We start from the raw sequence: 136,823 nt of genomic DNA on the forward strand, positions 1-136,823 counted from the left end.
ATGATACAAAGATGGAGCTTGCATTTCAGCAAAGAAAAGAACAGGTAAGTTGGGTGCAGTGGCTGAAGTCTATAGTCCCAGCTCCTTGGGAGGACGAAGCGGAGGATCACTTGAGCTCAGGAGTTCTGGGCCAGCCTTGGCAATAGAGTGAGACCCTGTCTCACAAAATGGGGTGGGGGCCAGGCGCGGTGGCACATACCTGTAATCCCAGCACCTTGGGGGGCTGAAACAGGAGAATTTCGAGTTCAAAGCCAGACTCAGCAAAAGCCAGGCACTAAGCAACTCAGTGAGACCCTGTCTCTAAATAAAACACAAAATAGGGCTGGGGTGTGGCTCAGTGGTTGAGTGCCCCTGAGTTCAATCACTGGCACCCCCCCCCCAAAAAAAAAAAAAACCACCAAAAAACCAAAAGGGGGTTGGGAAATGAATGAGGAAGAAAGAGAGAGACGGAAAGCTAATGCCCACTATGTATCACTAAATTGCTGAGTTTGGCCTTGAAATTGTGATTTTCCTTCCTCAGGCTCCCAAGTTGCTGGGATTACAGGCGAGTGCTACTGAGCCTGACTTTAATGGCTATAAAACCCACCTCCCACTCCCCCATAAACACAGTCACAAAGTTGCTTCAACCTTTCCCACCAAAGAGAGCTCATAAGAGTGACATCACAGGTTGTTAGGAAATTATATAAGTTGGCCGAGATATAGGGTGACCAGCTCTCCTGGTTTACCTGGCACAGAGTGGGTTCCCAAGTCAGTTTTGAAGCCAGCTGGTCATCCTAACTAGATGAGTGCTTGGTGCTAAGACTCCTTCCCCTTTTCTGTTTCATTATTTGACAACAAAAAGGTAGCAGCACCTACTCCTGTCCTAGTTGCTTGGAACCTTGTAGGCAGTAGATGGGAAACAGGGGTACTGTACTAGCGCCAAGGACTCACCAAACCAGGGTCTAAGGAAACAGCAGACCCCCCTCTAGGGTGATTCCGGTCCCCTGAGTGTTGCCTTCCTGGGCTGATACACTTGTTTGGACTTGCTTTCCCAAATGGGAAGGGTCTCTGGGTCCTAAGGCCCCCAGGTCGACTGGGGGACTCCACAGCAAAGCTAGGCCAGGATGGCAAGGCCTAAGAGATAGTTCTTATTGTCACTCATATTTTGCTGGATGAAGAAACTGAGGCTCAGCGACCCAAGTGAAGCGATTTGGCCAAGATCATGCAGGAAGATGGTGCAGGAAGAGATGAGTAATTGGAATTCGATGGCTGTGCTTGAGCAGGCCTGCTCCTGTACTTCCCTCCCTCTTGCGGGGCTTGAGTCCCCCACTTGTCTCGACAGCAACCGAACTTGTCACGGGGCTCGGTTCAACCCTCTCCACCCTCCCGGCTGCCAGCGTCCCGCCCCGTCCCCTCCCAGCCCCCAGGGAGGAGGGGAGTGCTGCAGCGAGGAGGGGGGTCGCGGAGGCCAGGCTTTATAAAGGCGCTGGAAGAGCGCTGCCCGCCAGACCCTGCCGCACCGATCCCGAGCGCAGCCCGCCGCCCCACGTGACCGCGCCGTGTCCCAGCTCCACCGCTTAGTGAGTTGGGGCATGTCCCCATCCCACCCCGGCCCTGGCCGCGAGGTCCTTTGAACCCGGGTTGGGGAGGAAAGCCGACGAAGGAGGGCGCTGAGATGGGGGCACCAGGCAGAATCTCCAATGGAAGAGATTTAGGGCCAGAGGGAACCGGGAGACCTCGGAGCCCGCGGCCCGGCTGGCCATTGCGGCACGGGACCTAGGAGACCCAAACCTCGCTCCAGGAATGCGCGTGCGGTTGTTGCCACGGCAACGGACTAGCCAGAGCCCGCCGGTCTCCAGGGGAAAGGGGAGGTTGTTGGGGGGATGGGGGCTGGTTCCCCGGAGGTCCAAACTCGTCACGCGGCGGTTGCACGAGGGAACTGAGAATGTCCCTTTCCCGGTGCCCCAAATCCTTCGGTAGACAAAGCGTTAGTCTCATGGCCTCTCTGAGCCTCAGTTTCTGCATCTGCCAAATGGAGGCAAGACTATTGGTTCCCAGCTCCCTGGCGAGTTATAAGCGGGTAACGGTCCGGCCCAGTTCCCTCTTATTGGACATCCCAGGAGCGGGTCTTAGCGGCCCAGACGATCCCTGCGACCCCTCCCACCCTCAGGCCCGCTGGCCATGGCCCTCTTCGGGGCCCTCTTCCTAGCGCTGCTGGCAGGCGCCCGCGCGGAGCTCCCGGGCTGCAAGATCCGCGTCACCTCCAAGGCGCTGGAACTGGGTAAGGCGTGGGTGCAGGCGCGGGGGCGGCAGCGGTCGCCGTGGGGGGCGCGGAGCTAAGGGTCTCACTGCTGCCTCAGTGAAGCAGGAAGGGCTGCGCTTTCTGGAGCAAGAGCTGGAGACCATCACTATTCCAGACCTGCGGGGCCAAGAGGGACACTTCTACTACAACATCTCCGAGTAAGTCGGCCGGGGGCGGGGCCTCGGGGCCGGGGCGGGGCCTCGACGGCCAGGGTGCCCTAGGCCTCCGGAGGGGGCGCTGACGGATCAAGGCCGAGGGGACGGGGGGCGTGGCCAAATTGAAAGGGCGGGACTTAAACAGGATGGCCCTAAAGGTAACCGCCAAGACTGCTACCGTCGGCGGGACTAGGAGGTGGGCGTGGTCTAGAGGATGTGGGCGGGACCAAGACGAACCCCGCCGGTGGTTTTGAAGCCTAGCCCCAGTGCCCTGGAAAGGCGGAGAGGAGGCATTTAGCAGTGGAGGAGAGTGAACTCCAGGGCATGGGTTGGAGCTAATGGGAAGGTGACTTAGGAGAGGAGGGATAGGAGAATTGGTGTATGGGCAGAGCTTAGCTGGGGAGGGTGTAGGAGGGGAGGGGGTGCAAGCAACAAGACTTCTAAGAGATGGGGTTAGCCGGCATGGTGGTCCAGCTACTCAGGAGCTAGGAAGGTTGAGGCAGGATTGTTTTAGCTCAAGAGTTACACACCAGCCTGGGCAACAGAGAGGGCGAAAGATGGGTGAAGTTTGCTTTTAACACTTAGGTTAGCAGGAGCTAATCTCTGAGCCACCCAAGTCCAGGCCACCCACCAGCTTGCCCCGCTGGACTGGAAGAGGAGAGAATGACTTTTCTGTGGTTGGGTGGAATCTTCTCTTGGCCCTGGATCTGGATCTGACCCTGAGGCCTCCTACAGGGTGAGGGTCACGGAACTGCAGCTGACGTCCTCTGAGCTCCACTTCCAGCCCGAGCAGGAGCTTACGCTACAAATCACCAACGCCTCCTTGGGGCTGCGCTTTCGGAGACAGCTTCTCTACTGGTTCTTGTGAGGACACTGACCCTCAGCGGGGTGGAGGGAGTGCCAGCTGCACGGGGGTACTGTGGGCCTGAGGGCAACCCCTTACATTTTCCAAGTTTCTCCATCCATACACGAGGAACAATCGTGTCTACTTTGTAAATATCGATAGGAGGGTTTACTAGGATGTCTGGTAAAGTATGAAGAAATGAGGCCTTATCAAGAGGTTCAAGCAGGGCACAGTGCTGCACACCTGTAGTTCTAGCAACTTGGGAGGCTAAGGCAGGAGGATTGAGATTTCTAGGCCTCCTCATCAACTTAGTGAGACCCTGTCTCAAAATTAAAAACAAAACAAAAAAGTTAATGTGGTTATCATGATGGAGGTATGGGGGGTTGGGGGGCCGTGCAGACTCGGTCAAGCTCACAGCCACTTCCTATGGCAGCTATGATGGGGGCTACATCAATGCCTCTGCGGAGGGTGTGTCCATCCACACGGGTCTGCAGCTCTCCCAGGATTCCTCTGGTCGGATGAAAGTGTCCAATGTCTCCTGCCAGGCTTCTGTGTCCAGAATGCATATGGTCTTCGGCGGAACCTTCAAGTGAGCCCCCGCCCCCCTGCATCCCCTTTCAGCCCCCCAGCCCATTTGCATCATGCAGGGCTCAGAAGTCAGACCCACCGCCTCCAGATCTTAGCTCCACTAAATGGCTGTGTGAACTTGGGCAAGTCATCGAAGTTCAGTGCCTCAGTTTCCTCACTGGTAAATTAGAGATGATAATATGACTTATTTTATAAGTTCATTGTAAGGGTTATTTTGTTAATATTTACAATATTATTATAATATTGTTGTAAACATTACAATATTTACAATAATAATGCAGTATTTACAATATTACGACATTTATATTATTTACAATATTATTAAATTAAATATCACAATATTTACAAAATATTTATAAAAACACTTAGAATAGTACCTTGCATATGATAAATGACCATATAAGTGCTAGTCACTGAGATAGGAGTAATTGTGAAGATTAGTATGGATAGTTGGGCATGACTAAGTTTTTAATAATTAGCTCTTTTTAAAAAAAAAAAGTTTTAGATGTAGATGGAAACAATACCTTTATTTTATTTATTTTTATGCGGTGCTGAGGATCAAACCCAGGGCCTCACACGTTCTAGGCAAGTGCTCTACCACTGAGCCACAACCCCAGCCCCCATTAGTAGCTCTTTAAAAAAAAATTTTTTTTTTATATGTATTTTTTAGTTGTAGGGGGACAGTATCTTTGTTTTTATGTGGGGCTGAGGATGGAACCCAGTCTTCACGCATGCCAGCGCTCTACCACTGAGCCCCAGCCCCAGCCCAATTCCGAATCTGGTCTGAGAAGGGGACTTTGTGCTGCTCCTGGGGGTGGATTCCTCATCTGGGGTTGGTGTACTGTCAGTGTTCTGCCGAGTGTATGCCGAGCCTGAGGATTTGGAGAGCAGCTCAGGGCCTAGCTGGAGCCATGAAACGTTCGTCCTCAGGGTCCTGAGAGGGGCACCGAGAAAGCACTCTGGGATGCCGAGGAGGGTGATCTGGGTGGACTGTCTGAGTGGAGGACACAGGGCAGAGCACCGAGGGTGGAGGGAGGCGGAAGCCGCAGGAGCAGGATGCTCTGAGCAGCTGGGAGCCACTGGACCTGCAGGCCCGGAGCAGGCCAGGGGGTCTTGAGAATCAAGCTGGGGGTGGGTTGGGGCTGGATCTTGGAAACGTCTACGGAGGAGCTAGTAATTGAGGCTAAAGCTGAGGAGTCCCTGTCACCACCGTTTCTCTGGCTGCTGTCCTTTGTCCTGGATCTGGATGGGGTAGGGCAGGGCTGGGCTCACCGGCCTCTCCCCTCCTGCAGGAAGGTGTATGAATTTCTGTCTACGTTCATCACCTCCGGGATGCGCTTCCTCCTCAACCAGCAGGTGTGGGCAGGGGCAGGTCGGGGGCAGCAGGGTGGGCCTGCCCTCCTTTGAGAAGGCCCTGACTCTGGCCCCCGCCTTCCAGATCTGCCCTGTGCTCTACCATGCGGGAATGGTCTTGCTCAACTCCCTCCTGGACACTGTGCCTGGTGAGTTGGTGCTCGCGGGGCCAGGGGCCCAGGGGAGGCCTGGGGAAGGTGGGTGGGGAGGAGGGTGGCTGCCACCAGCACCCCAGGAGGCCCAGCCGTGGGAAGTCCCGGGGTCAGTGTGCTGCTGACTTGCTGGGTGACCTTAGGTAAGGACTCACTTCTCTCTGGGCCTTGAATTCTCCACCTGGTGGCCAGCGCCTCCCCTTGGGGTTGTCACAGACCGTCCTCAGGCTGCGCACTGGACCCCACTCGGCTTCATCATCTGGCACGTAACAGGTGTTCAAGAACAAATTCCTTTTCCCCAGCGATGACCCCTTGCTGCTGTGAGAGAGATCTTACCCCATCATGGCAGGGTCTGGAGGGAAGGAGGAAGAACCAAGGAGAGGATTCCTTTGCCATTTTCTTTAGCAATTTGATGAAGCCCTTGTAGTATTCATAGTAGGAATAATACAGCAATAGAAGCACTTACTACACACCAGGCCCTGAGTGCTTTCCACACAGAACTAATGGGCTCCTCCTAACAACTTATAAGTGGAGTTATCACCAATTTATTGATGAGAGGCTCAAAGAGGTTAAGCACAGACCTCACACAGCTTTGAACGACTTGCGCTCCTCCTTGCAGTGCGCAGTTCTGTGGATGAGCTTGTGGGCATCGACTATTCCCTGCTGAAGGATCCTGTGGTCTCCACCAGCAATCTAGACATGGAATTCCGGGTGAGCCACCCAAGTTGGTGTGTGTGTGTGTGTGTGACCTCTGATTTCCCTCCCCCTCTGTGGCTGATTTTAGCTTCCTAAAGTAGATCTCTGATGAGGCCACTCTCATTACTGAGAATGCCATGGCTCCCTATTGCTGCAGAAGTAGGTTCAACTGGCGTTTGAGCTTTGTTAATTACATCTGGCCCTGCCTTTCTAACTTCATCCCATTTCGCCACAGCTACTCTTTCCTCTCACTTCCCACCCCAGGGCCTTTGCTCATGCACAGCCTAGCCCCATCTCCCTGAAGGAGATGGACATAAAGTTCTACGTACATAATGTCATTTCGTTTTCTCACAACCTTGTGAGTGAGGTGCTAACATTTATACAGTTGTCCCCAGGATCCAAGCATGCTCAAGTCCTTTATATAAAATGGTATAGTGTGTGCACAGGTTCTATGCATTCTTTAAGCCATCTCACGCCTGTAATCCCCATGACTCAAGAGGCTGAGACAGGAAGATCCCAATTTCAAGGCCAGCCTCAGCAACTTAGCAAACCTTCTCTCAAAATAAAGAATAAAGGGGCTGGGAATGTAGCTCAGTGTTCATGGGTTCAATCCTCAGAACCTAAATAAAGATTATTTATAACCCTTAATGCAATGTCAATGCTGTATAAAGAGTTTTTATACTGTGTTGTTTAGAGAATAAAGACCAAAAATGTCTGCCTGGGCTTGGAACAGATGCAATGTATTTTCTTTCTTTTTGATACTGGGGCTTGAACCCAGGGGCACTTATGCACTGAGCCATACCCCCCAGCCTTCCCACCCTTTTTTAAAATATTATTATTCTGAGACAAGGGTCTTGCTTAATTGCTGAGGCTGGCTTTGAACTTGTGATCCTCCTGCCTCAGCCTCCCAAGCCAATAGGATCACAGGTGTGCGCCACTGCCTGGCACAATTTTTCTCACTTATCAGTTGGTTGACTCGTTGGGCTCAGAGGGCTGACTATTCTCACTTTAGGATGTCAAGACTTGCTGGGGGAGGTGATGACACTTGCCCAAGGCCACATCTGGAGTAGGTGGCTACTACCTTCGCTCCTCTCAGAGAACTTTAGAGCACAATCTCCAGAGCTAGAATGGCTGAAGTTCAAATCCTGGCTCCGCTACTGAAGAGCTGTGTGACCTTATGCAAGTGGCTTAACTTTCTGTGCCTGCTTCCTCATTTGTAAAGGCCAGTGATACGTGTAAAGCCCCTCATAAGGGCTGCCCTATGGATTAAAGGAGTCCATCTATGCCAAGAGGCTGGCAGAGGACCTGGCACGGGGGAACCACTCTGCTTGTGCAAACAGTGGCTTTTTTTCTTTTTTCTTTTTTGTACTGGGAAGTGAACCCAGGGGCGCTCAACCCCTGAGCCACATCTCTACCCTTTTTCATATTTTATTTGGAGACAGGGCCTCACTAAGTTGCTTAGGGCCTCACTAAGTTGCTGAGGCTGGCTTTGAATTTGAATCCTCCTGCCTCGGCCTCCCGAGCCACAAACAGTGGCTTATTACTGCCGTCAGCTTTCAGGGCCCACTCAAATGCCACCCATCTCATGAAACCTTTCTTGATCTTCCCTTTTCCAGTCGGATGGGGTTGCTGCCTGCAGCTGCCGAGCTGCTCTCCTAGCCATGCCTGTGGGTCCCCCCAGAACAGCAGCCGGTGCAACCCCACCATCCCCCACAGGGCCAGCACAGGGCTGGGAGACACGGGGCCGGGGCCAGTCTGCCTTGACTCTACCCTGACCCCTCACCCCAGGGAGCATTCTTCCCCTTGGCCGAGGGGAACTGGAGCCTCCTGAACCAGGCAGTGGAGCCCCAGCTGCAGGAGGAGGAGCGGATGGTGTACGTGGCCTTCTCTGAGTTCTTCTTTGACTCTGCCATGGAGAGCTACTTCCGGGCAGGGGCCTTGCAGCTGTCCCTGGTGGGAGATAAGGTGTGCCGGAGCTGTTGGCAGGGTGGGCAAGGGGGGCGAGGTGGAGCTCCCGAGGGCCCGGCCTCATCCCCGATTCCCCGTTCAGGTGCCCCACGATCTGGACATGCTGCTCAGGGCCACCTACTTTGGGAGCATCGTCCTTCTGGTGAGCATTGACTAGGGCTGGGGGTGTAGCCAAGCTTGGGGGGCATACCACCTACACACCTTTGAGGCAACTTGTGGAGGGGGGACCCCCGGGGCAGCCCTGGAGGAGACAGGCCTGGCCTCTTGCCTGTGGCCAAGTCCCCATCTTGCCAAGCCCATTCCAAGTCTGTGAAGTGGGGTCGCTACTTCCTGCCCTGTCTGTCTCCACACGGCTGATGTGAGGCTGGGAGAGAGCCCAAGCCCTGCAAGTATAGGGCAGGATGGGCAAGGAATGAGGATGAATGTATTCTTTAACTCCCCCTGTTTAGGGCCGGGGTTGTGGCTCAGTGGCAGAGCGCTTGCTTCATACAGGTGAGGCCCTGGGTTGGAGCCTCAGCACCACATAAAAATAAGTAAACGAAATAAAAATATTGTGGTCGGGATTGTGGCTCAGTGGTAGAGCACTTGCCTAGCATGCGTGGGGCACTGGGTTAGATCCCCAGCACCACATAAAAAAATAAACAAATAAAATAAAGGTATTGTGTCCATCTATAACTAAAAAGATTAAAAAATAAAAATAGTGTGTCCACCCACAACTAAAAAATTAAAAAAAAAAATTCCCCTTGTTTAATGGGGAGAGGGGAAGGAGTTCAAAACTTTGAAAGTTTTCAGTTATCATTAAAGGATATGTCCTCATTTTCAATTTTGTGAATCAAGCGCTGGAATTTGAACTTGGATTTGAACCTGGCCTCCTCTGCACTACACAACCTCACAAGGTGGTCATGAAAATTAAAATGAATTTTCAAGTAAAGCAATTGACAGCACCTGGTACACAGCAAGTGCTCAATAAACACCAGCTGCTGTTATGACGATCCTCTTCCTCCTCTTCACACTGGGGCCAAGCAGTGAAGAGCAGGGACTCCTGCAGACTGTCCGAGTCCCCTCCCTGTCCCCCAACCGAATGCCTACATGGCCTTGGACAAGCCACGCAACCTCTTTAGGCCTTGGTCTGTCCGTCTCAAAAACGACAATAACAAAACCTGGCGCGTGCTGTCACAGTGAGGTTGAGAGGAGCTCAAGGTGTGCAGTGTGCAGGGTCAAGTTCAGGGGTGAGTCAGCACTTGAACAGCTTCCTCCGAGGCCCCTGGGAGAAACCGTGCAGAACCTCCCCGGGAGAGGTAGCAGGAAGCTGGAATATTCATGCCCCTGGATATTGGGGAGAAAATACTAGGAAGAAAAGGAAGGAGCATCCCTTTGTGTAAGGCCGCAGCACGGGGCAAAGCCTAGGTGCACACAGGAGGGGTTGCGAAGCCCCAGCAGTCTTGGTGCTGGTCACTCCTGGGCTACCAGAGGGCAGGGCTGCGGGCGGTCCTCTGTGGTGTGACCTGCCCTCCTTGCTGTCCCCAGAGCCCTGCAGTGATTGACTCCCCGCTGAAGCTGGAGCTGCAGGCCATGGTCCCCCCACGCTGCACCATCAAGCCCTCGGGCACTACCATCTCCGTCACAGCCAGTGTCACCATCGCCCTGGTCCCACCCAACCAGCCTGAGGTCCAGCTCTCCAGCATGATCATGGTGCGGGCCCCAAAGCAGGGGCAGCAGGAGGTCTGGGAGAAGTGGGTCGTGAATCTTCCAGTTCTGTGATGTGCCCCCCCCTGCACTTTCCCTCAGGACGCCCGATTTAATGCCAAGATGACGCTCCGGGGCAAGGCTCTGCGCACACACCTGGACCTGCGCAAGTACGTAGACAGGGAGGTCCTGGGCAGGCCCCAGCCTCCTTGCCCTTGTCTTCAGGGTGACCACACCTGCCCAACAGAGACAGAACCCGGGCTAACACTGAGCCGCACCTCTGATCCCAGCAACTCAGAGGCTGAGGCACAAGGATCCCAAGTTTGAGGCCAGCCTCAGCAACTTAGTGAGTCCCAAAGCAACTTAGAGAGAGCCTGACTCAACATAAAAAGAGCTGGGGATGTAGCTTGGTGGTAAAGTGCCACTTTATAGGCATGTGCCACTCCGCTCAGCTAGCATCTACCCCTCATGCTGTGCTGTCCAGCGTGGTATCCATTGACCTCGTGTGACTATTCACCTTTAAGTTAACCATTTACTCAAGTGCAGAAAGCCATACTTCATTAGCCATATAAGGCTAGTAGCTTCCACAGTGGACAGTGCTGTTTTACGAGCTAAATGAGTTAATGCAGGGTCATGGTTAGGGACTTAAATTCCAGAGGCAGGTTCTGATACTTATTGCTGTACGATCTTGGGCAAATTACCTAACCTCTCTGTCCCTCAATTACTCATCTATGAAGTGCATTCCTGATAGTGCCTGCTTCTTGGGGTTGTTGTCAGGACCAAGTCAACTGGTAATTTAAAGTAGTTCAGATAATATTTACTTCTCTAACATGTTTAGTGTCTGACCGAGTAAGTAACCCCCGCAGAGCTGTCAGCAGAAGCGACATGTATAGGTGCTTGGCAAATAAAAACTAGCAGACCTGGAGGAGACCCAGAGGACACGGCTGGCTCAGGATGCACACCTGGGGCATGGTAGTGCCACCTGGAAAGGCTTGTAGACAGGTGGGCACCTCCCGCAGGGTGGCCCGCGGAAGGGGGCGCTCCCAGCCTTATGGCCACTGCTCTCCCCAGGTTCCGAATCTACTCGAACCAGTCTGCGCTGGAGTCTCTGGCAGTGAGTTGAGAATGGAGGTGGGCCAGGCGGGGGATGGGCAGTCCGGGAGAGGCCACCACCCAGGCACTGCCCTCTCTACCCCTCTTCCCTGCCAGCTGATCCCGCTCCAGACCCCTCTGAAGGCCATGCTGCAGGTCGGGGTGATGCCCATGCTCAACCGTAAGGCTGGGTACTGAGGGGGGGAGGGGGAGGGGAGAGCTGGGTGGGCCAGGACTGAGCCTGCTGCTCCCACCCACAGAGCGGACCTGGCGTGGGGTCCAGATCCCCCTACCCGAGGGCATCAACTTTGTGCGTGAGGTGGTGAAGAACCATGCGGTGCGTAGGGGCAGGAGGCGGGAGGTGGGCAGGGCTTCCCCCTCCCGGAGGAGCCCTTTCCCAGGCCAGGCCTCCTCCTGGAGCTCTCCTCCAGCCCAACCTCCACACCTACGCATCTTTCATGCCAGCCCTCCATGATGCCCAGTCAGTGCTTCTGTAGCCTCTTAGCCCCCTGGAGTCTCGGGAAGGAACTGCTCTGCCCATCTATCCCACTAGTGAGACCCCTCAAAGTCACGGGCTCTCTCTCGAAAGTTCTGGCCTCAGTGACTGGGACCCTCTCTGCCCACTGCACAGGGCTTCCTCACCATTGGCGCTGACCTCCACTTCGCTAAAGGGCTGCGAGAGGTGATCAACAAGAACCGGCCTGCCAACGCCAGGGACCCCCAGGCATCCAGTGCCCCTCCATCCTCCACAGCAGCTGTTGCAGCCCCACCCCCACCCTAGTAGCTTCCGCTTGGGACTCCACCCCTCTCAACCCTCCCCTCTCCCCCTTTAGTCCCCAGTGCCAGAGAAGATGGGTTGAAGCCGTGCCCAATTTAATTTCATAATCGATCCATCTGCTGTAGTCCTTCCCCTCCCCCTCCCCAAGGGCTGCCCTGAGAGCTCAGCTGGGGTCCTGGGATAGGACCCACACATCCAGAAGGGCATCTAAGCAGGGAGGGCCAGCCCTGCCCTCCAGGTACTGCTGTAGGAATAAAGTGCTAACTTGTCCCCAGGCTGTCTACGGAGAGGCTGGACCCGGCTGCCCTGCACAGGGCTGGGGCTGTGGGAAGTGGGGCAGTCCTGCATAGAGGAGGAGCTCCCTCCTAGTGGGAGGGTTTAGATCACACAGTGAGGGCTTCCACGTGTCCCCTGGGTCCTCAGTATGGCTCTTTGTTGAGGAAGCGGGAGAACATGGTAAAGGCAGCTTGGGGCTTGTCAGTGGGGACCATGTGTCCAGCGCCCTGGGGAACAAAGCTCTGTGAGATTCTGACCCCCATGGTTCCCTCCCTCCTCCTTCATTCTCAGCCTCCCCCGAGCCCCCCAAACTTGCCCTTACAGGGCCAGAAGTAACCCTGAATAAAAGGAGGTCAGGGGTAAGGATGGGTGGGCTCTGCCCTTCCCTCTGCCCCAGTTACCCCTTGCTGGTCCCAAGCCCACCTTGATGGTGAGAAAGGCAATGTGGGAGAACTCCTTCACGAAGCCAGCGATCTGCTCCCCGCTCTCGCGGTAGTCCACTAGCCAGGGCCGGCGCTGCACCTCCATCTGCCACCAGGAGAGACATCAGCCCGTAGCCCCACCGTCCCTGCCCACAGCTACAGCAAGACCTGGAGTCCAGGAACTACCCTCCAGGTTTGCCCAGCGTGGACCAGAGCCACCCCAAGCACCTGCCCTCCGGGATAGGAGCCCTGCCTTACCTTCTGGTTGAGGGAGTCCACAAACCACTCATCCCCCAAGAAGTTGCAGGCCATGTCCACGTCTCCGTTGTATAACAGGATCTGGTATCTCTGGAGCAGGGCCAATGGGGAATGCGCTCAGGCCTAGCTCAGTTGTTGGTACTAGAGCTTGAACCCAGGGGTGCTTAACCATATCCCTCGCTCTTGTTTTGTATGTTATTTAGAGACAGGGTCTTGCTAAGTCCCTTAGGCTGGATTTAAACTTGTAGTCCTCCTGCCTCAGCCTCCCAAGCCACTGAGATTACAGGCCACCCCACTCAGCTCAGCCCCACCTCTTCCCTGGCTTAAGCTCTAGGCCTCCAGGGAATTTAAGGGGCCCAGCTAAATAGCACAGACCAGGAAATTCTTGTTTTCTGTCAACTTAGAGCCCGTCTGGTGAGCACTAATTAAACCATAATTATCCTCATTTTGGGACATCATAGTTAAAGGTATTTAAGAAATTCCCCCAGGGTTGTGTGACTACTCAAAGGACTTGCCCCTGGTCTGGCAGGACTGTGGGCAAGCCCTCTCTTGCCCTGGACCTCCATTTGCATTGTGATGTGATCTAACCAGCTCTTCCCATTCTAAAGGCTCTTTGGTGGCTGCAGACCCCTTAGCCTCCTAAGCAGAGCAGCCTGGGGTGGAGACAAACCTGGGCTCAAATCTTTTCCCTGCCACCCATAGGACCTTGGCACAGGACCTTACCTCTTGGAGTTTTAGCTTCCCCAGTCCTGAAAGCACTCTGAAGGGGCCCCCAGCTTGCTGAGCTACTCCAGAGCCCTACAGCTGCTATTAGATCCGGCTGTGCTGCCCCTACACACCTGTGAATTGAGCAGCTTCAGGTACTGAGAGTTCATGCTTTGGTAGAGCCGGCGGTACTGTATGTTCACCAGGAAGCTGCCAGGAGCATGTGCACAGGCCACAGGGGGAGAAACCATCAACAGATCAGACCTCTCTCCCGTCCCCGAGTTCCTGCCTGGGAGGCAGACAGCACTAACCTGGGGACAGGGGCTGGGATTCAAAGATCCTCGACCCACCTTCATTTAGAAAGGTCTAGGGATACTTTTGGTTGTCACAATGACTGGGATGCAACTGGCATCTGGTATCTAGGGACCAACAGGTTTGAAAGTCACCCCATAGGACATCCCTGGATGGCCCCTGCTGTGCCAGCTGGAGGTGGCACTGGAGTAGGTCAGGCAGTGCCTATTATTAAGTTCAGAAGAGCAGGCGATGTGAACAGCCAGTGTGGCCATTTACAAAACATCTGGGATAACAGGTCATTTCCATGCCCTGGGTGGCCTTGCTGCATGTGCCTTTGAGAATTCTCAACCAGAGGACCCCTGGAAAACTTGCTGATGCCCTACGAGCCCCACAGCTCACCACCCCAGAGCCACCTGTGGCTGCAGAGCCTTACTTGCACATGTCCCAGCGGGGCAGCTGCTCGGGGATGTGGAGGGCCTTGCGCACATACGGGTTGTTGAGGTAGGTGGAGGCGGCCGTGGTGTTGGTGCAGGGGGGGTCCATGCGCACCTTGTCCCCGGAACGCAGCAGTGCCTAGTGGGGCACAGATACAGGGTCAGATCTTAATGTGCCTGCCCTGCCATACCCCACACCCCATGGGAAAGGTGCCCCAAGCTCTCGCACACCTGGTGCCACGTCCGCTTGAATGGCAGACGAGTGAAGATATTGCCAAAATCCTGGACCACAGCACTGTCCTTCTCATACCTGCAAGTGAAGTGGAGGGATGGGTGCTGGGCTCCAGGTGGGGCTGGCTGGCCTTGGGGGTGCAGAGCGGCACCTACCTCACGTGGCCAGGTACCCCCCCAGCACATGGAGCATAGAGGTTGTAGATGTTGAGGCCAGAGTTGCCCACGATTCGAGATACTTCCTGAAGCTGGGACAACACAACACCACGTGTTACAGACCCCTGGTCCTCCATGACCTGGCCCCTCACCAAGATTCTTCCCGCTTACATCCCCGTCATCTCCCTTCACCCATCTTTTTTTCACAGGGAAACTGAGGCTCAGTGAAAGGAATCTTCCAGACCTGGGTCCACATCCTAGCACTACTCCCTAGCCTTGTGACCTCAGGCAAGTGACAAACATTCTTGGCCTCGGTTTCCTCACTGGGGTTCCAGAGAACACATCGCTCAAAAGTGCAGGATAGAAAAGCAATGGGGCCGAGGGGACAGGGAGTCACTAAGGGGGGGTGCGGCTCTGTTTTCGGGATTGCGGGGGGCAGGGCTGAGGCGAAGTAGAGGCAGAACCTCACATTGGTCACACATTCCGGGTCTTTGTTGTCATAGAAGTTACACTTGTTCTGAGAGCAGCAGTGGGTCTGGAGCAAGGACCAGAGCCTGCAGGAAATGGGGGAAGGGCTCAGCTGTAGGCAGAAGTGGGCGCCCTCCTTCCTCTAACCTCCACCAGGACCTGACCCAGGGATCTGTCAGCAGAGATTAGGAAAGAGATCACAGGGTGTGGATATGGGTCTATGCCATACAGATGGCCCTCCTTAGTTCCTTTACATTCAGATGTCTACTTTTGACCTTCTAGCACCAAATTCTTCTGGCAACCCCACTAGCTCATAGGCCAGGGCAGGGCCAGGATATGGTGCCTGGAGGATGACCTGAGATCCCATGACTGGCCCCACCCTAGATTGCCCAACTCTGTCTCCCATACCTGTTCCCCAGAAGGCCATGGTAGTAGGCAAAATAGACGAGCGAGTTGTCGTTCTGCTCATAGGAGGAGAGTCCGTTGCCCACAGCCAGCCCCTGTGAAAACACCCAGGGCTCGCTCATCTGGAGGGTGGGGAGGAGGAGGAGCTCCCTGACCCACACCTAGACCTTCTGCAACCTAGAATCCCTGGGTGGTCTGTGGGGTGGGTTGGGGGGCGTCACTCAAGGTACAGAACAGAGCTGGCAGCCTGACAGGTGGTTTCTAGTCACGGGAGGCAGCAGGCAGAGATAGGGTCGCTGGTGGCTGGGAGGGAGACCGGCTGGGCAGGGGTGCTGGCAGTCTGACCCTGGGAACTACAAGGGTCCCCAGGGGCCTCCCTGCCCTCCTGCAGCTGCCCTGCACCTGAAGGTTCATGCTGGGGTCCTGCATGACCAGCACAGCCAAGGTGGGGATGTAGATGCCGGCATAGCTCTCGCCTGTCAGGAAAAGTTTGTTGTCCTTATACTCCGGAAAGAGGCGGAAGAAATCTTTAAGGGCTTCAAAATTGCCCTGGGCAACCTGGGGGTGGCAGGATGGAGAGAATCAGGACGCACTGACATCTGAGCTAGAAAAATCCTCAAGAGGTAATGAAACCAACCCTGGGTGTGAGAGGAAGTGACTTGGTTACAATCACATCCATAGCACATGACAGCCAGAAATGGATCCAGAGGCCATGTTCCCGCTCCCCTCTTCACGCCCCAGTGGAAGGCCAGGGAAGCTGGAGTGGGTGGGCAGGCACCAGACTCACCTCGGTGTCATTGGTGGCATAAACCTTGTCATCAGAGTAGGAGAAGCCCACCCCAGCTGGGGACTCAATGTACAACACATTGGCAATCTAGAGGGGAGGAGGAAATGAAGTGAAGAGGGGTCCCCACCACATTGGAGAGGGGTCCCCACCACATTGGAGTGCCCAGACACCCCGGCAGGACCCACAGCTCAGCTATACCAGGTTCCATGAATAGGGGTTGTACTCTAGAGTGACACCATCTGGCTGGATCTGCGGAGGAAAAAGAGGGAATGAGCACCAAGGACCAACTGGGTGGAGGGGAAGGGCCCCAGTGCCAGAGGTCCTTTACACATGGACAACCCCCCAGCAGGTAAGGACAGTTAAGTAAGCCCCAGCACAGTGGGGAAAACAGCAAGGTTCAGGAAGAAGGAGACACTTGGAAGACCACGAAGTCCTTTTCTCCCCACCTTTTTCCCTTGGGTAACTGTCCCTTTCCCCTCTTTCCTGGGTCACAGGAGGAGACAGCAGCGTCCACTCACCAGGAAAGGGCCGTGCTCCGTCAGGAACCCATCTAGGGAGCTGCAGCCCGGACCCCCGTTGAGCCAAAGCACCACCGGGCTGCTCTCTGGATCTTTCTGGGACTCCACAAACCTGGGAGGGGTCAGAGAGAGTTGGTGCGGGCGGAGGGCCCCTCCTGCCCTCCCCGCTCGCTCCCGGGAGCCCTCCGTCGTCCCGGGAACTGCCTGCAGCCCCCATCCCGCCTGGTGGGCTTTGCCAGCCGCCTCCCGCCCGCCCTGGGAGGCAGGGCCGCCGACCAGTAGTGCAAGTGCTTGGAGCCGGCGGCTCTGAGGTAGCCCGAGAACTGGCGGAACGACGGCTGCTTGGCCAGTCCGGGGAGGCACTGAATCTGGTCCTGGTCGGGGGCTGCCTGGACCCGGGACGCCCAGGACAGGAGCCACAGCAGGAGCAGCGGCGGCAGCGCGGCTCGGACCATCTGCGGGAGGAAGTGGTGGCGCCTGCAGTTTACCCGCTCGCTCGCGGCCAGGCGCTCGGGAGCCGCAGTCCCCAGGGAGGAGCTGGGCGCGCCGCGAGGGGACCCCGGCCCGGACCCCGCCCGCCGAGGCCCCGCCGCCGCCACCGACCCTGGGCGGGGGGACCCGCTGCGGCCGAGGTCCCCTCACCTCTGCTTCCTCGCGTCCTTGCTCTCCGGGAGGCGCCGGGGACTGGAAGTCATGTGTACCCTGAGTCACGTGAGGGCTGGCGTCACGTGTCAGCCCTCCCTAGGCCCCCTTTTTGCTCTCTGAAGGCCTCAGGGGAGGGAGCGGTCAATTTTCGGGTCAAAGTCCGCGGGCCTCGAAGGTCGTAGTCCGGGAGCCAGCGACCAGGTGATCTGGGTGTGGACGGCCAGGTTTCCCAGCCCCCGGGGACCCCGGCTCTAGGCGGGATGCCTGAGCAAGCGGCGCTAGGACCCCCGAGTAGAGCCTCGGGAAGGGAGTCGGGGGAAATGCCTTACATGGTTCCCCGACTGTCACCATCTAAGTCGGTGGCCCAAAATAGCTCCGGGCGCCGTCTGACCTGCCACATGGCCCCGAGATGGCTGCTGCCTCCAATCCTGTGGAGCTGGGTGCCTCCTGGGGACCCGCGCGCCCAGAGCCCCCTCCCACCCGCTTCCACCGGGTGCACGGAGCCAACATCCGCGTGGACCCCTCGGGGACGCGGGCCACGCGCGTGGAGAGCTTCGCCCATGGTGTGTGCTTCAGTCGCGAGCCGCTGGTCCCCGGCCAGGTATTCCTAGTCGAGATCGAGGAGAAAGAGCTGGGCTGGTGCGGCCATCTGCGCCTCGGCCTGACCGCGCTGGACCCCGCCAGTCTGGCCGCGGTGCCCGAATTTTCGCTGCCGGACCTGGTCAACCTTGGCCACACCTGGGTCTTCGCCATCACGCGCCACCACAACCGCGTGCCCCGGAACGGCCAACCGGGGGCAGAGGCAGAGGCCACGGCCCCGCGCCGCCCCCCGGCCCTGCTGGCGGAACCATATCTGTGCATTGAGCAGTTCCGAATACCCCGGGACCGCCTCGTGGGCCGCAGCCGGCCGGGGCTCTACAGCCACCTCTTGGACCAGCTCTACGAGCTGAACGTGTTGCCTCCCACCGCGCGCCGCAGCCGCCTGGGCGTTCTCTTCTGCCCGCACCCGGATGGCACCGCAGACATGCACATCGTCATCAACGGGGAGGACATGGGCCCCAGTGCCCGGGGGCTGCCCGCTGCCCAGCCCCTCTATGCAGTGGTGGACGTATTTGCCTCCACCAAGAGCGTGCGTCTGGTTCAACTCGAGTATGGCTGTAGGTATCCCACTCCTGGGCAGCGACCTCTCCTGGCCCAGTGTAGACACAGACACCTGCTAGAACCCGTGGGCCAGTTTCCTAGACCTTGGTCTCTCCAGCGTTAGTTTAGAAGAGGGAAACCTGGAGGGCTGAAATCTGTAATCTCGCTTCTGGAGGCTGAGGCAGTAGTACCACAAGTTCAAGTCCAGACTATCTCTAAATAAATAATTTTTAAAAAAGGGCTGGAGATGTAGTTCAGTGGTGAAGAGTCCCTTTAATTCCCAGTGAGACGAAACAGCAGCAAGAGCATCAAAAACAGGAAGAATCCAGCTTGGAATTGCACCTCTGTTTGTAGTTTTGCACCAGTCACTCCCCATCATTGGAGGGTCTCCTTGCCCATGCCTATCCCAGGTGATTGATTAGGTGCCTTGTAGGTCCCTTTTAGTTCTTACAGTGTTTTCAATATATTTTTTTAATATGTATTTTTTAGTTGTAGTTGGACACAATACCCTCATTTTTTATTTATATGTGGTGCTGAGGATCGAACCCAGGGCTTTGCAAATGCTAGGCAAGTGCTCTACTGCTGAGCCACAACCCCAGCCCCAGTGTTTTCGGTATTAACCTATAAAAAATGCTGATAGATTTAGGGGGGTCTATCCGTTTAGAAGCATAGAGGCATCATAGACCTCAAATTGAGAGCTTTTTAATTCTGAGATCCAGTTCCACTTCCTTACAGCCCTATCAAACATTTTATTTATACCTCAGATCCCATCTCATGGATTCAGGGAACTAGAACCTGCACTGGGAACTGTGGTTGTATGAGCAAATCAGACACTACCCTGCCCACAGAAGCTGCTAACTGAAGGGGGAAGAGCTTTGTGCTGTGCTGTTATAAAAGCAGGGTTACATCATTGAAGGTCTTCAGGAAGTGGTTTTTTTATTATAATTTTTTGATACTGGGGATTGAACCCAGGGGTGCTTAAGCACTGAGACACATCCCCAGCCCATTTTATTTTTCATTTTGAGACAGGACCTTGCTAAATTGCTTAAGGCTTGCTAAATTGCTGAGGCTGGCTTCAAACTTGCAATCCTCCTGTCTCAGCCTCCCAAATCACTGGGATTACAGGCGTTGGCCACCATGCCAGGCAGGAAGTAGTGTTTATTTCAGCTATATGATCAGCTCTGTGAAGCAAGCTGAGCCTGACAGCAGAAGGGAGTTACCCAAGCTGATGGCAGAATGAGAACCAACGAAAACCTAGGTTTTTTTGGGCCTGGCCTCAGACCCACCCTTCAGTTTCCTGTGCCTTTGACCGCCTTCTTTCCACAGTGCCATCGCTGCAGACTCTGTGCCGCCTAGTGATCCAGAGGAGTGTGGTGCACCGGCTGGCCATTGATGGACTCCATCTGCCCAAAGGGCTTAAGGATTTCTGCAAGTATGAGTGAAGGTCTGCAGCCACCCAGAGGGCCCACAGGAGCACTCCTGGCCTTCAGACCCTGTCTGAAGCTGGTAACACTGCTGCCAACCAGGACTAGAAATAAACAGCTGATGCTGACATTCTGATCATTGGAGGGTCTCCTTGCCCCTGCAGTGTGTAGAGGCACTTCTAGAATCACTACAAATCAGCAGGTCAGAGCAAGAGAGAACATTTTCGATGCCATCTAGACAAGGGCTTGTTTAATTGGGATACTTAAGGAGTACTGATGCCCCACACTCCCCGGAAACTTTCCTTTGATGGTGCAGGCCTGGCCACTGTATATTGAAAAAGCCCTCCAGGAGATAGAAGGGACAGCCAGGTGGAGAAACACTTCCTTAGAACAGGTTTCAGGTTTGGTGCATATTATAATTGCTTGAGGAACTTAAAGATACCAATATTGGTCTGGCTCTGGGATTATGACTTAATTGGTTTGGGATGAGTTGGGCATCACAGTTTCTCTTTTTTTTTTTTTTTAAAAGAGAGAGTGAGAGAGAATTTTTTAATATTTATTTTTTAGTTTTCAGCAGACACAACATCTTTGTTTGTATGTGGTGCTGAGGATCGAACCCGGGCCGCACGCATGCCAGGCGAGCGCGCTACCACTTGAGCCACATCCCCAGCCCAACATCACAGTTTCTCAAAGTGTCCCAAGAGATTCTAATGTGCAGCCTGGTCTGAGATCCAGTGCCCTACACCAACTATTTCATTTTGCAGAAGGATAACTGAGACCCCGAGATGAGAATGCATTTGTTCAAGGTCAAATAGAAAATGATTGAAGAGCATCCTTGTCTGGCACTACAGGACACAAAACCCTGGACTCTACTTGTATCTCGGATTATTTGGCTCCATACAGATAGATGGTCCCACCTCATCCTCATAACATCTGGTGGGGGTAGTCATCACTCCCATTTTACAGATGAGGACATTAAGGAACAAAACTGTCCAGGTGACTTGCCCAAGGTGAAGGCAAGAACCTAGAACACCCTGGAATTGGTACAGAGCTCTTTTAATCCCATCCCATTGTTATACATGGGTTCTAGAATGAACAGGTCAATGCTGTGAGATGGGTTCCAGGTGTAAAGGGGAGGGACTATGAGGTGACATTCTAGAAGGATAGGGTAGGACAGGAGGCATATGACTATTCCCTCACAAACAGGGCCTTTGGGGCAGCCATGTCCTACTTCATGTCTCCCCAGACTCATCCAGGTCTTCTACCTTCTAACCAAGGTGAGAGGGGTCTAATGGAACTGGAGGAGGCAAAGCAGCTTCACATGGGAGTTTCCTCCTGGTTCCAGGGAGGGGGAGGTTCTGCTGGGCATTTGGGGGCTGACCTTGGAGTCAACTCTTGGAAGAAAAGCCATTCCAAAAGTCCTTGCCAATTACTAACTACCACTTGCTCACTTAGTCATTCAGCAAACACTGCTCCATCATTTGCTCAGTGTTGGGAAGTGGGGATATGGATGTGAGTAACACTTAAGGCCTAACCTCTAAACAGTCCTCTTGAGCTGGTTTTAATTGCTCCTGCTCCTAAGCCCTGCCCCTCAGGGCCTCTTCTTCAGAGACAGACCAAGAATAACATTCCATCTCATTCCTGTCTCTGCAGGTGGGGCTGCTTCTCCGGGTTCGTCCCTTGGCCTCTATAGTCCTACAGAGCCAGTGGTGGTGGCCTCTGGTGGATTAGGCCCACTGAACCAGAAAGCTGAGCAGGTGGTACCTGCTGCCCAGACCTGGGGCCCCACCCTGGCAGTGCCTGAAGCCAGGGTCTGCTCTGGGGGTGCTAGCTGGGAGATACCACGGAGAAAGGAGTGCAGCCGATACTGCCACAAATTCCCCAACGTGAGGCAACCAGAGAGCTTGGGCTGGGAGAATGGCTGCTCCAGAAGCAGAGCTCCCCACCTGAGTGGCCCCAGCAGGCCTGGGCCCCTGCTGCTGTGTGGGCTGTCACCAGGGGTTCTGCCAGTGCCCTCTGAGGCAGTGGGGAAGGAGGCCGGCTCCCAGCCTGACATCTGCATCCTTACCCTGGCTATGATGATCGCCGGCATCCCCACCGTGCCTGTCCCAGGCCTGCGGGAAGAGGACCTGATCCGGGCAGCTCAAGCTTTCATGATGGCCCATCCAGAGCCTGAGGGAGCTGTGGAGGGAACGCGGTGGGAGCAAGTGCATGCCCACACAGCCTCTGGGCAGATGTCCCTAAGGAGATCCAGGAGGGGCCAGCCTCCTGGCTCCTGCTTGTAGCTGGATGAAATAGCACCAGACACATAGGGTGGCTCCTCTGTATGGTTTTTGGGTAGACAGGGTTGGGGGGGTGTATGGCAGGGGTAGGCTGGGCCACTGACAAACTCTAGTTCTTCATTAGGGTCCAGACCCCAAGAAGTTTCTCTTGCTGCCACTAACACAAGAGGTAGATCTTATCAGATAGATAAAACTGAAATCACCTACATAGGTGATCCTGTTTTGACAGTGGAGGCTCCTATATTGAATACTTGATCAAAATTTCTTTTTTTTCTTCTTCTCAGTAGTAGGGAATATCTCCCTATATTGCCCAGGCTGGCACTGAACCTGCTATCCTCCTGTCTCAGCTTCCTGAGTAGCTGGGATTACAGGTGTGTAACACCACACCCAGCTTGATCAAAGTTTCTTGTGCAGTCCTAGCAAGGTGAAATTTCCTCTTGCCTTAAATTTTCTAGCCTCCTGAAGGCAGAAAGGAAGGAAACTGAACACCTGGTTGAGCACCATGAAGCATCTGGATGAGCAGAATTCCCTCTTTTTTAATCTGACCAACCCTGTGAAGATGCCCATTTTTACAAATTGAGTTTAAAGAGTTGACCTATCCTGAGTCTCACAGCTAGTAAAAGAAGAAATATGCCTTAAAAATAAGTCAGGGATGAACCGAAGCTGTGGTATATGCCTGTAACCCCAGCTACTCGGAGGCTGAGGCAACTTAGTGAGACCCTGTCTCAAAAAACAAAAACAAAACAAAACAAAAAAAACAAATTTAAAAGGACTGAGAATGTAGCTTAGTGGTAGAGCAACCTTGGGTTCAATCCACAGTATTGCCAAGGAAAAAACATCTGGATTCACGTGTAGTATCATCTTCCAACTCTAAATTCTATTTCTTCCACAATATATCCCAAACTGCCAGGTATAAAACAAAAAACTAGAAAAATATTGGAATTTGCAACATTTAACTTTATTTATTGATCCCAAGATGGAGCCAGGAGAAAAAATATTGGGAACCTGGCTCAGTCACTTCCCTGAGCAGCTTCCTCTGTGGGAAGCTCCCGGGCCAGCTCAATCATGGGGTGTGCGTCAGGTGAGTGATCTCATGACTGGGGCAGCTGTTAAACCAAGCCCTGGTCCTCAAACTTAGCACCCATGTCTTGTCTTGGACCAGGAGTCGCCTGTTTTTGTAAGATCTTTGAGCTAAGAATTGTTTCCACTTTATGAAAAGGCTGTCAAAACAAAACCAAGAATATACAACAGCCACTGACCATGAGCATCTAAGTCTAAAATATTTACTCTTGGGCCCTTTACAGAAAAGATGCTGACTCCTGTCTTAAGGAGCCATTCTTAAAGACACCTTCTAGGTAGCAGACTATGGCAGAGTAGAAGACTCTTGTCCTTATTGTGGAAGGAGTGATCGTGGACGGACAACAGCATGAGTGTACGTAGGGGGAGTATGTGAGTGTACACATGGGGCATCAGGAGTGATCAGAGCTGCACCTGCTCGTAGGGGCCGATCCAGCTGTCAGCTAGCTCCCGCAGGGTGCTGTACCGCCGCTCAAACTCCTCCTTGCTGCAGTGCTGCAAGAGCTGACCCACCTCCTCGGTTAGAAGAGTCACTGCCAGGTGCTTATCCAGGGTCTCACTCCACGTGCTGCTCAGGATGCTGTCTAGACTGGTGGCACAGCTTGCTGTCCACTGAGCTGGCAGCATGTCTGGCTGGAGCACCTGGCGGCGGGCACTGAGCATAGCCAGGATGTGGCGGCAGGGCAGGTGGAAGGCCTGGTTGAAGTAGCAGCTGCAGCTGGCAGGGGGCTGAGGCTGCACCTTGTGGGTATCCTCCAGGATCTGTATGTTCATCTTTTCTGAGCCACAGCCGATGAGGTGCATGGATTTCTGGACCACAGCAAGTTCACCCAGGCAGAGCTGGGCTGCTGGCCCTGTGCAGATGGCATTGAGGGAGTGCTGAATGCGAGCTTCTACCAACTGCTCTGTTTTGGGGCTGTCGGGGCTGGCATCTGAGGGGCTATGATTGTTCTGGGGACTCAGGCCCAGGTTGAAGCTTCCCTTGTCTCCTGGGTTTTGCTGCATATACCGGAACAGAGAGGCCATGCCTTGTTTCTCGGATGGGGTGGTGCCAAAGAACTGACTGAGGATGCGGGTGGTGACCTCCAGGCTCTGGAAATAGCGCCTGCTCTCAGCTCGGCTCCTCCAGCGGTGTGCCAGCCAGATGCGGTCGTTGAGCAGCCAGTGTGAGTGGAGCTCGGGCAGCCGGGCTGGGGGGACACAGTTGCTCAGGAGTGTATACAACCTTCTCAGGTTGCCTGCTGTGGCTGAGCACATGGTGCTCTGCAGGGAGGTCAGGAGCACCCTCTCCATAGGCCGTTCAAGGGACAGCTGATAGAACTTGCCCTGGAGGAATTTGCAAATGTGAAAGGCTGAGAACAAGACCTCAGCTGTGGGGAACTCCATGGCTAGGGTGGGCAGGGGGAGGAAGTGGGGATCTACCAGGATGGTACAGACTCTCTCCCATGCTGGGTTAAACTTCTTGAACACCTGCAACATCTGGGCGAGGCCTTCAGCATCCTCCTTGGCAGGGATGGCAAAGTAGACTGCCCGAGCTAGAGGACCCTCCAGCTGCACTCGAGGTCCATCCACCAGGAAGGTGTACAACACCTTGCCTCTTGGGTTATAGGTCCGATGGATAAATAAGATCTCAGGGAAATGGGAAAAAACATCTTGCATGAAACAGCTCTGGTAGTTGAAGCTATCTAGCTGTGGAGCCCTGCTAACCTGGAGCAGCAGCACAGGTGGGCTTGAGTCCTTAATCAGAAGCCCATTCAGCATCGTTAGGGCCATGGGGAAGATGGGAAATGTCTAAACGCCCAGGTCAAAATACTTTCTCTGCAGGTTCAAGCTTCCGTAACTCAAGGCTTGAGGCTTAACTGTAGTTTCCAGATCTTGTTCCAAAGATGTGCCTATGGAAAGGAGCAGAGGTATAAGGAGACAGTAGGGACTTGGCTCTTCAATTATTCATCTAGGTTATATTGACTGAAAACATACTATGTGTCATCACTATAAGTAAACAAATAGGGATATATCAGATAATGAGGGTTACAAACACCATAAAAATAAGTAACAGGTTGGAGAATGAATCCAGGAAGGTGGACACTTTAAGGTGGTTGGGAAAGGTTTCTTTGGGGGTAAGGAAGATGACACTGGAGATGAGACCTCAACAAGAAGCTAGCCACAGAAAGACACATGGTTCCAGGGGATGTAAATAGGTGTGAAAGCCAAAGCTGCCTATAGTCTTTGGTTTTTTTTTTTTTAATTTATTTTATAGCATTCTAAATACTTGTATAGCCTTTATATTTGCAAAGTACTACTTGGCATCCATTCTTTCTTTTGGTCCTGGTACATATAAAAGTAAGTGGCTCAGACTTGCTGGGGCAAGTCAGTGATCACCTTTGAAACTCAATCCCTTCCACCATCAAATGGGATTAACAATGGTGCTTAGTTTCTCCTGCTTCTACACAGGAAAGGCTTGTTATTCAAACACTTCTAAACTGGGCACGATGGAAACACCTGTAACTCCAGCTACCTGGAAGGTTGAAGCTGGAGTATCACAAGTTCAAGGCCAGCCTGGGCAATTCAATGAGACCCTGTCTCAAAACCCAAAAAGGGCTGGGGGTGTAATCAGTGGTAGAACACTTGCCTGGCATGGGCGAGACCCTAGGCTCAATCCCCAGTACTGCAACAAGAAAAGTAACCTCTGGTTGGTCCCCAAATGGGTTTTCACCCCCATTTTACAGATGAGAAACCGAGGTTCAAAGTTTTTAAGTGATCTGCCCTCCATTACTGTCAGTAGATGGAAGCCAAGTCTTTGGCCCAAGATTCTGACGATTTCCCACAAGGTTCAAAAACCCGGAACTGAGAGGGAATGCGGGCTTTGACCTCTCACCTCTGACCCAGGTGGGAGATGGGGATGTCTGACGTTGGCTTTCAGAATCCAGCAGAGCTGAAGTCAGCCTCCCACTCTTCGGGAGCTGTGCGACGGCCGCCGTGGCGACCAAGTGGTTCACACCTCCACTCCCCCAGAGAGCACTCTCCTACCACCTGGCTCGGTCGCCATTTCCCCCAGTTGACCTGCCTGATTGACCTCTAGGCGCGCCAACCACAGCGCCAGCTTCGCAATGACTCAGGCCAATGACCTGAGGAACTTGGCTTTCGGTCTTTGATACCACGGACCAATCGCAGACCCGAAATTGAGGGCGGGCCCTGTTACCAGGGTTACGAGGGGCTCGACTGGCAGAAACCAATGAAAGTCTAAGGGAGTGTGCTCACCTCCGAGCCCCGGGGCTGAACTCTGGAGCCTCCCTTCAGGCTAGACACCAGGCAGGGCACCTTATTAGGGGAACTTCCCTCAAAGGCCAAAAATAAAAATGAAAATAAAGAGCTGTGCTTTACAGAAATCCTGTGTGTGTGTGTGTGTACACCCTCCCTTACAGAGAAACTGAAGCCCTGTTCTCCAATTCTGCCTCTTCCTTAGGGGTCAGGAACTTCCCCACTGGCATTGTCCAGCCCAATTCCTTCCAGAATTTTCACAACAGATGCAGAATGGCCTTGTGACTTAAGGTCCCAGAGAACTAATGCAAGCGCTGATAGACTTCCATCTTTATCTGCAGTTCCCCTGAAGACAATCTTGGAAAGATGAATGACTACCAGGCTTTAGACAACGAAGACCACCAACTAGCAACACCAAGTCAGTGTTGATTCTTATCACCGCATCAAAAATGTTTATAGAGACCTAGAGAGGAAATCCTGGACCAGAAAAGGCCAACAGACTAATTTTTAAGACGAGTTAAGCAGGTCAATGAAATTAGGGACTTGCTCATGTCCCTAATTAAGTTGCTGGCAATCTAGGATTCAGATTTCTTTCAGTCTATTTGGCGTCCTCCTACAAGAATATAAGGCAACCTGAAATCAATGCTGAAATTGGTAGGAAAAGGGCAAAGTAAATGGTGGCTTGCTAACTGTGAATTTATAGTAGTAGTAGGTTCTATTTGGCTCCACAACCCCATTAGACAATGCTCAATTTCCTTTATAATTAACAAATCCATCTGGAGCTGGAATGTAGCTCAGTAGCAGAGAGGCTTGCATTCAATCCCAGCAATAAGAACTAAAAAATAAACCCACCCCGGAGTGCCCAATTCCTAACAGTAGGGTCAGGAGTCCTGCTGAGCAATTGATCTTTCTTTGCCTAATCAAGCGGAACACATTTCCCCTGGTAATTTTTTATTTTTTTAAAAAACAACTTTATTTAATATGAATAAAAATAGGTACAAATAACAGATTCTTCATAAAGAGCAGCAACAAACAAGATTCACTCTCCTTCTCTTTGTTCCTGAAAACAGGCCCCTTTTACCAGGCCCATTTTGTCTCATCCTGTCTTGGGGTAGGGGTTCATCTCTGTAGGAAGAAGACTTCTCTCAGGGGTTGGGGAAAAAAGAGGTAACCTTTCAGTATGGAGATAACTTTGGCTTTGAACAATGAATGCAGTGCCCATGGAATGCCAAAGGGGAGGGCTGAAAAGGGGCAGATTCACAGTGGGGTCCCTCTCCTATATATATAATTTTTTTTTTTTTTTAATAATCTTTCAATCCCTACCAAGGAAGACATTGGTCAAAACACTGACCCCTATCATGACCTGCCCACTCCGAACTCGCAAACTTCCTAGGAGAGGGGTTTGGTCCAATTGTGCCAGTGCAAGTGATTCAATCCTGAATTGTGGCTTCAGCAGGAGGGAGTCCCTCTCCTTCTTCATGTTTTCCCCAGAGGAAAGGGAGGCAGCCTACGTCCCTGAAGTCTCCTGGCTGCTGAATGGACTCAGGAGGCTGACAGGGGACAGCCCAGATGTCCACAATCTTGCGCAGGGTAGAACAGCGCTCCTCCAGCTCTGGGCCCTCGGTCTGCATTAGCAAGTTTGCCAGCTCTCTGCTTAGGTCCTGAATCATATTGTTCCGACCTTGCTTTTCAGGCTGGTCTGTGTGTGGGATCACACCACGGTCCTGGAGCTCCCCATTGGGCCCCAGGAGGTGCTGATACTTCTTCTGCCACCGTCTGCACACCATGGCTTCACCCACAGGTTGCTGGCTGGTATGCAGCAGCGCCAAAATGTGCCGGCAAGGCAGGTGGTACCATCGCTGAAAGGAACAGCTGCAGCTACAACCATCTTTGCTAACTTGGTGAGAGTCCTCTAGCAGCTGAACATCCACCGAGGGTCCGGCCATGCCCACCAGATGGGTGGAATTCTGTACCACCTCCCACTCTTTGTTGCACAACTTATAGGCCAGTTCAGAGCCACTTTGGTTTAAGGTGTCTAGCATGTCACCCAGGGAGGGCTGCTGCTGCAACTGAACTTGCTGCGAGTCTGGCTTCGTCTCTTCCACAGAGAGCCCATTAAGGCTCCCTCCACAGATTCCAAAAGGCTTCTTGGCCTTTGGTGGCATGCTTGGAGGCCGAGTTCTCTTTAACTTGGGAGGAGCTGTGGGTAAATTCTTCAAGCCCTTAGTATTGAAGAAGTCTATGTAATCCACAAAGCGGAGGATGCAGTCCAGCAGGGACTGCTGTTCCCGAAAGAGGCTTGACACCTTGCTGGTGACTATGTCTAGGCTGTCCATGTAGGTATTACACGCATGCAGGCCCTTCCTTACGTGCATGTACCACAGCAGTTCACAGGAGAACCAGTGGGCCTGTAGGAAGCTGAAGAGATCCTCGTCTAGCAGAGTTTGGGACATCTGACAAAGATTTTTAAGGCTGGCTTCAGAAGTGACAAACACAGCCTCCCGCAGGGCTTCCTTCATGAGTCTTTTAAAGGATGGATTTGCTGAACTACGATGTAACTTCTTCTCCAAGAGCCGGGTTGTGTGGTAGATGGAAAGAAGGATGCGGGCAGCGGGGAAGATCTCCTGCAGAATGGGCCGGTGAGGGAATGAAGGGTCCACAAAGACCACCTTGACCTTGGGCCAATCAGAGTTAAACTCTGTGAAGATGCTCAGCATCTTGGCGACAGAGGTGGCTGTCTCAGTCTTGAGCACAGCAAAGTGGACCACTCGACCTTCTCGTTCCTTGTTCTCCACCAAGAAAGCATAGAGGATGTGGCCCTGGGTATTCTCCACCCGGTGCAGCAAGAGATTCTCTGGGAATCGGATGAACAGGTCACTCATCTTGCTGCTCTGGAAGCTCAGCCGGTCCAAGTCTCGGCTGGTGCCCACACTGAAGGAAGCCATGGAACCCTTATCTACCTTAAGAAAGTTTTTCATCACTTTTGCTATCTTAGCCAGATCAGAAGGAGTGATGCCTTCCTGCTCTGGTTTTGAGGGCACTTGTACATCACTTAGACAAAACGATGGTTCTACTGGGGACTTCTCAGCTTTATCAAAGTCCTTCTTGAATGTGGGCAGCACAGGCTGGAGTTTCTGCAGACACAGTGTCCTTTGAGATTTGCAAACGGTGTCTCCTCCAGGAATAGCGGTTTTGGAATCAACGTGTACGTGGTGGGTGTTAAGTTCACTGATAAATAGTCTATCTAGTCTCTCGTTGTACCTCAGGAGCAAATATGCTGGGCACATGTCCGCCTCCCGTGTTCTCTTCCTGTTTGACTGGGTCCGAATACAGACAAATTTCACCTGCACGTATCTAGGGAAGGTAGAGGTGACAATGAGAAAGGTGCTGACCACCCCCTCTCTCTTATATGATTAAGGCCCAGTAGGGATTTATATAGGCTAATGCTTCCTAGAGACTACAACGTAGTGTGGAATGGAAAGAATCATCTGGGTGCAGTGGTGCAAGCCTATAATCCCAGTGGCTTGGGAGGCTGAGGCAGGAGGATCGCAAGTTCAAAGCCAGCCTCAGCAACTGAGCGAGGACCTAAGCAACTTAGTGAGACCCTCCCTCTTAATAAAATATAAAAAAGGGCTGGGGATGTGGCTCAGTAGTTAAGTGCCCCTGGGTTCAATCCCTGGTACCAAGAAAGAAGAAAAAAAAAAAAAGATTTACATGAACTCTCTAGTCCCAAAGTATTTAGCTCTTTCTTTAAGACCCTCCTCTACTATAATTCCTCCATAGCAGTTCTAAGCCCCAACTCCTTTAATTCTCTTTCTGTTGCCATTTGTGATGACTGTCAACAGTTCAATCTGAGGCAGGATACAAGGGAAAGAAGACAAGCAGCAGCAGGATGCCTGGCTGATTGCTCTCTGTTTAGAGTGTCCCCCTTGTTCCTGTTGTTGTCTTTTTTTTTTTTGGTGGGTGGGTGGGTAAGCTACTGCCTTCTTCTCTAGAAAGTAAGGATAAAAGTAAGGTTCAAAAGAAACTAGACTAGATCAGGGTTATCAACTGAGCTCCTCAGAGCCCTCAGGGGATAGGGTATATCTGGGTCCCCTCAAACAAGGAACATCCCTGCTCATCTTTCATTTCAAGAAAAATATCCACACCCTAATTTGCGTGTGTGTGTGGGAGTATGAGACAGGAACTGAATCCAGGGCCTCACGCACGGTAAGCATGCACTCCACTGCTGAACTACACCCCAGCCCTCTAAGAAAGTTTGATAACCACTGAGTTAGATGAGCTTTAGGGTCCCCTCCCCTTTTGATACTGGGGATTTAACCCAGGGGCACTTTGTCACTGAGCTACATCCACAGCCCTCTTTAGCTCCCAAATCTCTGGAATCACAGGCTTGTGCCACTGTGCCCAGCTCTTTAGGATCTCTTCTAGCTTTGGCATTTTAGGCTGAAAGTGATGATTCAAAGGAGAATGGCTATTAAACTGAATATCTGGTCCGGTGAGGGAATGAAGGGTCTCTCTCTCTTTCAGTACTAGGGATTGAACCCAGGGCCTTGCACACGCCAGGTAAGCTCTGTACCACTGAACTATATATCCCTGGACTATTTTTTCTTTTGAGACAAGATCTTGCTAAATTGTTGAGATAGGCCTTGAACTTAAGATCTTCCTGCCTCAGCCTCCTGAGTAACTGGGATTTCAGACATGTGTCACTGTGCCTGGTCCTTCCTCTTTTTCTATTCCCATTCAACCCATGCTTCAGGATCCAACCAGATCCTACCTTGTTGGTGAAGCCTTTGTGGGTGCCATCAAGCCACAGTAATTGCCCAGTTCTGAATTTATAGCATGTATTCTAAAAGCTTGGCAGATTCTGTGTGTGGAAGTATGCCTAATAGTGAGACAAGGGGGACAGTGGAGGCCAACAGCCTAGATTTGAATACCAGTTCTGCCACTCAGAAGCTGTTTAACCTGGGCAAGTCATTTCATGTCTCTGGGTAATTTGTTCATGGTATAGTGAGATAATCTCAGCCAGGCGAGGTAGTACACACCTGTAATCCCAGTTACCCAAAAGCCTGAGGCAGGAGGACTGCAAGTTCAAGGCCAGCCTGGGCATCTTAGTGAGACCCTGTATCACAATAAAAAATTTAAAATAGGTCTGGGGTTGTAGCTCAGTGGTAGAGTACTTGCCTCATACATGTGAGGCACTGGGTTCAATCCTCAACACCATGTAAAAATACAATAAATAAAATAAAGGCATTATATCCATTAACAACTAAAAAAATATTTTAAAAAAAATTAAAAAGAGGAGGGGAGAGGTCTGGGGAGATAACTAGGTGTTTTTGCTTTAGCCTAACATGTGCAAAGGCTTGGGTTCAATCCCCAATACTGCAAGTAAGTAAGTAAATAAATAAATAAATGATCATCTCATTAGGGTTATCATTAAGATTAAATGAGCCACAGGTAAAATATTTAGCCCAGAGCCTGCTTCAGACTTTATTTGTTAATAAAAGCTAGCTGCTGCTGCTGCTATAATCACAGCTCCTGTGCCTATAACATTCTGTGGGATGTTTGTATAGTACCTTTCCAACTCGATGGGGATGTCTTCAAGTATCAGGATCAAGTTATGTATTCACACCACCTACCACAATGCTATTCCTTCTGCAGATATGATGAATGATTCATGGACCACCAGTGTGTGGGATGGGTTACACCCCTGCCTCCCCAGGGAGGGACCCAGCCTAAAAGCCAGAGGAGGGGAAAAAAAATCTCAGTGGCTGACATCACGGAACCACCTAGAAGCCCCACCTACACATTTCCAAACACTCAAATCCAGCTGGTCCTGTTTGCCCACCCTCAGAGGGCAAGTTAGGAAAACAGGATATGTCAGTCCTGTGAGCACAGGGTGGAGGGGCCTGGGGCTGAGAACATCTGCATGTGGTGTGCACTGTGCAGGGATGGCGCCATCTAGATCTGGGCCAGGAGGCTGGGTCAGTCCAGTACAATGGCAAGGCCGGTGAGAGGCGGGTGCTGTGTGGCCTAGGCCCACCTCACTAGTCTTGTTTTCGACCCTCTCCAACCTTGTTTTTCTGTCTTAGACAAATTGCCCACGATTTCTTGTGTTCATGGTGAGGCATTTCACTTCCGGGGCTTTACTCATATTTGTAAATTTGTCTGAAATTACCTTCTACTTTAAAAAAAAAAAATTTTTTTTAGTTGTATTTGGACACAGTATTTTTATTTATTTTTATTTGGTACTGAGGATGGAACCCAGGGCCTCCCATGTCGAGGCAAGCGCTCTACCACTGAGCCACAACCCCAGCCTGACCTTCTGCTTCTTCATCTCAAAGCTTACTGTTTTTTAGGACTTTGAGAGACCATAATCTTTTATAAGAGGCCTTTTATCAAGCACTTAAATTGGGCTTTACCCTTCTGCTGGCTCAACATCTTGGACTACTCTAGCTCATCAAGTTATATTGACTGGCCTGGGCGCGTACCTTGGTGGTAGAGTGCTTGCATAGTATGTGTGAGGCCCTGGGTTCCACCCCAGCATTGCAAAAAACAAAAACATCATATTGACATCATGTGAGCTAACCCCCAAAAAGATACTGGTGACTACCAATCATAAAGCTCTTTCCCTCATTCTCTTGCTAATATCCAATGTTTTCTTCTCTCTCTTCTTTTTAAATGCTGATGAACAAACCAGGACCTCACACATCACACAAGCGCTCTGCCAGTCCCACCCCCACTTTTTTGAAATGATCTTGTTAAATTGCCAAAGCTGGTCTCAAACATGTGATCCTCCTGCTTCAGCCTCCCAAGTTGTTGGAATTATAGGCATGCACCACCATACCTGGCTTGTTAATAAATCTTCTCCTTCCATTGCTACATTTACTGAGGATTTGTTATACACCAGGCTATATTAAGTCCTTCATCTGTATTATTACTATTATTACTAGGAAAGGGGTTCTATTACCATCTACATTTTACAGAGGGAGAAACAGGCTTAAGGAGGTTCTCAAGATGAGAATTTAGAATTTAATCCTCCAACTAAGACCTGAACATCTGACTTGACTAAGTGTGCTTGTGTACAGTCTGACTAGTTAACCATTATACTGCCTGTTTCCTTCAAAAAATATTTCTCCTTTCTCTGAATTTCTTTTTTTACCCTTGTCTTCCTGACCGTCACCATACTGGCTAGGTTCAATAACTTCCTTGAAGATCTCTAAATAGGGCTGGGGATATAGCTCGGTTGTTAGAGTGCTTGCCTAGCATGTACAAGGCCCTGGGTTCAATCCCAAGCACCAAAAAACAAACAACCCCCCCCCCCCAAAAAAAAAAAAAAAAAAAAAAACCAACAAAGATCTCTAAACATACTGTCCTCACTGGCATCATGAATTTCAAACTTAATTCATATTAGATTAAACTTGTTTATATCTAAGTGCATACAACCAAGGTCTGGAAGGAGTTAGTTGGTTTCAACTCCTTTCTGTCCACTCTCTAGGAGTTTATATTCTCTATTGTACTGACTCCAGGGTGCAGGGAGCCATTGTGCCCCCAGTGTCTGGCACTGCGCCTGGTACATAGTAAATGCTCTATAACCATAGCGAATAAATGCTTAATAAGTGATTGTGAGGCATAGTAAGCTCCTCCTATAAGACAAATAGTATTTTGGGAAGACCACTGGGGTAGAGTTCTGTCAGAGGCGTGGCTCCTAGTCTTAGCACAAGTAGTTACTGTTAGTAACTATAGTTTTGGACAGACTCTTTAATTTCCAACATTTACTGAGTTCTACTATGCACCAAACTTGGTATGAGTTATTCTAAAGGTTACAGAGACAAATTAGAGAGTCTCTCCTCTCAAAGTCTAGTGAGAGGAAAGATTATTACACAAGTGGCCAGTCAAGTTAAAAATAACTGAATGGGTAGGTCTGGGGGAACAACTCAGTCATGGAGTGCCTGCCTAGCACGCATGAGGTTGTTTTTGATCCCTAGCATAGTGGGAAAAAAAGTGAATGGCAAGTAGACATTACATAATACAAGCAATATACATATAACTGAATAAAGAGTGATTTACTCTGATTATAGGGTTGATACATATTAGCTAAGGCTTTTCATTTATTTTACATAAGATAAATATCCCTGTATATAAATAGCACCTTGAAGAATAAATAGGTTTTATTTTTGGGCAGGGGAGAGTGCAAGGGTACTGGGCATTGATTCCAGGGGTACTCTACCAGTAAGCCATATCCCCAGCCTTTTTTAAATTTTGAGACATGGTCCTGTGAAGTCATTATCCTTCTCCCTCAACTTTTGGAGTCACTGGGATTATAGGCATGTGCCACCATGACCAACTGAACAGGATTTTTACAGGTAGAAAATAAGTAAAGCCATTTTAGATAATTTAAGGAGTTAAGAATAAGACTTTGGGATAAAAATATGTTGAAGATTCTTTTTTTTCTTTTGTGATAATGGGGGTACCCTATCATTAACCTGCATCCCCAACCCTTTTTGAAACTTTTTGAGACAGGGCATTGGCTAAATTGCCCAGGCTGGCTTTGAACTTGTGATCCTTTTGTCCCAGCCTTGAGTTGCTAGAATTTTTTTTTTTTTCCTTCCCAGACAGATTCTTACAATGTTGTCAAGGCTGGCCTCAAACTCCTGAGCTCAAGTGATCCTCCTGTCTCAGGTTCCTGAGCACCTGGGACTACAGGTGAACACTACCATGCCTGGTTTAAGATGTGAGTTTAATTCCATTGTCAGCTATGTAACCTTGGATTCCTTATCTATAAATGTGGAAGTAAAAATGATGATAGTAGAAAACTGGTCTAAGAATACAATTGGCCTTCCATATCCCTGGATTCTATATCCTCAGATTTAATTTACCATGGATTGGAAATATTGGGGAAAATTTTTTTTATTTCTTCTGGGCATGGAGGATTGCAAGTTTAAGGCCAGCCTCAGCAATTAGGTGAGGCCCTAAGCAACCAAGTGAGACCCTGTCTCAAAATTTAAAAAAATAGATAAAAAGGGCTGGGGATATATGCTTCAGTGGCAAAGCACCTTTGGGTTCAATCCCAGTACCCTCCTCCCCACCACAAAATTTCATTTATATTGAACATATATAGGTCCCTCCTTTTTCATTATTCCCTAACAATATGGTATCACAACTATTTATGTTGTGTAAGGTATAATAAGTAATCTAGAGATGACTTAAAGTATATAGAAGGATGTGTGTAGGTGATATGCAAATATTAGGCCATTTTATATAAAGGACTTAACCATCCAGTGATTTTGATATACAATGGAGGGGTCCTGGAACCAATCTCCCTCAGGAACTGAGGGACAACTGTGATAAGTACCTGATCCAAGAACAATTAGCGCTACTTAAAATGAATTCAGTTAAAAGCTGTAATAGGAACTGTTGGTTGCCAACCCAACATCCTTTTGTTCCCTTTCCTTACTAACAAAGAACCAATTTTGTTCAGAGTGCCATTCCCCCTCCCACTCAGAGCTACTTCTTTGAGGTTAGTCTAAGCCAATTAAGGTAATCCCATTAGGAATGGGCATGGATACTGGCCTGATTCTAGACAAAGGAGCATGATACAAAATCTGCAAGCAAGAAACCAAAGACTTCCCAGGCATGTGTCTTCTGCATTTGTGTCATGTGGGGAGCCATCTTGAGGGCAAGCTAAGACTTGAAGATGGTAGAACAGAAAGATGTAAGCAAGTACCCTGGGCGATGAAAAATCACTTTTAGATCTGGGCCTACTTGTATATTAATTGCAGCCCAAAACACCCAGAAATATTTCATAGTGATTAATGGAAACAAACATTTGAGGAGAACTTAACTAAAATTATAAAGTTAGTACTATATTTAATAAAAGGTTATAATGTTAGTTATATGCCAATTCTTAGAATATCAAAGAACAATTAAATCATTAACTGTCACCCCTCCCAGTACAATTTGCCCAAACACTGATGCTTCGTTTCCTGTCTCATTTTCACAACATACAAAGGTGAGTTTTATCAAGTTTCCCAATGGCTGAATTTAATTCTTTGCAATGCCAACGTGCTTTTCAAGTTCCTATCATCTTATGTCCTTGTTGATTTCCCTTTTCCATTCGTTAAATGGTATTGAGGCCGAAAATTTGCTTTCATTACTTTCAGGACTTCACCTAGTCCTGCAACTCCTGGGAGATGGCACCATTCCAGTTCACATGGTTTTATTTACGTTATTAATATCCTGATGTTTACATCTATTTATCAGCCAGATATTAAAAAACACTGATTGAGCTGGGGCTATAGCTCAGCGGCAGAGCACTTGCCTCACATGTGAGGCACTGGGTTCGATCCTCAGCACCACATAAAAATAAACAAACAAAGATAGTGTGTCCATCTACAACTAAAAACACGAAAACAAATACCCCCCCCTCCCCAAAACCCAGATGTGGTGCACATGCCTGTAATCCTAAAGACTAAAGAGGTTGAGGCAGGAGAATCACAAGTTCCAGGTCAGCTTCAGTAATTTATCAAGGCCTTAACAACTTAGTAAGACCCTGTCTTAAAATAAAAAAAACAAAAAGGGTTGGGGATGTAGCTTAGTGGTAGAGCATTCGTGGGTTTAATCCCCAGTATACCTCCCCAACAAACCATCCCTCTCCCCCCAGAAAAATCCACAATGCTGATAGGACTGGCAGGGATAAACAAGCGGAAATAATTACTAAATAGTGAATTATAAGTAATTAATTTATTGGCAAATTTCTGTGTTATGCCCTTTTCTTTCCTATACAGCTTTGTGACTATTAATGAAAACTGTAACCTCAGCACAGTGGTGCATACCTGTAATCCCAACTACTTGAGAAGCTGTGAGGCAGGAGGACATCAAGTTTGAGGCCAATCTGGGCAACTTAGTGAGACCCTGTCCAAAACAAAGAAAACTCTGGCTGGGGTTGTGGTTCAGCAGTAGAGTGCTTGCCTAGCACAAGCGAGGCCCACATAAAAATAAATAAATAAAATATAGATGATATTGTGTCCATCTAAAAATATATATATTAAAAATGAAAAAGAAACTCTGATAACCAGAATCTAGTTCAAAGTGTGTGGTAAAGATTAATAAGACAATGCCTGTAACGTTCCTAATAGAAGACCTGTGTTTTCTATATGTGCCAGAAAGTGCTAAAAACGGAAGCTATTAAACTGAATGCAGTGGACAGAAATCAGAGTACTTCCTGGACCCTGAGGACCATCATCCCCAGAAAGTCATAAAAAGGAAAACACACTGTTATGGTTTGGACGCAAGGTGTCCCACAAAGGCTCACGTGAAACAATGCAAGAAGGTTCAGAGGAGAAATGATGGGGTTGCGAGAGCCTTAACCTAATTAGTGATTAATCATCTGATGGACTCAACTGAGTGATGACTAAAGCCAGATGGGGTGTGGGGAGGGGGTGGTGCACTGGGGCGTGGCTTGGGGTATATATTTGTATTTGGCCAGTGAAGGCTCTCTCTGCTTCCCCTGCCTCACTCTTTCCACAGAATGTCCTGCCTCACCTCGAGCCCTGAGGAATGGAGCCAGCCCTCTATGGACTAAAACCTCTGAAACCGTGAGCCCTCAAATAAACTTTTCCTTTTAAAATTGTTCTGGTCAGATCATTTAGTCACAGCAGTAAAAAAGCTGACTAAAACACACACCAGCCAAAAAATATGAAAGGATAAACTACATATAAAGTCACAGACTTCCCAGTTGAAAGGGATCTTAGAGAAAAATAAAAACAGAGGCCACAGTTTAGATATAAAGGTGATATTTTGAAATATATACTTGGTCTTTGTCCTGTTTCCTGGCATTTAACTCCTAAAACACTTGGGATTCTCCAAAGTGATGTGTGTTCATGTATGTTAATGAGCTGACCACTGAAGGCTGGCAACTGGCTGGGGACTGGTCACTGAAAACCTAAAGCAGATTAGAGCCAGGCTGGTGTAGGCTTGCATCTGTGATTCCAGAGGCTGATACAGGAGGGCTGCAAATTCAAGACAAGCCTGGGCAACTGAGCAAGACCCTGTTTCAAAATAAAAAATAAAAAGGAACAGGGATTTAGCTTAGTGGTAAAGGGCCCCTGGGTTCAACCCCCAGTACTGGGGGAAAAAAAATTAAAGGAATCAGTTATAGACAAAACAACTTAAATACCTCTACTTGCTGTAAAAAGAATGTTAATGTGTAACAGTCAATTAAGAAAAAGGTCAAAATACTTCCATAAACTGCAGAGTGCTGCTAGAGGGGTATCTCACTAGGGTGGACTTTGAAGTCTCTGTTTCAAATTGTTCTTTTCCACAATAAACCTTGTAAGAATTTTCTAATTTTATCCCATTTTTATTTTTAATTTATTTTTTGGATACCAGGGATTGAATTCAGGAGCACCCAACCACTGAACCACATCCCCAGCCCTATTCTGTATTTTATTAGAGACACGGTCTCACTGAGTTGCTTAGCGCCTCACTAAACTGCTGAGGTTGGCTTCACTTGAGATCCTCCAGCCTCAGCCTCCGTTCTGCCTCCCAAGCTGCTGGGATTACAGGAGTGTGCCACCACGCCCGGCATGATTTTATTTTTTGACTGGAACTTTTTGTCATTTAGTGCTAATTCCTGTGGTACTTTCTTTTTTCAGTGTGTGTGGGGGGGTACTGGGGGGGTACAACCCAGGAGTGCTTTACCAGTGGGATACATCCCAGTTCTTTTTATTTCTTAACTCCGACAGGGTCTCACTAAATTGCTGAGGTTATAGGTGTGAGTCACAGTGCCTGGTGTCATTTCTTTAACTCTCTTTAAAGTACCTACCACTTTCTATCATGCACTTTAGATAAGGCTGCAGCAAATATTACTGAGCACTGTTTCAGCTAACATAGGCATTTTCTTTTTCTTTCTTTCTTTTTTTTTTTTTTGCGGGGGTGGGGTGGGGTACCAGGGATTGAACTCAGGGGCATTTGGCCACTGAGTCACATCCCCAGTCTTATTTTGTATTTTATTTAGAGGCAGGGTCTCACAGAGTTGCTTAGCGCTTCGCTGTTGCTGAGACTGGCTTTGAACTCACGATCCTCCTGTTTTAGCCTCCTGAGTTGCTGGGATTAGAGGCGTGCGCCACCTTGGCCAGCAAATACAGGCATTTTCTTATTTAATCCTCACCAAATTCTCTTATAAAGGATGAAACTGTCACAGAGGTTAAAAGTCTTGTCTAATGTCAAGGGCAAAAGCTATTTCTCTGACTCTGGAGTTCTCACTTTTAACCATTATGCCAGTTTTTCCAGAACTTGAATGAATACAAAAACTACCTGGACATCTTCCATAGCCATCCATGTAACATTTACACTATTATTTTCAAAACAGTTTTCTTTAAATCAGCTTACTTCCTTTACTGTTTCTCAAGGAACTTATACTGACATAAACATTTACTGTTGAAATCATCACCCTAGTCACTCAGTAATATGCATATTTAGCTATGGAAACATCTGCTAAATTACCTCCTAAAAATGTTTCCACCATCTGCCCTCCAGTCTCTGAAAGCAGCACTTATTCCCAAACATCCAGGTATTTCTCAAAAAGCCCCAAACACACACCACAAAGAGTGTACATGATTCAAGAATATCCTTTGAATCACCCAACCCAAAACAGAAAAATATAGATAATACAGCCCTACCAGCAGTTGACTTGTCCCTGCCAATGCTGCTCAGGGGTTAGGGTGAGGGCTAGTTCAATCTCTGCCTTCAAGGGCAGATCTCAAAATCTACTCATCTTTGTTCCTCAGCTCAGTGCTAGGTCATTGGTAAACACCCTCTTCCTACAAATTTGTTGAAGGAATAAATGGATAAGCAACATTGGAAAGTTACTGGAAATCGCCAGGTGTGATTGTACATGCCCTGCCTGAGGCAGAAGGGTAGCAAGTTCAAGGCCAGCCTCAGCAATTTAGTGAGGTCCTAAGTAACCAAGACCCTGACTCAAAAAATAAAAAAGGGCTGGAGATATAGCTCAGTGGTAAAGCAACCCTGGGAAGGGAGAGAGGGAGGAAGGGAAAGAAGGTAGGTAGGTATTCAGTCGAACACCTAAGGCTTTCTTACAGTTTCTTGATATCTTCCCCTTTTTCCTGGGGACTTTTCCTCATTTCTGTTCCTTCCCATTCTTTTGGCTTTGACTGTACCAAATTCAGATTCCCCTGGCTAACATTCAGATAGCTCTGGGGATAATAATGCTTTTGTCACAGATTCACTTATTATTTTCCTCTTCAGGGTCTTGACTCCTTTTTATTTATTTATTTTGGTATTGGGGATTGAACCCAGGTACATTTTACCACTGAGCTACATTCCCCAACCCTTTTTACATTTCTTTATTGAGACAGGATTTTGCTAGGTTGCCAAGATTGACCTTGAACTTGTAATCTTCCTGCCTTAGCCTCCTAAATGGCTAGGACTACAGGCATGTGCCATCATCACACCCGGGTTGTGCTCTGCTCTGCTCTTGACTGTATCAATCCATTCCTTCTCCATTTTTCTCAAGCATGTGCAACTCAGAGAAACAACCCTCAAAAAGTAGAAGAAAGAGCTAGAAACTATTTTATCTCTTAACATTTGACTTTTCTTGGCTGTGTCTCATCAGCAAAATAATAATAATGCTATTTATGGGACATTTTTAATGTGCTATGCCCTGTTGTAAGCACTTTCAAGAAATTAATTTGTTTAATGGGAATAACAAAACTTGCCCCCAACAAGATTATTCAGAGGACCACATCAGATAATGAAGTTGCACTTGCACGTGCTTTATAAACCATCTCTGCATAATGTCAGAGATAACAGTGTCTTTTTCTGACCAATAGCTTGCACTGGGCTGGACATGGTGGGGCACACTTGTAATCCCAGGGACTTGGGAGGCTAAGAAAGGAAGAACGTAAATTAGAGACCAGTCTCAGCAACTCAGTAAGACCCTGTCTCAAAAAAAAAAAAAAAAATGAATAAAGGGCTAGTGATATGGCTCAGTGGAAGAGCACTTGCCCAGCATGTGCAAGGATAAGGGTTCAATCCTCATCAATGGAAAAAAAAAAATCTACAGATAAATAGAGCTGGGGAATGTAGCTCAGTGGTAAAGTACTCCAAGTTCAATCCCAATCTACCGCCAAAAAAAAAAAAGTGTGTAATGGTACAGTGTTCCTCCTGCACCCCCACAACCTCCACCACCAGACAGATTGTTTCTCTGTCATTTTGCCACTCAGAGCCCTGGACTTTGCCTTTGGAGCTCTTACCTCTATTTTAAGGGAATACTTATTTCTGTGATTATAGTTTAATATTTGTTTCCCCAACTAGAGAGGAAGCTCCATGGCAACAGACATCCATTTTATCTTTTTCAACCATGTACTTTCAGACACTAGCATGGAGTAACTTTTCAGGAAACAACTGCTAACATCTGTGAAATCAATAAAAATCAAATCAACTCAACACTGATATAATGGAATAAACAACGTGGAATTATCTCCCAGATTCACTGACAGGTGAGAAAAATCAGGTTTAGAAGGATATATATAAATAGTATGCTGCCACTTGTGTTAAAAAGGAAAAATTAGAACTGAGGATGTAGCTGTGTGGTGGAGTGCTCACCTAGCATATGGAAGACTCTTGGTTTGATCCCAGTACCACAAATGAGGGTCTGATTTTAAACCCCAGCACTGGGGGGACTGGGGAGACATACATGCATATATAAAATGGGCTTGTATGTATTCAGGTTCAGTGTCTCTGGAGGGTAACCCTGGTAGCCTCTAAATAGTGTAGTGAAAATAACACTGAACTTTACTCTTCTTTACTGTTTAAAATTTGGTTTTGAGTTATACTCCCAGCTCCCGTTTAAGCAGGGGGTACAGCTTAGTGGCAGAACACTTACACAGCATGCATGAGGCTCTGGGTTTGATCCTTAGCAACACACCACAAAAAAAAAAAAAAAAAAAAAACCACCCCAAACAAGTAATTCAGATTTCATTGTTCATCCTCAAAAAATAAACATAAAACTAATCCCACCTCTTGGTCCCTCCAATTTTTCTTTTCTGCAGCTCCAGCATAAATCCTTCCTTCTTGCTAAGCAGGTCTCCTTGCAGCTTTCTTTTGGTGTGTGTATGTAAACATAAATCACTGCTAACAGAAGCCTATCGTGTTAACATCAGCACTAACAACTCATGCCAGGATGTTAATTCTCACACAGAATGACCCCTCAAAGATGTCCTTATCTGAAGCTGGACATGGTGACACAAGCCTGTAATCTCAGTACTCAGGAGGCTGAGGCAGGGGAATTGTAAGTTCCAGGCCAGTCTCAGCAATTAAGCAAGGTCCTAAGCAACTTAGTGAGACCCTGTCTGCAAATAAAAAATAAAAAGGCTGGGTATGTGACTCAGTGGTTAAGTGCCCCTGGGTTACTTATATTTGTACACACACACACAAATAAACCTGTGAATATGTTAGGTTACACAGGTTACATAGCAAAGGGGAGTTAAGGTCGCCATCAGGCCAGGCATGGTTGTGCACTCCTGAAATCCAAGCTACTCAGGAAGTTAAAGCCAGAGAATCTAAAGTACAAGGTCAACCTGGGAAACTCAGATCTTGTCTCAAAAAAATAAGACTAGGGATGTAGCTTGGTGGTAAAACATCCCTGGAATCAATCCCCAGTACCAGGAACGGATAAGGGGATAGAAAGGTTTCTATCAGATGGCTTTGAAATATGGAAATTAGCTGGAAGATAGCTTTGTGATAGTGTGTACTTGCCATGTGCAGCCCTAGGTTTGATTCAGAAAAGGAAAAGTAGAGAGGGAAGCCAGGTGCAGTGGCATCCCAGCTACTTGGGAGGCTGAGGCAGGAGGTCAGCCTGGGCAACTTAGTGAGACCGTTTCAAAATAAATAAAAAGATAAAGCTCAATGGTTGTGCAAACCTGTAATCCCAGCCTAACAAGCACCCAAGGCCCTGGATTCAATCCCTAGTACCAGGAAAAAAAAAATGTGGAGGAAGGTAGAAGAAGGAAGTCTAAGAAGGAGGTGTGTAAGACAAGCAAGGTCAGAACAATGTGATGTGAGGACTCAACCCTGCAATTGCCAGCTTCGAAGATGGAGGGAGCTATGAGCCAAGGAATGTAGACAGCCTCTAGAAGCTGGAAAAGACAAGAAAACAGATCCTCTTCTGTGGACTCTAAAGAAACGCAGCCCTGCGGACACCATGATTTTAGTCCAGTGAGATCCTAGTCTGATTTCTAACCTAGGGAACTCTTTTAGGTATGCTGGGTGTGGATGGCGCATGTTGAGGCAAGGAGGATTGTAAATTCAAGACCAGCCTCAGCAATTTAATAAGGCTCTAAGCAACTTAGTGAGACTCTGTCTCTAAAAAGGACTGGGGATGTGGCTCAGTGGTTAAACACCACTGGGTTCAATCCGCAGTACCAAAAAAAAAAAGTTAATTTTGAGCCACTAAACTTCTTGTAATTTGTTAGAGCAACAAATAGAAAACTATTGCATGCAGCTCATAACACCTCCCCATATTTGTGAGCCCAGCTCAAGACTCCTTTTCTCTGTCTTCTCTAGTGCATAGTAGTTTTTCTTTCTTTGGTTCTTGCAGCACCCATTTCCCTGAGTCACATGTTTAGCACTTGATAACTCATTTTTTTCCTACAATTATTAAATGGCTATTATGGGCCATAGTCCATGCTAGATGCATACCTGAAGGGTACTTAAGGGTAACTTTTTTTTTGTATTCTTCTCATTGCTTAGCAGGGTGTTGTGACATGAGATGAAGCCCAAATATCTCACAACAGTAAGTAAATACCCTTCATATAGATTCCAACTAACTTCATCTCCTGCCAAGTATGGCAGCCCACACTGTTTCTCTAACATGCCACCTTCTTTCACATGTCTGTGTCTGTTCTGACAGCTCTTTATGCACAGCTCCTTCTGGTCAAATCCTAGATGATACTCAGTAATTAACCCTTAATCTACTCTAGCCCTCTACATTCATCCACACTGGGAAGCCTTACCTACCTCCCCAGCATTTGTTATTTCTTTTTTTTTTTGTATATCTCTCTTGAAGCATTTATCACATACAGTTGTGGTTCCAAGACACCACAATCCAAGGATGTTCAAGTCTCTTATATAAAATGATGTAGTATTTACATATAAATTGCCATATACTTGGGGCTGAGGCTGTAGCTCAGTGGTAAAATGCTTGCCTCGCATGTGTGAGGCACTGGGTTCAATCCACAGCACCAAATAAAAATAAAAAAGATACAACTAAATAAATATTTTTTAAAAAATTGCCATAAATTTTAAATCTCTAAATTACTTATAATACACAACACAATGTGCTACGTAAATAGTTGTATGCTACATTGTGCAGGGAATGAGAACAAAAAAGTCTGTACATGTTCAGTAGGCAACAATTTCTTTTTTTTTTTTTTTTTTTTTTTTAAGTATTCTGATCCTGTACTGGTTAGCTCACTTGAGTCCAAGTGTACCTCCTAACTCTTTTCCTTGGCAGTACTGAAGATCAAAACCAAGTGTTGTGCATGCTAGGCAGTAATCTACCATTGAACTTCAGAAGAGTAGCGAAAGACAGTCTGGCTCCCCAGTTGGGGAGTTTTGGCCAAACATCTCCATCCAGATCTCAAACTTAAGATATACTTTGATTCTCAGAGTTTGCTTACGTGGTATGTGTTCAAGTGTGAACTGAGTTCCAATTTCTAACAAGTGGACAAATGACGTAGTCTGGATTACTGATAACAAAATGTTAGCAACATCAAATCTTCATTTTCACACAGCAACCATCCACTGAGTTGACTAGATGGGCCTGCTTTTAATTTTGCGCTGTTCACATTTCTGCTTTATCCAGCACAAAGTCCTGATACTGGTTTTTATTTCATCTTTTTCTTTTTTTCTTCTGGTACTAGGGGTGCTTTACCACCGAGTCACATCCTTAGTCCATTTTAATTTTTATTTTCAGACAGGATCTTGCTAAATTACCTAGGCAAGCCTCCAATTTGTGAACCTCCTGAGTCGGTGGGATTACGGGCCACTCAGCCATTTTTCTTTTTCGTTTTTTGGTAAAAGGAGGTTGAACCCAACCGGTTTTACTACTAAGCTACATCCTCAGTCCTTTTAATTTTATCATGAAACAGGGTCTCATTAAATTGCTTAGGACCTCATGAAATTGGGGAGGCCTCCAACTTGTGATCCTCCTGCCTCAGCCCCCAGAGTGGCTGGGATTACAGGCACTTGTTACCATGCCCAGCCATTCTGGTCTTCTTAAAGTAAAATTAAAGATTAAACTTTCTTATTGAAACGAGGTGCTTTACCACTGAGCTACATCTCCGGCCTTAAAAAAAAAAAAAAAAAAAAAAAAGTTTTATTTTGGCGGGGGGTCTTCCTAAATTGCCCAGGCTACCCTTGAACTTGTGATCCTCCTGCGTCAGCGCCCCCACTCCCCCCCCCCCGATTAAACTTCCTTAACACTAAGCTGTTTGCCTGAGCCCTAAAAGCATTTGAGTTTTCAATTTATCCTAGCCTCTAAACCTGTTTTCTCCTCCGTCGAATGAGAATAAGATTTATCTATAATTCTTAAAACCGCTCTGTAAAGCAAATCTTGAATAGAGAACGCTACCTGAGACGTGGTGTGGTAAGTGTTGGAAAAACAGCTGTCAAGAGCTCAAGAACTATTTACCAAATGAATCAATGAAGGAACGAAATTAACCAACCAATGGTCATGTTAACGCATTCTAAGGGGAGACCAAGGAAGGAAATGATCGCCAAGGCGTTTTTATCCATTTGTGAAGGCCACGCTTTGGGCGTGGGGTGCTGCAGAGGCTCAGAACCACTGGAGAAACCGCAGTTGGCACGACTGCTAGAAAAGCTTGTGCACGAGGCAGTGCGTGCAAATGAAGTGGGTGGCCGAAAAGCCATGCTGTGGCGGCTTCCCTCACTTCCTAAGGCACACAGCAAGTGCTCCTGGAGTGCCAGTGCCGGGACCCGCCGCATTCCCTCCTCCCCCGGGCCGCCCTCGGGACCGGCCTTCTCCCCACCCTCCTGCCGCGCCCCGCCCTTACAGGATGTCCTCGCGGATGGAGGTGCCGTGGTTGAGGTTGTGGAAGCGGACGGAGACGCAGTCCCTGAGAATGAAGGAGCACCTGTTCTCCTTTTTGTAGGCGCTGAAGCACTCCTTGAAGTCCTCGTAGGTCTTGAAGCAGCTGCCCAGCTCCATGGCTGTCCCTTCGGCCCACGCCAGGGACTGGTCCTCGCTGGGTCCAAGATCACACCAAGGGTCAGAGGTCACATTGAGTGTTCACAGGCTGGCATGGGCCCAGGACTCCTTAAGGGGCGACCCAACCTGGTGGCCTAATACGAAACTCAAGAGGCTCCCGAGGTAGGACCTAGCTATTTGAGGCTGGGGGCGTCTTTGCTATCTGACTGAAAGGAAATGATACTCAGCCTATATTATCCATATCCAAGGCTCCGCCCCCTCGCCGTTATACCCAATCACCCACGGAATTCCCAGACTGGCATTTGTTTACACCAATAACTAGATAAAGATGGCCACACCCACTCGACAACTGACAGGAGCTCTGGCCAATCATAACCTGCACTCAGTCTCAGAGATCTGTACGGGACTTCCGGTAGCTAAGGCAGTCTGCCGGAAGCGCCGGGATCCTATGTAGGTCTCCGTGTGTCCAGCTCAGAGCCGTGTCCCGACCCACAGCAAGGAAACAAGATGTCGTCCCCACAGGTCCCGGAGGACGGGCAGGGCAGTGGCGACAGCGGCGATCCCTCCGGGGACCTCCGTAGCGTCCTGGTCACCAGCGTGCTCAGCCTTGAGCCGCTAGACGAGGATCTCTTCAGGTAGCTAGCCGCACCTGGTTCGCATCCCTCCTTTAGTACCGAGTCGCCTGATCTTGACTGTCGCCGCCGCATGTCCCCCAGCTCTGGGAATAGAACGGGCTTTGTGCGAGGTGCGAGATATGCTGCATTTAAGAGAGAACTTGTCCCTGACAGCTGTTCCTCTCTGACACCTAGGAGGTCTGGGCACATAAAGTGGGGACCTGAGATACCCTGTTCGTCCGCCTGCCCTGAACCTCCCCTGGAGGAGCCAGCCCAGAGAGGGCAGAGATTTGCCCAAGGGCACACAGCTGATCAGGCTTAAAACCTATACACAGCTCCCTGCACACTTGCTATTCTTTTCCTCTCACATACCCCATCCCCAGCACCATTTGCTGGGGTCTGGTAGCTCATTACTCATTCTGAGGCCTGAGTCTGCTTCCTTCCCAGCATCACTGAAGTGACTGCAGCAGGGTTTTTGAACAGCTTTGACCTCCAAAGCTCCCTCTGGCTTTAATGGAAGCTCTCTTTGGTCTCCCTTCCTTCCCACTTAAGGAATTATAATTCACCAGTGGGGGCCCGGATGTTGTGGACAATGATAAACTCAGGCTGGGTAGGGGAGGCTTTAGCCTCCACAGTCCATGGGCTCCTCCTGCACTGAGCAAATCTTCTCACATCTGGGGCCCAACCAAGCCTTTTCACTTCTGGGGCCGAATCACAGTATCCTTGTCTGTATAAAATTTTACAGCCTGAGAGAGAGAAGCTTGCTGTCTGAGGGCCCTGCTAGTTCTGATACTAGTTATTGGAAGAAATAGTCTGTCCCAGTTGGGAGTGTAAGTGGCAGACCTTAATACTGCTCAGCTCTTGGGGTTCATTTTGGTCCATTCAAGGCCTTGAGAGGCTTCTGCCTTACCTTGGTTTGTGTAGAGAAAGAAACACTGGATGTGAGACCAAAACTCCCAAGTAGTGCCCAGGCTTGGCAATGTTTAAACACTTTGAATATGAACTTGCCCATGTCACTTTCAACCTCTGGTCCCTTTTCTCTATAGCTAGAGTCCACAGGAGGATTTGGATGGTCATAAAGGCTGTGAAATTTTATACAGTGAGGTGAGGATATTTACCTGGGGAAAGAGTCCACAGCTTTCAGCAAATTCTCTAAAGGATCCCAAATCCCAGTAATGATAAGAGGTCCTGTGCTAGAGGCTCATTGGAGGCACACAGAATTTGGAGCAGCCCTCAAGTCTTTCCCACTTTCCTCCTCTCCCCACAGAGGAAGGCATTACTGGGTACCCACCACCCAGCGGCTCTTTGGGGGTCAGATCGTGGGCCAGGCCCTGGTGGCTGCCGCCAAGTCTGTGAGTGAAGACATCCACGTGCACTCCCTGCACTGCTACTTTGTCCGGGCAGGTAAACCCCAGCACCCTGGTCTTGCGTCCAGCTCAGCCCTGGTGGACCAGGAGACACTTCTTTCTGGCTTTGGGGGCTGACTGAAGAGAAGGGGTAAGAGATGGGGAAAATTAGAGAAGGGAAAGGCTGAGGGGGAAGAGAAACAACCCCCTGCCTAGGGAGGAACAAGGTCTGGGGCCAGCAAAGGACCTTGGACCTCACATTCACTGAGGCTCACTGGGGACTTGTTTTTTTGGTTCCTGATGACACAAGACTTTGTTGCTTAACTGCTCCCAGTGGGCCTTTTGTTTTTCCTTCTTTACACACTTTCTGGTGCCAAGACTGCTAGAACCTCTGGAATGTTTTAACCTCTGCTAGGGCCTTGGGGGCATGTGCATAGTTGGAGAAGGGTGGAGAAGAGGGAGTCTCAGTCAGAACAAGGAGAGATCTAGGGCCATTTCAGTTTTGCAATAATTTGCTATGGGACCTTTAGTGAGATTACCTCCCTTCCCTGGGGCTTGGGTTTTTTCATCTGTGAAAGGGGGGAGGGGTGAGAACAGAGGTACTTTAGTGGCATGTCCTCTATAGGTGCTTACACTTCTGGGGTCCATGAGGGAGAATAATTCAAAATCCATGCTCTCTAAAAAACACTAAACAACAAAAATCTTGCTTGGGGGTGCTGGGGTTGTGGCTCAGCAGTGGAGTGCCCGCCTGGCACAGGCGAGGCGCTGGGTTCGATCCTCAGCACCACATAGAAATGAATAAATAAAATAAAGGTGTTGTGTCCAACTACAAATAAAAATATATTTTATTTTTATTTTTACCTACCGATCCTCCTGTATGTATGTATGTATGTATGTGTATATATGTGTGTGTGTGTGTGTGTGTGTGTGTGTGTGTGTATATATATATATATATATATAAAATCTTGCTTTTCCTCTTTTTCCTTCCCCCTTAGGGCAGATGCCCCAGTTTTAAGTGCCATTATCTTTAGCATAGACCCACCAGCTGAGAAGGTTTTGTCAATTTTACAATATGTGCTGAGTGTGGTGGCACATAGGCCTGCCTGTAATCCCAGCCACTCAGGAGGCTGAGTCAGGAGGATTGTGAGTTTGAGGTAGCCTCAGCAATTTAGTGAGACTGTCTCAAACTTAAATAAAAAAGGAGGGGCAGAGATGTAGTTTAGTGGTAGAGTGTCCCTGGGTTCAACTCCTAGTACATAATAAATAAATGTTATTATAATTAATACACTTTTATCAGGTTCCTTGTTTTCTCATCCTTTTCTTGCTTTTCCCTCCCAGAAGCATTTGAATTTTTTCCAGTGGGCCCAGCCTAGTCCTTACCCTTGTGTTAGCTGAGAGTAAAAGTGTATTTTATTACTTCAATTTGGTTGTAAGCTCCAGAAGTGCTAGCCTTTTAACATTGTAATCCTTCTGGTTTAGAGAAATACCTGACTGTTTTGTTTTGTGGAGTAGGGGCATTACTTGAACTCTCTGAATCTTCATCCTGTGTTGAATTCTGAATCTTTGCAGGTAAATACCTGCAAGGCCTGCATATGCAGGGCCTGGCATATTGCCAGTTTATAAATAATAACTATCATCTTGATAGTGAACTTATGGGAGCAATTAAAATATGCATGATAGAGAGCACAGCCATGTACACTATCTTCTTCAGTCCTCTTAAGCAGTGTCTTTATTTCTTCCCTTTGTACTGGGGATTGATCCCAGGAGTGCTTTACCACTGAGCTACATCCCCAGTTCTTTTTTTTTTTTTCCTTTTTCTCTTTCCACATTTTACCAGATCTTTATTTTTCATTTTGAGAGAGGGTCTCACTAAGTTGCTGAGATTGGCCTTGAACTTGTGATCCTCTTGCCTCAAGCCTTTTATTTTAATTCTAGAATCAGGCAATACTTCATTCCATGAAACTGAATAAGTGCTCCAATGAGCTGAGCAGAGTAGGTTGGTTTTATAGACATAGAAAGGCTGAAGAAAAGAGACACAAAGAACAAAAAGCACATTGGCCACTTCAAAGCTACTTTCCTTGGGGCTGGAGGTGTAGCTCTGTGGTAGAGCACTTGCCTAAGGCCCTGGGTTCATCCCCAGCAAAGGAAAAAGAAAAAAATTACTTTCCTTGTAAGGTAGGGACAGGGAAATATTTTAAAATAACTTATTTTAAAATGATGTGGGGTTTTTTCTTATTTTTTAATACTGGGGATTGAACTCAGGGGTGCTTTACCACTGAGCTACACCCTCAGCCCTTCTTATTTTTTATTTTGAGACAGGGTTTTCTCAGTTGCTTAAGACCTTGCGAAGTTGCTGAGGCTGGCTTTGAATCTACCGATCCTCCTGTTTCAGCCTGCCCAGCCGCTGGGGATTCCAGGCCTACATGGTATCCAGCTCCTTTTAGTTTTTATTTTGAAACAGGATCTCACTGTATTGCTAAAAGCCTCACTAAGTTGCTGAAGTTGGCCTCGAACTTTTGATCTTCCTGCCTCAGTTTCCCTAATATGTGGGATGATGGACCTGTATCACCACACCTGGCAGGAAAAACACTTATTGGTTAACCTCAGATTACCTTTTCTCTGTCACCAGATTAAGGGAACTTCATTATGCCAATTGAAGCTGACTTCTTTGGGAAATCTGGCTTTCTCTCACTCTGGTTTCTTTGAAGCTTAATTTTGGTTTTGGTGACTTGGAACTTCAGCAACAATGATTTCATTTAGAATTTTTTTTTCCTTTTTTTGTTGTTATTTTTTAAAAATATGTATGTTCTCCATTTAGAATTTTAGTCTGATCTGTTAGGGCCGAGTATGGGAGCCTAGTCCAAAACAATGCCTTCTGTAGTGTTTGTTTAAAAATAAACATGAAGCTGGGCATGGTAGTATATGCCTGTAATTCCAGCATCTGTGTAGGCTGAGGCAGGAGGATTGCAAGTTTGAGGCCAGTCCGGGCAATTTAGTTGGACCTTGTCTCAATGTAAGGACTGTAGGTATGTAGTGCAGATAGAGCACCCCTGGGTTCAATTACCAGTACTGCCAGTACCAAAACCAAAACCAAGACAAACAACAAAACCAGATTAAGGGCTAAGGTATATTGTTGCAGTTTTACATAACATTTACCCACCCTCCCTTCCTTCCTTCCTTCCTTCCTTCCTTCCTTCCTTCCTTCCTTCCTTCCTTCCTTCCTTGTATTGTGCTGGGCATTGAACCCAGGGCCTTGTGCAAGTGAGGCAAGCACTCTACTAACTAAGCTATATCCCCAGCCCCCATAACATTTACTTTTGAGTTTCCTGGCTGCAAGACAAAAAGGGAAGCTTTCTTATCAGTTTAGATTGCGATCCTCTACTGGGTACATCAAATATTATAACCAATAATGTTTCAATGATATTTTTAAATAAAGAATGGGGGCTGGGGTTTCTTGGTCATTTATTACATCAATTCTTTTTCTAAAAGCCCAAGAAAGAATGTTAATCAGTTGGGTTTTGTTTTATTTAGTTTTTCTCTACAGAGGTAAAATAATGTACAGTGGTCATTTGACTCAGTATAAAGTTAGAGCTTGGAGAATTCAGAGCAGGGGACAGCAAATATTCTAAAAAGAGCCAGGTAGTAGTAAATATTTTGAGTTCTGTGGGTGAAAGCAACTAGAGACAATAGGTAAACCAATGAATATTACTGTATTTCAAAAATTTTTGTTTTAAAGCATTTGTTTCCTTTTGTATTCAATGGGGATAAGACCCACTTTACATAGTCATTGTGAGACCAACACAAAAGCAGCCTCTTATCTAACACTGCCTCTGCCAAGCATATAGCACTTAATCCATAACCATTACCTTCCTTCCTTCACTATGCTCCAGGATCTGTCTGCCCTGGTCCAAAAGAATGTCCAAGAATAGGTCTGGAATGCACACTGAGAGGTCAGTCACAGTGCTGAAAGTTCTGTGATCCTCATAGGGGAACTGCATTTCAGCTGTACCCCAAGGTACAATGGTAGGCAGAGGGGACTTCCTCCCCAGTCCCTGAAGTCAGATCCAGTGGATCCACATCTAGCATCTGACTCTTGGAAAGCATTCCTCAAAGGTCTTTGATCTTGAGGAGCTACTATTCTGAAAAAAGTGCCCTTGGGGCAATGCCTATAGCAGTCAGCTAACAAGTCAGAGACTTAGTGATACTTGTTGCTGTTGAGTGAGCCCCAATGCCTGGTTGGTTTGGCATCAGATTGGGGTGCAGGAGCCAACACTGCTCTAGATCTGTCTCTTTCATCTGAAAGTTGAAAATCTCCCCAAGATGTCTTATGGCCCACAAATCAGCATTCCCCAGGGTGGCACCTTCTCCCTAAAATTTCTCCCTAGAGGCTGATGATCCTTAATCCAGTGCCTTCCACTCTGCATTGGAGCACAGACATCAGGAAAAGGACCAAGTGATTTCCATTTATATGAGGGACCAAATGACTGACAACAAATCTTTCCTGAGAGAGACTGAATATACAAACAATGGCCAGACCTTATGTAAAAATAGAACTCTGACCCACAATAAGCAGCAACCAGCACAAGAAGTCAGCCTACTGCTGGGCATGGTGGCTCACACCTGCAATACCAACCACTCAGGAGGCTGAGATAGGAGAATCGCAAGTTTTGGGGGCTGGCCTCAGAAACTTAACAAGGCCTAAGCAATTTAATGAGACCTTGTCTTAAAAAAAGAAAAAGGGCTAGGGATGTGGTTCAGTGGTAAAGCACCTCTGGGTTCAATCCCCAGAAAACAAAAAAGAAGAGCCAACCCAGACCTATAGGTCTGCAAGTCAGACCTATAGGAAGTCAGATCATATCTCTAGTGATCAGTCTAGAAAGCCAAAGAATAATAATAACAATCAGCAAGCACCAAGTAGCCAGGACTTGATAAATAAGTGACAGCTTCTCTAATTTTTATCCATTTCCCAACTTGGGACCACTTGGAGAAAGCCAAATATGTACCCCTAACTAATTACATGAAATGTCCCATGTCTAATTCACCCACCAGCAGCCTCCCCACGCCAGCAGCCTCCAGCAGGGCACACCTGACATCTTTCCTTTTTTTTTTTTAAACTTTAGAGCTTCCCTACTCCTCTGCCTGCCTTTGAGATTCCGCTGAAAGCAAGTAATGGTGGCTGACTTACTACTCCATCAAGCTCTGAATAAATAGCCTTTGCTTGTTCTCAAAAAGAAAAAGCTGGGTTTGGTGGCACATGCTGGTAATCACAGCCACTTGGGAGTGTGAGGAAAGATGATTACAAACTCACCTGGGCAACTTAGCGAGACACTGTCTTAAAATAAAAATGGGGGGCTGGGGTTGTGGCTCAGTGGTAGTATACTTGCCTCGCATGGGTGAGGTACTGGGTTCGATCCTCAGCACCACATAAAAGTAAATAAATAAAGATATTGTGTCCATCTACAACTAAAAATTTTTTTTTAAATGGGGAGCTGAGCTGGGCATGGTGGCGCACACCTGTAATCCCAGCAGCCTGGGAGTCTGAGGCAGGAAGATCGTGAGTTCAAAGCCAGCCTTAGCAAAATAGCAAGGCCCTAAGCAACTTGGAGAGACCTTATCTCTAAATAAAATATAAAAAAGAACTAAGGATGTGGCTCAGTGGTTAAGTGCCTCTGGGTTCAATCTCTGGTACCAATAAATAAATAAAATGGGGAACTGGGAACGGGAGGGAGGAGCTCATGGGTATAGCTTAGTGATAGAGCGCTTGCCAGCATGTGCTAGACCCTGGGTGGGTCCCCAGCAACACACACACGTACACACACACACACACACAAAGACATCAGAAATAAGCAACAGGCCAGGTTTCTTGACCTGAGATCTAGAAGAATAGGTTAAGACTCATGACAAGATTCTAGACAAAGATGTGGCAAAACAAAAGCTGGGAGTATTTAATTAACATACACATTTGTTAAAGCATTTACCATGTGCCAGATAGTGTTCTAAATGCTTTCCAACTATGAACTCAACTTAATTCTTATTAAAATCTGAGGTATGAGCACTATGATGATCCCCATTTTACAAATGATTATATTGCTCAGAGAAGTTAAATGCCTTTTCCAGGGTCACAGAGCTGGTGAGTTGTAAAGCCAAGATCTGAACACAGGAAATCCAGCAATGTCCCTGTGTTCTGAGCTATTGATAGGGAAGAGCTCCCCGTGCACCGGGAGCAGCCTGGTGACAGGGCCTGGCATTCTCAAAATCCCCAATACCTGGGTCAGTAGTTCCAAGCAGAATGGAATGGAGGACAAACAGAACAGAGGTGACAATGACAAGACTTATGGGGCTTACTCAGGGGCTTACTTGTGTCCCTTATGCCCACTGTAGGAGACCCAAAGGTGCCTGTGCTGTACCAGGTGGAGCGGACACGAACAGGGTCGAGCTTCTCTGTGCGCTCCGTGAAGGCCGTGCAGCATGGCAAGCCCATCTTCATCTTCCAGGCCTCCTTCCAGCAGACCCAGCCCAGCCCTGTGCAGCACCAGTTCTCCATGCCTGCTGTGCCGCCACCAGAAGAGCTGCTTGACCACCAGGCCCTCATTGACCAGTATTTAAGGTGAGAGACCTGGAGTCTCTACAGTGTTTTCAAACTGGTTACCACCTGGTAGTGGGTCATAAAGCCCTTTGGTGAGTCTGTTTTTGGGGGGTGGATATGGGGATTGAACTCAGGGGCACTCGACCACTAAGCCACATCCCCAGCCCTATTTTGTATTTTATTAGAGACAGGGTCTCACTAAGTTGCTTAGTACCTCGCTAAATTGCTGAGGATGGCTTTGAACTTGTGATCCTCCTGCCTCTGTCTCCCAAGCCACTAAGATTACAGGCGTGTGCCACCGCGCCCAGCCTTTCATGAGTCTTGACTATGCATTTAAACATAAAAACCAGAGAGGAATTTGTGGGTGTAGCTCAGTTGCTAGAGTGCATGCTTAGCATGCAGCAAGGCCCAGATTAAATTCCCAGTGCCAAAGCAAACTTCCTTGCCTTCCTCCCTTTCTCTCTCTCTCTCTCCCTCTCCCTGTGTGTATAGATAGATAGATAGATAGATATAGATATACATACGTATAGTATATACATACACATACATATATGTAATTATTATTATTTTAATAAACTAGAGCCAGGCATGATGACTCACACCTGCAATCCCAGCAACTCAGGTGGCTGAGACAAGAGAATCACAAGTTCAAGTCCAGCCTCAGCAACTTGAGACGCTGTCTCAAAATAAAAAATTAAAGGGACTGGGGATGTAATTCAATGGTAAAGCCTAATGGATTCAATCTCTAGCACCAAAACAAACAAACAAAAAACCTAGAAGATACTGCAGTGTCTTGTATGTCATGAGGTGAAGAATCCTTTTGTGAAACTTTCCATTGTGTGTTTCTGGTTTGTATGAGCAGATGAGCATGCGTGTGTGTGCTCGGTTATGACATAAGACACAGAGCCTGTTCTCAGAGAGTGCAGGCACTGTTGCAACTTTCCTGGTTGTTAAAACACTGAACTACTTTACCACCTGGTAAATAGCCACCTCCCCAGTCTCCTGAGTGGTCCCTCTTCCCCTTCAGGTGCTTGATTCAGCAGCTTTGGAGCTCATGCCTGGTAAGGATGAGTGTCCTCTAGGACCCTGGTGCAGAGCTATGGTTCACTCATTGGTCACTACCTTTGCCTTAGTGCATGTTAAATATTTTGACTATATTTCTTATTTGGAGTGAAGCCAGTAAAGTTTGAAAAATGCTGTTGCACGGGAAAGAGCACTGGGGTCCAGACATAGGACACACGCATTCTGGCCAGGCTGTGCCTGCTGGTGATCACCAACTGTGGGACTTTGTGGAACTATCGAGCCTCTCAAGGCCTAAAAAACGAGGATGGTTGTTTATGCACTACCTGCTTCCAGGTAGCAGGGAAAGAGCTTCTCTATTTTGTAACCTGGTGTGTGGGATGATTGAGGTCTGGGAGCCTAATGGTCAGAATTAAAATCTAGACTCTGTCCCTAGTAGCTGTGACTTTGGGCAAGTTGTTTGCTTACTCTGAGCCTGTACCCTGAGTTATAAAGTGGTGCTAATCATAATTCCTACCTCATGAGACTGTTATGAGGATGAAATGAGGTAAGAGATCTAAGGCATGTGGTGAGTTATAAATTGTGTTTATACCACTCTTATTAGGAATAAGCCAGAGGCCTGGTGTGTGGTTGGAACTCAACAAATGTTTGCTGAAATGTTGTTAAAGGACCCTGAATTTAGAGTTGTGCTTTTCAGTAAGGTAGCCACTAGCCACGTGTGGCTATATTAAACCAACTAAAATAGAAGTGACAAGTCTGTTCCTCAATTACATTAGCCACATTCAAGCACTCATAATCAATGTAGCAAGTGGCTGTCAGAGTGGACGGCACAGATAAACATTCCCTCCTCACTGAAAGTTTAGCTGGAGAGCGCCCCAGAGGATGGGGTGAACATGGCGGTGCCTACAAAGAGCACTGAAGGTCGTTGTTTCTGTGCTGAAGGGTGTCCCTAGAGATGGGCACCTCCTCCAAGGGATATGAGGCTTCCTGCTGTTCAGGGTTAGGTAACTGGGTCCAAGTCAGGCAGCTCACTTCTTAAATGTTTAGAGTAAGTCTAAGTGTACGAGCCATGGAAGCAGCCTGCTTGAGCTCATATCCTGCCTTTGCCACTCTCTGAGTGAGTTCTGTGGATTCTCTGTGCTTATGTCATTTATCAGATGAGAGTGACTATGGTTCTGTCTCAGGAGGAATGAGTTGTATGTGCCCTGCTTGGAATTCTGTCTTGAAGGGTATGGCCTTGCTACAGTGAGACCTGGTTTTATATACATCATCGGGTTTTTTTCAGTGTTCCCTATGATAGGTTACTATCAATTATTCACATTTTGCAGATAAGAAGATAGCCACAGAGATTACTAACTGGCAGAGATTACACATGGCTCTTAAGTGGCAGGGAAGGGTTCCAGACTCTAATATCTTGCCTACCACCTGGGAAAGAGAGGCGTGGGGATAAGTTAGGAGTCTCTGTTGGAAGCATGAGGGCCATCAGAAGGGGCAGCATGGAAGGAGATCCCTGTCTCCTTGGGTCTTCCTGTCCCTCTCCTTTACTTTCAGGGACCCTAACCTCAAAGAGAAGTACCGAGTGGGGCTGAACCGAATTGCTGCCCAGGAGGTACCCATTGAGATCAAGCTGGTAAATCCACCCACCCTGAGCCAGCTGCAGAGAATGGAGCCCAAACAGATGTTCTGGGTGCGAGCCCGGGGCTATATTGGTAAGAGGACCCATGGATTGGAGGAAAATACTCTCCAGGGGTCTAGGCCTGCCATTTATTTGTCCTGTGTGGCTTTGGGTATGTTACTTCCCATCTCTGGGCTGGTTTCCTTATCTGCATGATGGGGAGAATGGGTTTGTCACTGGAATTTCATTGTAGGACCTTTCTGGAGAAGTAAGACGACTTGTTGAGGTTCTTATAGATCTGTTAACCATAAGGTACCTTTGTGCACACTGGAAGATGTCCCTTCCAGGACTCAAAGCGGGAGACTTGGGAAGACTGGATTTTAGTCCTTGCTTGCTCCCACCCTCCTCCATCTCCACCTCCTTTGTCCTTACACACACACACCATGGGCCAGGTGTAGTGACCAGCCTACACATCTGTGCCTGGAAGTCCCTTTTTCTCCCACCTCCCTGCAGGTCCTGAGCTGAAAAGCCCAGGATCCCAGGGCTGATGGGGCTGGAACCTGTTGCAGGGGAGGGCGACATCAAGATGCACTGCTGCGTGGCCGCTTATATCTCAGATTATGCTTTCCTGGGCACGGCACTGCTGCCCCACCAGTGGAAACATAAAGTGCACTTCATGGTCTCTCTAGACCACTCTATGTGGTTCCATGCCCCCTTCCGAGCCGACCACTGGATGCTGTATGAGTGCGAGAGCCCCTGGGCCGGTGAGTGTGGGGCCACGTGGGACAAGGGCACCAACTTTGGGGTGGTAGGGCTCCTGCTTTCTTGGGTGATGCTCTCTCCTCCCCAATTCCAGGGGGACACTGCACAGGTCACTTCCTCTCCTGCCCCTCCAGGCTTTGGCTATTCATCTTCAAAATGGCAGAGTAAGCAAGTGTCAGCTCACACTTTCTATAACATGTTGGGACTAGGATTCACTTTGTCCCAGAGACTCAGTTCTAGTCCCCAGATCACTTCAGATTCTTTGTATGAACTGGGATAAATCGTGTCTCTCCTGTGAGCCTCAGTTTCCCCATCTAAACAGATTATTCCACATATGAGGTCAGTGGTGACCCATCAGATTGCTGCTTGAGGGGGAGCTTTTTAAAAATAGACTCTAATTCTACCAAGATTCTGACCCAGCAGGTCTTAGATAAGGTCCAGGAAACTGAATTTTTGGTACTGGGAATTGAACTCAGGGGCACTCAACCACTGAGCCACATCCCCAGCCTTACTGTATTTTATTTAGAGACAGGGTCTCACTGAGTTGGTTAGCATCTTGCTGTTGCTGAGGCTGGCTCTGAACTCACAATCCTCCTATCTTAGCCTCCCAAGCTGCTGGGATTACAGGCGTGCACCACTACACCTAGCCAGGAAAGTGAATTTTTAATAAGCCTCCTAAGTGATTCTGCTGATTGATGGTTGGGGGTCAGGGTACTTAGGGTCTCTAAGGGCCTCACTACTTGGACATTCCTTGTAGGGAAGGAGAAAACCCCTATGCAGTGTCTAGCTTTAGAACAGTGGATTCCTTCCCAATGAAATTCATTTTGAGTGAAGAAAAGCTCTGCTTTATAAACAGGGGCAAAGCTCAGGAACTCTTTACCTTCTGGGGAGGGGTTCTCTCAAGGACCAGCGGCATCTTAGTACATGATTAACCACCTCGAGGGCTGGGGATGTGGTTCGGTGGTAGAGCACTAGCCTGACATGCCTGAGACTATGGACTATGGGTTCAATCCCCAGCACTGAAAAAAAAGAAAAAGAAAAAAAAAATGACCTTAATGTTAGGACACCTGCGTTCAGGATTGGCCTGCTCCTGGAGCCAAGTTCCCTAGCCTCTTTGGACTTGAGCATCATTGTCAGGAAAGTGGAACAAGTGAAGGCGATTTCATTTCTCTATTGTGAACTCTGCTGTGATGTAGGAAACCAGCAGTTCTGTTCATGAACATGAAACTAAGGCCCAAAACCAACAAGGTGAAAGCCTCTGGGCAGGGAGGGGTGGAGACCAGAAGACTCCAGGTCACCTCCCCTAGGCATCTTCCCATTGGCGGTGGCAGTGCTGGTGGTTTCTCATGAATTACCGGTTTGGAAGACTTGGCATGGTTATTATAAAAGGAACCAGTGGGTTTCCTCGCACAGCAGCCAGGGCTGCCACATCTGCTTGGCCAAGCTATTGGAGACTTCTCAGAGCTCCTCCCCTGGTGATCTTTTTGCAGAAGAGCAGGGACATGTGAAAGGGTTTTTAGACGTCAGGTGGAGTTTCTCTTGTAGGAGAACCCCAGTGACTGCCCGTAATAGGCTCAGAAAGGGACCCTTGGAGCAGTCACAGCATTCAGTGTGCCCTCCTGTGGGGTAGCCTTGTTCTGCCCAAACCCTTTGCAAGAAGTGCGTTTGGCTGCGCTGGAGCAAAGAAGGCTGTTTTCACCCCTCTCCTCACCCACAGGTGGCTCTCGGGGGCTAGTCCACGGGCGGCTGTGGCGTCGGGATGGGGTCCTGGCTGTGTCCTGTGCCCAGGAAGGCGTCATCCGAGTAAAGCCCAGAGTCTCAGAGAGCAAGCTGTAGCCAGAGGTATCAGCTTGCCTGGGTCTTCAAGGCTCTCCCTTCTACCACCATTCCTGAGGTGGGGCTATGTGGAGGGCTGGACCTTCTGCCCCTCACACTTAATAAAGAGACTGACACCATTGGAGTGGCTGGCCTTTAATTTCCCTGGGCCAAAACTACAGCCCTTCTTCTGGCTCTCAACTGCAAGACTTCAGCCAGGCTGCCTTGCTGGCTTGGAGGCCAAGGAAAAGAGCGCGTTCAGCCTGACTTGGCTGCGAATAAGCTGGAGGGGCTGTGTCAGCCTTCCTCCATGTACCATTCCCTGGGTACCAACCCCCAGCCAAAGCTTGTCCTGAGCCCATCTCAACAACAACATTTCTTCCGTCCACTGCAAATTCTCTGTGGAACTTCTGAGGGCTCTCAGTATGCAGCCTTCTAGCTGCTTTCCATGTTCTCCTCTTCAGTCCCCTGCCCCCCCAAATCCTGGGGCAGCCCTTCTCCCCACAGTGGCCTTAAGACTAGCCAAGGGTTATCCCAGCACCTCCTTGATGAGCAATTCTTTGAGACTGGGGGGTGGCGTGGGGGTAAGGCCTGCTTCCTGCAGGGCCTGGAGCCGGGCCTCTGAGTGGCGTTTGTCCAGGCCCAGACGCCAGGAGAGCCGGACATGGGCCTCTAGGAAGGGTGCCAGGAAAGTATGGGGGCTCTTGTCTCCCAACAGCTGCAGGGCCTTCTCACAGCAGGCCCGGGCCTCCACAGGGTCCTCCAGCTCCTGGTGGCACACAGCCAGCCCAGCCAGGGTCAGCAGAGGACGATCTGGGCCAGAGGGGGCATCCAGCTGGGTCTGCAGCTGCCAGGCATTGGCCCAGAGCGCCAGGGCCTCACGATAGAGGCCAGTACAGGTGAGGCTCTGTGCCCGCTGGAGCTCTGGCAGCACGAAGAAGTCCTGCAGGTCTGGGGCATGGCGTAGCTCAGGCACCGCCTGTAGGTGGCCCAAAAACTGTTCAAAGGCTCTGCTACGGCGGGCAATCGTCTCTGCGGTAAAATTCCGGCGCAGGCGCTTACGGGGGAAGGAGATGGCAGCCATTGGGCCCCGGAATTGCCGCTGCAGATTTCGGTGCAGCCGCTCAAAGTCTGAGTAGCGGCGAGAGATCTGGGCGGGCTGGCGATCTGGTGGCCCTGGACCCATCACGGCGAGGGTGTAGAGCTGCAGGAAGGGCAGGGGTCAGGGCAGGGGCAAACTGTCCACCAGCCTCTTCCCTCCCTACTCCCATCCCAGCTCTGATCCCCCACCTCTTCCCTTCCTCTGGGACTGGACCCAGGAGGGTGGGGCAGTGGCTTAGGAGGCCCACTGGCATCTTACCTGAGGCTTGTCTGAAATGACCCAGGCCCAAGGCAGCACACGGAAAGAAAGAGAGATGAGCTTCAGTGCTTGGGGCTGCTACCCCTACTCCCACTTCAGGAAAGTCACCTCTTCCCATGGGACAGTTAGTTCTTCTGATGGCCCTCGGAAAACCAGGGATGAGCTGAAACCCAGATCAATCTCTTGGGGCTGAGCCAACTTAAGGACCAGCTTGGAGCAGTGTTCCACTATGCACAGAGCCCCCAACACACACAGGGATGGAGAGGCTATTCCAAACCAGAGGGAGGACAGGTCCTCAGACTTCTCTAAGAGCAATGGACCAGGAGTTTACTGGATTAGGATTCAAGTGCTGACCCAAGGTCAGCCTCTCTCCTTCCCTCTGTGACCGCAGGCAAGGCAGTCTACCTCTGGGTCTACTTCAGTCTTTAATGAATGAACAAGTGCAAGTGTTGGTACATGAGGGTTTTTTTTTTGGGGGGGGGAGGGGTAACTGGGAATTGAACCCAGAGGTGCTTTACCACTGAACTACATCCCCAGCCCTTTATTTATTTGTTTTTGGTGCTGGGGATTGAATCCAGGGGTGCTTTACTAATGAGCTACATCCTCAGCCCTTTTTATTTTTTGAGACAGAGTCTCACTAAGTTGCTTAGGCCTTGCAAAATTGCTTAGGCTGGCCTCAAACTTGCAATCCTCCTGCCTCAGCCTCCTGAGCCACTGGGGTTTTAGGTGTATGCCACTGCACCTGGCAAGTACATGAGTTTTTAAAGATGGTATACCAGAGTATACTGCATCAGATATGGGAGGTGATTCCTCTCTTTAATTTTCTTTTTCATCTTTTTTTATCTGAGAAAAGCATCTCCCTTTGTTGCCCAGGCTGGCCTCAAATTCCTGGGCTTAAGCAATCTTCTTGCCTCAGGCATTTGAGTAACTGGGACTACAGGTGTGTGGTACCACTCCTGACTTCCTTTTAAATCTCTGACTGTAAACTGAGAAGCTCTCAGTTTGGGTTTTATTTATTTATTTGTTTGTTTGTTTGTTTGTTTATTTATTTTCTGGTACTGGGGATTGAATCCAGGTGCTCTACCACTGAGCTACCCACCCCCCAGCCCTTTTTATTTTTTGAGACAGGGCCTTGCTAAGTTATTAAGGGTCTTGCTAAATTGCTGAGTCTGGTATTGAACTTCTGATCCTCCTGCCTCAGTCTCAGTCCCTGGGATTACTGTGCCAGGCTTCAGGTTGGTTTTTAAAAGGCAGTTCTCAGGTCAGGATCTTTTTTCAGGTGACAATATGGCCTTGAACTTGCAATATTCCTGCCTTAGCCTCCTGAGTCAACTGCATTACAGGCATGCACTATGACACCCAGCTGGCTTAAAATACTCATTATTTTATGTAATCCTTATAATGTCCCACCAACACAGGGAATAATGATATAGTTCCATTAACTGAACACTTACCCTGGGCCTTGTACTATACCAAGCACTTTTCCATCTATGATTTCATTTAATCACAACAGCATTTCAAGGAAGGTGTGTCCTTATCTCTGTCAGCAAAGAAGCAGGCTCAAAGAGGAGGTAAAGGCCTCAAAGACTTGCCCCAAGTACCACAGCTGGCGAATGGCCTAGCTGGCATTCAAACCCAGGATAGGATTTGATAGGATTCTAAAACCTCTGCTTGTCACCCTCCCCACAGGTTATATGGAAACTCAGGGTGCCCATTGAACAGAGGAGGTGACTTGCTTCTCCATAGCTGGGATAAAATAGTTGCCATTCTACTTTTTTTTTTTTTTGGTCATTTTCTTCCCATCTGGGTACCCAGAGTCACCTCCATTCCTTCCTATTCTGAGCTGCTTGCTCCTTGATGACTGATCTTTGGTATTCCTTTCCTGTGTATGACCCCTTGCCCACTCCAGAGTTCTGGGACCTTTTCCACTTAAGATTGGACCATCAGGGGCAGCAGGGTAGCTCAGTGGTAGAGCACAGACTTGGCATGCAGAAGGACCTGGGGTCAGTCTCCAGTGTGCACACACAAAGGCTGGATCATCAGAGTCAATCCCTGCTCAAATTGGAACAGCCACCCCATGGGTGTGGCCTTTGTTAGTAACAGCAACAGAGAGGAGTGGAGAGGCCCAAATGTGGGACAGGCTCTGGGCCCCCTTCCTGCTGAGTCAGAGATAGAGGAGGGTAGTGAAGATGGAGTGAGAAGCAGGGAGCTGCCACTGTCGGGAAGAGTCACCCACTGGGCTGCAGGCTCCACGGGGAGCAGAACCTGGCAGCCCTCATTCTGCATGTCGGTTTCTCCCTCCACAGCAAGGAAAACAGACCAAGGCCCTCTCTGCAGCTGTTCTTCACCCTAACCCCTACGGAACCCCCTATTCCACACAGGATTCCATGCAGAACAGTAGGATTATTCCACACAGGAATAGATTCACTTGAGTTATGAGGGGGCCACAGCAGGCCCTAGATGCCTGACATTTCCAATCCAAAGTTAAATAAGACTTGATTCAAAATGCTTGGGTCTGGAAGTGTTTCAGATTTTGGATTGTAGAATCTTTCTATACATAATGAGGTATCTTGGGGATGAAACTTAAATATAAGTTCAAAATTTATTTATACTGTGTGTGTGTGTGTGTGTGTTGCTGGGAATTGAACCTAGGGTATCCTGAGCATGCTAGGTAAGCGCTGTATCTCTGAGATACACCCTCAGTCTGTTTTTTTTTTTTTTAATATTTTTATTTTTTTGTGGTGCTGAGGATCGAACCCAGAGCCTTACATATGCTAGGCGAGCGCTCTACCAACAGAGCTATAACCCTAGCCCTCAGTCTGGTTTTATTCAGTATTTTAGTGTGTCTGTATTTTGACTGTCAGGTGTGGAATTTAAATTGTAGCATCATGTTGACACTCAAAAGTTTCAGATTCTGAAGTAATGTGGAACCTGAATAGCTACCATCTTATTGAGCACCTCATAATGCCAGGCACAATGTTAAGGGCTCTTTTTGCATTGTCTCCTTTAACTCCTGCTCTAATCCTCAGCATTATCCTCATTGCTCAGATAATAAACCTGGGGGTTGACAAAATCACACAGCCCACCCAAGGTCAGACAGCTGGTAACGAAAAGTGAGATGTGAATCAAGGCTGACCTGGGTCCAAAGCACCTTTCCTTGACCACTAACCTGTGGCTCTCAAGTCTGTGTCTCACCACAGTTTGCAAAAACCTTGGGGAAAGGTGGAAGCACACATACCAGTTCTCAAAACTGGGACAGAAAGCAGGTCCTTAATCTACCACTTCACTCAGTCTCAGAGAAACTAAGTCATTTGCCTGAGGACTTGCTCAACTCACATAAAGTCACATCCCCTTTCTGGCCTCAGTTTTCCCATCTGTAAAATAGGGCAGCCACTTAGAACTACACAGCCAGAACTTCCATCAAGTTCGAATCTTCCCTAGTTTTTTTCCCCAGACTCACAGCCCAGGTGTTCCTGGAACCTCACTCACCACGTACTTGGAGGGCGGGTCCTTGACAACATTGGCGCTGGTCACCTCAAAGAGCAGCCGCTGGGGTACTAGGGTGTTCCGGGATTTCTTCCAGAAATCTTGTAGCTGCCGGGCCAGGAGTTGACTGCCTCGCTGCCCATCGGGTGGGGGGCACCGTTCTGCACAAGCACATGACCAGTCATATCAAAGGACCTCAGGTCAACATACACGGTATGCCATGACCTCACTCATCTAAGGTGAAGTAGGCGTTATTCCCCATTTTTAAAGAACTGAGGGTCAGAGAGGCACCTGGTACCAAACACCAAGCCCGGCTGACAACATCCCCAAAACATGGCTGGCACATCATTTCCATCTCTATCCCAGGTCCCGCGCACTTAATAGGCTTAAAAACCCTGAGATGGAAGTGATGTCTCTCATTTGACATAAGGGAACTCTTGGATCTAAGGGGTGGTGACTCTCTCAAGGTCACCGGGCTAAGACATCGGAGGCGCTGCAGGCAGTGTCGGCGTGTCAGCTGGCTCAACTCAGCGCCCGGGATGCTCTCCACGGCCGGACGGAGGCCCAGCTACCCCAGCGTTCCCGACTCGCGCCTTCCACACTTGCCTGGCCCTTCTCCCGATGTTCTGTCCCCGGGAGACGGCGAGTCGGGGCCGGCCTCCTCGTCGTCCTCGTCCTCGTCGTCCTCCGCGCTGGTAAAGCTGAGGGTGCCGCTGAGACGGGAGGACAGGCCCTCGGCGTCGTCGTCCTCCAGCTCGGAGGTCTCCGGGAACTGCTCGGCCTCCGGGCCCGCCGCCGCCTCCCCGGGGCCCTCGCTGGCCAGGGCGTGCCGCAGCCGGTGCAGGAGCCGCGAGGCCATGGCACCCGGGGGGGAGCGGGCGCCACCGGGTCCAGGGCGGGGTGGGAGGAGGACCCCCGCCCCGCGGGAGAGCAAGGGCGGGGCCCAGGCCGGAGGAGGAGGAGGGGCCTGCGGAGGCCCCGCCCCCGGCCGCTGCGGGCGCCGCCAGCCCCGGGGTCCCTCGCTCCCTCCCGGGGTCCGGGGGCCCTGGTCCCGCCTCTCTCTCCCCGTCACGCGCCCCTGCCTCTCGCGTTCGGGGTGAACTCCCGGGCGCCTCTCCGAGGGGTCCCGACGCGGCCCGCGGCTTAGCGAGGCTGACCTGCCGGGCGGCTCCGGCCGCGGCCGCTTCCTGCCGCCGCCCGCCTCGGCCCCGCCCGCTCCCCGGGCTCCCGGGAATCCGGCCGCCGTCCACGGGAGACCTGGGAGTCCTGGGCCGGCGGCGGAGCCCCGTCTCCCCGGGCCAGGCGCGCGCCTCCAGGAATCCCCGGAGAGCCCCAGGGCACCCCAGTTTCCCCCCGGGCTTCTCCAGCCGCCCCGCCCTGGACTGGGGATGACCGAACCCCGGGGCTCTACCGCTGGCCTGCACCCCGGCCCTGTTTATTTACCTATTTTAAAACTTGGAGATGGGTCTCGCTAAATTGCCCAGGCTGACCTTGAACTTGTGACCCTGCTGCCTTCGCCTCAGCCTCACGAGTAACTTGGATTACAGCGCAGGGCATCTGGCACTTATTAATTTTACAATGTGATTATGCGATTTAAGGGATCCCATTTCTCTGGTGAAAAAAATCAAAGTCTTCGGTTGGGCTCTAACGTCACTAAGCCATGACCTCATAGAGCCTAAAATTTCTTACGTAGAACGGGAACAATAAGAAGCATTTTCTAGTTTTGGCTTATTGTTTGTTACTGTGTAGGCTCTGGAGATTGAGCCCAGGACCTTGTGCATAGCAGGCAAGCAGTCTACCACTGAGCCACACTCCCAGCTCCCGGATTTTACAGCTTTTTAAAGAGCTTTAGTCTAGTGCCTCACACAGGGCAATTACACAAGGATCATTGTTTCTGCAGTGTTCACAGACTTTCACAATCTCATTTGCGCCTCACACACGAGAAATAGGCACGCTGGGAAACAGCCAGAGAGGCTGAGTTGCTTGTCCAAGATCACACAGCTTCCTGCAGGTTTCTGCACATTGTTCTTTTCCCAGGCATTGATCCTGGTAACCTCAGCAGCTTCTCTGGAGCTCTGTGGTTTATCTTTTACCGCAGGGTAACTGTAGGTCAAGAAAAATTTCTTGTTGTTTCCTTTCAGAAGATCTAGATATGAGTCCCTAGCAGGGCAGATTTTGTTAGTTCCACAATAAAACAAAATCTCTTTGGCAGCACCTCCTATATTTGAGTGACACAGGAGAGAGGGTTGGGGAAATACTTTTGAATGAGAACCGCCCTCCCTGGCCTCCATAAAGCAGAAGGTTCTCATCTTTCAGTTCCACTGTGTTCTACATCCAGTTCTAGGTTCTTTGCATATTTTCATGTCTCACCCTCACAACATCCTGGGGAGGTGGGATGGGCAATCGTGGTCCATTCTGAAGATAAAGAAACTGAGGCAAATTCACTTCCCCAAGATCCACCTCTGGGAAATACGGGAGCTGAGATTTAAGTTCAAGTCCATAATTTCAGAGATTTAATTCCTCTTCCTTTGGCTTGCAGGTAGGATGTTGGGATAAAAAAGATGCACTTCATTTATTCACTCAACCCTCACTCACTCATCAACTGTGGCTAAATATCAACTTGTCCTTGGCATATGTCTCTCAAGTCTGGCTGTAAAACTGGTGCTCATAAACTCAAGGCTATCAGAGCAGGAGGGTCCTTCAGAAATCTGTCCTGTCACTTCCATTGACAGGTGGATCGACTAAGGCTTAGTGAGGGGAAGGGACTTATGCTTCATTATATAAACAGGTCAGAACAAGGAGCTCTCTTGACGTCTCCACCATTTAGATGCTGCATGGCATTTCCCCACAGCCTCCCTAAGAGATGGGTATTCGTCTCCACTTGTACATACTCAGTGACATTACCTCTTGAAGCCAACCGTTCCTGTTATGGTTCAGCCATGACGGTTAGGAAGTTCCTCCTTCTAAAGAATCAAATGACATTCAGTTCAGGTTTTTTTTTTTTTTTTTTTTCCCCTGTGGTGCTGGGATTGAACCCATGGCCTTGTGCATGTGATGTAAGCACTCTACCAGTGAGCTATATCCCCAGCCCTACTCTTTTTTTTTTTTAATGCTTTTATTAGTGCATTATAGTTATGTGTAATAGTGGGTTTGGGTTCATGGTTCAACTGTTTAGTTATTCTTATACAGAATACAGTATTAAACCCTGCTCAGTACCCGCTGCAGGTGAAGCCAGATTTAAAGATAGGTAGTTAGTGTAGTTGGGTAAATCGGGTCTAATATCCAGTAAGATAAAGAAAATGGAGGCCATTATTGAAAATGAAGTCCAGGAAACCAGAGCAGCACTTGGGGACATTGAAATGTTAATGTCCCCAAGGGCCAGAACCCATCCTAAGGAACTGCTGATGAAACAGCTGCCAGCAAACTGGGAGGTGCTGGTCAGACCGCCCCAGCCTTCCTGCCCAGAGGACTCCTCCAGCCCACCTGTCTCCACCTCTGCCTTCCCACCTGCATCCCATCACTGCAGGACGGAGGGAAACAAAGTTCAGGGGTGTGGGAGGACTAACAGGAGACCTTAGCTGTAAAAGAGGGAACACCTCCCCTTCCACGGATTCAGCCTTTTGGTCCCCTTCTTCCTCCAGGAGAAGTCTTTTCTGCTGTCCTTTAATAAAGCTTCTACTTTCCACTCTACACTTGCCTCCACGTGCTTCTTGTGCTGAATTTTTTCTTTTTCCAGTATTGGAGATTGAAGCTAGGGCCTTCTGCCTGCTAGCTAAGTGCTCTACCACTGAGCTATACCCCATCCCTTTTCTTTTCTTTTTGAACTTTATTTTGAGATAGGGTCTTGCTAAATTGTCCAGGCTGGTCTTGAAGTTACGATCCTCTTGCCTCAGCCTCTCTAATAGCTGGAATTACAGGAGTTTACCGCCATGTCTGGCGTAGGTCCTGGGAGTCTTTTTTTGTTTTTTGTACTGGGTATTGAACCCAGGGCACTTACCCACTGAGCCATATCCCCAGCCCTTTTAATTTTTTATTTTAAGACAGAGTCTCACTGAGTTGCTTACGGCCTTGCTAAATTGCTGAGGCTGACTTTGAACCTACAAGCCTCCTGCCTCAGCCTCCCGAGCTGCCAGAATTATAGGTGTGTGCCACCGTGCCTGGTGAGATTTGATGTTGAACAAGAAATTTTCTCTGGCCATGGAACTCAGAATCGGTTGCGATCCTGATGAAGTCAATGTTTTTGCTGCTGTGACCAAAAGACCTGACACGAGCCAGGTGCTGTGGTACACACCTGTGATCCCAGTGGCTCAAGAGGCTGAGGCAGGAGGATCACAAATTCAAAGCCAGCCTCAACAATTTAGTGAGGCCTTAAGAAGTTTAGTGAGGCCCTGTCTCAAAATAAAAAAAAATAAAAAGGGCTGGGGATGTGGCTCAGTGGTTAAGCACCCCTGCGCTCAATCCCTGGTACAAGAAAACAAAACAAAAACAAAAGAACCTGAGAACAATTTCAGAGGAGGAGAACTTCACTTGGTGCTCAGGGTTTCAGAGATCTCATCTATAATGGAGAAGTCCACTGCTCTGGGTCTGAGGTGAGGCAGAACGTCATGGTGAAAGAGTGTGGAGGAGGAAAGCAGCCCAAACATGGCCACCAGGAAGCTCTGCTCACAAGGACGAAATTCAAACCCAGAAAGGCACACCCCCAGTGACCGCCTCCTCTAGCCATTCCCTTCCGCCATGAGGTTCTGCCTTTTCTTGGGCCTAGAGCTATGGAGGAGTTGGCCTCTCAAACTGTGAGCCCCAAATAAACTTTTCCTCCTCCATGTTGCTCTTGTCAGATCTTTGGTCACAGCAACATAAAAGCTGACTAAAATAGCCGGGCACAGTGGCACATGTGACTCGGGAAGCTAAGGCGGGAGGATCACGAGTTCAAAGCCAGCCTCAGCAAAAGTGAGGTGCTAAGCAACTCAGTGAGACCCTGTTTCTAAATAGAATAGAAATAGAGCTGGGGATGTGGCTCAGTGGTCGAGTGCCCCCGAGTTCAATGCCTGGTACCCTCTTCCCCACAAAAATTGGACTAAACAGATTCTAAGGCATGTTCAGTGCTCTGATTGAGGGAACTACTGGAGACCACCTTGGACCTCCAGGCTGGGTGTAGGGAAGGGGAAACCTGGAGGAAGTGATTTTTTTTTTCTGGGCCTGGGGATTGAACCCAGGGGGACTTTATCACTGAGCTACATCCCAGCCCTTTTTAAAATTTTTCATTTTGAGACAAGCTCTTGCTAAAGTTGCTCAAGGTCTTGCTAAAGAGTGATACTCCTGCATCCCTGAGTTGCTGGGATTACAGACATGTGCCACCGTGCCCACTAGAAGATGTTAAAACCGAGAAAGATGACAGGTAAGCAGGCAGGTGAAGAGAAGGAAGATGGGCATTTCTGGCATCATATGCAAAGGCCCTGGGGTTCATAAAAGGTGGTGTTCACGGCCATGTTTAAGTCTGACTAGAGGAGAGCAACCTGCAACTGAGGGAGGAGAGAAAGAGGAAGATTGCAGAGACAGTGAGTGGGACCTTGCTCAGTCACACTAAGGAGTTTGATCCTTATCTATTTCTCTGACTAAACCTAAGAATAAATTAACGAATAGTGATTGAGGAGGGTTCCAGACCTTCTGTTCCAAAGGAATCGAGTGGTTCCAGTGTTTCTTGTCCAAATTGGAATCCCGAGTAGCAGTCCTTGGCCCTGCCTGGCGGGAGGCCTTATTTAGCCTGGCTGGCTCCTCGAGCTTTTCTTGGGAATGTCTATATATAGGGGCAGGGGGCAGCCCAGTTGCCACTGTCCATCTGACTTCCCCTGTGTCCAGTCTCCCTTTCCTGGCCTGTCCCTGCTCTTGGTGTCCCAGTGCTCCTCCTGTTGCCTCTGCCACTGTCTATGAGCCTTGCTTTTTACTCCACCCGGCCTAGCATGAACCTAAGGGTTCTCAGGTGGCTTCCTTGGACTAGGTCCCCCACCCCCACTTCTCCAGAGGGCTACCTGAGCTCCTCCACTTTCTTCTGAGCTCTGGGAAGGGGCCAGCTCTCCCTTTACCACTTAGAGCACTTTCTTCTACCTCCCCCAAAGTGAATCTCAAATCCCCTTTCCCTGGAGAAAGGTAACTTGAGAGAAGAATCTTTGTTTTCAATGCTTCTTTCTCCAAAAGCATACCCCTTTTCTCCTTTAGCCCTCTGTATCCTCCTCCCTCTGAAGGGTCCCCTGAGGACTGTCCCACCTTCTTCCCAGTCAGGATTAATAAGAATTGCCAAATCCAGGTGCACCGATATGACTGTAGTCCTAGCTACTGGGGGGGCTGAGGCAGGAGGATCGCTTGACCCCAGGAGCTCTAGGCCAGCTGGATAAATAGAGGCTCCATCTCAAAGAAAGACTTAAAAAGAAAGAAAAAATGTCATCATTTCTGTAGATCTTTATGATTTACTATGACTTACAAAGTCCTCCAGGCACTTGGGGCTTGTAATAGCTGCCACCTCATAGGATGAGGTCATGTGGTTAAAATGCTTAGTACAGTGTGTGTCATGTGGTAGAAGTTCAATCAACGGTAGCCTCCCCATCACTCTCCTCTTACCACTACCATGTCCCCTACCACTTAATATGGTTCAAAGATATGATCTTTCCCTTGCTGAGCACCGGCCCTATGGACCTGGCACCAGTAGGTGACTTATACCTGGACTCCCATTTGCCATACTCTTTTCTTTTTTTTTTTTTTTTGTACCAGGGATTGAACCCAGGGGCACTTAGCCACTGAGCCATATTCCCATCCATATATATATATATATATTAGAGACAGAGTATTCTGGGTTGCTAGGGCCTTGCTGAGTTGCTGAGGCTGCCTTTGAACTGGTGATCCTCCTGCCTCAGCCTCCTGAGCGGCAGGGATGACAGTGTGTGCCACCACACCCAGAGGCCATGGTCTCTTTATGAGGAACCATGAGGAAAGGAGGCTCATAGGGTCATCACCCAAGGTCAGGCAGCTCGCAGAGGCAGGCCTGGGTCTCGAATCTTGAACTTCAAGCTGTGTGCTCTTCCCATCCCACCGTGCTGCCTCCTTGTCACTGTTCCGCCATCTTACCCATCTCCAAGCCAGTGTGCTTCTGGAGGAGGGGCCCTCTAAGGTAGTGGAGCAGGGCGCGCCCTCCTCAGAAGAATCTAGGACTACGTCAAGGCCTGCCACCTGCTCAGAGGCTTAAATTTCTCTGCAAGGGACCTTGGCTAAATTAGGTAATGGGCTAGGACTCTGGAAGGGGTGGGGCTTGGTGACCCCAGGATCTGATTGGGCAAGATATCCAGTCCTGGGGAGCAGGGAGGTGGGAGGAGAGGGTGCCCCTACAAATCCTGGGGGCTGGAGTGGGCCAAAGCGTCTTTGGGTGGTGGAGTGGAGAGGAGGTGACCCACAGCAGAGGAGTCCCAGTGACCAGCAATCATGGTAAGGACAAGAAGGGACTTCCTTCCTGGCTTGCTAGAAGTCTCTGGGTCTCGTTCAGCCCGATCTGGGTGCACTGAGGGGCAGCTAGGGGTGTTGGAAGGTAGAACGTGAAGTTTCCTGGAACCCAGGTGTCTTGGAGAAATCCCAGGAAAAGGCCTTTGACTTTTCGTGGATGAGGAGGGCTGGGGTGGTCCAGGGTCGGATCCTCAGGGCCTAGATCCCCTGCCCACCTTCTGAGCTTCCAGCATTTGTAGAGCTAGGAGGGGGTCTTCGCTTGTCTCCTTCATAGTGGAGATTCGGACCCTGAGGGCCACAGTGAGTCGGCCAGCAGCCCTGTGGCAGGGGTGGGCTTTTGAAGCCCAGCCAAACCCTCCTGTCCTCTGGAGGATGGAAGGCCACAGGGTCTGGGGCTGGCTGTCTGAGAGGTGTTTACTCCAATGACCGAATGGCAGGAAGGAAGCTCAAGATCCCCATGTCTGCGAGTTCTCTGAGGGGAGGGACAATCTGTCCACCTCTTCTTGGTGGTCTCTGAGTCTCAGGGCTCCCAGGGTCCTGAGCATGATCAGAAGAAGCAAAAGGTGACAGACTAGAGTTAGAGAGCCCCCATCCTCCCAGAAGGGGTCTTGATTTGGGTTGTCATTCTCCTCTGAGGTCCCCTCCCTGCTTGGCTTCAAGGAGTAACTAGACCCCAGAGGCCAGCTGCTGTGCCCAGACCACCTAAAAATAGCCTGTCTTCCTGGCAGGGACCAGCAGAGGGGAGAAGGCGGGGGCGGGGAGAAGGAGGGGGCCAGGACCAGCTGGCCAAAGAACTCCTTGGATACCTCAGTGGTTCTTCACCACCAACCTCAGCCCAAAGCCCCTGACCCAGGAAGTCCCCACAGAAACTGTATTTTCACACCAAAGCCTCATAACATTTTGCCCAGTGTGAGAGGCATTCACTCCAATGACTGAGGTATGAGAAGGAAACCTAAAATTTCCCCATCTGCAAATTCCCTGAGGGGAGAGACTGTATGTCCATCTCTTCTTGGTGGTCTCAGTGTCTGGTCTAAGGCCTAACGCTTAGCAGGTGCTCAATAACTGTGTTGCATTATTATTCATTTGAGAACAAATGTTTATTGAGCAACTACTAAAGTACAAGCCACCATTAGGGGACAGGGGGAGATTGGAAGATCATGCTAGAGTGTACTGACAGGATGCCAAGCCCTTCATCACTCCTGATTTCATCTTACCCCTCAAAGTCACTTGAGAGGAAGGTATGCAAAGTGACTTGCCCAAGGTCGTTGGGGATTCCTGACCTGGCCTCCAATGGACAAATGAAAAGACCTTGGTGTGTTTTTTTTATTTAATTATTTTTTTTTCATTGTCCTTAGCACAGAATGTGCTGCTAGAAAACTCTGGGTCTCCTTCAGCCTGATCTGGGTGCACTGAGGGGCAGTTAGTGGGTGTCAGAAGATAAAATGTGAAGTTTCCTGGAACCCAGGTGTCTTGGAGAAATCCCAGGAAGTGTGTGCCAAGTTGGTCTTTAGGAGGACTCAGGGGCACTTCCCTACAGAAATGGGGATGGAGGCTGCGCTCAGTGGCCCATCCTCAAAACTCAGGAGGCTGAGGCAGGAGGATTGCAATTTTGAGGCCAGCTTCAGCAATTTAGGGGGGGCCCTGTCTCAAAAAATAAATAAATAAATAAAAAGGGCTGGGGTTGTGGCTCCGTGGTAGAAAGCCCCTGGGTTCAATCCCTAGTACTGCCCCCACACAAAACATAAAAATTTAAAAAGTGGAGGTCGAGGAGAACGGGGCTCAGGGGGACTCTGCTCCCTTCTGCTCTCTGACTCGCTCTGTCTTCTGCAGACGGACCAGCAGGCGGAGGCCCGGTCCTACCTCAGCGAGGAGATGATCGCTGGTGAGTGGGTTGGGCAGCTGTCGCCAGTGGGCGGCGGGTGTGTTGGGGAACGTTTTGGCCTCTGGGCAGCGTCAGCCTCGCCTCAGCCCCCCATTCTCCTTCCCCTGGCAGAGTTCAAGGCTGCCTTTGACATGTTTGATGCTGATGGTGGCGGGGACATCAGCGTCAAAGAGTTGGGCACCGTCATGAGGATGCTGGGCCAGACACCCACCAAAGAGGAGCTGGACGCCATCATCGAGGAGGTGGACGAGGACGGTAGGCGGGTGGCCCTCCGAGGCGGGGGCGGCGGGGAGAGCAGGCGGCCCGGCTGGGGCTCAGCGCGCCTGCTCCCTCAGGCAGCGGCACCATCGACTTCGAGGAGTTCTTGGTCATGATGGTGCGCCAGATGAAGGAGGACGCCAAGGGCAAGAGCGAGGAGGAGCTGGCCGAGTGTTTCCGCATCTTCGACAGGTGCGCGGGGACCTGGCGGCTCACCTGGGCGGGCCCCGGGGGGGGCTCGGGTGTCCGGTGGCCGAGGTAACCCAGGTAACCCGCGCCCTGCGCCCTGCGCCCACCCCGCAGGAACGCGGACGGCTACATCGACGCCGAGGAGCTGGCCGAGATCTTCCGGGCCTCTGGGGAGCACGTGACGGACGAGGAGATCGAATCCTTGATGAAAGACGGGGACAAGAACAACGACGGCCGCATTGACTTCGACGGTGAGGCCGCAGGGGCCACATGGAGCTCTGGGGCACGGTGCCAGTGCGGATGGCACTCACGCGGGTGCCCTTGGCCTTGTGGGTGGGCTGGGTGGGGCCGGCCAAGTCCCCTCCCAGCCCCGGGTGGCACCCTCTGCTGCCGTGAGGGACCGCAGACCCCCTTCCTCCCTTCCCGCAGAGTTCCTGAAGATGATGGAGGGTGTGCAGTAAGGAGCCGGCCGTCTGCCCCGAGACCGCGCGTCCCTCGGGCGCGGGCAGCGCCAGCCCACCGGTCGTCCCTGCCCCACCGGGAGGCGCGGCCCTTCTGACTGCGTCGGGAGGGAATAAAAGCACAAGTTGCAAAGCTCAGCTCGTGACATGAGTGACGGGGGGTGGACTGGGACCGCGGCTCTCGGGCCGCCTGGGTGGGATGCTGCACAGCAGTGCGGGCCCCGCCGCGGTGTGAGACCCAGGCGGCCGCGCGGCCAGGGTGGCTTGGGGTGCGCTCTGCGGGGTGCGCCCTGCCGGGTAGCCGCCGGCTCCGGGCCGCGGGCACTGGGCCAGCGGTTGCACCTGGCAGTGGAGGGGAGACCGCAGGGACTTGGAACGGAGTCCAGGGGAGCCGGTGGCACCAGGAGGGCGCCCAGGACGGCGGGTAGGGTGAAGGTGCGCTCCAGGGGAGAGGGGTGAAGTCTCTTCACTTCTCCACCGTCCTTCTTTTCTGGAACCTTTGGGTCTTGGGTGTCCGACTTGCCTCCTTCTGGGCCATCCGGCTGAGGAGGGTCGGGGTGTCCATCCATCCCAGCCAGCATTACTGCTGCTTGAACGACTTTGCTCTTCCAAGCTTCCTAGGTGCCTTGCTGTAGGGGAGGGTGGAGCGCCCAGAAGAGGTTGAGCCCATCATCTCGACCCAGGACCCCTATCTCGGTCTGCCTCCAGCTCCCTGCCTTCAGCCCGCTCCACAGCACTCCATAGAGGCCAATAGCATAATGGAGCAAAAATGAAATGGGCCCTGGCCACTCCCCCTCTGAAACGCTTCAAGGCTTTCCATAACTTTTAGAACCAGCTCCCAATTCCTCCCCTCCTCTCCCTCACAACCTTCCCACTACTCATTCCTGTGGACTAGGGCGCATTTCCAAGCCCCTGGCCTTTGCACATGCTGTTCTGACTCCTTAGAATGCTTTCCTCCTTCTTATAAATTCTTCATCTCACAACAAGATACCATCTCTGCGCTTGATCCCCACCCTGGCTGGCTAGGATATAGCTCCCAAAGCTCTTTGTCAACAACTCAGTTACAGCAGGTGCCCCCTTATAGCTAATTAAGTGTAGAGGAAGTTTAGCTGTAGAGCCAGGCTGAGTCTGAATCCTCACTGCCTTTGACAAATTAAGCCACTCTGCTTGTTTCCTCATCTGTAAATGAGGATAGTGATTAGTGCTAATCTCACAGGGTTTTAAGAATGAGTTCTTGTGTGCAATGTGCTTAGAATAGTGCCTGATACATAGTAAATATTTAAAAATGCTAGCCAGACTCAGTGGCGCACACCCAAAATCCCAGTGACTAGGGAGACAGAGGCAGGAGGATTGCAGGCGACCTTGGCATCTTAGCAAGAACCTGTCTGAAAATAAAGACAGGATGTGGCTCAGTGGTAAAGCTCCCCTGAGTTCAGTGCCCAGTACCAAAACACAAAAATAACAAACCCTCAAATATTATATGTAAGAAGAATATATATGATATATATGCTAGATATCATCATCATCATTCTTGAAATTGAACCCCACTGTTACTGTATTTTTTGCTACAGTCCTCCTTCTCCATTCCTGTCCTGTTTATTTCTTGTTTTTGTTCTATTCATATATTTCCCAGCTTGTATTTTCAGCCAGAAATTGGTGCTGGGGTTTGGTAACCATTAGTATTTATTGAGTGCCCACTCTGGGCTGTGCCCTTGCCTTATAGCCATTGTCTCATTCACCCACACAACACACCTAGAGGCAGATGCTGTTATTCCCACTTTACATTTGAGGAAATTAAATCCATGCCTTAAATGGATGAATCCTACTCCCCTCTGTCTGGTTCTCCTGTGTTCCCCATCTCAGGCTTGATACTGAGGATGGGGCCCAAGACAAGAATTCTGGCACTCAGTCTCCACCTCTAAAAGATCTAGCCCTATTACTTCCTTTTTTTTGGTGTTGGGGATTGAAATTGGGGGTGCTTTACCATGAGCTACATCCCAATCTCCCCCTTTTAAATTTTATTTATTTTTAGAGACAGAGTCTAAGTTGCTTAAGGCCTTGCTAATTTGTTGAGGCTGGCCTTGAACTCGGGATCCTTCACCTCAGCCTCCAGAGTCCCAGCATGTGCCACTGCAAGCTGGCCTCAAGCTTTTAGTCCGCCTGCCTCAGCTTCCTGCGGTGCTGGATTACAGGCCTGCACCACCACCTCAGCATTTAATTAGAACCAGTTTAGCACCAGGTTCTGAGCTTTGCTTTCCCAGGCATCCTCTGAGTGACTTTGACAATTGAAAGCATCAGAACCTGGAAAGCTTGTTGGGAACTAGAATTGGCTCTTCTAACAAGTTCCAGGGGGGTGCCCTTGCTCCTGGAAGAACCACACATCAAAAGGCAACCCTGCCCCTTCAAAATTTGCATTAAAAAAAAATCACACATATTTTTAGTTGTGAATGAAACTTTATTTTTATGTGGTGCTGAGAATCGAATCCAGTGCCTCACATGTGCTAGGCAAGTGATCTACCACTGAGCCCCAGCCCCCAAATTTGCATTTTAACAAGATCCTTGGTAGGTCTCTATGTATGTTAAATTGAGAAAGCTCTATGCATAAGAGAGAACTGAACACAGTTTCAGACAGAGGACACTCAAGTTCTTATCCCAGACCCGACAACTTCAATTCCTTTTACCTATGGCTGCTTGATGGGGAACCCAGGGCAAAGAAGGACCTTGGCCAACAAGAGTCAAAGAGGTGGGTGAAAATCATCGCGACAGGCACCAGGCTGGGTGCTGAGGCAGAGACCCAGGCGGGTTGGAGCAACTGGGATGCTGCCATCTACCTTGCTGCAGGGCCTGGGCTGGGCCCATCACCTCAGGCTGCTCTTCTTCCCAGTGCTTGCCCCTGCAGGGACCCAGCAGGTCTGCATGGACATTTCCTTCCAGGGGTCCCAAGGCCAGATCCTGATATAAGCCAGAGGAAAGGTAACCTAAACAGTTGGGGACCTGGGTACAGCAGATGGAGGAGCCGCTAGTGGAGATGGAGCAGGAAGTGAATGTGCCCCTCTGGAGCTTTCCATGGGGACCTGGGGATTCCCACAGTGGGAGGGCATTCCCTGGTGGTCTCCCCAGACTCTGCACTTGCTATAGGGTAACCCGAGTTTTATTCTTCAGGGCCATAACAGCTGTCACAGAGTGGGTGGCAGGCCCTCCCCTCTCTGAGGGCACAGACAGGTGTACCCTTCAGTCTAAGGCCTGGTTTGCCTCATCAACACAGCTGGGCCACCCCAATGCCGACGTTCCTGGTGCCTGCCATGGCTATTTTGGTGCTGGGGATTGAAGCCAGGGCCTTGTACCTGCTAAGCAGGCACTCTACCACCAAGCTACACCCCCAGCCAACAGGCATTATTGTGACATATTTTATAGATGAACAAACAGTGGTAAAATAACTAAGGTCACAAATTGCCCCTCAGCCTGTCAGCTGCTTCAACCCCTGTAACAGGGCAAGAGTCCCTGTCTTAAGCCAGACCTCTGCCTGCTCCGAGCACCTCCAACCCAAGGGTAATTACAAGGCAGCAACTTTACAAAAACCAACCAAAATGTATTTATTTAATATACATCGCAGGGGCTCAACCACACTTAATTTAAAAGACAGAAACAAAACAAAAATAATACCACAGCTCAAGATACATAGTCCTATACAAGAACCAAGAAGAGGACAGGCTACCTAAGGAGAAATCAACAGAGAGCTGGACAACCCCGGTCAGGGCTCCTGGCTGGAGACCTGCTTCGAGTAGGTTTCTTGCAGGTACTTCTTAAAAGCTGGAAGAGAAAGGCAGGTCTCGGGTGAGTGACTGGAGACAGGAGAGCCCGTGAGGTGGCCAGAGGGCAGCTGACCGGGAAGCACACTCGAGGTGCACCTTGGGAGGGACTGTTCTGCCCTCACAGGAGACATCGTCTCCTGATGGACTTGCTTCCAGTAAGATGGGGAGGGTGCCAGTGACCCATTCTACCAAAGGCCCCTCAAGTTCCATGAACAAGGAGGGGACTAACTTGTCACTTTAGAATGCACCAAGGCTGATCAGAAGTGGTCGCCATCCTTTCCCCTCAGCCCACCCACTGAGCTCCTTCTGAGGGATCATCCCATATTCAAGAAGGACCTACCTGTGGGGTTTTTCCAGAGCTCAGCAGCATGTGTGTTCAGAGGGCTGTCGATGTTGGGTTCTGTGGGGGAGAGAGAATGGTCAGGGGTAGAAGAGGCCGACCCACAGAAAGCCTGACAGGCCCCTGTTGACAGGAAGGGGTGGTCTCAGAAGTCACCTCCTAACAGGCTCTGGATGGACAGCAGGATGGTCCTGACGTCATACAGGGCAGACCACTTGTCCTTGAGGATGTCCAGGCAGATGTTGCCCTGAGTGTCCACGTTGGGGTGGTAGCAGGGTGTGAGGAACTTCACTGTGGGAGCGTTGTAGGGGTAGCCACTGGGGAACTCTAAGGACAGCTTGTACCTCAGGTCTTCATACACCTGGTGTTGGAAGGAGAGGAAGAAGTAAGCAGCTTGCCCTGTCCTCACGCCCAATCCAGGCCACCCAGGGGCTCGCCAGGGAGGGCCTTCTGAAGTTTTGTCTGAGACTGGACAGTAGACAAATTGTTTCATTGGCTCTGGGGTCTTCCTCTTATCTGAGGGGGACATCAGTGACCCTTCAGTATAAATGTTACCCATTGGCATCCCGAGGGCTGCCACAGATGTGTCTCAGTTGCTAACGTGAAAAAACTGGATTGACACAGATCTGGATTTCCAAGTTTTTTTTTTTTTTGCATTGGGGATTTAACCCAGGGGTGCTTTACCACTGAGCCACATCCCCAGGCTCTACCCCTGCTTTTTAAATTACGATAGTTTTAAATTTTGAGACAGGGCCATGCTAAGTTGCTGGGGTTGGCCTGAAACTATTGCCTCAGCCTCCCAGGTTCATGGGATTATAGGCAAGTGCCACCATGCCTGGTCTGAGTTATCTTTTTTTTTTTTTGGTACCAGAGATTGAACTCAGGGGCACTTGACCACTAGACCACATCAAGCCCTATTTTTATTTAGAGAGAAGGTCTCACTGAGTTGCTTAGCATCTCACTTTTTTCAGAGACTGGCCTTGAACCTGCAATCCTCCTATCTCAGCCTCCCAAGTTGCTGGGATTATAGGCATGTGCCACCACGCCTGGCTGGTTATCTTAAACCAGATGTGCAGCAATGGGAAGTTGCCTTTTTGAGACTTGTGCCATCACACTAGCCAGTGTTTGCTGTTACTTCACTGTTGTCTGGTCCCTTGGACAGTTTTGCTTTAAACCTACCCTTTCATTGCACAGAGGAGATAACAAGGTCATCACAAGGCCCAGAGCTTGTGAACAAACACAAGGGAACTCTCTCGCCCAGCTAACAGACTGAAGCAGACCTGGCACTTGGATCTCACCTCCTATCTTCCCCCAAACTCAGCAAAGTGACACTCATCCACTCCAACCCTATACTTACTGTGCCAGCTGCTCCATGGATGGTCCCTACCCATTTGAAAAGATTGTCTGATTCAGGGAAGGCAGAAATTCCTTTGTCACCAGACATCTGGGGAGGAAACACAACACTTGCTGATTTGCAGCGTATACTTTAGGGCATAGCAAAGGTCAGTGGGTGATCCCCTGCCCTGATCTCCTCATACTCTGATCTCAAATTGAGCCACCAAACCCAACCAACAGATACATCACCAGGTTAGGGAGGGAGAGGTAGTAAGGGAAGCAGAGGCCAACTCTGCATTTGTTGCTAATAATTCAAATATACGATATTGGAAATATGTTCAAAAGTTTTGAAATGAGTATTTAGCGATAAATTAGCAAAGGACAACTAGGAAGGGAGAATCCCAAGGTAAGACCGGACTAGAAATACCAAGGTGGGGAGTTGGGGGTGGGTAAAAGGGTTAAGCTTGTGGCCAGGAGGTAGGGAAAAGCGGCAGAACGGGGAAGGACTTGTATGCCTTGTGGGGGGGCTAGAACTGCTGTAAGAAAAGGTACAGGTGGGAGTATAAATGGCTTCCTGGAAAAATTATGCTGAACCTTTTTACCTAGCAAGGAGTCTGATTGATAGAGGAAGGACGCTACTGATAAGTGGGTGGAGATGGGAGAACGCACCAATTGACTGGAATCTCATAGCACTTAGTCACTTACCATGAGGGTCATCAGCTCCTGCTGTAGCCTGCAAAAAGAATTCAGAGTCACCTGGAAGTCTGGATGGGTCAGTTTTCCAGGTGGAGCATCTTCTCCTGTTGGAATTGCTCCGAGCAGCTGTCATGCAGGCCTCCCCCTTCTCCCAGGTCTGACTCATCATCCCCACAGGAGGACCCTGGTGAGCTTTCACCCTTCTTAATTCCCGGCTCCTGCAGTTTGACTCTGGCATGCTCTTAACCCTCACTACTCTGGCGTCTTCTGGGAGAATCCTGGCAGCGTACTTACCCTCCCGTCTTCCCTCAGGAGTCTCAAAAAGCAGCCTAAGTTCCTGGCGTGGCCCCTCACCTACCCACCCGCTCCGGGACGGGGGCAGAAGGAAGCCCAGGCCATGAGCTCCTGGCGGGTGCTCCCGCCTTCGTGTATGTACCCGCTCCAGGAGGAGGGGGTCCCGGAAGTCTTCGCTCTGGGTCCCCATGCCAAGGACATGCCAGGCCGGGCGAGCGTTACTTCCGCCCCACTCACCTCTTGCCCACAGGGCCCCGGGCGGCGCCCCCGCTGGGCTCGGCTCCTTTACGCGCTGCAGCGACGCTGGCGGCGGCTGGGTCCCGGTTTTGCGAGGCCATCCCAGCAGCGCTGGTAGGGAGACAGGAACTCGGAGAACAGGACGGCAACTGCAGGGCTGCGGGCCCGCCCGCCCGCGTTTGAATTGTAACCCTCCGGTAAGGTCGGCCAATCCTAGGCTCGCTTGGGTTTGATCCAGCCAATGCGAGGCGCCGGAGCGCTCTGTCACTGCGCAACCGCTAGGCCCGCCCATCAGCGCATCACTATTGGGCGGCGGTGGTTCTGCCGCTGAAGGCCGATTGGCAGGAGACGCTGCCGCTAACTAACGAACCTGCAGTGGATTGGTGGCCTTTGGAAAACGCCGACCATTAAAGGGCCAAGAAAACGTCCACGTGGGATGAGGCTTAAGGTCAACGCCTAGCTCTGCTGGGAAATAGCAGGCACGCCTGGCCCGATCCCTTCTTCCTGGAGGAGGTAGGGCCTCCAGCCTTGCAGCGCTGGTGCCCTTCCCCAAACCGAAGACTTTGCTCCCCCTATTACAATGCCCCGGATGCCTTTGTTGGAGTCCCAAGTTACTTGAAAATCCTAGGAAACGGTGAATGGGCTGATGTTTAGAACAGCAGACTCCCTACTAGAGAATTTATCATGCCTCTCCAACTGGTTTGCTGTGACTTTGGGCCCGCCTGGATTTAACCCAGGCACTCTACCATTGAGCTACATCTCCTCCCCTCCCCCGCCTTTTAAGATAAGGTCTTCTTAAAATTACCGCTGGAATTTAAGATTCTTCTGCCTTAGCCTCCTGAGTAGCTGGGATTATAGGCGTGCACTACTGCGCCCCGCCCTGTTTTAACCTGTAATCCCAGCGGCTCAGGAGGCTGAGGGTGGAGGATCTCAAATTCAAAACCAGCCTCAGTAATTTAGCGAGGCCCTAAACAGCTTAGTGAGACTCCATCTCAAAAAAAAAAAAAAAAAAACAAAAAACAACAACAACAAAAACAACCCCAAAAACAAAAACCCTAAGGTGGGGATGAGGATGTATGTAGCTCAGCTAGTTAAGTAGGAACAAAGCATGTGCAAGGCCCAGGGTTCAATCCCCAGCACCCCCTCGGCCCAACACACAGGTACACACACAAAACAACCAAATCAAAAACGAACAAAAAAAGCTGGGTGTAGTGATGCATCCCTGTAATCACAGTGGCTGTGGAGGCTGAGGCTAGAAGACTGCAAGTTCAGATCCAACCTCATCAACTTAGGCCCTAAGCAACTTAGTGAGACCCTGTCTCAAAATGAAAAATAATAAGGGCTAGGGGTGTGGCTCAGTGGTTAAGCGCCCCTGGGTCCAATCACGGGTACCAAAAACAAACACAAGCCATCACATTCTGCCACATTCGTGCATTAGTTGGAAAAAAACCCCTAGAAACCAGGAACAAGGAAGGATGGCAAAGAATATGTTCCCAGTTTTGTCTTCTAGAACCTGGGTCAATGAGATGGGGGAAAAGTACTTGTCCTTTTTTTTTCCTGCACCCACTTCCAGAGCCCTTGATGTGCTGTCAGCCCCCCCAAGGCAGACTACACAGCAGGCTCACCATCTGTGTTTATTACAAACTGTTTTAATTGCTTCTTATCCCAATAACTTTACAAATATAGAACCATATGCCAGTCTGGGGGTGCTCTGCAGTGAGTCACTACAAATTGGCCCATGCACAGCTTAATGCCGCTGAGATCCACCTAGGAAGAGACCCAGTGGTGGCCTCAGCTGTGTGGGGAAGAGGGTCTTAGAGGTGGGCTGCCAAATGTAGCCAGGGGTCCTGGCCTCAGGTCTGTGGAGGTGCTTCAGCAGTGCGATGCTCATTCTCTGTCCGTAGTGTCTCCATGTACTTTCGCATCTTCTCAACCATCCAGGAGGGTAGGACAAAGGACTTCAGCTCCTCTAACTTCAGATCCAGGCATCCTCTAGAATAGACATTGAGGAGGAAAGTTAAAGCAAGGGAAGATGTGGGCCTCGCCCAATCCCAGGGGCCACTTTTGAGGCAGAGGAGAGGGTGGGGGGCAGAAGACCTGCTGGCTTTACCTGTAGTCATCACTGGCAGCAAGATCCCGGATGTCCTCCTCGATGAGGAGGTAGGCCTGCCAGGAAGAAAGGAGAATGGCAAATGCCTGTTTCATTTTATGCCACCTTGATAACACTTTACTAAACATGTTGTGCCTGCTTCAGTAGGGAAGAGTAAGTATGGAAAGACTGTCAGGAGAATGGTTCCTTGAGAAAATCTTTCACTCACATACAAACTTTAGTGGGGGAGAATAGGGACTGGTGACTATTTTTTAAATAAAAAGAATTTCTTTTTGAGATGGGGGGTTTGTTTTGTTTTTGTTTTTATGGTGCAGAGGATTGAACCTAGGGCGTCATACATGGTAGGCAAGTGCTGCATTCCTAGCCCCAAGATAGGGATACGCCACGTTGCCTAGTTGCCTAGGCTGGCCCTAAATTCCCGGATTCAAACGATCCTCCTGCCTTAGCTTCCTAGGTAATACAGGCACACACCACCTCCTGGGGCTTCTGGTGACTTAATTTATTTAGGGCCTTTCCTGTTTTAAGAAAGGTGTCGAGTAGAACTATAACAAAATGGTAAGAGAGTGGCAAAATATACTTGGAAACAGAAGGAGGAAGCTATTTGCTAACTGGCAATTAAGATAACTTGGTTTTGAGCTTTGTGGCAAAAGAGAGAACATGATAAATAGCACTGTGGTCTAGTAATGGGGCTGCACTGTACTGCCCTGGGCCCTGTAGAATGGCATTGCCCACTGTGGTCTGCAGGGGGCCAGGGTCCTCTTGTGAGCTCACCTTACAGGGGATGTTATTCACCATAGAAGAAACTCTTCTGTGGGACACTCTGGATCCAGTCTTAGGGTCAGGACTAATTGTGAGTCCCTTAAGTACTTTGCCTTCATCTTGTGGGTTCTGTGAACTATGTAACAGATCAGGTGTCCTTGAAAGGGGCCTAGAGATGAATCCACAACTACTCAAAGAAGGTCTCCCAGGTCAGCAACGGGAAAAAACCCAACTTGTCCCTAAACTACTCTTGGTGGGTGGCTTAACTTTAGGTTCTGTTCCCGTTACCCATCAATTTATTATTATTATTTATATATAAGTAGGAAGTTCCCTTAAATATTTTGTGAAATGAAGTGTGGGCACAGTATACAATAAAATAAAAGTAGCTTTCATTGTCAGAAAGGAGATGGCACACCAGTTTACAAGGCCTTTAGATTCTATCAGGAGCGGTCCCAGTAGACGGACTGAGTCATCAGGTGACATTGCATGTGATGGGCAAAGCCCTACAAATTATTTTAGGATATATACCACAACAGCTTTCCTAAGGTTACTGCTCGATTTAACTGAGAACTCTTAGAATGGAAGCGAGCCTGGAAGGGGCTGCCGGGCATGGCACACATTTCATTGCATGTGCAAACTCCTACTGACAACGAGTGTTGCCTGGAGTACTGTGTTGAGAAGATTCTAGAGCTGTTTAGAAGAAGACTGTGGTGATCAATGAGTTAAATCCACCCATGGGCAGGCAAGGGAAAAGTACTATGAAGTATTAAACTGCCCATTCCTATGCACAACTAATTCGATCCAAAAAAAGTGGTCTTGGAAATGGGTGGGAGGGAAAGTGAGGAGCTAAAGAACACTACCGATAGGGAAGGGAACACAGGGATTACGGTCTGCTCTTGAGCACAAAGCAATGGGCCTAGTATGTCCCTTGCCACATCCTTAAGGTTTAGGAAATCTTTCAGACTTTGAAGGTAAGCTGTCACCAATAGCCAGAATCCTGGTCCTTGTGCAGGGTGGGCCTTGAGCAGTATGTGAGTGAACAAGACTTACCATCTTCCCGCCTGTTGCCCGCATGTGATGCTGCTCAGCCAGCCAGTGCTTGTCCTGGGGGTCAGCTGCATACTGTGAGGGATGAAGTTACAGGAGGAGACATTAGCCTCGTGTGAAGGGCTTTCCTCCTGGCCCCTGAGCAGTTCTTACCACAAGACCTTGTCTAGCATGTACATAAAGAGGCCTCACTAATCTCCAGAGTAAGCCCAGGCAGCCAGGGATTGTGAACTAATCCCAGAGATTTAATAATATACTCCGAATCCTCACACGCTTCCTTTCTCAAAACATAGAATCAATTTTTGGGTGAAAAAAATAAAACCAGAGACAACTATGTAAAGTATCATCTGAATAAGTAAAATATCAGTAAAGGACAAGAACACAGGCATGCACACTATGCCTGCACACACACTCTAGGCACATGCTTGCAGAGAAGGATATGTACCACTGTGGTTGCTGGTGACCTCAGGGAGGGAAGACAGAGTCAGGAGTGAGGGGCACTTGTGTCTTATTCCCTATTACCTCCTGTGTATTGCTTGAATCTTTTAATGAGAAGAATGAATTTATATCTCTGTGATTACAAAGTTTAAAAGAGGAAGTGAAGAATTCAAATAATGTCTTTTGAAGGATGGAAAAATGGGCCAAAATGTACTAAGCAGTTTACAGAACAAATACAAATAGATTGTAAATGACTAAAAAGATGCTTATGATCACTAACAGAGAACTGTGAAGGAAAACAATAAAAAGTTTCCCTTCATTTATTAGAATGAAAAAATAAAAAAAAAGAGGTAACACCCACTGTAAAGTGAAAGGGGGTTGGGGGCTTATTATAGAAAATAGATCTTAGAATTGGGGAACTATGCTAATAAAAATGATTAACACTTGCTGAGTCCCTTTCTATGTGACAGGATTATGCTGGGTGCTTTACTACATTCTCTCTTAATTAACCCCAAGAGGTTGGTCTATCATCATTCTCATTTTACATTCTGTATATGACAAAACAGACTCAGAAATGTGGAGCCATTTGCTTAAGGTCACATGGCTGAGCTGGTAAGTATAGAACCCGGATTGAAATCATACTCTTAACCACGTTGATGGGAATTCACAGCAAGTCCCAGAGAATATCCATCTAGGGGAGGACACAAGTAGGGTTCTTGGGGGAGGCAGATGTTAAATAACAGGAAGATAAAGTGGAGGAGAAAGGTCTTCTGGGTAAAGGGAACAGCAGAAGTAAAGACACTAAGGAAAATAAAGAAGTAGCAAGTAGGCTACTTCTGTGTGTTGGAAGTCCTGGGTCAGAATGCTGGGAAACAGCCAGCAGTTCTGCCCCTCAAAGCACTCAAAGAGCTGCACAGGGTGTGGCAGGCAGATCTGGGACCCCAAAGGGGCTACACAGTTCTGGCAAGGAGCAGCAAGCCTTATGTATAGGTGCAAAAACTGTCTGGAACACATATGCAGTACTATTTTTTTTGGAACCGAGGAATGAACTCAGGGGTACCTAAGCACTGAGTCACATCCCCAGCCCTTTGTTGTATTTTAGAGACAGGGTCTTGCTGAGTTGCTTAGGGCCTCAATAAGTTTTTGAGGCTGACTTTGAACTTGTGATCTTCCTGCCTCAGCCTCCTGAACCACTGGGATTACAGGTGTGTGCCACTGTGCCCGGCTGCAGTACTATATTTTAATCTATGTGGATGTTTTGTAATTGATGAAATATAAATCCATCTAAGAGTGGATTAACTTAAGATCTCCCCTATTATTTTCTCAAACAGTGGAAACCACAGCAAGCTGCTCTCCAGGGAAGAGTCATCTCTTCTGAAGAGGGGAGCCTGCCTTGCTCCAGCTGCTTTATTTCACAGACAAATGGATACAGGGGCTGGGCGCTCGGCTCTGGTGAAGGCAGTCCTGGATTTGATCCCGACTCATTACTTACCAGCTGAGTAACTCTGGCCAAGTCACTTAGCCTTCCTGACATCTACTTTTTTCACCTTTGGATAAATATAACAATACTTTTTTTTTCTTCCTTGAGGCAGATCTCCCTGTGTTGTCCAGGCTGGCCTCAAAATTCCCGGGCTTAAGCAGTTCCCCCTCCTCAGCCTCCCTTGTCTAGGATTATAGGTTCACATCACCACACCTGGCTAATGCCATCATATATATATATATATATATATATATATATATATATATATACACACACACACACACACATATATATATATTTTTGTACTGGAGACTGAACCCAGGGTGTTGCACCACTGAGCTACATCACTAGTCCTTTTTTTTTTTTTTTTTTAAATTTTAATATTTATTTTTTAGTTATCGGCGGATACAACATCTTCGTTTTGTATGTGGTGCTGAGGATCGAACCCGGGCCGCATGCATGCCAGGCGAGCGCGCTACCGCTTGAGCCACATCCCCAGCCCCATCACTAGTCCTTTTTATTTTGAGTCAGGGTCTTGCTAAGCTGTTGAGGCTGGTGTCTGATTGTGCTCTTCCTGCCCCAGCCTCCTGTGTTGCTGGGATTACATGCATGTATCACCACGCCTGGCTACAATACCTATCTTAAAGGAGCGTTCCATGACATCATGTAAGTGTGGCTTTTAAAACCGTGTTTGGCACACAATCATCATGCAAGGAAAGCAGCTGTGATCACTGAGGCAAAGTAGTCTGAGTAAATCACAAGAGGTAAAAAAGTGAATGAGGAAGGAGTAACCAGAACCCAGATGTCCGGACTCCCACATCAGTGTGTGTTCCAAGCTTGTCTGTGCTATGTACAAGTCCCAATGCCATCTGCTCCCAATGCAATGGCCTGCCGACATCCCAGCACTCACCTACCTTAAAGAGATGTGGGTGTTTGATGTAGATTCTCCCTCTGGTGCCCCCCATCCCTAGGGCCCTGAAAGTAAAAGATGAGTGGTAAGGATTCCATCAGGCAGAGCCTCTAGTAGTTGAGCCCCGAGTTGCCCCTCCATTAGCACCAAAGCTCTTAGACTCACTTGTTGGCTCGAGAGCCCAACACGAAGGTGGTAGTTTCATTCAGCCGAGCTGGGTCCCACTGTATAAAAAACAGAGGCTGGTGAGGGTGGGGTTAATGTGGTGAGCAGGACAGAAACACTCCTGTCCCTACCACTTCTCACCATTGTCTTTATCCCTCGTTCAATAGTTTACTAGGAAATATGAAGTAGTTTTAATATACTAGGCCCTGTGTTAGATGGTGGAAATAAAGAGATGAATAAGAAACAGACACAGATACAAATAATCAGGCCACTATGTGATGGGGCAATGACAGGGCTGAATGCTGGCTGTGAGTGGTGCCAAAGCAGATGGTCAGTCAGGAAGTCTTCCTCGAAGAGCTAGTCCTCAAGTTAATTCTTAAAGGTGAGCATGAGCTGGACAGGGTAGAGGGGAGGAGACGGGCATTTCCAGACAGAGGGCAGCATGTGTAAAGGCAGATGGGAGCTCTTGGCATGCTGGAGAAGCCACGAGCAATTCTGTGTTGCTAAAGGAGAAAGCCAGCCAGGGAGCAGAACTGCTGAGGCGGGAGAGAGCGACACGGAGGAGGGAGGTCACAGGAAGCCACCTTTAAGGGTTTGTCCTTTTCTTTATTCAGGCACTGGGGACTTGTTGAAGGCCTCTGAACATATAAGAATCAGCCATGCTTCAAAAATAGCTCACCTTCCAGCAGTGTGGATGATGGGTTTAGGGGCATGGTGACAGGCAGGGAGAGCAGTTTAGAGGCTGCTGTGATCAAGCAGAACTGAAGCAAGACTAGAGCTGAGGTAGGCAGCAGTCAGGAGGAGGAGTAATAGGGACTGAACGTACTCAGAAGGTGGAGTCATTCAGCACTTGAGTGGATGCAGGGAGGCGGTGGAAAAGAACAGGGACGATGACTGAGGGCAGCAATGTAAGGGAGGGTCAGTGAGGAAAGATTCCAAGTTCAATTTTGGATATGATGCTTTTTAAAAAAATATTTATGTTTTCATTGTAGTTGGACACAACAACCTTTATTTATTTAGTTATTTATTTTTATTTATTTCTATGTGGTGCTGAGGATTGAACCCAGGGCCTCACATGTGCTAGGTGAACGCTCTACTGCTGAGCCACAACCCAGCCCTAGATATGCTGCTTTTGAAATGCCTATGGAACTTGCAGGCAGAAAGGTCTAGCAGACAGGAGGATATACAGATTTTAAAGAAGAAAGGTTTGTGATACCCCAAGAGACTGGGGAGTTTAGCAGATGGTGGTCCCTGAAACCACAGAGTGGATGATTTAGATCATTCGCCGAAAAGCTTTAGGTGAAGTGGGCCAAGGGGAGTATTCTGGGGACAACCAAGGGCCACTGCCGAGGAAGAACTCACCAAGACAGAGGGAGATTTGGAGAGAACAGAAAGATCTGGGAGAGCTCACGGCCACCAGCTTTAAGGGAGTAAGCAGAGTTTAGAAGGCAGGCCTTTTAACCAGCGGGAGAGCAGAGAGGACCGGGGGAAGAGGAGGCCAGTGTCTTCCAGACACAGCTCCGATGAAGACTGCGGTACTTTTATCTATTTTACTGGGCTTCCAGCAATTACTTTATTGAAATAAAGGATTCAATCCTTAAAAAAGCTTGTAAACAACTGTTTGGGAAGCAGCAGAGGCTAGTGGTGTCAACAGACTTTGGGCCTGAGACTTGGCTCTTTCTCGCTAGCTGTATGATTTGGGCGAAACTCAAGTGTACTAAGAGCATAAGATAACTGAGAAGATAATTTTTACCTGTAGGGGAGTTGGCAGGAAAGGAAGTTCCTTACTACAAAATGATAATAGAACCTATCTCATAAATTTGATATAAAGATTAAATGAGATAAGTCAAACAAAGATTTAGGCAGTGCCTGTCAATATTAGGTAATGAGCAAAGTATCAGACCACTCGTGAACTTGTGGAATAAGGGACTCCTGCTCCTCTTTGTTATAGAATTTTGTTCTTTTTTGGCAGCCCTGGGGATGGAGCTCAAGGCCTGCGCATGCTAGGGAAGTGCTCTACCACTAAGCTACAGCCCCAGCCTGGCCTTTTCTTTATTTTGTGCCTCATTCCAATTTTCACATGGGATCTTCTCAGGAGGACCAGGTTGCTGGAGGTAGAGAAGGGAACATGGCTGTGGAATGTGTGAACACATCCTATACCACCCATGCCCCTTTCCCTCACTGGGTCCCCAGAGCCTTGGCTGAGTCTCTCTGGGATACTGGTCACTGCCATGCTCACATAACATGCTTACAAAATTATACCTTGGGGCCTTCCCGGCGAATCGGTTCAGAGGATTTTGGCTTCCATCTGCTTGAAAGGAAAAGAAGAAAGGTGAATTCTCCAAGGTGGGCCAAGACTGGAAGGAAGGTTGCTAATGGTAGTAGGGCCTCATACAGTCTCCCTTCAGCCCTGGCTCTGATATGACTGGGCAGGAGGGCAAGTCCAGGAACTTGCAGCTTTCTCATCTGTCTGCAGGAGATAACAGCAGCAGCTGACCTGTTTTTGTTTTTGTTTGTGCCATCTGGGGAGTGAGTGAACCCAGGGCCTCACACGTGCTAGGCAAGTGCTCTATCCATGAGTCACACCCCCAGCCCTTGCCCTACCCATTTTGTGTTCACGAGGAACCAAACTGACCCAGGAGGAGACAAATCTAAGGGATGGCAATTAATGCTATTCTGTCTCCTATGTCAGTGGTTTCAAACTATCCTTATTCCCCTTTACCAGAAGAATGACTTTATCTGCTTCATATACTGAGTTTCCATGAAGTTGTGTTTGAAAAAAAGATTCTGCTGCTTCAAAACTCTTTAAACCTCAGGGGTGGGAAGGGATGAACAGGTAGAGCACAGAGGACTTTTAGTTGGTGAAAATTCTCTGTGTGATACTATAACAGTGGATACCTGTCACTTGTACAAACTCACAGATGAACAACACTACGAGTGAGTGTTAATGTACACTGTGGACTCTGGTGTAACGTCAAAGTAGATTCCTCAATTGTAACCAATGTACCATGTGGGTGCCAGAGGTTGATAACGGGGAGGCTGTGCGAATGGGGAAGCAGGGAGTATATGGAATACTTCTTTATCTTCCACTGTTTGTAATGAACCTAAAAGTGCTCTTAAAAAAAAAAAATGGGGATGTAGCTCAGTGGCAAAGTGTTTGTCCAGCATGTGTGAAGCTCTGGGTTCAAAATTCCTATGAATGTGAAACAAACAAACAAAACTTTGCAAAGGTTCATTCCATAGACAGTGTGGTATAGTTTTCCCTTACTAACAGTATGACCTTGGGCAAGTAATTCTCTGAGTCTTTCTCTTTTTTTCCTCTTGTTTTCTTCTCTTTTTCTTTGTCTGCTAAATGAATCATACCTTCTTTAACGGGGTGGCTGTAAGGATTAAAAAGGTAAGTCCAAAAGGTATCTTAGGCCAACCACAAGCATTTGATATACACCACAATGAAAATGACTGTGTTTCAAGCTGGGCTGAACTGTTCTGAGGCAAAACCAGGATAAAATTCTCACTGCGCACCTCCTTACTCCTAGACCAGGGAAACACTCCTCTATGGGATTAAGCAGGTAGGTCTGATTTCACAGGCACCGAACTGTGGCCTCCTTCCCTCCGAGACCACAACTGTCCCTCTGCTCCCTTCAGCTCTCACCACACTGGCGGCCTCTACTCACACCATGCCGGCTGCTGCCCGGTCATTTGACAGAATGTGTCCAGGAGGCCGTCCTTTCCTCTGCCACAAAGAACAGCTGTCAGAGCCCTGACCCTGGGGAACACTCCCCACCAACCTCCCACCCCGCCCTAACAGCATATCCAGGGTCCCCTGGTGAAGGCAGTTTTCCAGAGAGTGCAAATGATGCTTGGGAGTGAAACAGTGTGACTGTTTCTAGGGTTTGGCCTCCGGTCCCTAGAACAGCCTAGAGTACAGGAGGAAGTACCCTCTCCCAGCTAGAAAATGGCTTACCTTTTTGGGAACGGGGCTTCCTCGATGGGTACATTCTTCCTCTGCCTGCCGGCCACGCTGGAAGAAAAGGGAAGGGAATCAGTGGAAGGCCGTGCCTGGGAGCTGTGGGTCTTCTGGGGTGTAGAAGACAGATTCCCTGGCCTGTAGTCCTCTGGCTGCCGCCGACCCAGGCCCCTGCAGCCCATTCAGGTACTCTTTGACCTGGACCCTACCAATGGGTGGTGCAGGAAACTTCTGAGCCTACATACTTCCTATGCCTCCCAGCCCGATTTATTTTCCCCTCCAATACCCCCAGACACAGTGCCTCTAACCTTTATTCCTGGAAGCTCATGGGTCAATCTAGGTATTACTTTTTCTCCATCTGAAAATAGTAGCTTAGCCTGAAAGGAAAAGATCAAGTGTTAACAATCAGTATTTTGGTTGGTAAACATTTTTTTTTTTAAGTTGTTGATGAACCTTTATTTATATGTGGTGCTGGGATTCAAACCCAGGGCCTCACACATGCCAACCAAGTGTGCCACCACTGAGCCACAACCCCAGCCCCCCTGCCTCTATTTTTAAAAAAATATTTACTTTTTTTTTTAGCTTTTAGGTGGACACAATATCTTTATTTTATTTTTATGTGGTACTGAGGATCGAACCCAGTGCCTCATGCATGCCAGGCGAGCGCACTACTACTTGAGCCATATCTCCAGCCCAAATGCCTGTGTTTTTTAAGACAGAACTCCAAACTGGTCTAAAGCTTTCCATAAGCTGGGTGTGGTGACATACACCTGTAATCCCAGCAACTTGGGAGGCAGAGGCAGGAGGATCTTGAGTGAAGCCAGCCTCAGCAATTTAGCAAGGTGCTAAGCAACTCAGTGAGACCCTGTCTCTAATAAAATACAAAATAGGGTTGGGGATGTGGCTCAGGGGTTGAACGCCCTTGAGTTCGATCCCTGGTACCCAAATGAAAAAACAAACAAAAAACCCTAAAACCTTTCATAGTCAGTATGGGAAGGCATGGTTACATATATTTATTTAAAAGAATAGATAAAATAGAAAGACATAGATACATGTATTTATTTACAAAAAGTAAATCCGAGGCTTCATTGGTAGCACATTCCTCTTCTGCCTGCAGGGCATGCTGAAGGAAAGGGGAAGGGGAGGTCAGTGGGAAGCCTTTTCTTTTTCTTGGCAGAAGTGGGAATTGATCCCAGAGGTGCTCTACCGCTGAGCTATATCCTCAGCCTTTTAAAATTTTGAGACAGGGGCTTGCTAAGTTTCCCAGGCTGATCTGGAACTGTTGATCCTCCTGCTTCAGCCTCCCATGTAGCTGGGATTACAGGTGTACACCACCACACCCAGCCCTATATTATTTTATTTTAAAAATAATCTGAGTAATGATCACTGTTGAACAGTTAGAAAATGTAATGAAGCAAAATTTAAAAATCAAATCTGAAATTTCATTATTCATAGAAAACTAGCACTAACTTTTCAATGTAAATTCTAATTCACTTTTCCCATTTAAATATATTCATGCTTTTTTAACTGAATACATTACTATCATACATATTCCTTAATAACTGCTGTTTTTCATTTAATAAATCTTGAATTCTTAGGACATAACTGCTGGGGACACAGTAGTGAGTAAGATACTGTGGAGTTCCTTGCTTTGTATATCAACAAGATGATTTGGGGTCATGGTAAATATAGCAAAGAAGAAAAACTCCAGGTAGAAGTGGCCGTTGTCAGAGAAGAATTCTATTTTAAGGGGGTGCTCAGGGAAGGTCCTATGGAGAAGGCAACAACCCCTGAGCTGAGATGGAGCAGGCTGTAGAACAAAGCTGAGCAGAGCTGGGCACGGTGAGGCGTGGCTGCAGTCGGGTTGCGCAGGTGGCGGAGGCAGGAAGATGGCTAAATCTACGAGTTTGAGACCAGCCTAGGTAAGCAGTGATACCTCCAGGTTAGAAAAGTTAAAACAAAGAAAATAAAAGCAGAGCTGAACAGAGGTGTGTTTTGGCAGCAGAAAGAAGTGCAGAACCCCCAAGGAGGGGGGACTCGGCTCAAGCAAGGAAGAAAAGATTGGCCTGGCAAGTAATGGGCAAAGGGAGGTGAGGAGCGAGGAACCCTGGGAAGGGAGGCCAGGTGGAGGGTTGCAGGGACCTTGCAGGCCAGGTGCAGAGCTGGGTTTCAACAGCTCTGGAGCAGTACTGATGGGGCTTCTGGATACGCTCTTCTCCTGGCCTCTGAGACCATGCTCCCTGTGTTCTTCTCCTCTGACCACTCTTTCTTAACCTCATCTGCTGGCTTATCTTCCTCGATCTGCCTCTTTCCATTCCATCCTCTTTCATTAGATATTCTATCTGCTCTCATTGATGCTCACAGCTGCAGTTAACATCTACAAACTGAGGACTCTGTGATTTTTAAAAATCTTCAGTTGTGGCGGAAAGGATATCCTTTGAGGTCCAGGCTTAGAAACCAAATGGCCTGCCCCATGCACGTGCTTGGACGTCCCAGTTTTGTTAAATCCAAAACATGATTGTCTCTGCCAAATTTTGTTCCTTTTCAGGTAAGAGTACACTAGTCTCGAGCCAGCCGAAACAAGGATGCATTTGAGCTGGAGAGCCTGATGAGAACCTGACATTCCATCACTTGTCACCATTTCCTGAGCCTCTGAGTGATCCTCACCACTCTCAAACTCTAAGCCTCATCTGGACCTTGGTGAGAGCCGCAACTTCTCCCTACGACCCCCTCCTCAACTGGTCATCCACTCCATGCCAGGAGAAGCCTGCCTTGGTTCCGGACCTGGTCACTGTGGTCTGAGTGAGTGTGCATCTGCTGGACTTAAAGCCTAAGGCTTAAGACTTTTGAACTTAGCATGCAGAGAGAATGTCTGTCATTAGCCTGTCTGATTAAGTGTGTTTCGCAGTGCTTAGAATTAATCTAGAATTGTTTACTGGGAACTGGTTATGTCTTTTGCAGTGCCTAGCATTAAGGACTGATTAAGAACCTATAGAGTGAAATTGTATTGAGTAATTTGAGTGAATAAAGCATTGAAAGGGGGAAAAAAAAGAGTTCACCAGTCTCAATGTGTAATTAATTATGCATACATTTGTGTGATAATAGTTCTTAGCTCTTTGCTTAACTAGTCTGTAAGTTCTATGAGGGCAGGAAGCCTGTTTGTTCACTTGCCTGTTAATTCATTCAGTTGCTGGAACATTCGGCAAACACCTAGTGTACATGTCATATTCCATGGCTGGGAGTACAATGATGAAAAAGACTGTGCCTGAACTCTTGTAAAGCTCGGCATTTTAGCAGAGTAGGGGAAGGACTGAGAGGAAGGTGGAAAATAAGCAAGTGAACATAATAATTTCAGGTTCAAATAAATGTCAGAAATAAACCTGTTCAATGACAGAGAGTGACTGAAGGTGAGAGAGGGGCTGCAATGGCGTGGTCAGGGATGGGCTGGCTGACGAGTAACAGTTAAGCTGAGATCTGAAGAAAAGCAGAGTCAGGGCAGAGCGTGCTGGGCAAGAGGATAGCAAGTGACAGTTCTGGAGGAGCGGGACAGAGCCAGAATGGCTGGAGCAGGCCGTGAGGGGCGGCAGGGCGAGATGCAGTCAACACGCAGCAGGAGCTGGTCCAGGAGGGCTCCGTGGATCAGGGAAGGCACTAGAGTTTTATTTTATCTGTAACGGGAAGTCACTAGCGGGTTTTAAAGAGGGAATAAATGATCTGATTCATCTTTACAGAGAGTAGTCTGCTGCTGCTAGAAGGGACTAGAAGCAGGTAAGAGTGGATGCAGCGCAGGCCTGAGATATAAATCTGTGAATCATCATCGGTCCAAATGACTTCAAAGCCAGAGGATTAGATGGACTCATCTTAGGAAGCAAATGGACAGAAAGGGTCTGAGGACGGAACTCAGGAAGCAGCAGCGCTACAAGTCAGGGAGGCAGGAAGCACTAGCCGGAGGCTGGACAAAAGGAAATGAACCAAGAGTGGAGAATGTTCCAAGAGACATGAAACGAGCCCACGCGACAAATGCCACATGAGTCAGCTGAGCACAGTCAGGACCCACAGGGATGACAGCACGGGGTATGCTAAAAGGCTCCCTGGTGAAGTGGTGAGAACTCAAGCCAAACACAGCGAGCAGAGAACGACAGTGGGTGAGAAAGGGAGCCAGTGATTGCTGACAGCTCCCGCTTTTTTTTTTAGACAGGGTCTCACGAAGTTTCCCAGGCTAGCCTCAGCCTCAAACTTGTCATCTTCCTGCTTCAGCCTCCTGAGTGGCTGGGATTACAGGTGTGTGCCACCACACCCAGCTTGCTGACAGCCTTTCTTGAAGTGTGGCTTGAAATGGGAACAAAGAAACGGTGTAGCAGCTGAAGGGACTGCAGGTTCCAGGGTGGTCTGTTTACTCACCACTGTATCCCCAGTGCCCCAATGAATAAGCCATATTATAAAGACACATATAGGAAAAAGATCCGGAGAAAGCAGAAAATGTTATTAGTGGTTACTGCAGGGTAGTGAGATTTTTCAAATGTATTTTTAAAATTTATGAGAGTAGAGACTAAACCCAGTGCTTCCTGCATGCTAGGTAAGCACTCTACCACTGAGCTATATCCTTGACCCCTTTCTAAACTTTATTTTGAGACAGGGTCTTGCTAAGTTGCCTAGGCTGGCCTTGTACTTACGATCCTCTTGCCTCAGCCTCCCAAGTAGCTGGGATTATTGGTGTGTGTTGAGAACCACAGCGGAGTCGGAATGGCCCCTGGCATTTTGCCAGAAGTAATGGTTGAGAGGTGAGCCATTAAGATGATGCTGGATTGAAACAGGTTGTGTATTCAATTGTATATAGACCCCTGCTGTTGGTCTTGGGTGCCCGCTACTTTGGAGTTCTCACGGGGATTCCTGGGGAGTTCACGTTGGTTGGTGAAGTTCCGGTGGAGGGTGTTCCTGTTGGTGTATGGTGTGCCTGCCTTTTCTGCTCGGTATTCCCAAGAAAGCATGTCACTTACTGTATTTTTGCCTCTTCCATCTCCTCAGGTTCTTCCTGGCTCACTGCTCATCCCTTCTAGGCACACCACACACCAACCGGAACACCCTCCACCGGAACTTCACCAACCCACTGGAACTCCCCAGGAATCCCCAGGAATCCCCGGGAGAACTCCAAAGTAGCGGGCGCCTGAGGCGGACAGCAGGGGTCTATATACAATTGAATACACAACCTGTTTCAATCCAATCCAGCATTATCTTAATGGCTCGCCTCTCAACCATTACTTCTGGCAAAATGCCAGGGGCCATTCCAACTTGGCTGTGGCTCTCAACAGGTGTGTACCACTGTGCCTGGCTCTTCCTTACAATTTGTTTTCTGAGTTTAAGGTAACAAGTAACATCTACTAAGTTTTATTACTGAGCTAAATATTTTAGGAGTGTTGGCACAATGAGTCCTCAGACAATCCTATGAGGTAGAACCTCTATCCCTATTTTGCAGATGAGAAAATTGAGATTATTAATGTATGGTAACTTTCTTAAGGTCATACAACTAGTCAAGGACTCCAACTGGGGCAGTTTAAATCAAGAGAAAGCTTATAGTCTTAATCACCATGTCAAATTTTTCTTAATAAATGCATATAATCTGTATATATAAAATACCTACCCTGCAAAACAAAAAACATCAAACAAAAAACTCAGGGCAACATGTGGTAGATAAGATCAGTCATTTCTTCCTAAGAAATACCTGAAAGGGCATAGTGAAGGAGCTTAGCAGAGATGGTCCAGATGTAGTATTAGAAGTCAAAGCAAACACGCCAAGAATTCATCCACTCAAAGCTAAAAAATTCCTAGTCTAATTACCATCATGTCCAGTCTAGAATCTGTAGAATCTGTTTTTTGTTTTTTTTTGTACTGGGGATTGAACCCAGGGGTGCTTTACTACTGAGATATATCCCCAGCCCTTTTTATTTTGAGACAGGGCCTTGCTAAATTGCCCTGGCTGGCCTCCAACTTGCAATCCTCCTGCCTTAGCCTCCCAAGTACCTGGGATTACAGGACTGTACCACTGCCGCCTGGCTGAAGAATCTCTAATGTAACAAGAAATTCCGCATATGGTTTAGACAAGTGGACCCCAAAGACCTTCCAACTATCCTGATGGCCATCTGAAAGCTAAGCTCTGATGTAAGAAATACTTTCTGTAATTATGAATGTAACAATGTATTTAATATCCAGTTGTTCTGCATCACATGCACTTATGCTTTGTTTATGTATATTATCCCATTTAATCCCTACAGCAAACTACTGGCTGTAGGGAGTGGCTTTATTCTTAATTTTAGAGATGAGGAAATTGAAGCTCAGAAAGGTTAAAGACTCGCTTGAGGTTTCTTTTTGTCTCGTTTCCTGTTGGGTGAGCATGAGACTCTTTGGGCTTTTTACCTCCCTGTGCTCAGAGTCTATGGTGACCACACAGCCTTCTATTCCATATTCTGGCTTCTTATCAGTACTGGTAAGGGCAAGCTCTGGAGGGTAAACATGGGGATTCAGGAGACTGGAAAGGTATAACCATTTATTGAATTCAAGTTATGCCCAATTTAAGTTCATCTTTTACCTGAACCCCTCAAAGGTCTCCTAAATTCCCTTCCAAACCAATCTCCTAAGGCAGTCAGAGAAGTCTTTTCAAAGTGCAAATCTCATTAGGCCACTTTTCTGGTTACAACTCCATATCTATAATTTGGTTCATGCTCTGTGTAATCTGCCTCTGCCTGATTCTACAGTTTACCATGTTTCACTCTCTCCACCCTCTAAACCAGCCTTCCTGGCTTCTTTCTGTTTTTTAGGCATTCTGCATTCCCTTTGGTCCCTGGTCTTGTCTCCATACTTACACACTTGTAACAGATTGTAACTACAAATACACTGTGTGATTACTTGAGTAATGTCAAGAGTTTTAAGGGTAAGGACTATGCCTGTTTGCACACCACTGTTGGGGCCTGGCATAGCAGCATAGTAATGGGTACACAGTAGGCCCTCAATAATATCAGTCAAAGAGATAAACTCAAGAAAGTATTTTGGGATGCAAATGAGTAAATGTTTTATCAATTTAAGCTTTTTTTTTGGTACTGGGGATTGAACCCAGGATCCTCTGGTCTCAGTCTCCTGACTTGGTGGGACTACAGGTGTGTACCACAGCACCTAGCATCAATCTAATCTTGATTCAACTCCAACTTATAAGAATATTATTAACAAGCCAGGTGCAGTGGCGCATGCCTGTAATCCCAGCGGTTGGGAGGCTAAGGCAGGAGGATTGAAAGTTCAAAGCCAGTCTTAGCAATTTAGAGAGGCCCTAAGCAATTCAGTAAGATCTTGTCTCTAAATAAAATACAAAATAAGGCTGGGGAATGTGGCTTAGTGGTTGGGTGTTCCTTAGTTCAACCTCTGGTACCAAAAAAAAAAAAAAAAAAAAAAAAAAAAATATATATATATATATATATATATATATATATATATATACACACACACACACACAAATTATTTCTGTCTTATTATTAGCGGTTGTTATACATGATCATAACACACGGAAGTCATGGAGTGAATTAATGAATCTGGCCTCTTAGGAATCTGGTTAGCTTAAACTTGACTATCAGAACTTCTCATAGCACTTGCCCACGAGAACCAGATTGGTTTTCACTGTACAGATAGGATGGGGTTCTGCCCTTCAAGAACTGAGGTCTTGCTTTTTTCTAAGGCTACATCTGAGTAGGCAGCCAGCCTTTTAGAAGGCATTTTTCTTTCATATCACTACAATTACCTCATAGGAGTGAACTCACAATAATCCTTATGGCTCTGATTATGAAGAAATTTCCATTTTTCACAGCTAATAGTTTCACAGTAAAGCAAAGAATCTGGGTGATGTTGACAATTCCTATTAATAACAGTAGCTGGTGTTCTCTATTGTCTTGGGAACACAGTCATTTACAGACCTGATGTCATGCCTCCTGACCACACCTGAGAGGCTGGGAGATAGCAAGTGTGCTATATTCTCCTGATCCCAAAAGGGACTACGACAACTTGAAGGTGATCCACCAAGCACCCTCAGGGGTGAGATAGATCTTAGCTGTCTAATTCTTGTGTCTTAAGTTACAATTTACTTTTCTTCTTTTGGTTTGCCCAATTTGATTTTTTTTCAGCTTTATTGAGATATGAGTGACAAACAGAAATTATTATATATTCAAGGTGGACAATGTGATTATTTGATGTATATATACCTATATTATGAAATAGTGATCATAATTAAAATAACCAACACATCCATCACTATATAGGTATTTTGTGTGGAACACTTAAGATATACTCTCTTAGTAAATTTCAAGCACATGATAAAGTACTATTAGCAACTCACGCTGATATACATCATATCTAAATTGAAAGTCTGTGCTTGCTCTCTCTTTAAAAAAATAAAATAAATAAATAAATATATATATATATATATATTTGCAGATGAACTTTTATTTTTATTTACTTATTTTTATGTGGTGCTGAGAAACAAACCCAGTTCCTCACACATGCTAGGTAAGTACTCTACCACTGAGTCACAACTCCAGTCCAAAAGTCTGTGCTCTTTAACCAATATTTCCCTACTTCCCTGGTAACCACCAGTGTACTCTCTGCTTCCATGAGTTTGCTAAGCATAATTTCTTTATCTGTAAAATAGAGATTAAAAAAAAAAAACAACAAAAAAAAAACCTTATGAACAGGGTTTCTTCTGAGGCATAAATGAAATAATGCATCTATCACTATACCTGGCACCTAGTACCTACTTCTCTTGCCTTGTATGTCAACAACATTTCTAAGCCCTGGAGATAAGTGGCTTTCTGGGCATACCACTGATGATAGGATCACATTTCTTAGCAGAACCCTGAGGGCTGAACCCTGTGCCCGCATGTCTTGGCCTCTGGTCTCACCTGCTCAAGGCAGCTCCGACAGGCCTCCTGGATCAGCTGCTCTGCATCCACCTCTTCCCCAACGTTGTCTCGCACGTTCAGTGCTGCTTTCTGGAAGAACTAGGGATGCACAACAGAGGACAAGGTCAGAAGTTCTGCTAATTTACGATAACCTGAAGGAAACTGAAAAATAAAACAGAAGCTTTTATCCTGCTCTCATACAGAAGGAAAATGTGATCATGTGCCCAGCTTTGGGATCAGACAGATTTAGATTCGTATTCTGGGCTCTACCTCCTGCCACTATTCCTCTCTTAAGGATATAATCACAGAGGTGCCCCAAAAATTAATCTGCAAACAGTACAAAACCAAAGAGTAACCTAAATGTCCAAGCATAGCTTAAATAAATTATGAAATTCTATGCAAATATTAAAAATCATGGTAAGGATAGTGTAAAATATATTTTTGACATGAAAATGTATTCTTAATAAAATGACAAGTAAAGCAAGCAGGTTATAAAATAGTTTGGTACAGAACAAGCTTATTTATGTACAACAGCAAAAAAACAGAGACAAAAGAACTTAAGGATAATATATTAAGTAACAGCAGTGATATTGTGGATGATTGTTTTCTTCTTTGCTTATCTATAGCCTCTTAATTTTTATAATGTACATGTAGTATTTCCATAGGAGGAAAAAACCCAGAAAGCTTGTGCCTAAAGTGAACAGGCACAGAAAAGATCAAGACAGCAGAAAAGTCCTATTAGGATTCTCATTGCCCAATCCCCAATCTGTGGGATGGGAGAAAGGGTGACCTTGCAAAGGCCCTTGGATACCAGCAAAGGAAAGGGAAACCTGGCAGAAGGTTCCTCTTCTGGGTTAGAGGGAGAACTTGAGCCTGAAATACTTCCTAAAACACTGGGGACAAGGTGATAGGGTCTCCAGACATACCTGGGAGGTACCCGAAAATACATTCATTAGGAGTCCATGTTGTGACTCCAGAGAAAGTACCAGTTCTCTTTGGGGTATAGGAAAACTTTAAAAAACTATTATCAATGCTCCTACTGTGGGAGACAATTCTGGGGAGACACTGCCATGTTATATTTAGCAAAGTCAAATGCCTCTGTTGATAACATCAAATCAAGAAGTGTGTGAAAAGACTGAATCCGAGACCTCAAGTGTTTAGGAAAAATTCTTCATGCCAAATTAAATGACTGGATGTTTGGCTGACTGATTTTCTGGTGCTGGGGATCTGCTAAGCAACCACTCTACAACTGAGCTATATTCTCAATATGGATGAGTTTGACTTTAAAACAAAAATCTGAAAACTGGCGATAAGTACTGGTGTTCAATGCTGATTATTGCTAGGGGAAAAGTTCAATTAAAATAATCTGGATGCTTTCCAAGCAGCCCGTGGGAGAGCAGTATAATGGATATATACGGGTGAATGTAAGCTACCTCTGGATCTGAGAACGAAATCAGAACACAAATGAAGCGTCTGCAAGCACCACAAGCAGAAATACAATACAACCTTTTTGGAGAGTGACTTTTTTCCCTATTACTCACTAATTCCATCTCTAGGAATTTTCCCCAGAAATAGTCTCACAAGTGAACAAAGATGTTCATTCCAGTGTTGTATGAAACAGGGAAAAACTGGAAACAACTGAATATTCTAGGGACTAGCTAATTAAATTATGGAACATCCATACAACAGACAACTCTACAACTATTACAAAGAGCAGCACTGACCTAAAAACATGACCAAAAGTGAAATAAATTAAGTTACAGAACAGTTTGTATATGTGTATATAAACATGTACACAACCTACATACTCATGTAAAAAACCGAGTTTGGTATCTTTGGGATGAATTTTAGTGATTTTTGGCTCTTGTTTTAAAAAGTATCTTTGTGTGTGTATGTGGTACTGGGGATTGAACCCAGGGGCTGGCACATGTTAGGCAAGCACTCTACCACTTGAGTTACAGCCCTAGCCTTTTAAAGTTGCCCGAGTTGACTCTTAATATGTGAGCATTCTCCTTCAGCTTCCTAAGTACTGGAATTGCAGGTCTGAACCACCACACATGGCTGTATAATTTTAATTAGTATTTTCTTATTAAAAAATTTCAAATACATAGAAAATTTGAATATTTAATAAATAGCTAATACCTACCACCTAAGACTACAATTAACATTATGTTTCTCCATCACATATCTATTAATGTACTCATCTATCCATCCATAAATCATCTTGTAATCTATATAATTTGTATTATTAAATTTTTTTTTAAATTTTGATATTGGAGATTGAATGTAGCCACCGAGCTACATTCCCAGTCCTTTTTCTTTTCTTTTTTTTTAATACCTTTATTTTGTTTATTTAGTTTTTTTATATGGTGCTGGGTATCAAACCCAGTGCCTCACGCATGCTAGGTAAGCGCTCTACCACTGAGCCACAACCCCAACCCCCCTGGTCCTTTTTATTTTATTTTCAAGCAGGGTCTTGCTAAGTTTCTGAGGCTGAGCTTGAACTTGCGATACTTCTGCCCCAGTCTCTGAAATTCCCTGGGATTACCGGTGTGCAACACCACAACTGCCTAAAATCTAAAATCCTCACTGTGGCTTCAAAAGTTTTACTAGAGCTAGGCTTGTTACCTCCCAAGCACTTTGTTACTCTCCCAGTTTAGTCTGTTCCACACTGGTCAACTTATTGCTTTGAATGTGCCAAGCACATTCCTGCCTCAGGGCCTCTGTCATTTTCTCTGTGCCTAGACCACTTTTCTCTTACTTGTCTGCATGGCTTGCCCCGTCTCACTTTATTCAGGTTTCCACTCAAATGTCTTCTCTTTCTTAGTTACAAAACATACAACAGCAATCTTGCTGGGCATTGTGGCACATGACTGTAATCCTAGCTACTTGGGAGGCTGAAGCAAGAGGATCACCAAATTTGAGGCCAGCCTCAGCAACTTAGCAGGACCCTATCTCAAAATAAAATAAGATGGACTTGCTTAGCATGCAGAAGGCCCTGGGTTCAATCCATAGCACCTCTGAAAAATAAAACAAAAAAGCAACCCCATGTCCCAGAGGTCCTCTCTTCTCTCATTCCCTAAAGTAGTACATATTTGCTTAAAGAAAACAAGGTTACTGTCTGTTATTTTCACTCTACATTCCTAATACCTAGAACAGTGTCTGGCAGTATGGTAGTAGCTAAATATATATATATATATATATATATATATATATATATATATATATATATATATATATTTTTTTTTTTTTTTTTTTTTGGTGTATATATGGGTCCTAGGTATCAAATCCAGGGCCTTGGCATGTGCTGGGAAAAAATTTTTTTCCCCCAAACAACAACAAAATACATAAGCAGAAGGTTTGAGAAGAAAACAGAGTTTGGCAGGGCATGGTGGCACATGCCTGTATGCCCAGTGACTGAGACAGGAGTATTATAAATTCAAGGTCAGCCACAGCAACTTACTGAGGTCCTCAGCAACCTAGTGAGACCTTGTCTCAGAATTTAAAAAATAAATCTTTAGTACCAGCCCCCCGCTCAAAAAAATTCAGAGTTCAGTTTTGAATATACTGAGTTTGAAGCATCCATGGGATATGCAGATAGAGCTATGGAGAAGTTTATTGATAATTTCTTTCTTACAAAAACTTGGCAAAAAAGATATCTGAATTACCTCCAAGAGGGGAAAAAATTCTTGGGGGGTAGCTGGCAGAATTAGAAAGCTTGAGATGTCTGAGTGCCATATAGACAGAGAGCAGTGCTGCAGGGAAGCCCTGGCTGCTCAGGAGTCTTTCCCCATGAGTGTTCTCTCTGTCCTTCTCACCTTCATATACTTGTTGAAGACAGTCTGGATCTCCTCATTGATGCTCGGCTGCAGGACAGCTCGGAGGAGGTCCATGGAGATGGCAGGATCTGTGAAACTGCATTTAGGAGGGAGACAGAGTCAGCAGCTGTGGCCCAAACATATCCTTTCCCAGTGTGCCCAGCCAATTATTGACATAGGGTTCCGTCTTTCTTCTTCTTCTTCTTTTTTGGTACCAAGGATTGAACCCAGCAGTGCTTAACCACTGAGTCACATCCCCAGCCCTTTTTATTTTTTGTTTTGAGACAGCGTCTTGCTAGATTGCTGAGGCTGGTTTTGAACATATGATCCTGCCTCAGCCTCCTGAATTACTGGGATTACAGGTGGGTGCCACCATGCCCAGCGACATGGGATTCTTTAGCAGCAATACTAGATAGCTTTCACTAAACACTAGTCATGTGCTCAGATTCTGGGCAAGATCACATGGATGCTTGACTTTATTTCATTCTCATAAAAATAAAGTGGGCATTATTTTCAAAGTGAAATATAATATTTATACAGAAAAATACATACACTTAAACAATTATGGTGAATGACCAATCACTACCCAGGTTAAAAATTATAAATGGCATCCTTAAGGCCCATGACTTCCTTGAGTGAATCACTCCCTCACTTCCTTGAGTTGGATATTACTATTGGACCCCCTGCAAGACTGAGAAAAAAGAGGTTCAGAGAGGTTAGGGACTTGTCCAAGAGTTACTCAGTTAATACAGAGTCTGTATTAGAACACAGCTGTCTGACTCCAGAGCCTGTGTTTTTAACCTCCATGCTGACGTCTTTAGAGCTCCCAAGTGCAGCGTCAATGAATGTTAAGGATCTTGGATACTGTTGTTAAATCCACCTCTCTACCCTCCATTTCTAGATGAGTTCAGAGAGGGAAGTCAGAGCAAGTCATTCATCAGTGACTTGCTCAAGTACACAGAGTTGAGAATGAGTCTCTTTTTTCCCAGGCCAGTGCTTTCTACTGTCTACAGATCTCTTCTCAGCCATGTGCAGTGGGGATCCCAACACTCTCGCCCACCTCTGTACCTGGGATGTAAGTCCCACAAGGGCCAGCCTTACCTTGTTGTCATTTGTGAGCGGCGGCCCCTTCGCTGCACCTGCCGGTGCTTTATCATTATGTTCCAAGGGTTCTGTGGGAATCAAGGGAGCAAATGTCACTAAGGCCTGTGACACTGGGGTGGTGGAGGATGAGTATGAAGCTAGCCTAGAAATCCCTTCTCGGATCCATTCGCCCCCTCTCCCACTTTGGGGAGAAGGGGAGGACAGTGATTGGAAGGTGCTGCTAGGGAATAAGAACCGAGAAAAAGTTTCCTGCCTCAGAGTCCCAGCGCCGCCTTTCCTGGAGCAGCAGGAGGAACACCCAGAGCCTACTAGGTGGCAGGCTGCTTTGCCGGGGGCGTTAGGGCTTTTACCATCCCCTCGCCACGACTTGACGAGGTCGCCGGGACTAATCATCTCCGCCCTACAGGAGAGAAGCCCGGGCTCGGGGGAATGCCAGGCTGGCCCTCAGCACCTAGCCAGGAGGGCGTCGCCAGAACTCGAATCCAGGTCGTCCGACTGCGAAAACGGCAACCCCTCGGCAGCACCAGCCGCCGTGTTCTCTCGCCCGCGGGCCAGGGTCCCGGGAGCCCGAGGCCCTGCCCGGCCCGAGCCCAGGCCTCACCCGGGGCGCCCTCACCATGAGAACCAGCTGCCCCGCTGCGCCCGCGTCACCCAGCTCGGTGCCGCCCCGCTCAGCCCCGCCGGGTCCCCGCGGCTGCTCGGCGTCGCCAGTGGCCCCCATGGCGCCCCCGACCCCCACAACTTCAGCCCGACTCTGCCACCGGCCGGAAAGTGGCGCCGTGACGTCACCGGAGCGCGCCGCCCACTGGCCCGGAAAGCGCGACGCCGGCAGCTGCGGGGTTACCATGGGAACCGAACCGCCACCCTGGTCGCGGGCCCTCGGAGACCCTGCGTGTGGGGCGGTTGGGGCTCCCTCCCTGGAGCGCTGAGCCTCCGCGGGGACTGTGGGTGTCTCAGGGCCTTTCCCCGCTGGGCCAAGGCCCGGGACGAGTGCGGGGTAGGAGGAGTGGAGCAGGTGTCCGCGGGCTGAGGTTGGGAGCTGAGGGGACGCACGGTCCGACGGTGACACCTGCAGTTGGGTCTTTGAACACTACAGCTTTTTTTTTTTTTCGGGGGGGGGGGTCAGGTACTGGGGATTGAACTCGGGGACACTTTCCCACCGAGCCGCACCCCCAGCCCTATTTGGTATTTTATTTAGAGACAGGGTCTCACTGAGTTGCTTAGAGCCTTGCTCTGGCTGAGGCTGGTTTGGAACTCGGCGTCCTCCCAAGCTGCTGGGATGACAGGCGTGCGCCACCGCGCGGGCTACAGCTTCTAATATATCCCGGCAGGAGCCTCCAAAATTGGAGGGACCTAATGCGTGGACCAGAAACCCCACATGGGAAAGCGTGGCCTGTGCCATCCCAAACACGCACCGCCTCTCTCCACGCTCTGACCTCAGGGCTGTCTCCAGGGCAGCAGAATGAAGGTTGGGTCTTGCTCTGTGAGCCTCCCTTGCCGCAGAGAGCTGGGCTTCTCTTCCCGGAGGAGTGGTTCTGGGATGAGCTGGGAGGATGGGCTTAACTGTGTCATTCCCCAGCACCCCCCATAGCTCTGTCTCAGAGGTAAGATGTCCCCGAATAGAACTGGATTCATTTATGGGTGGTAATGAAAATGACTCTTGCCAGATCACAATATCGGGTAGTAGAAAGTGCAGGAGTTCTGCAGTCAGAAAGATCAGGGTTCAAATGTGATGTGGTATGGTGGTTAAGAATATTGGATATGGGCGGGGGGCAGTGGCACAGGCCTGTAATCCCAGCGGCTCAGGAGACTGGGACAGGAGAATCGCGAGTTCAAAGCCAACTTAAGCAAAGGCCAGGCGACCCTGTCTCTTAAAAAAAAAAAAAATAGAGCTGGGAATGTGGCCCTGTGGCAGAGTGCCTCTGAGTCCAGTCCCCAGTATCGCCCCCCATCCTCCAAAAAATATTGGATATGGAATTGGACTACCTACTTTTGTTCTACCACCTACTAGCTGTGTGACCCACTTTCTTAAACTCTGTCTTAGTTTTTCAACTGTAAAGTGGGAATAATAGCACCTGCCTTAGAGGGTTGTAATGAGGAGTAATGAGTTAATTCTTACAAACCACTTAATTTTACCCCCCTGGTATTGGGGATCAAATCCAGAGCATCATGTATGCCAGCCAAGCACTCTACCACTGATCCACATCCCACCCCCCATACAAAGTGCTTAGAACTATGGTACAACTAGCCCTTCAAATAATACTGTTACTGTTCCAAGGTTCCAGAGGCTACCATTTATTGACATTCTTTCCAGCCTCTCTGAGTCAATTTTTCCTTCCTTCTTTCTTCCTTCTTTTTATACTGGGTACTTCATCTCCAGTCCTTTTTATTTTCTAATTTGAGGCAAGGTCTCACTAAGTTGCCCTAACTGGTCTTGGACATGAGATCCTCCTGCCTCAGCCTCCTGGGTAGCTGGGATTACAGGTACGCACCACCATACCTGGCTTTTATATCAAGTTTCTTACCTTTGCAAGATTATTGTGTGAATTAAAATAAATAATGTATATGAAGTACATACTAGATATTAAACAAGTTTTAATTATTTCGTTGCTCCAACATCAGCCTTTTAACATTAAGGGCAACTTTCTTGCACCAAACTCTTTGGCTGTATTAAGGAGATTTTTACCTTGTACTTTTAATGTTCCCTCACTTTAGCCCTACAGTGCTAAGCCGTGCCAGTGGACACCACTAGGTATCACAGCTGACCAAATACACGAGCAAGACAGATAAAATAAAAACAGAGGAAGAAGAGATAGGGGAAGGGGGCATATGTGCTGTGAGTCATAGCAACTCTTCTCTGAGTTTACCAACTAGCCAAAATGTAGGGTTTTGGTGCATTCGCATTAGCTTTGAACAAACTCAAGTAGTGCTGCTCTATAGTTTTTTTTTTTTGATAGTTTCTAAGGGGCCATTTCATTCTGTCTCTTCTAGATTGCTCTGATGAGCAGGAACTACAATGTTGGTAAACTTTGTTATTTGCTTAGCTTGGCTGTTCTCTTATAAGTCATGCCTCTAGTCCTTCCCTTTGTCATTTCACCCGAGTCCTTTGAAAGGCCTGGAGGCTCTCTTCATCCTCTATCCAATGACTCTCCCTCCATTTTTCCAGCTTCCCACTAGAATCCTCACTGTTGTCTAGGGGTACTGTGTGAAGTTGCATTACAGAATTTGATCACCCCATCACATGTGCCCTATGGTAGTGCCAGGAATTTTCCCACACATCACCAACCAATCACTCTTCTTGTTGTCAGGAGAAGACATTCTTGGGCAGTATTGCATAAGGGAAGACTTTGGAACTGGGTTGAGGTAGATTCTCTGGTCCTGCCCTTTCTTTGGTTGATACTCTGGGCAAGGTGTTCACCTCTGGCCTGAAATGGGCTCACATCTCAACCTCAGCATCATCAGGATGTTAAGCTACCTCTTTCTTCTGAAGGCACTTCTAGCTTTTGGGTTCCTGGCATCCTGGGTAACAGCAGAAGAGCATGGTGAGCTATCATTTGGGATCCCTGGCTAACATAACAAAGTGACTAGAGGAGAAGTCTCCCCTGCGTCCTCCCAGTGTGAGGTTCCTCTTTTGTGGAGACAATCATCTCTGTAGGACAGGACTGGATAAATAGATTCGTAGGACAGTAAGAGTAAATCTTCTTGGCTTTCTTTTCCTTCTCTGAACAAGGAGACAGGACTTACTAGAAGTTCCAGTTATTCTTTAGAGCTCATTAAATGAGACCACTAGGATCACCCCAGCTCTGTATGTGCAGCACAGCTGGTGCTTTAGGAGTGGTGAAAGGGAGTTAGTAGTTGTGTGGGAGGAGGAGAAGCTGGGTGCTGAGATATTTTGGATAGGAATGCTTGGAGATGCTGAAGTTCTTGAAGCACTTTTGGGCTCCATTCCTCATTTCTCAAGGCCTAATCAGGTATCCCAACTTCCTTTGTTCTCTTTTGCAGTGAAAGAGGGAGAATGCCCTCCTGATAAGAACCCGTGTAAAGAGCTGTGCCAGGAGGATGAGTCATGTCCTCCTGGGCAGAAGTGCTGCAGCACGGGCTGTGGTCAGGTCTGCCGAGAATACATTTCCATAGGTATGTTGGCATGGAGGACACAATACCAGTATGCTCTCTGGCCTTGCCTTTGGGATGGATAAAACCAAGAGCTTCCTGCTTCTCAGATTGGCTCTTACTATCTAACTTGCCTAAAGAACTTCTTATTTTTCCTTTTTTGGGGGGTCTCCTTTCCTCATAAGTTGATTTGTCTTTTTTTTTTTTTTTTTGGCATGGGGGGTTGAGCCCAGGGCTTTGTGCATGCTAGGCAAGTGCTCTGCCACCGAGCTACGTCCCCAGCCAGGAGTCCTTTCTTTATTATTCAGTACTCCAGTTCTTTGCCTTCTATCAGGAAAGAGCACACCACTGATTGTCAATGTCTTTTACTTTGGACTGAGTTCCTGTAAGTCACAAGAGGGGCAGAGTTCTGAAGGGGAGCCTGTTTAAGACAGTGATTTCTCTTAGGAGCAGACGGACCTTCTTAAGCCTTAAACAAACTTTAAAATCTTAAGGTTCTTTGTGTGTGTGTGTGTGTGTGTGTGTGTTGGGGACTGAATTCATGGACTTGCACATGCAAAGCATTCTTTCTACCACTGAGCTACATTCTCAATCGCATCTTCAGTTTCCTCATTTGTAAAATAGAGATAATTGTGAGAATCAAATGTGTTGTTCCTGGTAAAAGGTGAATATCAATAGATGTTTTCATAAGTGTTGACTATTGTTGGTGGCTTTAGTGACACCTGGGGGCTCCCTTCCTCTGCTTCTCCTTTACGCTGTACTTCTAGGTGTTACAGGGCACCATATCTCCTTCCTGTTGCCATCTCTATTTCTTTACAGGGATGAAAAGAATCTGTCCCAGGATTGTTCGTAAACGATCCTGTTTTAAAAGTTGCACCACCGATGACACATGTCCAGGTGTAAAGAAGTGCTGTACGTTTGGCTGCAGCACAGCCTGTGTGGCCCCAGTCTCTCACTACAAGCTGGGTAAGACGTCCCACCCCCGCACCCTGGGGTCTGATTGACCCGCTGGTTTCTCTTTCAAAATGCACACACCCTCTGGCACTCTTACATCACTTTGAGAAAAAATGATTAAGTGCCTATTATGAGAACTTTAAGAAAAAGATATGCAAATGGTACTGAAGCCATGACGATTGGTAGGATGTGGCCCAGCTAGGTGAGGAAGGTGCCAGAAGGGCGATGGGGGCCTATTATTTGTAGGCAGGTTTGAAAGCTATTGGGTAATTCCCAATTACCAGTTGCAATATTCCCTATTAAAACCTTAGCTCAAGAATATGTAAAGAGATAGTAAAATAGAATCCAGTGCTTATTTGAAAGATCCCAATCATTTGCTTCTGAGACTCTACCCCTTCTGTGCACTCATAGGAGATGGCCATCTCCCGTTGAAAATGGATTCTTGTTTATTCTGGTTCTGGTAGAGAGATATTTGAAAGAAAAATTTCCCTCTTACAGGGTTCTATTTCTCCATTTATGCATTCATTCCTTCAACAAATTTTATTAAATGTGTTCTATTTATCAGATCCAGTGATGGGTTCTGGGTATATGATAATGAACAAAGTAGTTCTGTCCATGCGTTTATGGGGTTTATCACCTAGTAGGGGAGAAAGAAAGAGATTATTAACAAACAAGCATGTAAGTAAATACATAATGTCCAACTGTGATAAGGCTCTGAAAGAAAGAATAATGAGGGGACTGGCTTCGGAGGAGGAGTCGAGGAAGGTGTGTCTGAGGTAGTGACTGTTTTTGTTTGTTTGCTTTTTTGATACTGGGAATCGAATCCAGGAACTACATTCCCAGCCCTATTTATTTATTTATTTATTTTAAAATTTGAGACAGGATCTTGTTGCTGAGGCTGGTCTTGAACTTGCAGTCCTCTTGCTGAGCCTCAAAGTCAGTGGGACTGTGGACGTTCACCACCATGCCCTGGCTGCAGCCTGGAGAAGGAGCCGAAGTCAGCCAGGTGAAGGGGTGATAGATATGGTAGGAAGAGTGAGACACAGGTGGTGAGGTCTTCAGATGACAAGGAATCGCCCATTTAAGAAAGTGAAAACAAGCTGGTGTGGTTGGCATAGAGACAGAAAGGGGGGGAATGAAGCCAGCCGAGGATGGAGACCTTTGACATTATGGAGGTGGCAGTCGGACTGTGGAGGTTGAAGTGACAGCTTTCTGCTGTATTCTTCAACTCCTTCACCATGCCCTTGAGAGGCTCCTAAAAGGTATTAGAAATTAGGCACATCTTCCATGTCTAGTCCCCCTTTTTATTTTCCTGTTCTTTTAGGATTCTCCTCTACTTCTGCTTGTTTGTGCTTCCCAGTATATTTTATTATTATACTGCTTATTTATCATACCTACTTATAAGGCCACTTTTAATTTATTGCCTATGTATAAGGACACTTTATTGAAGTGATGCTAGTTATATAAATTAACTTAACTATTACAATATTGAATCTTTATCTCTTCCTATTGTTCGAGTGTGCTTGGTATACTTCATGTTGTTTCGTAGTTTTAAAATATTTATCAATAAGTTTACACCTAGGCATCTCTGCTGTCTGAAATACGGGGTCTTCTATTTCCTGAAGGAGCTAGAGCCATCCTCTCACTGAGTGCATGTGGCAGCATGTCAGAGTGGAAAGCACAGGTCTGGGATGTCAGGGGCCTGGGATCAGGCCTGATGTTCACCAGCTACTGGCCAGCAGGTCCCTGGGCGAGTCTCTTCTGTTTCTCTGAGCCTCAGTTCTTTTATTTGTAAGATAGAAAGAATAAACCCTGGAAGGTTGTTTAAGATGTTTGGCCCTTAATGTACAGTGGATTTCTTCTTCCTGGCATTGAAAGGGGGCCCAGTCAGGAGTACAGTGTCTAACCTGTCCTTTTTACCCAGAACCAGGATCAATTTCTCCTTCCCCATCACCTCCTCTCAGAGACTCTGAAGCTGCATAGCACATGACATTTCCTTTCAGCCAAGCCTCCACAGGTAGCAGATGCCTTCCCCGTGTCCACAGGGCTGTTTGTGCCTGGCTCAGGCAGCCGTCTTGGGCAGCCTGCCTGTATGAGAGAATAGAAGGTTGTACTCCTTGCCTGGACTCTTGAGGCTCAGCTCTGGAATCAAAGCCTGGGAATCTGTCTCAGGCGGGTCACTCACTGCAGCTCATAGGTTCTGGTTCAATCTTCCCAGTGTCTGAGGCTGAGAGCTGAATTGCGGGGCTGAGAGCGAGGCTGGCATTCCAGCACAGTACCTTTGTGAGCTGCTCTGGCCCTGGCTGGCCCAAAGGGTTTCCTTCCCCCCTGGAGCTAGGCAGGCAGGTCAGAATGGTGATCTGACACTGTCTCAGAGCCTGCTGACTGAGCAGGGTCCCCAGCCTGGTAGGTGAGATTGTCTGTTAGTTAACTATTTTTCTGCAGCTCCATTCCTGGGAAGGGCTGGCTACTCACCCAGTGGGACTGTTTGCTAGGAAACTCTTCTTCCTGGGCTAAGAAAAATTCCTGCTTTCCTTAAGCTCTGACATTGCCAGAGGTTTAGCATGGGTAGTGCCAGAATGTTTGGCAAGGTGGAGGGGCAGTCAGGTTGCCCGAGGGCATGGGTAGACTCTGGGACTTGCCTCAGTTCTGGTCTGAGGATGGGACTGCAAACTGGTACAACCATTATGGAAAGCAGTATGGAGATTCCTCAGAAAACTTGGAGTCCTTTTGAAGATCGAGTTGACAGCACTACTAAAGCAGTGAGGGGCTCTGGAAAGGGCGTGTCAAGAACGATGTTAAGTCAGGCTTGAACAATGAGGGGATAATTGTGCTCTAGACTGAGATGGGAGAACCTGGGGAGGAAGAGACTTCGTAGAAAAGGTTAAGATTAAGGTCCAGGAGTTGTCTTTGTGGGCTCTGCATGGCTCACCTCCGCAGTGAATGAAACTGGATCACTCCAGATCCCCTGTGAGACTGCTTTGTTTATTATAACACACGCGTTATGTCTTTTGTATGGGTTGATGGCTTGGGCTCCTCTTGTGTCTGGCTGACCTCTTTCTCTCTCTCTTTCTTTTTGGTACTGGGTATTGCAGGGACACTTAACCACAGAGCCACATCCCTAGCCCTTTTTTGTATTTTATTTAGAGACAGGGTCTCACTGAGTTGCTTAGGGCCTAAGTTGCTGAGGCTGGCTTTTGAACTCACGATCCTCCTGCCTCAGCCTCCAGGGCTGCTGGGATTACAGGCTTGTGCCACCATGCCTGGCTGGCCGACCTTCTTCTAAATCCCCACTTCAGGTTGTACAAAGCAGAGTTAATACAGCAAGATGGAGACTGCTGTTCTTAGAAAAGTCTGCTGGCAAGACTGGCCCTTGGCTGGCTTCTGGGAAATTGGATTTGGGGAGTGTTGCTACCTTCCTAATTGATAACAGTGGCTCATTGTGCCCAGACTGTTTGTGCAAGCAATGTGGCTTAGGATGAATACCTGCTTTTCTTTCCAGGAGTGTGACTTTGGTATGTGCTGGGCAGAGGGTGCCTACATGACCAGCCTGCAGTAAAACTGTGCCCACTGAATCTCGAATGAGTTTTCCTGGGAGACGACACTTCACATACATTGTCACAATTGTCTACTAGAGGAATCAAGTGCATCCTGTGTGATTCCCCTGAAAGAGGACTCTTAGAAACCTGTCTGGCTTCCTTGTGACTTGTCCCATGTACCTTTTCTCTTTGGTGATTTTGCTTTGTATTCTTTTGCTCTAATAAATCACAGCCATGAGTATGACTATATGCTAAGTCCTCTGAGGAATCACTGAGGCTGTGAGTGGTCTTGAGGGCTCCTGACATGCTGGTTTATAACTTTTCCAAAGCCCTAAAACTGTCAGCCTCTGGATCTTCTCTTTTGGCAGTATTAGAGTGGGTCTTAGTGTTGGTTGATTATTTTTTGAGTGATCCTTACTGAAGGGTAGGGGGAAATTATGTGGTTCAAAAGACATAAGACCTGGTGCCTGCCATCAATGGACCTCGTTCTGCTGCTACTGACCTCAGATTGCAAGAAAAGGGGAGTAGGTTTGATAGCTCAGAGGGCCTTTCTTGGCTTAAGATGTTCTGAAATTTCACTTTTATGACAAAAATTGGCATCCTTCTGGAAGAAAGTAGAGGTGAAGTCAGAGTGGGAGTTGGGGTGAGGCGGCAGTAAGCCTGCATTTTCTGGACTTCAGCTTACTACTTTTTTGTGTGATCCCTTGGGGTCTTGGGAGAGGTACAGATGCAGGGATTGGGTGGCCATCCCAGTTTTGGGCTGCCATTCTTATTTCTCATCCTGATTCCTCATAAGATCATTAAGAGGTGATGGGGAACCAATGCTTTTTGAGGAACTGAGCTTACCTAGCCCGACCAAGTGAAAGGCAGAGGATCTTATCCAAGAGATGAAGGAGGCATGTTTTTGAAAGGTCCTGGTAATAGAAAAAGAACCAGTGGATAGAATTTCGAAAGAACTGGATTCCAGGTGAGTATAAAGGACGATAAAGACTGCCTTGCTGGAGTAAAAGAATGACATAGTCTGCTAGTGGCGGTGACACATGCTGTCATTCCAGTGACTTGGGAAGCTGAGGCAGGAGGATTGAAAGTTCAAAGTCAGCCTCAGCCATTTAGTGAGGCCCTAAACAACTTAGCAAGATGCTATCTCAAAATACAAAATACAAAATAAAAAGGGCTGGGGTTGTGACTCAGTGGTTGAGCATCCCTGGGTTCTATCCCTAGTACCAAGCAACCAACCAAACAAACAAACAATAACAGAAAAAAAAGACAAAAAGAGGAAGGAAGGCCCCATTAATTCCAGATGTTTGAGCTGAAAGAAAGGAATTATTTGGCAGGTATTTGAGCGAAAGTCTGGGTGACATTATTGCCGGGCACCAAGTCAAAGGGGTATGCTGTGACCCTCAGGACCTGTATGGCTTCTAAAATCTGGCAAAATCCCAGGGACCTCAAGGATATCCAGCAAGGAAGGGAGTAGGGATAGGGCCTCTCTGCATTGTCCTGGGAATGAGGATAGAGAGCAGAGATGCTCTTGGCATTGGCCACATCAGAACCTTGCTCAGCACAATGGTGAAATCTGGGAAATAGGTGCTCTCGGCCCCTCTCCCTAGGGTTCATGGTATAACTCCGAGAAGTCTGTGTCACTGGGTTTTTCCACCAGGGAGATTTTTATACTCAGCCCTCTCAACTGTGGGATAAAAGTCTTTTGTTCTTTGTTTAAATGGAACTTGAGTGTTGGTCAAGCAGATGAGGAGGTGTGGGAGGTGTGTCAGGTGGTTCCAGTGACCACATTTTCTGAATAAAAACTCAGGACACAGTCTTGACTGACTTCACAAGGGCATGAAACATTTGGAAAATCCCAGGGGGAGATCAGACAGCCTGGCTGTTTAGCTGCAGTTGTGCTCCCTGGAGTCCAGCCCTTGCTCTTCTCCCCGCGGCAGACTTCCTGGGGTCACCCAATGCAGGCACACTTACCTGTTGCTGTGCAGAGGCACTGGGCTGCTCCTGGTTTGGTTTTCTAGGAAGCCATTAATTGCCTGTCACCTCTCTCTCTCCATTTAAAAAAAGAAAACAAAACCCTGGAATAAACCCTAGGACAAATGCGTCATGGTGAGTTGGTTTGGCTTGGATGAGGCCTTCTTTGGGTGTGCCAGCTCCTGAGGACTGGCTTAGTTGACTGCGTGTTTTAAGGATGGTGTCACAGAAAGTACTTCATTGCAAATTAAGAGGCTGAATTTTGTTACTCTTAGCTGTCATTCTGGGAAAGCCTCATTCTCTCCTCCGGATCTCATTATCTTCACAGGGATGTTGAGGGGGAACATCTGGAATATGTTTAGCTACCCACCACAGAAGATTCAGTAGAGCAGGGTTCCTTGTCCTCACACAACGAGAAATCCTGAAGTAGTTACCAGGGCTGGTCTGGTGGCTCTGTGGTACAAACAAGATAGAGTTATTTCTCTCATTCTCCCTGGCAATTCCTGATTGTGTCCTCTTGCTAGTTGCCTCCTGGTCTTGAAGAAGGCTGTTCTCCCTTTCCACATGGTCTGTCTTTGGACTGGAAAAAGGAAGAATGAGGGGATAATTTGTATCAGAAATGCACAAGTTTCTCTAATTTACGTTTTAATTTGGTCACCCCTACTTCCAGAGAATACGGAGAAGTGAATCATTTTAGTGGATTTATTGCCTCTCAGGACAAACATGGGGTTCTGTTAAGGAGTGTTTCACTTATATATTGCAGTGTAACAAACCATCTCTAAATGTAGTGGCCCAAAGTAGTAATAGCTTATTCTGTCTCATGGGATTGACTGGGGCTTAGCTGGGGGGTTCACCTACACACATGGGAGGCTGAGGTCACCCATGCAGGGCACTTGAGTGCAGCTGGCATGTCCAGGATGGCTTCTCCACTCCAGCTTCTCTGTCCATGGGGGTCTCCTCATTTCACAGTCTAGCTCAAGCTGCTTTCCAGAATGGCAGCTGGTTTCCAAGAAGGGTTCCAAGAGGACAAGTCCCAATGTAGTGTTTATTAAGTCTCTGCTTGTATCACTCTTGTGAATGTCCCATTGGTGGAAGTAAGCCTTGGTTCAGAGTGACTATGGACTGGCTTTACCCGGGCATGAGTGCCAGGAGATGTAGTGTGAATGTCTTCCGCAGTATGAAAGAAGGCAGAATGACTCTAGTGGTTTAGAGCTGAACAGGGGTTTTCAGACTGTGAGTGCTAAAATCAGTTTATGGCCAGCATGAAAAAAAAGAATAGAAATAATATGAAACATCAGGGCACATGGCATACAGGACATGTGTAAGTATGTGCATATATACATATATGTATGTGTCAACATATGACACGATGAAATGTGTGTTTCACACTTGGGACTTGAGAGCCTCTGGATTTCAATGCTTGGTTCTCTGGCAGGGTTTGACGGTGAATGTCCCGACGACCCCCTTCCCTGTGAGGAGCAGTGTGACGGGGATGCGGCGTGTCCTCTGGGGCATAAATGCTGCAGCACCGGCTGTGGCCACACCTGCCGTGGAGACATCAAGGGAGGTCTGTTTTCTTTTAATTTATTTTTTATCTGTTGTTTTTAGACATATATGACACTAGGATGTATTTTGACATATTATACATACATGGAATGCAGCCTGTTACAATTTTTGGGATGGGAGTATGGAGACTGAACTCAGGAGCACTTGACCACTGAGCCACATCCCCAGTCCTATTTTGTATTTTATTTAGAGACAGGGTCTCACTGAGTTGCTTAGCACCTCACTTTTGCTGAGGCTGGCTTTGAACTCATGATCCTCCTGCCTCAGCCTCCTGAGCTACTGGGATTATAGGCTTGCACACTGTGTCCAGCCCATTATGATTTTGATTCCATTCTTGTGGTTGTACATTATGTGGAGTTACACTGGTTGTGTACTCATATATGAGCATAGGAAAGTTATGTCCAGCTCATTCTACTGTCTTTCCTATTCCCATTCCCCTCCCTTCCCTTCTTCTCCCTTTGTCTAATCCAAAGAACTTAAATACTCCCCCTCCCACTCTCCCTTGTTATGTGTTAGCTCCCACATATCTGAGAGAACATTTGGCCTTTGGTTTTTTGGGACTGGCTCATTTCACTTAACATGATGTTATCCATTTTCATCCATTTACTCACAAATGCCATAATATCAGTTTTCTTTAAGGCTGAGTAATATTCCATTGTGTGTATATACTACATTTTCTTTATCCATTCATTTGTTGAAGGGCACCTGGGTTGGTTCTTGGCTATTGTGAATTGAGCTGCTGTAAACATTGATGTGGGTGTGTTACTGTAGTATGCTGTTTTTAAGTCCTTTGGGTTTGAGCCCAGGAGTGGGACAGCTGGGTCAAATGGTGGTTCCACTATAAGGAATCTAGGGAGGGATGTTGGCTCTTGTGGGAAGAAGTTCTGAGGTGCTCCCTGGGTTGCAGAATCAACCTGAGACGCAGCCCTCCCTGGCCGCCTTTGCTCTCCCTCCTGGGAGGAGCCAGAGCTGTCACTTTCCTATGCCCCAGGCGGCAGCCTAAGGCAACCCTTCCTTCCAGGGCCACAGGGCCCCGGGTGGGTATTCCTGTTCCAATTCCTTTGGTTTTTCAATATTACAAAAAAGCTAGTGTGTATTTTCAAGCGCTCCTTTTGTGTACTGTGGAACTCCACTTCAGAACCATTGGCCCAGATTTGTTTAGTCCCTTGGGATTCCCAGGAATTGCTCCAAGTGTTGGCCTTTTGTCCTTCTGTGGCATGTAACTTGTCAGGGAATACAGATAATTAAACAAGGAATTACAGATATTCCTTGATTTAATGATGGGCTCACACCCAAAAAACACATCATAAGTAGAAAGTGCATTTAGTACCCCAACCCTACAAAACCTTCTAGCTCAGCACTGTCATGGCCCACTGTAGAGGTTTGGTTCTGTGTCCACCTCCTTCTGTGGCTGAGTTGCCCAGCCTTGCAAGAATAGTGTACTGCTTATAAGTAGTCTGGGAAAGGTAAATATTCAACATCTGAAGTGTGGTTTCTACTGAGTAGGTACATCTTTTCACCATCCTAAAGTTGAGAATCCTTCATTCAAACCGTCTTGAGCTGGGGACCATCTGAACAATAAAGTCTGACGGGACAGGGTGCTTCAGAAGTGCGCCGCAGCGCACCGCCCCTCATCAGGGGCGGCAGACAAGAAAGTGACGCCCCCAAGCCCAAGCATGAGAGAGAGGGGAGCCTGTCCTCCTGCAGTCCACTTGTCCCTACCCCAAACCTGCCTAGCCACCAACCCCTGAGTGACTCCAGGGAATTTCTTTGGGACACTATTTGAAAACTCTTGGCTCAGAGTCTTTGGGTGCCTAAGGTTCTCAGATGCTCTAGCTTCATGGCTTCCAGCCAGATTGGTTAAAACCTAGTTAGGGGTCAAGAGCCAACTCACTGGGAGTCCCCGTGTCTTAAGTTCTAGATGGAACCTGGGGACAGTGGAGCCAATGCCCTGTCTCTTTACCTGTCCTTTTCCCCCCAGGGCGGGCTGGGAATTGTCCCACCTTTCTGGTAGGCCTGTGTGTCGTCGAATGCATGATGGATGAGAACTGTCAAGCTGGGGAGAAGTGCTGCAAGTCAGGATGCGGCCGTTTCTGTGTCCCACGGTCCTTGAACTTCAACAGGACCCTCAGGTCGGATCTGAATTAGGTGAGAACAGTCCCCTCAACAACCAATATCAAGGTAATAGACTTAACCGCTGTGTGCAAAGAGCAGCTTAGGTCCTGGGAAGGGGACTGCTGAAGGCTCAGATGGCTCTGGTCAGGGAGAAAGATCCTGTGTCACCGAGCGAAACTGCTGTGGTCAGTACGGGCTTGTAGGTGTTAAGGTGGGTACGGTAGAGATGGGGTGTGATCTGGGTGTGTCAAGGTGGGGCTAGCGCAGACAGTATGCCAGACAGGCGGTGTGACTGTTAGGGAAGTGAAAGGGTGGGCACGGTGTACGTGATTGGGCAGTGGGGGCTGAGGGACAGTGGATAAGGGAATAGCCATAGCTCCTCTTTTTGATGACAGGAGATACAAGGTGGACTTCTGTGTGACCAGAGTCTGCAGTTGGGTTATTTAGGAAGCAGGTAGCCATGTCCACTTTTGAGAGCAGTGTCTGCCACGGTTCTTGAGGGTGGAGGGAGGACACGGTGGGTGGCTGGGGCCGGAGGCACCGTGGTGACTTGATCTCTCTTCCCCTTGCAGAGGCCTCGGTGCCCTACTTGTCCTGATTTGTCTGGAGCTTCATTAGTGACTCCAGGAGGTTCGTCCTGGCAGCCAGGAGAGGCTGACATCCTGCGGCTTGTGAGCCCTCTGTGTCCTGCTTTTCTTCCTCCCTGGCCTGGAGCACAGGAGGAGCAGTGCTGGCTGGGGTGGGTGTCGGTGCGCCTCTTCCCCAATAAAGGCTGGTGCTGGCCTCTGTCTGTGTGTCTGGGCTCAGATGAGGCGGGACTGGGAGGCTGCTGAGGGAGGCTGGGGGAACAATAAAAATGGGTGTTGGCTGGGTGTGGCTGGGAGGGAGATGGGTGGAAGTAGTGTCCTCCTCCAGCTGCAGAGGTGGGCTGGGGGAGTTCCTCTTTTGGGGCCTGTTTGCCCCCCCCCTTTTAAATTGGAGAATGTGAGCTGGTGGGGGGACAGGGGAGGCTGGCTACTTTATTGCCTGAACGTCCCCACTTTAGGCCTTCTTCCTTGAAGTCACTTTGTCCCCTCCGTGTGGTTTCACTCCAGGTAAACAAGGTGATTTTGAAAAATTGTGGTTTTTCTTATGTGTGTACCCAAAAGGGCCATGTTATGTATCTTGGAGATCTTTTATGTTATCACATATATTCTTTTTTTGTGTGCATCTTAGAATTAAAATTTTTTTTTTATCTTTTTATTTGTTGAATTTAGATATACATGAAGGTGGGGTATATTTTGACATATTATACCTACGTGGAATCAACGTGTTCCCATTCTGATCCATTCTTGGGGTTGTACATGATGTGGTTTTTACACTGGGTGTGTATCATATATGAGCGTGGGAAAGTTAGGTCCAGTTCATTCCACTGTCTTCCTATTCTCACCCCCTTCCTTCCCTTCTTTCCCCTTTTTATACTTCCCCTTCCTACCCTTCCTTGTTAAGGGTTAGCTTCCACGTATCAGAGAGAACATTTGACCTTTGTTTTTGTTTTTTAGTTGTAGGTGGACACAATATCTTTAATTATTTATTTATTTTATGTGGTGCTGAGGATAGAACCCAAGACCTCACGCGTGCAAGGCAGGCACTCTACCACTGATCTACAACCCCAGCCCCAGGCCTTTGGATGTTTTGGAACACAGTTATTTTACTTAACATGATATTTTCCAATTCCATCCATTTACCTGCAAATGCCACAATTTTATTCTTCTTTATGGCTGAGTAATATTCCATTGTGTATATATACCACATTTTCTTTATGCATTCGTCTGTTGAGGGTACCTAGGTTGAGTTCATAGGTTGGCTATTGTGAATTGAACTTCTATAACATTGATGTGACTGTGTCACAGTAGTATGCTGATTTTAAGTTCTTTGAGTATAAACCAAGGAACAGGATAACTGGGTCAAGTGGTGGTTCTATTCCAAGTTTTCTAAGGAATCAGAGTGGTTGCACCAATTTATAGTCCCACCAGCAATGTATGAGTGAACATTTTCCCCCACATCCTCACTAACATTACTACTTGTATTCTAATAATTGCCAATCTCATAGAGAGAGAGAATCTCAGTGTAGTTTTAATTTGCATTTTTAATTTCTAGAGATGTTGAACATTTTTAAATAAATTTTTGACCCTTGTATTTCTTCTTCTGTGAAGTGTCTACTTAGTTCCTTTGCCCATTTATTGATTGGGTTATTCATTTTTTTTTGTGGTGTGTTTTTTGAGTTCTTTATATATCCTGGAGATTAATGCTGTATCTGAGGTGAAAGTGGCAAAGATTTCCCTTCCATTATGTAGGCTCTATGTTCATGATCTTGATTATTTCCTTTGCTATGAAGAAAAACATCCCATTTATTGATTCTTGATTTTACTTCTTGCGCTTTAGGAGTCTTATTGAGAAAGTATGTTCCTGAACCAACATGATGGAGGGTTGGGCCTATTTTTTCTTCTAGTAGGTGCTGGGTTTCTAGTCTAATACCAAAGTCCTTGATTCACTTTGAGTTTTTGTGTAGGGTGAGTTCAATTTCAAAAAACTGGATTTCCAGTTTTCCCAGCACCATTTGCTGAAGAGACTATCTTTTGTCCAATGTATGTTTATGGTGCCTTTGTCGAGTATGAGATAACTGTATTTATGTGGGTATGTCTCTGTCTTCTATTCTGTTCCATTGGTCATCTGTTTTGGTGCCAATACCCTGCCATTTTGTTACTATAGCTCTGTAGTATGATTTAAAGTCTGGTATTGTGATGCCTCCTGCTGCACTTTTCTTGCTAAGGATTACTTTGGCTATTTTATTTTTCCAAATGAATTTTATGACTGCTTTTTCTATTTCTATGAAGAACGTCAGAATTTAAATGGGAATTGCACTAAATCTGTATAGTGCTTTTGGTAGTATGGCCATTTTGACAATATTAATTGTGCCTATCCAAGAATATGGGAGGTGGTCTTTCCATTTTCTAAGATCTTCAGTTTCTTTCTTCAGTGTTTTGTAGTTTTCTTTGTAGAGGTCTTTACCTCTTTTGTTAGTTTGATTCCAGGTATTTTTTTGAGGCTATTTTAAATGGAATAGTTTTCCTGACTTCTCTTTGCACTGATGTGTCATGGGTGTATAGGCATGCAACTGATTTGTGTTCATTTCATATCCTGCCACTTTGCTGAATCGTTTATGAGTTCAAGAAGTCTTTCAATACAGTTTTTTTTGGGGGTCTTCTAAATATAGAATCATGTAATTGGAAAATAAGGATAGTTTGAGCTCTTCTTTTCCTATTGTATCCCTTTAATTTCTTTCTTTTGTCTAATTGCTCTGGCTAGAGTTTCAAGGACTATGTTGAATAGAAGTGGTGAAAGAGGGCATCCCTATCTTGTTCCAGTTTTTAGAAGAAATGCTTTAGATTTTTCTCCATTTAGAATGATGTTGGCCTTGGGCTTAACATAGATGGCTTTTACAATGTTGAGGTATGTTCCTAATCTCCCTCGTTTTTCTAGTGTTTTGAACATGAAGGGGTGCTGAAGTTTTTCAGATGCTTTTTCTACATCTATTGAGATATATGGTTCTTGTCTTTAAATGTGATTATGTGATGAATTATATTTGCTGATTTCCGTATACTGAACCAACCTTTCATCCCTGGAATGAACCCCACTTGATTGTGGTGCACTATCTTTTTAATATGTTTTTATATGCAATATGCCAGGATTTTGAAATAGGAGAACATAGAAATATAACCAGTTCAATTTCAAGCAATGAAATTGAAGATGCCATCAAAAGCCTACCAACAAAGAAAATCCCAGGACCAGGTGGATGGTCAGCTAAGTTCTACCAGACCTTCAAAGAAGAACTACACTAACACTTCTCCAATTATTCCATGAAATCAAAAAGGAGGGAACCCTTCCAAACTCATAAAGCTAATATCACCCTGATATCAAAACCAGACAAAGACAATCTAGGAAAGAAAGCTTCAGACTAATATCATAAGGATGAACATAGATGCAAAATTCTTAATAAACTCCTTTTCCATTATTTTGCTTATCATTTTATTGTTTATTAAAAAGCTAAAATAATACCTGTGTACACACAAACACACACACACATGCACAGATATTCTTTTTTCTTGAGACAAGAACTTACTTTGTTGCCCAAGCTGGTCTTGAACATCCTGGGCTTAAGTGATTCTCCCCACTCTGGAATAGCTGGGAGTACAGGTGCCCAGCTGTATGCACATGAAGTTTAACAAATTGGAATGGTAGAACTTTCAACAGAAATAATAGTCTGGGGGCTGGGGTTGTAGCTCAGTGGTAGAGCGCTTCCCATGTGTGAGGCACTGGGTTTGATCCTCAGTACCACATAAAAATATATAAAAAAGATACTGTGTCCATCTACAACTAAAAAAAAAAACAGTCTGGGAATCTTAAAATACTGTAGGATGATTTCCTGTCTGGTGGAGGGTGGGACTGGAGAGGGAGCTGTGGGGATGGCTTTGAGTAAGTGGGACGGTGGTTCCAGATCATTCCTTATCTGGCCCACCCACCTTGTTCAGGTAGGAGCTGCTGACCTACCTGTGGGTGGCAATGGGTGGGGATGAGGGGAGAGGGGTGTGGCAAAGGAGAGAGTGGGGGGTGAAGATGGGGCCAAATCTAGATCTCCCCTTAACTTCCACTAGGGCTTTCTGGAAGCTTTTCCTACTGATGTACCCTAAACCAAAGAAGGCCCCATAACCATCCTCCTCAAGGTTTAATTTGATTCCAACCTCAGTTCTGCAAAAATATGTCTCAGTGGATCCTAATTCTGTCCCCTTAACCCTGCATCCTGCAGTTAGTTTTTTAATTTTTTGGTAGTTGGAGATGGACAGAATGCCTTTATTTTATTCACTTATTTTTCTGTGGTGCTCAAGATTGAACCCAGTTTCTCACATGTGCTCGGCAAGTCTCTGCCACTGAATGAACTACCACCCCAGCCCTGTAATTAGCTTTCGACCCCGGTGAAAAGCCACCCACACCTCCCCATCTCAGATTCCCCATGGTGGGCAGAAATTCCTGGGCTCTGAGATTTGCCATTCCTTAAGCTAGGCTGACAATGTCCTGTTCTTTGACCAGAGCCAGTGAGTTTCACAGCTTCTCCCCTTTTCACCCACTTTTTTGAGAATCTGACTGTAGAAATCTGACTCCACATGTGCCCTCAGCCCCAGCAATACCATGATCAATACCATCTCTCTCTGCTTTGGTTCTACATCTCACTGCTGTGTCTGGCGGGGCATTATGCTCTCAGTAAGTGGGGTCTGTGGTGTGAGGAGGGTGGGAAGTTGCTCCTGAGTTGAGTCTTCTATTTCCTGCCCAGGCCACGCCCTCCTGTCAAGGGGACGGTGCATAGAAAGGCCAGCTTCCTATAGATTCACAATTACAAGTAAAGAATGAGGAAGACCTTATGTGAGTGGAAAACCTTCTTTGCCAAGTGCTTTTTTCGCAGAGTCACTAGAGGGCAACATAAGTCCAAGTCATAGACTATTAAATAAAATGACATTCTAGAAGGCTGCTTAAAGGAAAAGCTTATATCTCTGTGTGTTTTTGGATCCCTGCTAAATTACACAACAAATTAAAGCCCTACTAAGAAAAACAAGAACAAACCAATCCTAAAACTAGTAGAAGGAAAGAAGTAATAAAGAGAAGAGCTAAAATTAATGAAAAAAATACAAAGGATCAATGAAACAAAGATTTGTTTTTTTCAAAAGATAAATAAGACGGATAAACCCATAGCCAAACTAATTAAAAGAGAAGACCCAAATTGATAACTTAGAGATGGAAACAGGGATACTACAAGAAGATATCACTGAAATTCAGAGAATCATTCTAGACTGTGGTTGGTTGGTTTTTGGTACTAGGGATTGAACCCAGGGGTGCCTTACCACTGCATTACATCTCTAGCCCTTTTTTATTTTTTGAGTCAGAGTCTCACTAAGTAGTTGAAGGACTCACTAAATGGCTGAGGCTGGTCTCAGACCTGCAATCTTCCTGTCTCAGGCTCTTGAGTTGCTGGGATTCCAGGCCTGTGCCACTATGCCTGGTCAAGGGACTGTTTTGAAAATCTATATTCCAATAAATTGTAAAACCTAGAAGAAATGGATAAATTTCTAGACACATATAACCTATCAAATTTGAACCAAGGGGATATGGAAAACTGGAAAAGATTAATAACCAGCAATGAGATTGAAGCAGTAATAAAAAGCCTCCCAACAAGGAAAAGTCCAGGACCGGATGGATTCACAGCTGAAATTTATCAGATCTTTAAAAACTAACACCAATACTCCTCAAGTTATTCCACAAAGCAGAAAGGGAGGGACCACTTCCAAACTCATTCCATGAAGCCATAATTCCCCGGATACCAAAACAGAATAAGGACACATCAAGAAAAGAAGATTACAGACCACTATCCTTGATGAACATAGTGACAAAAATCTTTAATAGAATATGTGAAAATTAAATTCAGTGACACATCAAAAAGATCAGAGCATCATGATCAAGTTGGTTTTTCCCCAGGGAGGCAAGGATGGTTCAACATCCACAAATCAATAAAGGTGATACCACACAAATAGAATCCAGGACAAAACTCACATGATTGTCTCAACAGATGCAGAAAAAACCGTTGACAAAATTTAACACCTCTTCATGATAAAAAAACCCTGAAGAAACTAGGGACAGATGGAACTTCATATAATAAAGGCTGTATACTACAAACCCCAAACCAATTTCACACTGAAAGGGAAAAATCTGGAAGCATTTCCTCTCAAGTCAGGAACAAGACAAAGAGGTCCACTCTCACCAGTCCTATCCAATACAGTATTTGAAATTTCAGCCAGAGTAATTAGGCAAGAGAAGAAAAGAAAAGGGGTACAAATAGGAAAGGAAGAAGTCAAATTATAATTGTTTGCAGATGACGTGATCCTATATTAGAAGACCCAGAAAACTCTACCAGTCAATGGGTGAGAGGTAGGGAGGGAGGGGGGAAATGTTGGGGTGTAATATTGGCTAACTTAATTGTTATATTATATGCATGTATGACTATGTAACAACAGATCCCATAAACATCTATATAAATAAACAGATCCCATCAACAACTATATAAATAAAATGAGGAAAAGTTCAAATTAAAAATAAATAAATTAGTATATTCTTCCTATTATAAAAAACTCCACCGGAAGATTTTAGAGCTAAGTTTCATGAAGTAGCAGAATGCAAAATCAACATACAAAAATCAACAGCTTTTAAGTACACCAATGAATCAGCTGAAAAAGAAATCAGGAAAACAATTTTATTCACAATAGCCTCAAACAAAATAAAAAAAAAAAACCTAGGAATAAATCTAACCAAAGATGTGAAAGCCATTAGGGAGGAAAATTATAGAACACTGAAAAAAGAACTAGAACAACACACTGGAGGGTGAAAAGGCCTCCCATGTTCATGGATAAGTAGATCCATATTGTTAAAATGGCCATACTAGCAAAAGTGGTCTACAGATTTGATGCAATCAACGACAAGAACAGTAGCAACAAAAACAGTCCTAATGTTATATTGAAAAACAAAAGATCTGGAACAAAGTAATGCTGAGCACCAAAGAATGCTGGATGCATCATGATACCCAATTTCAAAATTATAGTGCAGGGGTATACTAGTTAAAACAGCACGGTACTGGCATAGACACGCACACACGCACGCACGCACCCCAATTAAATAGAATACAAGACACACACACACAGACCAATTAAATAGAATAGAACACACACACACACACAAAGACCAATTAAATAGAACACACACACACACACACACAGAGACCAATTAAATAGAATAGAAGACACACACACACATAAAGACCAATTAAATAGAACACACACACATCCCAATTAAATAGAATACAACACACACACACAAACCAATTAAGTAGAATAGAACACACACACCCCAATTAAATAGAATACAAGACACATACACACACAAAGACCAATTAAATAGAATATAAGATACACACACACGAAGACCAATTAAATAGAATAGAAGACACACACACATACACCAATTAAATAGAATACAAGACACACACACAGACCAATTAAATAGAATAGAAGACACACACACACACACACACACACACTCACCCCAATTAAATAGAATAGAAGACACAGAGATGAACTCACAGAAACACAGTCATTGGATCTTTGACAAGGTCACCACCAAAAACACACTTTGGAGAAAAGATAGCTTTTTAAAAATGGTGCTGGAAAAACTGGTAATCCCTATGTAGAAGAATGAAACTAGATTCCTATTTCTCACTCTGCACAAAAGTGAACTCAAAATGAATTAAAGACCTAGGAATAAGATCCGAAACTTGGTAGTTGCTAGAAGAGAATAGGGGAAACACTGTGACATACAGGCACAGCAACAACTTTCTAACAGGGCTCCTGTAGCTCAGGAAGTAATATAGAATCAATAAATGGAACAGCATCAAATTAAAAAGCCTCTGTATAGTAAACAAACAAACAAAAAATCAGGAGTGTAAACAGTCTACAGCTACTCTTCCAGCAGAGGATTAATATTCAGAAGATATTAAGAACTCAAACTTAACACCTAAACCAAACAAACGAATAAATAATCTAAAAGCCCAATCAATAAATCAGCAAATGACCTAAATAGACATTTCTCAAAAGTAGTACAGATGGCCAAAAATTTTATGAAAAAATGTTCAACATCTTTATTATCAGGGAAATACAAATTGAAACTACACTGAGATTTCATCTCACCTCCACTTATAATAGCAATCATCAAGAATACAGACAACATGGGGCTGGGGCTGGGGCTCAGCGGTAGAGCGCTTGCCTGGCATGTATGAGGCACTGGGTTCAATTCTCAGCACCACATATAAATAAATGGATAAAATAAAGGCCCATCAACAACTAGAAAATACATATTAAAAAAGAAAAAGAATACAAACAACAATAAATGCTGGTGAGGCTGTGGGGAAAGGGGAACTCTTTTTTTTTTTTGGTCCGGGGATTGAGCTCAGGGGCTCTCAACTACGGAGCCACATCCCCAGCCCTATTTTGTATCTTATTTAGAGACAGGTCTCACTGAGTTGCTAAGCACCTCGCTAAATTGCTGAGGCTGGCCTTGAACTCACAATCCTCTTGCCTCAGCCTCCCCAGCCTCTGGGATTACAGGCGTGCACCACCACGCCTGGCAAAAGGGGAACTCTTACACACTGTAAGTGAAAATGTATATTAGTAGAGAGCCACTGTGGAAATTAGTGATTTCTTTTGAGGTTCCTCAACAGGCTAGGAATGGGTCCTTGGTATTTATCCAAAAGAATTACAGTCAGCATACTACAGAGATACATCCATACCTGCTGGAGTGGCACACACACACACACAACGGAGTTTTATTCAGTCATTAAGAAGAACAAAATTGTCAGTTGCAGGAAAAATGGATGAAACTCGAGAGCATCATGTTACGTGAAATAAGTAAGACTCAGAAAACCACGGGTCATGTTTTCTCTTACATTTAGAACCTAGAGAGAAAAAAGAAAGAAAGAATAAACTCATGGAATTAGAAGGGAGGCCAGTGGGCAGAGGAAGGCCATCACCCAGAGAAGGGTGCACAACGGGAGGTCCTGAGGAAAGGAATTGACCAAATGATGTTACTATGAGTACACATACGCACAGTGAGATCCATCTCTTCCGCCTAATTATTATAAATGAGTAACAATGTCCAGGTTAGGCCTGATATTATGCCTCTCCTTTTCAGAGGATGTGGCATGCTTCTGCATTCTGGGCAATGTTTATATGGACGGCCTTATCCACCGTGTCTCTTACCCAAAGCCACAGGTCTGGTGCCCTGTGAAGCTCCAGAGCAGACCTGTTTTCTCTCTGAGCTAAGGTGAGAGTGGGCAGGCAGATGACCTCCCAGGCCTGGTCCATCTTGTCTGTCTCTGTCATGGGTCCTTTCTAGAGCCTGAGGTTTCATCTTTGCAATTGGTGACCAGGAAGTCCAGATGGTGGGGTTGGAGCTTGGTTTGATGATCTTGAGTCTCAGCCTCCCTTTCCCTCTCTCTCTCTCTCTCTCTCTCTCTCTCCTTCCCCAGCTTCCTTGTAACTTCAGGGCTGTTTATAAACTTTGCATCATGAGGCTTTCTGTTATTACTTTTTTTACTCCTCTTCCATTTTGTCCTCCTCCTTTCTATTTTTCAATTTGTGATTTTTTTTAAAAAAAGGATGCAGAATTACTGTTCTGATATTCAAGTAATATAGAATAATTCAAAGGAGAAGATCTTTCCAGCTCTAAATAAGTACCGTTCCTATTCTGGTGAGCATCCTTCCAGATTTGCTTTATGTATATGTATCACACCATTTTCATTACTATAATGAAAGACCCTGAGGCAGAGTACTTTATAAAGAAAAGAAGTCTATTTTGGCTCATGGTTCTGGATGTTCAAAATCAAGGAACTGCATTTAATGATGGCCTTCTGGGCAGCAGAGTTTTTTGTTTTTGTTTTTGGTACCAGGGATTGAACCCTGAGGCACTTAAACACTGAGCCACATCCCCAGCCCTTTTTTTATTTTTTATTTTGAGACAGGGTCTCACTAAATTACTTAAGGTCTCACTAAGTCGCTGAGGCTGTCCTTGAACTTGCACTCCTCCTGCCTCAGCCTCCCAAGTCTCTTGGAGTACAGGTGTGCACCATCATGCCAGCCTTGGTGGCAGAGTTCTGAGGGGGCACAGAGCATTACATGGTAATAGACAGGGAGCATGCCGGTATTATCTGTAGGTCTGTCTGGTCTCCCTCCCTTTTCTTATGAAGCTGCCAGGATTCAATCTTGAGGACTCAACTCAATGACCTTATCTAGTCCTAATTGCCTTCCAAGGCCCACTTCTTAACACTGTGGTCAGGTTAAGTTCCTACTCTTTCTCTTTTAGTACTGGGGATTGGGCCCAGGGTCTCACACAAGCTAGACAGGTCCTACCACTGAGCTACATCTCCAGTGGCCAGGTTCCCTCTCTTGGCACCTCCTAATGGGAATATCATTTCAGAACATGAAGCCTTGGAGGTCGTGCGGCCTGTATTCAAACTGTAATGACAGATAGGCAGTGTTGACACCGGGGCATTATGTTCTGGCTATTCTGTAATAGGCTTTGTTTGTTTTGTTCTGGGGATTGGTCCCAGAGGTGCTCTGAGCTCATCCCCAGCCCTTTTTAATTCTTCATTGTTTTTACAGTTGTCTATTTATTGTTTTTCTTTTCTTTCTTTCTTTCCTTTTTGGTACTGAGGATTTAACCCAGGGGTGCTTTACCACTGAACCACATCCTCAGCCTTTTAAATTTTTGAGACAGGGTTTCACTAAGTTGCTTAGGTTTTTGCTAAGTTGTTGAGGCTGGCCTTGAACTTGCAACCCTCTGCCTCGGTCTCCCGAGTTGCTGGGATGGATTATAGGAATGTGAAACATAGCAAAACAAAAGGGTGGGGGGAACATTCAAAATTCCGCCGTGGCGTGGAGCTGAGTTGACGTGGCTAGCTCAGGCCGCCTCCCAGTTGCCTCCCGTGATGTCGTGCCCACTCTGGGGCAGGCTGTTGCTTTGGCACAGACGGATGGACACTTGCAAGCAAGCAGTCCTCAGAAGGGATGATCTGAGACCATGCAGTTGCCCTGGCTCCAGAGAAGTCTCTTTATCTTTCATTTTGAGACAAGGTCTCACTAAACTGCCAAAGCTGGCCTCCACCTTACAATCCCTCCTGCCAGGCCTCCTGATGACGGATTTTATGGGCGTGCACCACCGTGCCTGGCTGTAATAGGCTTTTGTCATTCAACAATATGTAACAGACGTGATTTTTTAAAAAAAACATTTACTTATTCTAATTTGTTATACATGACAGCAGAATGCACTTCAATTCATAGTACACATATGGAGCACAATTTTTCATTTCTCTGGTTGTATACAAAGTAGAGTCACCCCATTTGTGTCTTCATACGTGTATCTAGGGTAATGATGTCCATCTCATTCCACCATCTTTTAGACATGATTTTTAATTGTTAAATAATTCTATTTTCTTAAATATTTATTTATTTATTAATTTAACAAGGCTCTGGAACTCTGTAGCTGTTGCTTGTCCTGTTTCTTATGATCTTTCCCAAATTCTTCAAAGGATTTTATTTTCAATCTTATTTCAGCCAAACCAACAAGTGTCTTAGACAGAAAAATCCTCATTCTTTATGTAATATTTCTTGGCTTGAAGATATATTGCTGTTTCTTTACAGGTAGTATTCTTGGTTTTAATTTCTAGGTTCTTGGGCTGGGGATGTGGCTCAAGTGGTAGTGCGCTCGCCTGGCATGCGTGCGGCCCGGGTTCAATCCTCAGCACCACATACAAAGATGTTGTGTCCGCCCAGAACTAAATAAAATAAATAAATTCTCTCTCTCTCTCTCTCTCTCTCTGAAAAAAAAATTTCTAGATTCTTCTGTTCTGCAGTGATCCACTTTGTAGGTTACATCTTTCCATTTTAATATTTTACCAGTTTTAATATATTTTTTTCCATTAAACATAGGCTTTTCATTCCAGAACTTTCTTACAGGGTTCAGGTAAGATAAACCACAGAATCCATTCTCTTTCCCTGTTTTCTTTTGCTTGTTAGAACTAAAACTTGAAATGACAGCAGGCCTGTTCCAATATCCACCTGATGGTCAGATCACCAGGGTCTCTAATAATTAACAATTTAAGGGACTTGATGTAAAACTTACATTTATACTGAAATTAAAATAGTTTCTTCCTGCTGGGCACGGTGGCGCACACCTGTAATCCCAGCAGCCTGGGAGGCTGAGGCAGGAGGATTGCAAGTTCAAAGCCAGCCTCAGCAAAAGCGAGGGGCTAAGCGATTCAGTGAGACCCTGGGTTCAATCCCTACTGTAAATATATGGTTTCTCCTTAGTTGGAAATCCTAGTTAAAGTTTTCAAATTGTTTTAGTAATGCTTTGAGTGCTTGCTTAGCTCAACAGCTGGGTACCCCTGGTTTATCCTAAAATGCAGCCTCATCTAATTTGTATGTCAGGGTCACTGGTTACCAGCAACAGAAAGATAGTGAAATTGAGCAAACGGAAGTGTGCTGGAAGGGTACTGGGGCTAGCATGATGCATGGAGAGCCAGGGCTCCATGGTGAGAACTTGGCACTTTGAAGGACCCAGCGGGAGGAAGCATGTCGTCTAGATGGGAAGAGTCTGGTCACAATAGGGCAGCTCTGACTGCGGTGCTCAGTGTTCTGTTTCTTCTTGCTCCTTCTTCAAGATTCCGATTTCCCGAGAGAGGGAGAATATAATTGCTAACTGAGTGTTTTTGACCTTGGTCCAATTAATATTTTGCGTTAGATGATTATTTGTGTGTGCATCCTGGGTGTGGGGTTGTCTTGGTATTATGACATTAGCATCATCCTTTCTTCTTCCCCACCAGATGCCAGTAGCTCACTCCTTCATCTGTGACAATCCAAAATGTCCCCAGACACTGCCACATGTCCCCTGGGGTAAAACTTCTCCTCGGGTTGAAAACCTCTGTCTTAACTTACATGCAGCGACCCTTGTTGGAAGACACAGCGGCACCGGAAAGATGACTTCCCCAGCTTTGGGGCGGTTAGCAGGCACCTGGAACAGCCCTCACACAAGACATCATGGAGTAGGGAGAGAGATTTCCCTGAAAGAAAACAGGCTGTTCTTAGGAAGGAGAAAGGGACACGAACATCTCATTGTGCGTCTCTAAGGCTATTTAGATCCCTGCTCAGAGCATTTCATATTCTACGGATGGAAGTCAGATAAATGATGCAGAAGATGCACCTGTAATCCCAGCCACTCTGGAGGCTGAGGCAGGAAGATAGTTAAGTTTGACACCAATCTCAGTAACTTAGCAAGGCCCTAAGCAAATTAGTAAAACCCTGTCTTAAAATAGAAAATAAAAAGGGCTGGGGATATAGCTCAGTGGTTAAGTGCCCCTAGGTTAAATTCCTGGTATAAAAAAGTATATATATATATATATATATATATATTATAATATTATAATAATATAATTATATATAATCATATTATTGTCTTTCTCATGCTATTTTCTTCCTTTTTCACACAATTAAAACAATTACAAAAGCAATATTTTCATTCTTAAAAGTATTCAAATTTCAATATCAAAATTCAAAATCTCTAAGGTAATTTGGGACTTCCACTGGGCTGGGCCCTAGGCCTCTACGCAGAGTCTGAGAGTTCTTACCTGGGCTGGGATCTGGTGGTAATCATCCCTGGTCCACATGGAGCTGCCCATCTATGCATTCTTCCAGGACAAGGACACACACACACACCCTGGTGTCTGACCCCTGGTGACAGGTAAGAGGTCGGTGCTAGTGGCCCAAAGGTCTTCTTTTCTTCCAGGGCGGAAGGGTGTTCCAGGGCAGGGAGAGTCACCAGCTTCAAGGTGCAGTGCCCTTGGAAGGTGGAAGCCAGAGGTTGGGAGTTGTTGGAGAGGTTCAGGCAGTTCTAGGGCTGCGTGTTTCAGTTAAAATGAAATTGGTCTGCATACGTCAGGAGACCCTGTCAAATAATGATTTAATCAAAGTTTATTTTTCATGTAAAAGAATTATGTTGGCGATTCAACCAGGGCTGGTTGGGCAGCTTCATGAAGTTTCACTCAGAATCCTGCTCCCTTATTAGTCCACCCACTTTAGCAGGTGGCATCTATTCTACTGTCTAGATTGGCTTCTTGCGTTCCATTCGCATCTGTACTCCAGCAACCAGGCAAGAAGGGGGTTGAAGAAGGGTGTATCCAGGCGCAGTGGCGCATGCCTATAATCCCAGTGGCTCAGGGGGCTGAGGCAGGAGGATGGTGAGTTCAAAGCCAGCCTCACTCAGCAACTTAACAAGACCCTGTCTCTAAATAGAAAATAAAAAGGGCTGGGGATGTTGCTCAGTGGTTAGGCACCCCTGGGTTCAATTCCTAGCACCCAAACAAACAAACACATATGTACGTAATCCCAGTGATCCTAAGAATGTCTGGTGTCTGTTTCCTATTTCCTTCCTCCCCCCCTTTTTTTTCTGGCTCTCTTCTACCTCCTTTCTTTCTTGACACCCCCCCCCCCACCCAACCTCTCTGTGCAGTACTTGGGGTTGGACCCAGGAGTGCTCTACCCCGGAGCTTCATCTCCAGCCCCTTTTGAGACAGGGTTTTGCTAAGTTGCAGAGTCTGGCTTCAAACTTGTGATGCTCCCTGCAGTTGCTGTGATGGCGGGCTCATACCATCACACCTGGCTCCTTCATGTTTTCTATTATCTTTGTGAGTTCCCAGCACTTAACACAGTGCCTTGTACACAGTATGCATTTAAAAATATTTGAATTGGATTGAATTTCCATTGTTTTTAAAATCCTCTCTATGTCAGTCAGTTTTCTATCACCGTGACTTAATACCTGAGATAAACAGCCTAAAAGAGGAAAAGATTGCTGGGTGCAGTGGCGCACACTTGTAATCCCAGTGGCTTGGGAGGCTGAGGCAGGAGGATCGCAAATTCAATGCCAGCTTCAGCAACTGT

General features: G+C 47.4%; 12 protein-coding genes across 20 annotated transcripts; 6 read left to right on the top strand and 6 right to left on the bottom strand.

The window, feature by feature from the left end:
- Positions 1–1,433: 1,433 nt before the first annotated feature.
- On the top strand, positions 1,434–11,867 carry Pltp (phospholipid transfer protein). The gene is made up of 16 exons (XM_046433325.1): positions 1,434–1,559; positions 2,150–2,260; positions 2,340–2,439; positions 3,172–3,300; positions 3,714–3,869; positions 5,161–5,224; positions 5,307–5,370; positions 5,993–6,084; positions 7,858–8,034; positions 8,120–8,179; positions 9,565–9,729; positions 9,826–9,893; positions 10,795–10,837; positions 10,933–10,996; positions 11,076–11,152; positions 11,447–11,867. Exons 2-16 carry the CDS (start codon positions 2,161–2,163, stop codon positions 11,594–11,596), a joined length of 1,509 nt encoding a protein of 502 aa, XP_046289281.1. The 5' UTR covers positions 1,434–1,559; positions 2,150–2,160; the 3' UTR covers positions 11,597–11,867.
- On the bottom strand, positions 11,672–17,331 carry Ctsa (cathepsin A). 2 transcript variants are annotated; one of them, XM_046433327.2, is made up of 15 exons: positions 17,190–17,331; positions 16,824–17,002; positions 16,548–16,659; positions 16,228–16,278; positions 16,030–16,116; positions 15,645–15,800; positions 15,246–15,337; positions 14,839–14,923; positions 14,370–14,461; positions 14,214–14,292; positions 13,982–14,121; positions 13,389–13,464; positions 12,550–12,639; positions 12,293–12,397; positions 11,672–12,096 (listed from the first exon to the last, which is right to left on the bottom strand). In XM_046433327.2, exons 2-15 carry the CDS (start codon positions 17,000–17,002, stop codon positions 12,013–12,015), a joined length of 1,428 nt encoding a protein of 475 aa, XP_046289283.2. In that variant the 5' UTR covers positions 17,190–17,331; the 3' UTR covers positions 11,672–12,012. The 2 variants fall into 2 exon arrangements, with proteins under 2 accessions (XP_046289283.2, XP_058431612.1); XM_058575629.1 differs by having other exon boundaries at positions 17,151–17,249.
- Positions 17,332–17,425: 94 nt separating this feature from the next.
- On the top strand, positions 17,426–19,895 carry Neurl2 (neuralized E3 ubiquitin protein ligase 2). Its single transcript, XM_046433328.2, has 2 exons — positions 17,426–18,349; positions 19,659–19,895. The coding sequence occupies exons 1-2, from the start codon at positions 17,602–17,604 to the stop codon at positions 19,772–19,774; spliced, it is 864 nt and encodes a 287-aa protein (XP_046289284.1). The 5' UTR covers positions 17,426–17,601; the 3' UTR covers positions 19,775–19,895.
- A 142-nt stretch (positions 19,896–20,037) lies between these two features.
- Positions 20,038–22,065, top strand: Spata25 (spermatogenesis associated 25). The gene is made up of 2 exons (XM_046432842.2): positions 20,038–21,033; positions 21,410–22,065. The coding sequence occupies exons 1-2, from the start codon at positions 20,979–20,981 to the stop codon at positions 22,039–22,041; spliced, it is 687 nt and encodes a 228-aa protein (XP_046288798.1). The 5' UTR covers positions 20,038–20,978; the 3' UTR covers positions 22,042–22,065.
- Positions 22,066–22,974: 909 nt separating this feature from the next.
- Zswim1 (zinc finger SWIM-type containing 1) lies at positions 22,975–26,194 on the bottom strand. The gene is made up of 2 exons (XM_046432836.2): positions 25,991–26,194; positions 22,975–25,007 (listed from the first exon to the last, which is right to left on the bottom strand). Exon 2 carries the CDS (start codon positions 24,886–24,888, stop codon positions 23,518–23,520), a length of 1,371 nt encoding a protein of 456 aa, XP_046288792.1. The 5' UTR covers positions 24,889–25,007; positions 25,991–26,194; the 3' UTR covers positions 22,975–23,517.
- Positions 26,195–27,638: 1,444 nt separating this feature from the next.
- Positions 27,639–47,056, bottom strand: Zswim3 (zinc finger SWIM-type containing 3). 3 transcript variants are annotated; one of them, XM_046432834.2, is made up of 3 exons: positions 46,467–46,583; positions 31,947–32,105; positions 27,639–29,727 (listed from the first exon to the last, which is right to left on the bottom strand). In XM_046432834.2, the coding sequence occupies exon 3, from the start codon at positions 29,658–29,660 to the stop codon at positions 27,804–27,806; it is 1,857 nt and encodes a 618-aa protein (XP_046288790.1). In that variant the 5' UTR covers positions 29,661–29,727; positions 31,947–32,105; positions 46,467–46,583; the 3' UTR covers positions 27,639–27,803. The 3 variants fall into 3 exon arrangements, with proteins under 3 accessions (XP_046288790.1, XP_058431610.1, XP_046288789.1); XM_058575627.1 differs by lacking the exon at positions 31,947–32,105 and adding an exon at positions 37,206–37,284 and having other exon boundaries at positions 46,467–46,506; XM_046432833.2 differs by lacking the exon at positions 31,947–32,105 and having other exon boundaries at positions 46,467–47,056.
- On the top strand, positions 47,025–60,735 carry Acot8 (acyl-CoA thioesterase 8). 2 transcript variants are annotated; one of them, XM_046432837.2, is made up of 6 exons: positions 47,028–47,256; positions 48,503–48,639; positions 54,963–55,188; positions 57,739–57,896; positions 58,372–58,566; positions 60,282–60,519. In XM_046432837.2, the coding sequence occupies exons 1-6, from the start codon at positions 47,129–47,131 to the stop codon at positions 60,398–60,400; spliced, it is 963 nt and encodes a 320-aa protein (XP_046288793.1). In that variant the 5' UTR covers positions 47,028–47,128; the 3' UTR covers positions 60,401–60,519. The 2 variants fall into 2 exon arrangements, with proteins under 2 accessions (XP_058431613.1, XP_046288793.1); XM_058575630.1 differs by lacking the exons at positions 57,739–57,896; positions 58,372–58,566 and having other exon boundaries at positions 47,025–47,256; positions 60,282–60,735.
- Snx21 (sorting nexin family member 21) lies at positions 60,520–65,375 on the bottom strand. 2 transcript variants are annotated; one of them, XM_046432839.2, is made up of 2 exons: positions 65,236–65,375; positions 60,520–61,583 (listed from the first exon to the last, which is right to left on the bottom strand). In XM_046432839.2, the coding sequence occupies exon 2, from the start codon at positions 61,563–61,565 to the stop codon at positions 60,909–60,911; it is 657 nt and encodes a 218-aa protein (XP_046288795.1). In that variant the 5' UTR covers positions 61,566–61,583; positions 65,236–65,375; the 3' UTR covers positions 60,520–60,908. The 2 variants fall into 2 exon arrangements, with proteins under 2 accessions (XP_046288795.1, XP_046288794.1); XM_046432838.2 differs by lacking the exon at positions 65,236–65,375 and adding an exon at positions 61,740–61,873.
- Positions 65,376–65,531: 156 nt separating this feature from the next.
- On the top strand, positions 65,532–75,633 carry Tnnc2 (troponin C2, fast skeletal type). 2 transcript variants are annotated; one of them, XM_046432840.2, is made up of 6 exons: positions 65,532–65,920; positions 74,541–74,592; positions 74,704–74,847; positions 74,928–75,042; positions 75,154–75,290; positions 75,469–75,633. In XM_046432840.2, the coding sequence occupies exons 1-6, from the start codon at positions 65,765–65,767 to the stop codon at positions 75,498–75,500; spliced, it is 636 nt and encodes a 211-aa protein (XP_046288796.1). In that variant the 5' UTR covers positions 65,532–65,764; the 3' UTR covers positions 75,501–75,633. The 2 variants fall into 2 exon arrangements, with proteins under 2 accessions (XP_046288796.1, XP_046288797.1); XM_046432841.2 differs by lacking the exon at positions 65,532–65,920 and adding an exon at positions 72,213–72,695.
- A 3,435-nt stretch (positions 75,634–79,068) lies between these two features.
- On the bottom strand, positions 79,069–82,397 carry Ube2c (ubiquitin conjugating enzyme E2 C). 2 transcript variants are annotated; one of them, XM_046433546.2, is made up of 6 exons: positions 82,215–82,397; positions 81,693–81,720; positions 81,010–81,096; positions 79,809–80,013; positions 79,653–79,712; positions 79,069–79,310 (listed from the first exon to the last, which is right to left on the bottom strand). In XM_046433546.2, the coding sequence occupies exons 1-6, from the start codon at positions 82,313–82,315 to the stop codon at positions 79,252–79,254; spliced, it is 540 nt and encodes a 179-aa protein (XP_046289502.1). In that variant the 5' UTR covers positions 82,316–82,397; the 3' UTR covers positions 79,069–79,251. The 2 variants fall into 2 exon arrangements, with proteins under 2 accessions (XP_046289502.1, XP_046289503.1); XM_046433547.2 differs by lacking the exon at positions 82,215–82,397 and adding an exon at positions 81,978–82,126.
- A 1,446-nt stretch (positions 82,398–83,843) lies between these two features.
- Dnttip1 (deoxynucleotidyltransferase terminal interacting protein 1) lies at positions 83,844–107,692 on the bottom strand. Of its 2 annotated transcripts, none has more exons than XM_046433750.2 (13): positions 107,562–107,692; positions 106,943–107,013; positions 105,842–105,938; positions 102,024–102,122; positions 93,399–93,467; positions 93,088–93,144; positions 92,798–92,856; positions 91,386–91,431; positions 89,124–89,182; positions 88,963–89,023; positions 86,134–86,205; positions 84,325–84,380; positions 83,844–84,206 (listed from the first exon to the last, which is right to left on the bottom strand). In XM_046433750.2, the coding sequence occupies exons 1-13, from the start codon at positions 107,664–107,666 to the stop codon at positions 84,068–84,070; spliced, it is 990 nt and encodes a 329-aa protein (XP_046289706.1). In that variant the 5' UTR covers positions 107,667–107,692; the 3' UTR covers positions 83,844–84,067. The 2 variants fall into 2 exon arrangements, with proteins under 2 accessions (XP_046289706.1, XP_046289705.1); XM_046433749.2 differs by having other exon boundaries at positions 91,386–91,434.
- Positions 107,693–109,954: 2,262 nt separating this feature from the next.
- Wfdc3 (WAP four-disulfide core domain 3) lies at positions 109,955–122,037 on the top strand. Its single transcript, XM_046433751.2, has 6 exons — positions 109,955–110,487; positions 110,948–111,079; positions 111,875–112,021; positions 118,955–119,086; positions 121,067–121,233; positions 121,773–122,037. The coding sequence occupies exons 1-5, from the start codon at positions 110,376–110,378 to the stop codon at positions 121,231–121,233; spliced, it is 690 nt and encodes a 229-aa protein (XP_046289707.1). The 5' UTR covers positions 109,955–110,375; the 3' UTR covers positions 121,773–122,037.
- The last annotated feature ends 14,786 nt before the right edge of the window (positions 122,038–136,823 follow it).

This window comes from Marmota monax, unplaced genomic scaffold (genome assembly GCF_021218885.2).
Source record: "Marmota monax isolate L192 unplaced genomic scaffold, Marmota_monax_Labrador192_F-V1.1 WCK01_AAM20220418_F8-fsc00014, whole genome shotgun sequence".
NCBI classification, from domain to species: Eukaryota; Metazoa; Chordata; class Mammalia; order Rodentia; family Sciuridae; genus Marmota; species Marmota monax.

Bases quoted from the DNA above. Each gene is read 5' to 3' on its own strand.
- Tnnc2 (XM_046432840.2), top strand. From the start codon at position 65,765: ATGCTCTCCACGGCCGGACGGAGGCCCAGCTACCCCAGCGTTCCCGAC. The intron at 74,593-74,703 runs GTGAGTGGGTTG...TTCCCCTGGCAG, and splicing joins CAGCGAGGAGATGATCGCTG to AGTTCAAGGCTGCCTTTGAC. The intron at 75,043-75,153 runs GTGCGCGGGGAC...CCCACCCCGCAG, and splicing joins TGTTTCCGCATCTTCGACAG to GAACGCGGACGGCTACATCG.
- Spata25 (XM_046432842.2), top strand. From the start codon at position 20,979: ATGTCCTACTTCATGTCTCCCCAGACTCATCCAGGTCTTCTACCTTCT. The intron at 21,034-21,409 runs GTGAGAGGGGTC...CTGTCTCTGCAG, and splicing joins TCTTCTACCTTCTAACCAAG to GTGGGGCTGCTTCTCCGGGT.
- Pltp (XM_046433325.1), top strand. From the start codon at position 2,161: ATGGCCCTCTTCGGGGCCCTCTTCCTAGCGCTGCTGGCAGGCGCCCGC. The intron at 2,261-2,339 runs GTAAGGCGTGGG...CTGCTGCCTCAG, and splicing joins CTCCAAGGCGCTGGAACTGG to TGAAGCAGGAAGGGCTGCGC. The intron at 2,440-3,171 runs GTAAGTCGGCCG...GGCCTCCTACAG, and splicing joins TTCTACTACAACATCTCCGA to GGTGAGGGTCACGGAACTGC.
- Wfdc3 (XM_046433751.2), top strand. From the start codon at position 110,376: ATGGGCTCACATCTCAACCTCAGCATCATCAGGATGTTAAGCTACCTC. The intron at 110,488-110,947 runs GTGAGCTATCAT...TCTCTTTTGCAG, and splicing joins GGTAACAGCAGAAGAGCATG to TGAAAGAGGGAGAATGCCCT. The intron at 111,080-111,874 runs GTATGTTGGCAT...ATTTCTTTACAG, and splicing joins CCGAGAATACATTTCCATAG to GGATGAAAAGAATCTGTCCC.
- Zswim3 (XM_046432833.2), bottom strand. From the start codon at position 46,621: ATGGAGCTGGGCAGCTGCTTCAAGACCTACGAGGACTTCAAGGAGTGC. The intron at 29,728-46,466 runs GTAAGGGCGGGG...TACCTTCCCTAG, and splicing joins TCCATCCGCGAGGACATCCT to ATACGTGCAGGTGAAATTTG.
- Acot8 (XM_046432837.2), top strand. From the start codon at position 47,129: ATGTCGTCCCCACAGGTCCCGGAGGACGGGCAGGGCAGTGGCGACAGC. The intron at 48,640-54,962 runs GTAAACCCCAGC...TGCCCACTGTAG, and splicing joins CTGCTACTTTGTCCGGGCAG to GAGACCCAAAGGTGCCTGTG. The intron at 58,567-60,281 runs GTGAGTGTGGGG...CCTCACCCACAG, and splicing joins GTGCGAGAGCCCCTGGGCCG to GTGGCTCTCGGGGGCTAGTC.
- Ube2c (XM_046433546.2), bottom strand. From the start codon at position 82,315: ATGGCCTCGCAAAACCGGGACCCAGCCGCCGCCAGCGTCGCTGCAGCG. The intron at 81,097-81,692 runs GTAAGTGACTAA...TTTCCTCCCCAG, and splicing joins AGGAGCTGATGACCCTCATG to ATGTCTGGTGACAAAGGAAT. The intron at 79,311-79,652 runs GTAGGTCCTTCT...TTTCTCTTCCAG, and splicing joins GCTCTGGAAAAACCCCACAG to CTTTTAAGAAGTACCTGCAA.
- Neurl2 (XM_046433328.2), top strand. From the start codon at position 17,602: ATGGCTGCTGCCTCCAATCCTGTGGAGCTGGGTGCCTCCTGGGGACCC. The intron at 18,350-19,658 runs GTAGGTATCCCA...TTCTTTCCACAG, and splicing joins GGTTCAACTCGAGTATGGCT to TGCCATCGCTGCAGACTCTG.
- Ctsa (XM_046433327.2), bottom strand. From the start codon at position 17,002: ATGGTCCGAGCCGCGCTGCCGCCGCTGCTCCTGCTGTGGCTCCTGTCC. The intron at 16,660-16,823 runs GTCGGCGGCCCT...GACCCCTCCCAG, and splicing joins TCCAAGCACTTGCACTACTG to GTTTGTGGAGTCCCAGAAAG. The intron at 15,338-15,644 runs GTGCAGGGCAGC...GTGTTTTCACAG, and splicing joins ACCCCAGCATGAACCTTCAG to GGGCTGGCTGTGGGCAACGG.
- Zswim1 (XM_046432836.2), bottom strand. From the start codon at position 24,888: ATGGCCCTAACGATGCTGAATGGGCTTCTGATTAAGGACTCAAGCCCA.
- Dnttip1 (XM_046433749.2), bottom strand. From the start codon at position 107,666: ATGGGGGCCACTGGCGACGCCGAGCAGCCGCGGGGACCCGGCGGGGCT. The intron at 102,123-105,841 runs GTGAGAAGGACA...GTGCATCCCTAG, and splicing joins TCTTCAACAAGTATATGAAG to TTCTTCCAGAAAGCAGCACT. The intron at 89,024-89,123 runs GTGAGTCTAAGA...TTTTACTTTCAG, and splicing joins TTGGGCTCTCGAGCCAACAA to GGCCCTAGGGATGGGGGGCA.
- Snx21 (XM_046432839.2), bottom strand. From the start codon at position 61,565: ATGGGTCCAGGGCCACCAGATCGCCAGCCCGCCCAGATCTCTCGCCGC.